The 143,613-nt window shown below is 51.1% G+C and overlaps 1 protein-coding gene across 7 annotated transcripts; it reads right to left on the bottom strand.

The window, feature by feature from the left end:
* Nucleotides 1-47,385: 47,385 nt before the first annotated feature.
* Nucleotides 47,386-129,039, bottom strand: CHST15 (carbohydrate sulfotransferase 15). 7 transcript variants are annotated; one of them, XM_059052640.2, is made up of 8 exons: nucleotides 128,395-129,039; nucleotides 80,420-81,462; nucleotides 79,053-79,392; nucleotides 77,000-77,146; nucleotides 73,195-73,351; nucleotides 57,126-57,282; nucleotides 51,482-51,629; nucleotides 47,386-49,746 (listed from the first exon to the last, which is right to left on the bottom strand). In XM_059052640.2, exons 2-8 carry the CDS (start codon nucleotides 80,957-80,959, stop codon nucleotides 49,556-49,558), a joined length of 1,680 nt encoding a protein of 559 aa, XP_058908623.1. In that variant the 5' UTR covers nucleotides 80,960-81,462; nucleotides 128,395-129,039; the 3' UTR covers nucleotides 47,386-49,555. The 7 variants fall into 7 exon arrangements, with proteins under 7 accessions (XP_058908623.1, XP_066880513.1, XP_066880516.1 ...); XM_067024412.1 differs by lacking the exon at nucleotides 128,395-129,039 and adding an exon at nucleotides 128,153-128,272; XM_067024415.1 differs by lacking the exon at nucleotides 128,395-129,039 and adding an exon at nucleotides 127,811-127,916.
* Nucleotides 129,040-143,613: the final 14,574 nt, after the last annotated feature.

The following is a 143,613-nucleotide window of genomic DNA, read 5'->3' as shown; positions in this document are numbered from 1 at the left end:
GTTAGACATGAGAGAGAGGCCTCGTGTCAGAGTCCTGGGGCTGCTGTAACAAAGTGCCACGCACTGGTGACTTAAAACAATAGAAGTTTATTCTCTTATGGCTCTGGAGTTCAGAAGTCCAAAGTCACAGTGTCGGCAGGGCCGTGCTTCCTCAGAAGCCTCTAGGGGAGGGCCTTGCCTTGCCTTTTCCAGCTCCTGGTGGCAGCCAGCAATCCTTGGCTTATAGATGCATCACTCCAATCTCTGCCTCTGTCTCCCCCTGGCCTTCTCCCCTCCGTGTCTGTGGTTCTGTGGCTCTGTATCCCAATCTCCCTCTTCTTCTAAAGACAACAGTCACACTAGATGTAGGGCCTACACTAATCGAGTTTGACCTCATCTTGACTTGATTTTACACCTGTCAAGACCCTATTTCCAAATAAAGTCACATGCACATCTTCCAGGTGGGTGCGAATTTGAGGGGGTGTGGTGTCACGATTCCACCTATTACAAATCCCAAGTGGAAGAACAGATCCTATGAACCACATGCCAAGAGCAGGCCTGATTTCTAGCTTGGACTCTCTTGGGGAAACTAAAGAGCGGGCAGCGTTTTCCATTCTCCTGCGGGAGGCCCCTCCCAGGAATATACCAGGTGGGTGCCTCCTCCAGGCCTGCCCCCGCCACCCCACATGGAAAGAGGGCTGTAGGCCCCTTCCCCCTCCTCCCAGCTTCTTCAAGAGGTGTTTCTGGTCTTCCACACACTGCCTTCTTCTTACACCTGCCTCCGCACACCGCGATGGCTTCGTGTCAGATGGGCTTTGTGTTTTTTGTTTTGTTTTGTTTTGTTTTGTTTTGCAGTATGCGAGCCTCTCACTGTTGTGGCCTCTCCCATTGCAGAGCACAGGCTCCGGACGCGCAGGCGCAGCGGCCATGGCTCACGGGCCCAGCCGCTCCGCGGCACGTGGGATCTTCCCGGACCGGGGCACGAACCCGCGTGCCCTGCATCGGCAGGCGGACTCTCAACCACTGCGCCACCAGGGAAGCCCTCAGATGGGCTTTGTTTCAAGCTCGCCTTGGTTCCCACGCTCAGCCTTCACATTCTGTCAGGCAACAGGGAGATGATCTCCTCACCACCTAAAGTTAGAAGATGCAGCCGAAGCCGTCTTGAGGGAAAATTGTAAAGCGGGCACAGGCCAGCTGGGCAGCTCGTGGTTGTTCTGTTCTGCACACGTTCTCCCATCTCTGCCCTGGCTCCAGCATTTGTTAGCAAATGACTTCGCTTCATGCCCTCTGTCTCCTTCTGTCTAAGGGGAAGGTGCGTGTACAGCATGTAATGATGGGGTGAATGGCCTGCCAGAGTGCTGGTGCCCAGAGCACGTGCCACGCCGATAACCAGGAGCTGTTAATGCTGTGATGTGGAGAGGAAACTGAGGAGACAGCTGTAACTTACAAGAGGGGTGACAGGGCCTGGCTTAAAGTGTGACCCAACCCAGAAGAGTTGCATTTTAAATGAATAAAGCTTTGAACTGGTGGCATTTCCAGCTTCAAGGGAGCTCAAGCAGAGGCAGCAGCCCTGCCCTTGGGAACAGGGACCTGAGGGGTGGTCCTCAAACAACGTCCTCCCAGGAGGGGACAGCCAGGCCGGGCCTCAGAGACCAGGCAGTGCCGCCCAGTCCAGCTCAGCCCTCAGAGCACAGGTCTCAACAGCATCTCTTGCTTGAAGCCCCCCCTCTGATGGTGTGAAGCTGCTGATACAAACTTTGCCCTGGTCATAAAGGCCCAGAAACTGGGGACAGAGCTCATGGGGGAGAGGGGATTTTAACAGCTCTGGCTGGGAGCTAAAAGGGTCCCCTCACCCCATCCCATGGCCTAACTGCTCCTCCCACCATGGCTAATAAGTTTGGGGCCAGACACTTACAAGCTGGTGTAGCAGGTAGGAGCCCAGGCCAGGAACCACTCAAGACAGTTGGGAAGAAAAAAGAGCTAAGGTGAGGGATGGGGTCAGGGAGGGGCTCTAAAAGGTCCATCCAGAGAAACAAGCATCACTATTACCATCATCACCATCATCACCACAATCATCATCATCATCATCACCATCATCACCACAATCTTCATCATCATCACCATCACCATCATCACCATAATCTTCATCATCATCATCATCACCATCATCACCACAATCTTCATCATCATCATCATCACCATCATCACCATAATCTTCATCATCATCATCATCACCATCGTCACCATAATCTTCATCATCATCATCATCACCATCATCACCATAATCTTCATCATCATCATCATCACCATCGTCACCATAATCTTCATCATCATCATCATCACCATCATCACCATAATCTTCATCATCATCATCATCACCATCGTCACCATAATCTTCATCATCATCACCATCACCATCATCACCATAATCTTCATTATCACCATCACCTTCATCATCATCACCATCATCACCATCTTCATTATTGTCATCACCATCATCACCATAATCTTCATCATCATCATCACCATCATCACCATAATCTTCATAATCATCACCATCATCACCATAATCTTCATTATCATCACCATCACCATCATCACCATAATCTTCATCATCATCACCATCACCATCATCACCATAATCTTCACCATCATCATCACCATCATCACCATAATCTTCATCATCATCACCATCACCATCATCACCATAATCTTCATCATCATCACCATCACCATCATCACCATAATCTTCATCATCATCACCATCACCATCGTCACCATAATCTTCATCATCATCATCATCACCATCATCACCATAATCTTCATCATCATCATCATCACCATCGTCACCATAATCTTCATCATCATCATCATCACCATCATCACCATAATCTTCATTATCACCATCACCTTCATCATCATCACCATCATCACCATCTTCATTATTGTCATCACCATCATCACCATAATCTTCATCATCATCATCACCATCATCACCATAATCTTCATAATCATCACCATCACCACCATAATCTTCATTATCATCACCATCACCATCATCACCATAATCTTCATCATCATCACCATCACCATCATCACCATAATCTTCACCATCATCATCACCATCATCACCATAATCTTCACCATCATCATCATCACCATCATCACCATAATCTTCATCATCATCATCATCACCATCATCACCATAATCTTCATCATCATCACCATCACCATCGTCACCATAATCTTCATCATCATCATTATCACCATCATCACCATAATCTTCATCATCATCATCATCATCATCACCATAATCTTCATTATCACCATCACCTTCATCATCATCACCATCGTCACCATCTTCATTATTGTCATCACCATCACCATCACCACCTGCGTTATCACCACCACCACCATTGTCACTGTCATCTTCATCACCATCATCACCATTGTCTTCTTCTTCTTCATTACCATCATCATCATCTTCATCTGTGATTATTGAATTGTTTACCAGGGATTAGGCACTGGGCTTTATATCCATTATTTAATTTAACCCCCCATACAACCCTGTGAGGTCAGCATTAGCACCCCCATTTTACAGATGAGGAAACTATGGCTCAGAGAAGGTAAATCAATTTCCAAAGCCACGGGCAATGAGGGGCGGTCAGGACTTAAGCCAGGCTTGCCTGACTCCAGAGCACATGGTCTGAACCATTTGCCTTACTGCCTCCCCACCAAGATCCATCAGTAATCATGGGAGCAGATGAGTCAGAGGCTGAGCTGGAATCAGAAGATTCCAGAACTGTCTGTGGCTCATCTTGGCTGAATGCCGGCTTCCTGCAGTGTGGGTGCATCAGGCTGGGGTAGGGGTTCTGTTCTGGGGCAAGAGGCAAGCAGAAGAGGCATTACCCATATTTTACATGTCTCCCAAGTAACACAAGGCCACTTTGAGCCCCCTCTCAATGCCAAGACACATCCAAACAAAATGGAAATACACCTCCAATAAGCCTTGAAAAGGAATGAAGGTCTTCACTGAATATCTTGCCCCCGGGGGGAACTACGTCATGGGACACTCAAGGTTTCCTTCCAACATTCTCTACTCTTCCCTCAAGTCTCACACCCAGCAACATTTTCCTCCACCCTTCCCTCCTCTTTCTCTCTCTTCCCACACTCACTCCCACACTCTGGTCCTCGGGTCCATGGCCTCCTGCCCGCTTAGTCTCTCTTCCTCCGCGGGTATTGATCAGTCGCCTGAGCTCACTCACCAGGGAGAAGACCAGACATTCAAGTTCTGCAAGCCAAGGCTGCTCCCTAGAAGATGGTAGGAAGGTTGTAAAGCTGACACCGCTTGTTCTCTCCATCTCAGTCAGATGAAGAAACTGAATCTCAGAGAGTTAGAAGGAGGCAAAGTTGGGATCTTTGCCAAATTCTGAGCATCCAGCAATGCGCCCTCTCTGGGCTCTGGGCTCCCTGTCAAAGTAAGGAGAAGTTAGGTAAACCCAATGTTCCTCTCATGATAACTTGTGTGTGTGTGTGTGGGGGGGGGGGTGATGACATGTAAAGAAGGGAGTCTGGACGTGGGTTCTGGACTTGACTCCACCACTTCCAGCCAAGGGGTCTCAGGAAAGCCATGGCTCCCCCCAGAGCCTCAGATGTCCCTTTTCAGATGGAGGGAGGGGGGAGAAGTCTGAGGTGCCTTCCTGCTATAATACAGAGAAACCTTTCTGATGGCCTACAACTTTGAGGTCCCTCCACCCCCAGACTCCTATGAGCTAACATGCTTCTCCAGTACTCAACCTTTTTAAAAAGAAAAAGGCAAAACATTCAAATCCTGGTGTTGTGGAAAGAAGCTGCACTGGAATTCGAGCTCTTTGTGTTCTTCCAAGAACCAAATTCCCTTCCTTAAGAAAGCACTCCCCTTTCCACAAAGCCTCCTGACTGTTCCTTTGAAGCTAAAATTCACAATAAGTTTTCTTCTCCAGGCATCCTGACTGCTTCTCTGTCTGAGAAGGGAAACAAGCTTTTTTGAAAGAAAAAGTCCCAGGCAACATTTTTTATTTTTCAGGGCTCCTTTGTTTTGAACCTGCAGATTTAATCTTTCTAAACCTAAAGCCCCGACTTCAGAGAGGATGAGGGAAGTCTAACCTAAAGAGCAGTAAGGCAAGTGCAAAGGTCCCCTCCGCCCGCAGCCATTGTTGTAAGCCTGCTAGAACCCCACTGCCCCCACCCCTGCAGCTGGATGGGGAGAAGGCTTGCCGGGAGGACGTTCTTTTAAATAGGGTTAAGATTTCTTTGTTCCTAGCTCAGAGAGTCATAAACACAAAAATTCCAAGAAAAATCTCCAGAAAAGCCAGTTCTGAAGAGGTTTCCCCACCCCATCTCCACCCTGCTCCCTCTCCTGTCTCTCCCCCAGGGTTTCTCACACGTTTATGTCACATTAATTACTTGGAGATCTTTTTTCAATGTATCCTCTGGCTCAGGAGGTCTGGGGCTGGGCCTGAGGGTCTGCGTGTCTAACAAGCTCCCAAGGGGTGCTGAAGCTGCTGATCTGGGATCACACTTCGAGTAGCAAAGACTCAGACCGTAAAAGGTATGTCACGGTGTCACAGAGCAAGCGGTTTCCGGCTCAGCAATGTCCACATGCTTGGCCAGTGCCTGTGACGCTCCCGGTCTCGAGATGGCTGCAGTCCTCCAAGAGGGACCTCCAACAGGAGGCAAAAGGGGCTCTTTCCTCATGTCTGTGCCTTTTATGAGGAAGGGAACAATTTCCCCAGAAGCCTCCAGGAGATGCCCCCTAATATCTCATGGGCAACCGCTCTCGCCTCATGGCCAGCTGGGCTACAGGGAGCCTGGGAAAGTGAGCACCTGGTCAAAGAGAACGGGGGTTACCATGGCTGAGGGAACCAAGCAAGAAAGGGCAATGTCCACCCCAGCCGTCTTTCAAATGCTCCAGGCCACCCCCATACGCTCTGTCTACCAGGGGTCAGTGGAAAGGGAGAGGGGTCATGCCAGGTTTCAACATGAGACAGATAATGGCAGTGACACGCAGGTGGGACACAGCACGGGCACCCCACAGCCCAGACGGGGCGCCAGCCCTCCCAGACCCTCTCACCAGACAGCCTGGAGCCAGTGTGAACAACACACCTGGACTCCCCTTCTCCCTCTTCCCCGGGGGGCAAACACATCAGGTTTCCTGGTAACCTGGATATCGCATCAGGGATGTAAAGCCGAGAAGCGTATCCGCCGAGTCCGCTGCGGAGCCGCGGTGCCCGTTCAACTTGCCCGCGCAGCCACAGCACACTAAGTGCTGGGAACCGAGGTGTCGTTTTTTTCCAGAAGTCATATGCTGTCCCTTGGAAACAAGGGTTACCATGGTGATATTTTCTACCTGGGCCTGCCTCGGGTGAGGTTGGAAACAAGACCCAGGCGTTTAAGCCAAACCAGTAAAGAGGTACAGAGCAGGGCCCGGTGGGCGGAGGGCAGGCGGGTTCCACAAGTCTCTCCTCTTGGCGTCCTGGTGGGTTTGGACCTTCTGGCTCACATGGCGGTTCTTGGTGACACGAGAGGAGCCCAGCTTCGGAGTCAGGCAGACCTGGATTTAATCCTGCCTCGGCCGCTGACCCGTGTGTGGCCATGGGCGAGTTATTAAACTGTCCTGGCCTCAATTTCTTTGTCTTTATAACGGCGGAGGGCAAGGCATAGACCCTGATTTGCAGGATTGTTGGCATGTGAACGAGACTGTGTATTTAGAGGCGCGGAGCCCGGCGCCCGGAGCGGAAGCTGGCAGAGGACCAGCGTCTGGGCGCGCAGAGGCCACGGGCGCAGAGGGGCGGTCTGATGCGACTTCCCTCCCGCCCAGGCAGGCAGGCGAGATTCGGGCCAACTGGCACGAGAATGAGATGAAGGTAAACGTGGAAGACGTTCTCAGTCTGCGGTGAGAATTCCTGTCCCGGAGACTAGAAATGCTCTAAGTGTGCGGGATCCGCGCTGCCGGGGGGGCCAGGCTCAGGACCAGGAGCCACGTGGCCGGCTCTCGGTGAGAAACGCTGTGAGAGACCCCGGGAGCCGACGGATCAGCCGGCACCCCTTCCCGTCCACAGGCAGGGCTGGCTGGGCAGGTCCACGGGGCGTGGCGGTCGTGGAATCAGAAGGAGAGCCTTAGAACAGACGATAAACAGCCCCACCTCACCATCTAGGTGCCTCGTCCCCAGAACCAGGATCCTCCCAGAGTCCTGACCCAAAGCTCCCGCACCTCCACCGTCGGGATCCCCCCCTCCCTGGCTCCCCACACCCAGCTCCTGTTGGAAGCCACGGTCCCAGCCAAAGGGCAGGGAGCACCGAAGGTCTGCAGCCTGGTCCTCGCCCTGGGAGGGTCGGCCCACACCTGCCCCAAGGCCTCCTCTTACACCCATCCCGTGACCGAGAAACCCTCATCCTGAGGTGTTCAGACACCCCCAGGAATTCAACCTGGCGAAGGAGTTTCCAAGCCTGGGAATCACCTTCCAGCAAGTTTGCACCTCTCTGATCTAAACACTCTTTACGTTGTCTTTAATAACAGCGCCCAATGAACAGGGTTACTTCCCTCTTCTCCAAGTTCTCGGGAGGTGCCTCAAGGTCCATCTGATAACCGTTTGTATATGTCAGTAGTTTTTCTCTTTCGGCTTCCAGCATGGAAAGCCAACACTGAGTTTTTGGAGTGGGGACAGAGGAGCAGCTGTGTGTGCCTCTCCAGAGCCACGGATTAGACCGAGATTCCGGCAGTGCTGGGTCCAACACAGTGGGTGGGGGCCTTCAGAACCACTGGGTGAGCCGAGTCCTTCTTCCTGGAGCATCTGCTGTCCCCACAGTGAGTATCTCCATTTCTTAGGGCTGCCCTAACAAAGTACCACAAACTGGGCATCTCAAACACAGACGTATATTTTCTCAGAGTTCCGGAGGATGGAAGTTCAGAATCGAGGTGGTGGCAGGGCCCTGCTCCGTCTGAAGGGTCAGGGGAGGATCCTTCCCCGCCTCTTCCAGCACCTGCTCGCTGTTGGCGTTCCTTGGCTTCCTTGGCTTCCTTGGCTTGTAGAGGCATCACTCCAATCTGCCTCCTCCATCACACGGCGTTCTGCCCTCATGTGTCTATGTTTCTGTGTCTCTGCTCCTCTTCTTATAAGAACACCAGTCGTGTTGGATTCAGGGTCCACCCTACTCCAGTATGATCTCATCAAAATCTAATTACATCTGCAACAACCCCACGTCAAATAATGTCACCTTCTGAGGGACTGGGGGTCAGGACCTCAACATATCTTTCTGGATGACACAATTGAACCAGTAACAGTGAGTAATTGAAAAACACTGTTTTTGTGTTTAACCCAAGATGGATACATGAGGGAATAAAATGTAAAATGCACATGAGCTAAAATGAAGACCCTCGTGCCTGCTGTAGGCTGGACCCCAGACATCCTTCACCTTCCTCTGCTTTGGGGGGGTGCTTAGGGAAAGAGCTCAAAAGCTGGAGTCTGGGGCCAGAAGACCTCATTTTGTCACTTACCTTGGGCAGAAAACAGCCAAAATACGTAAACCTGCAGTCAGCAGGTACGATGCACTCACAAGCACACGCGTGGGATGATTTGAGGGCAGACAAGATTGTGGGTGTCCCTTCTGGGTTATTTGATTCCTAGGGGCCTGCACTTCTCATTTTCTTCGAACTAGGTGACAGCTCTGTAAGTTGTAGAAAACGTAGAGAATGCAAATCATTTGTCTATACATGGGCTGATGAATTTTGTCCAGAGGAATGGCGCTGACTATCGCCCTGTGAACATCAAGCAGTTTTGCATCGATTTCTAAATGTGTTTCAGCATTCCCAGTTGCCCCTTTATGCATGCTCTTTGAATCTTCCTTTGAACTGGTTACCACATACTACTGGTTTCCTCATTAAATGATGAGTTAAAGAAACTTAACCTGTCCATTCCTTATTTTCTGAGATCCATGACCTTCACAAAAGGATCTTTTTACAGGGGCAACAAGGTAAAGCATTTGAACGGACAAGTTCCCGGCAAGTTGAGAAATGTATGGTCACAAATGACAGCAGCCACGACCAAAATGATCCTATCAAGATGTGATGCCTCCAGGGAACTCTGTCGTATCCAGCATCATCTCAGAAGGGTCTGCCAGCTGCTCAGGCTGAGTGATCGGCAAGGGACAAATCTTCAGGTGGCCGGCAGGCTGCGGGGAGGCCAGACGCCCCCTTGGGCCTCACAGAGAGCTGTGTTTCAGCTCCACGAAGTGCAGGGAGGTGAGGTTAGGCCTGAAAAATAAACAGGATCATACAAACCTCCCCGCTGGCAGTGTGGTCGGGCCTTGTGCGTGCCAACGGTCTGGAGCCAGGTCGCCGAGACATTGCTGACAGCCCTGGTGGGTGGAGGTCCAGGCCGAGGCCTTGGAGAGGCTGTCCAGCACCACGAATCCACCTGCCCATACAAGCACAGCCCGCCTTGGGCCTCCAGGGCTTCACCTTCCTGCTTCTCTTCCCAGATAGAGGAGTCAGAGCCCCTGCTGTCCCACAGAGCAGAGGAGTCTGTGCAGCTGATGGCCCGAGAAGGCATTTCTGTCTCAGGACTGAAGCGAGGGCAGGTCCCTCGGGGCATTCTAATCAAAGACACCCAGGATCTTGGTCGCCTGCTGCTGCCCCCACCTGAGGCCATCCTGCGAGGCTCCACAGCTCAGGAGAGGATGTGCCAGGCCTGAAAGGTGAAAACATCAAGAACTCTTCATCCACGACATTTGCACAAGGAGCCTAAGCTTGGGGGTGTGTGAGGCTGACCTGGGTTCGAATCCCAACTCTCTCCCTTGCCCGCTGTGTGACCTCAAGGGAGATGCTTGATTCAAGTTCCTCAGCTTCTAATGGAGAATAACAATCGTGTGCACCTGGTGGGTTGTGGGATTACCTGAGAACATAGGAGACATGCCTGGTTCGGAGCAGACTCTACCTAAATATTGATTCCCTGGCTGTAGGATGGAAACAGAAGGTCCGATGTAGGCTCTCAAAGCACTAGATTTTGCCATGTTTTACTTCTGGCTCTGACACAAACTTACTCATGTCTGCTCTCCGGGTCTTTAAAATAAGGGGACCTGAACGAGGTATGGAATTCCAGCATTCCACCTTGCCATTTTTCAGGACATGGGAAAACTGGGTTGTTTTCTAAGCAATGACTGCAAAATGTCAACAAAAGCTGTCCCGGCTCTCTTTTCCTCTTGAGCCTCCCCAGAGAGACAGGAATGTCTGGGAGGCGCAGAGGGAGTGTGAGGATGGCTTCTCAGTTATCTGCAGAATCTTGTAAATCCTCCACACCACTGCCCTCCAGAAAGCAGACAGAGTCTTGGCTGCCTTTCCAACATTCTGCCTCCAAAGGGAAGAAGCTGCAGCACTGCTTTCCCTCATTAAGATGCTCGGCCATTGTCAGACGTCCCAGGCCAGAGAGTGCGCTCCGCAGAGCAGGTATATGGGGATTCAGCTGTCCCGGAGAAGCCAGCTAGCCGCAGGCCAGTGTGGGCAGCTGGGCTTATTGTTCAGGGTGATATAATTTGCTGGCCTGGAAAGTTCACTGCCTCCATGAAGGAATCAGCCTCCCCGTTTCTGCCAGATGATTAAAATATCAAGTGAAAAACATTGCCGAGCATCAAAGGGAACCAGTGCAAAACGTGTCCTGAAATAACTCCCGGGCTGCCCCTCCGACAACTCCTCGCCCCGAACTTCTGGTAGCGGCATCAAGTTCAGGGAAGGCCCAGGAGTGCAATTTCTTTACCTCTACTACAAAGACTGTGCTTTTTCTGGAAGACATTTTCCCCCTTGACAACTATTCTAAGAATGCAAGGAGAGTTCTTATTTTCTTCTAAAAATTATGCCTCCAGACTAGGAGCTGTGCTAATGCGCCTGCATCAACAGCTAAGCAGAGTCGACAAGACGCTGCTGATGTGAAAATCTGAGAGCACAGAAGGGATGGATTTGGAACTGCAAGCCCACCCCAACGTCCCTCTCACGAGCTATTTCAAGTGCATTGAAGTGATTCCGTTAATTGGAATCCATGCATCTCCCTGCCTCTGAGGAACTGGATAACTTCTGCACTGACCCTTCTTCCGAGGTCTGTAGAAGTCCACGCGTCTGGTGGGGGGCCAGGAAGACGTTATGTTAATGTCCTCAAGGTCACCTCTGGCCCTCAATTTATGGTCTGGGCCCCCTCCCATCTCCTCCCAAGCACACCCTCTGTTGCTCAGACCTGGACTCTGCAGTTTCTACACACGTAAACACACACACACACACACACACACACACACACACACACACACACACACACACGGCATGGTACCACCCATGCATGGCATTTGTGTGTTTCTAAATTCTTATGGGGTAATTGGAGTCAGGGAAGGAGTGCCTGGGCAGAGATTACTACCTGTTCACCGCAATAGGCTCCCTTCCTCTGGGCACATAAACTACATATCCCACCTGCCCTCGCAGTGTAATTTGATCATGTGACTTGAGTTCTAGCCAATGGAAGGAGAGCAGAAGTGAACATGTCTCAGTCTAGGCATACAATAGAATATTTTCTGGCGTTAGAAAGAAACGAAGTACTGACCCAAGCTGGACCTCAAAAACATTATGCTCAGTGAAAGACACAAGAGACCACATGGTTTTATGGTTTTACATACACGAAGTGTTTAGAATAGGCAAATCTTGTATGGTTTTATATACATAAAATGTTCCAAATAGACAAATCTATAGAGATCAAAAGTAGATTAGTGATTACCTACTGGGTAGGAACAGTAAATGGATACAAGGGATCTTATGTGGGGTTAATGTGGAGGGGATAGTAAAAATGTTCTAAAGTTACTTAAAAAATTACAGAAGGATACATTCAATGAAATGGGCCAATTTTATGATATACAAAATATACCTCAATGAAGTTGTTAAAAGATAAATAAAAGAAGTGAGCATGCCATTTCCAGGAGTGGCCTGTAAAAACCTCCCACATGTTTTGCTCCAGGCCCTTTCCCTTCACCCTGGCTGGTGCCGACTGTGATGGAGAAGAGAGAGAGGAGCCTGGGTCCCTGAGTGACTCCATGGAGCACAGCCACACCCACCATGCTCATCTGCGAGCAGGAAGTGAGCTGCTCTATGTTGAACCACTACTTGTTTGAATTTTGTCATTACAGTAACTCCCTCACACGAATTTGTACAGACAGTTCCAGGGCAACCACTGTATTTCCACCTGAATGGCATGCTGGTTCTTTGGTCACTACCACCACTGGAGCTGTGTTTCTTTGCCAGAAGCCCTTCACTTTCCTCACATCTCACTGGGTCCTCTCTGCCACTTCACCCCTTCCCCAATACCTCTTGAATTGCCTTCAGGAACTCCAGATCATTCTCTCTCAGTCATGCAGAGGATCGAAGTCAGTAGATGACCAAGCATGGCAGGTTGTTTCCAGGGCAACCATGGGATAGAAAAAGGAGGTGAGGAAATTATCCCCGTGAGTGCTGGGGGTGGGGGCTGAGCCCTTTGTGGGGCGTGGGAAGGAGGGAAACTTATGGCGTCACACTCTACCAAACTCGGCTGCCTTTTTCCCATCTCAAGCATCCAAGTGTTCCTGCATCTCCAGAACTGAGATGGCAAGAGGTTGGTAGGAATCAAAAACATTCTTTGAGTTATAAAAGAGAAAAGGTATTGAATGTTAGCATGGGAGAGATAGCGAAACAAAGAATTACCTCCAAGCTACAAGGATCTATGTACAACACGGGGAATATAGCCAATATTTTATAATAATATAAATGGAATATAACCTTTAAAAATTGTGAATCACTATACTGTACACCTGTAATTTATAGAATGTACCTCAACTATACATCAACCAAAAAACACTGAAAAAAAATGTCTCCAAGTGTGCATTTCATCTGCAATAAGCAAAACGATTTTTTCAAGCATCATTGGACCTGTGAAGGAGACAAATCCTGGAAAGTTTCTGGGGCAAAAGCAGTGACAAATGGGAGCTAATTTTACAGGCCCGTTGTTCACTGAAGGGATGGGTATTTTCTTTATTCGGCGCGCTGACGCTGTTGGGCTCCGACACTGCAGAATCCACGCCCACGTCCAACACGCCTTCCTCTCCTTTCTGCCGGCGTGGCCTGAGAGCACGCCTCACCTAGATTACCGAGCCCTCTCTCCGCGGCTCCTGCCTCCTCGCTTGTCTCCCGCCGCGCACCCTCCACGGCCACGTCACGGCCAGGCTGCTCTCCTCGTTACAGCCCTGTGGGCGCTCCTGCAGTGGTGCAGTGCACAACCCGCCCGTCTGTACCCTGCGGTCCTGGGTGTAACACAGAGAGACTTTCAAGCTCTTTGGGCCCCCAAATCTCTGTGACCTCACCTGTCACCATGTGTGGCAGGAACCTTCGGCCTAAGCACTTAGGGTCCCCGACCGTGCAACCGTGTGCCTCTAGACCTTTCCATACCCCGTCCTCGCCTGGAACCCCTCCCACCTCCCTTCCCCGCCCAGGTATTTCTCATTCGCCCTTCAAAGCTCAATTCAGCATCCGGTCCTCCCCAAGGTCGCCTCTGTCGCCCTCACTCAGTCCTCTGCGCTCCCCGGGGCACGCCGGGGACTGTCCTGTGTGCTCCCTGCGGGCACCATCGCGTTGGGAGACGTGAGGTGAGGTCGGGGCCATCCCTGGAGGAGCCGGAAGTGGAGTCCCAGGTGGTTCCGCCCCAGTCAGGAGGAGGGCCAAGAGGGAGATGCTGAGGGAAACGGGGGCCAGGACGAGGGCCCTGGGGCAGGCAGACTGAAAGGCAGTTCAGCACTGGAACACCGGAATAAAGATGGCAGATTATTGTCAAATATGTTCACCGTCCCCTTCCTCTCCCCGCCGCACCTCTTGTCTCCGCCCACACCTTTCCTGGACAATGCCTGCAGGTCACCTGGTAGAAGTGCCCTGGCAGGGGTCGGGGGTGGCAAGGGTTAATCCGGGCAGGTCGATGCCGGCCTCTCTGTTGGCCACTGGGAGACAGTGCAGGCCTAGGAGCTGACCCAGCGAGGCTGGGGTAATACAAAGCAACAAGAACGGGGCCGAAAGAACCAAGGTTAAGCGTACAGCTCCATCCCTTTGAAGTGAGATGCAGAACCCATCTCAGCCGGAGCCACACTATCCTCTCCTAGGACCACAGGGCACTTGGCTCCCAGGCACTGGCAATGAACTTCTCAGAGAGGGCATCCTTGTTTACCGACGAGAGGCAATAAAAGCGCATAATCGCGGAGATTCAAACACAGTCGTAGAGATCCCCCGCGAGCAATTCTGCTGGAATAATGACAGTGCTCCAGATGGGTCTTTGATACAAAAGGTAAGATCATTGGATTCTCTCTGCAGGGAGAGCTTGTTTCTTCTGCATCCACACAGCAAATACCCACTTGAGAGCTCAGGCCAGGAAGGCTCTGTGGGACAAGTGATAACAGCCCAGGGAATGTGGGAAGGGCTGCACAGAGAGAGCTGTTGGCCTGCACAGTCGTGACAGCCCTTCCTTAGGGAGCCAGGTGCCTTGTTTTATTATTTTATCTTATTTTTTAATGGAATGGCTGAGTTAAAAGCTTTTGGTTCTATACTGGGTTTCTAAGTTGGGCGCTTTTTTTTCTTTAAATGAGAAACAGATTACAATGAAGGCATTTTGTTATGTATATTAGATGCAGCCACATCCAGAGAAAACAAATGACAAGGCAGACATAACACAAGTTTGTGCATCTGTGATCACATGCATATGCATTAGCTCATGGTCCCTTAAAATAAGCCAGTTTCTCCAGCCTTTCATTATGCAGAGAGGGGAGTATTTCCCAGACACTCTCTCAATTAAGGGGAAATGGCTCTGGCAGACTCTCCCCTGACACAGCCCTTCATTACGCGCTCCTTCCTCCCTGCCCGCCCTCCTGCCTGCGTGAATCGACTAGTCCTTCCCCTGTGGTATATTGTTCACCAGTTGGAAGGAAAAAAATACGTATTATTGAAACAGGTCACAAATAAGCAGACGAATATACGGACTAAAGGCAAGGGGTGTGGAGTTAGAAAGCCCAGGTACACGGGCTTCCCTGGTGGCGCAGTGGTTGAGAGTCTGCCTGCTGATGCAGGGGACATGGGTTCGTGCCCCGGTCCGGGAGGAGCCCACGTGCCGCGGAGCGGCTGGGCCCGTGAGCCACGGCCGCTGAGCCTGCGCGTCTGGAGCCTGCGCTCCGCAATGGGAGAGGCCACAGCAGTGAGAGGCCCGCGTACCCGGGGGGGGGGGGGGAAGGTCCAGGTACAAATGTCTCTGCCACTTACTACTGAGCAAGTGACTTCACTTCTCTAGCCTCAGTTTTCTCATCTATAAAATGGGGATAAGAATACGAGAATTAAATAGTGTGACGCCTGAGCAGGGATGCCTAAATAAGCATATAATACATCATTATATTTTATACATTGTGCACACTGAGTGTATCATTACCCCAGAGAACTCAGTGTCTTGGGCTGAAAAGGGGTCTTAGAGATCATCTCTGCTTACAGGAGAGACTGATCCTGGGGGGCAGGGGACTCACTAGGGCAGTTGGAAGCCAATTCTTATTGAGCACCTACTATGTGCCTAGCCCTACACTCAGCATCTGGTCCTGGTGATTCTCCTCTTTCCAGCACTCTCTACTCCAGGTAAAAGGCATGAGCCCAGACTTGCTCAGCTTTGCTCCCGTCCATCAAGCCCTAGAAGGCATCCTGCAACCACTACCCCGGCACATCCCCATCCCCCAATCTGGGACACCCTGGCGAGTGACAGAACACCACCATTATCATCGCCAAAGAAAGGAATTTATCATAAAAATACAGGTTGGATTATGAACTCCAAGAACTAGAGAAAAGTCGGGCTTCTGGAAGAAACAGAAGCAGGACTGGTGTGCCCTCGGGGACCCAGGACACCTCCGATTCCCTGGGTGCATCTGTGCCATTATCTACAAAGCACCAAGAATGGTACCAAATGCTTTACGCGTATTATCTTATCTGATCCTCCCACGACCCAGTGTTCACGTTGGGAAACTGAGACACAGAGCAGGTACTGGCTTGCCTAATCTCTCCAACCCATCCATCAGGGAGCTGGCTTCTGAACCACAGCCTGGCATCGTTTCACTCTGATTGGGCGAAGTGGGTCAGGCGCTCCCAGCACCGGACCAGTCAGCATGGCCTGGAGGCGGGGAGACGCAAACAGCTAGAAGTGGCCCTAAGGACAGAGGGCACTTCTGCGAGGGAAGAGCCAGGAAGAGACACAACGTGACCCACTCCACCGTCACCCTCTGGTCATCCTCTGAGACCCAGCAGAGAAAGCTGTCCTCCGGGGAAGCAACCCTCTTCCCAGCCTGGAGCCACCGTCGCGCCCACTTTTAGGACAGTGCCTGGCACACAGCCACCCCCGCGACTCCCATGGGGCCCTGAGTCCTATGTGAGGGTTTCCCTGGTGGTCTCACACCCGGCAGAGATGCCAAGAGGCCTGAGAGTGTCGGGTCGGACCCATCTCTGTCCCCAGAGACTACACAAGCCTGTGCACAAGGGCTGCTCAGCACAGGAATGAATGAATGAATGAATGAATGAATGAATGAATTGTTCCCCCTCCATGTCTCCCTTCCCTCCACACATATCCCAAGTTTCTCTCTGTTCAAGCCCCAGTTTGACAGGGGCACAGCCCAAATTGGAGAAAGGGGGGCCAGCCGGCAGGATGGCTGCTCTGGGTAAGTCTGAGGCCCAAGCCACACACCTGGCCCAGATATGAAGAGGGCCCACTGATGAAGAAGTCAGGGAGGGGTGGAAGGCGGGGCCCCGGCAGTCTCCTTCCAGAAGGCCTTCAGATACTCCACTCCTTGTCCACCTCCCAGGTTCTGCCCTACAAAGCAAGCCCCTGTCCAAGCTCAGGGCTCCCCACTGGGGGGGCCTGACTCTTTCTCCAAGGACCAGGGGGGCTCACAGAGCCTTCCAGCCTGGCCTAGACCCCTGATCTCCAGCCAGCAGGAAGCAAGGAGACCGCCATCCACCCTTCACAGCCTCTGGTCTGCAGCCCTCAGCTCCTTCCTTGCCCTGGGTATGTTGAGTTAAGACAGGCACCTTCCAATGGCATGGAAATTCTTCTCCTTTTTCCTTTAATGAAGCAAACCAGATGGAAAAGAGAAGACTTGAAATGTTTTAAGAATAAAGACTTTTTTGTTGTTGCTGTTAAAAGAAAACATGCTCATTAAAAAAACAAAAATTCAAGGAATATAAAAGGGACCAAAAGATCTCTTCAAAGTTAAGGGAGGAAAGGAGTATAAAAATTATAAGAACTTGAGGTTATTATATTTTGATATGGTAGTATGTTTCATGTGTGACTTCCTGCTATGAAAGCTGAGGGAAATTCCACCTTCCTCTCCCCTCCCCTTCAAATTCAGTTACTGGCATCATTGTCTACACGGGCCACATCCAGAGTAGAATGAACCCTATGCCCACCACCAATCCTTTTAGGATGGTGCCTTGTTTCTGAGATCTGGAGTTTGATTCCTCAGCTTCTGTCGAAAAAGGCTTTTAGGAACCATGTGCTCATGCTTAAAGATGTCCGTTGTCTTTATATCCCAGGGAGCGCTGGGTCACATTTCCTTTCCCTGCCAACTCTGCAGATCCTGGACACCATCCTCAGGCACTGGACGCTGTGGGGGAATTTTTGTCTTGTTTTGCTTTGTTTGGCTTTGTTGTTTATAGGATTCTGCCTTTGTGTTCCGTAGCAAAACATGGTTATGATTCAGAATTGATCACTGTGCATTTTGTTTCTGGGATACAAGGACTTTGTTGAATAGAAGATTTGTGTTCTTCCTCTGGTGAGTTTACATCTCGTATTCCTCTCATTCTGTTCTCTTCTGTAGAAGCACCACCATCCTTCTCCTTCCATATAAGTTATCTCCACAATCCTTTTGGCATCGTTGTGCAGGTTTCTTTTGCATGGTTTTGTCAGACTTGTGTGTTCAGGTTTTTGTCGCTTTGAATGAGGTTTCCATCTCTGTAATGTTTTATTTTTCTTTCCCACTTGTTTCCTAAGCTCCGTCCGTCAGCTTGCCTTTCATCTCTTTCTATCGTTACATAATCTCTTCCTTAAAACGTACAAGATGTCAGTGGAGCTCAGGTTTTCAGCCCTTTTTGTCTGTAGTTTCTTTGCATTGGGGAGGATTCATTTGATCTTTCCCCATCCTTCTTTGAGCAACCCCTCTTTAGAAGCATGTTATTCATCTGACTTTTTCTTATATCCCTTTCCTCCTTGTTTGCTTTCTTGCTGTATCTGTGCATAGGTTTGATGTGGATTCCTTTCTGTTTGTCACTGAGCTTGATGGACTCAGCAATGTCCTGAAAAAATAGATGTGGCTAGGAAAAAAGGCATGAAAGCATCTAATCAAGCCCAGCCTTTCCCTGGGGCCATGACTCGTCCCATGACTCATGCCCAAGAAGCAGTGGGGCTCTCCACTCTGCCCCACCTGCAGCATTTCCCTGAGTTAGAAGGATGGTCACAGACAAAACAGTGGCAAGAAGGTGTGGCCTCCTCCTCCCGCTCCACCCCCTGGGCCCTTGACCGTGCTGTTCATTGAGGCAGGACACCAGAGGATGCGTGCATTGGAATGGAAGGGAATTACCAAGGGGGGTGGGGTGGGAAGAGTCAGAGCTCTGTTTTGGCCACTGTCTGGACACATTCACTCTCCACCCAGATGAAGACATCACGTCAATAGTTGAATTTAAGAATTATTTCTTTGATCGTTTTCTTCTCTCCACTTTCTTTGCTATTCTCTTTCTGGTTTTCTTCTGCAGATATTAGACTTTCTAACTTGATCTGCTAATTTTCTTATCTTCTCTCATCTATTTTTCCTTTTTCCTTTTTTTCCCCCCTTTTTCGGACTTCTTCTGATTCTTCTATGGATTGTGTACATTTATTTCTAACGTATTTTTAATCCCCTAGAGTTCTCCTTGGGGTTCTGCACTGTGATATGCAGTGTGGCCACATCTGTCCCCAGCCTCTCCTCCCTCTCTCCCTTCCCATGCGTGGCTTACCCTGGACCACCTCTCATGCACACATGATCACCCCCAAGCTCTTCATAGTCTATGGAATTCCCCCCATCATGCAAATAGCCTCCCTTGGCCGTGCCATGGGCCTAGAGGTGCTCATGCAACCAAGTGGCCCACCTGGGGGAAATGGACTTGGGAAGGAGACCAGCGCAGGCCCTGGAAGTGCTTTAGGGCAATTAGGACAGGGACTTCCAGGATTCTGAGAACTGGAGCCTCGCCCAGAAGGAAGGGGACACAGGCTCCAGATGGGCATGTCAACTTGGTTTTTGGACTCTTTGACCCTCTGGGAATGGACATGGCCAAAGGAAGGCCAGGGAGGGATAACACAGTAGATTCAGAGCAGGCCAGCTCTAGGTATCTTAGGGTATTTTCTGATCTCACTTGTGTCTGGGACAAAGGAGAGAAAACTCTTCTCCATCCCAAGCTCAAAGAAACAAACTTCCACAAAGATTTTGTTGGTCCCAATCTTATAGTATCATCTAAACCCTCCCAATTTGCCCCCACCTGCCATCACCGTGATAATGCACATCTCCCAGGGGACACAACTGAGGAGACAAGAGGGAAGCTGTGGGGTTCGCCTTTTAGGGGCCCCACCTTCTACGCAGACGTGCCACGCTCTCCAGCACAACCACTTAAGTCCTGATCTCCCATAGCCCAGAGCCTCCTGCCTTCTTGATGCCTAAAACCCATATGTCAAAATTCCAAGTTATATCAACATATATTCTAGCCAGGGAGACAGTCAGCCATCTAATTAGTTGTTCTCAGCCTTTAGGATTTCTGGAACCAGTGCTTTTAATTTTTTTTTAGCATCTTTATTGGAGTATAATTGCTTCACAATGGTGTGTGTTAGTTTCTGCTTTATAACAAAGTGAATCAGTTACACATATACATAAGTCCCCATATCTCTTCCCTCTTGCATCTCCCTCCCTCCCACCCTCCCTATCCCACCCCTCTAGGTGGTCACAAACCACCTAGCTGATCTCCCTGTGCCATGTGGCTGCTTTGCACTAGCTATCCATCTTATGTTTAGTAGTGTGTATATGTCCATGCCACTCTCTCACTTCATCACAGCTTACCCTTCTCCCTCCCCATATCCTCAAGTCCATGCTCTAGTAGGTCTGTGTTTTATTCCCGTCCTACCCCTAGTCTCTTCATGACATTTTTTTCCCCTTAGATTCCATATATATGTGTTAGCATACGGTATGTATTTTTCTCTTTCTGACTTACTTCACTCTGTATGACAGTCTCTAGGTCCATCCACCTCACTACAAATAACTCAGTTTCATTCCTTTTTATGGCTGAGTAATATTCCATTGTATATATGTGCCACATCTTCTTTATCCATTCATCTGTTGATGGACACTTCGGTTGCTTCCATGTCCTGGCTGTTGTAAATAGAGCTGCAATGAACATTTTGGTACATGACTCTTTGAATTATGGCTTTCTCAGGGTATATGGCCAGTAGTGGGATTGCTGGGTCCTATGGTAGTTCTATTTTTAGCTTTTTAAGGAACCTCCATACTGTTCTCCATAGTGGCTGTATCAATTTACATTCCCACCAACAGTGCAAGAGTGTTCCATTTTCTCCACACCCTCTCCAGCATTTATTGTTTGTAGATTTTTTGATGATGGCCATTCTGACCAGTGTGAGATAATATCTCATTGTAGTTTTGATTTGCATAATGATTAATGATGTTGAGCATTCTTTCCTGTGTCTGTTGGCAATCTGTATATCTTCTTTGGAGAAATATCTATTTAGGTCTTCTGCTCATTTTTGGATTGGGTTGTTTGTTTTTTTACTGTCGAGCTGCATGAGCTGCTTGTAAATTTTGGAGATTAATCCTTTGTCAGTTGCTTCATTTGCAAATATTTTCTCCCATTCTGAGGGTTGTCTTTTCATCTTGTTTATGGTTTCCTTTGCTGTGCCAAAGCTTTTAAGTTTCCTTAGGTCCCATTTGTTTCTTTTTGTTTTTCTTTCCATTTCTCTAGGAGGTGGGTCAAAAAGGATCCTGCCATGATTTATGTCATAGAGTGTTCTGTATATGTTTTCCTCTAAGAGTGTGATGGTGTCTGGCCTTACATTTAGGTCTTTAATCCATTTGGAGTTTATTTTTTGTGTATGGTGTTAGGGAGTGTTCTAATTTCATTCTTTACATGTAGCTGTCCAGTTTTCCCAGCACCACTTATTGAAGAGGCTGTCTTTTCTCCACTGTATATTCTTGCCTCCTATATCAAAGATAAGGTGAACGTGAGTGGGTTTATCTCTGGGCTTTCTATCTTGTTCCATTGATCTATATTTCTGTTTCTGTGCCAGTACCATACTGTCTTGATTACTGTAGCTTTGTAGTATAGTCTGAAGTCAGGGAGCCTGATTCCTCCAGCTCCATTTTTCGTTCTCAAGATTGCTTTGGCTATTCGGGGTCTTTTGTGTTTCCATACAAATTGTGCAATTTTTTGTTCTAGTTCTGTGAAAAATGCCAGTGGTAGTTTGATAGGGATTGCATTGAATCTGTAGATTGCTTTGGGTAGTATAGTCATTTTCACAATGTTGATTATTCCAATCCAAGAATGGTATATCCCTCCATCTATTTGTATCATCTTTAATTTCTTTCATCAGTGTCTTATAATTTTCTGCATACAGGTCTTTTGTCTCCTTAGGTAGGTTTATTCCTAGATATTTTATTCTTTTTGTTGGAATGGTAAAAGGGAGTGTTTTCTTAACTTCACTTGCAGATTTTTCATCATTAGTGTATAGGAATGCAAGAGATTTCTGTGCATTAATTTTGTATCCTGCTACTTTACCAAATTCATTGATTAGCTCTAGTAGTTTTCTGGTAGCATCTTTAGGATTCTCTGTGTATAGTACCATGTCATCTGAAAACAGTGACAGCTTTACTTCTTCCTTTCTGATTTGGATTCCTTTCATTTCTTTTTCTTATCTGATTGCTGTCCCTAAAACTTCCAAAACTATGTTGAATAATAGTGGTGAGAGTGGGCAACCTTGTCTTGTTCCTGATCTTAGTGGAAATGCTTTCAGTTTTTCACCATTGAGAACAATGTTGGCTGTGGGTTTGTCATATATGGCCTTTATTATGTTGAGGAAAGTTCCCTCTATGCCTACTTTCTGGAGGGTTTTTACCATAAATGGGTGTCGAATTTTGTCAAAAGCTTTCTCTGCGTCTATTGAGATGATCATATGGTTTTTCTCCTTCAATGTGTTAATATAGTTTATCACGTTGCTTGATTTGCATATATTGAAGAATCCTTGCATTCCTGGGATAAACCCCACTTGATCATAGTGCATGACCCTTTTAATGTGCTGTTGGATTCTGTTTACTAGTATTTTGTTGAGGATTTTTGCATCTATGTTCATCAGCGATATCCGCCTGTAATTTTCTTTCTTTGTGACATCTTTGTCTGGTTTTGGTATCGTGGTGATGGTGTCCTCGTAGAATGAGTTTGGGAGTGTTCCTCCCTCTGCTATCTTTTGGAAGAGTTTGAGAAGGACAGGTGTTAGTTCTTCTCTAAATGTTTGATAGAATTCACCTGTGAAGCCATCCAGTGCTTTTAATTTTAAGTTAAATCAGGGACTGACATTGGGTTGAAAGCTTAAAACAAAAACCAAAATAAAACAGAGCAAAACAACAATAATCAAACTTCCCTCCACCCATCGCCACAGTCCCATTAAAGAGCGCGAGTCGAAACACAAAAAGAGAGGAACAGCATACTCTCAGTGTGGAGGGTATTACTTAGCCTCTCACTGCTGTGGCCTCTCCCGTTGCGGAGCACAGGCTCCGGACGCGCAGGCTCAGCGGTCACGGCTCACGGGCCCAGCCGCTCCACAGCATGTGGGATCTTCCCTGACCAAGGCACAAACCCGTGTCCCCTGCATTGGCAGGCGGACTCTCAACCACTGTGCCACCAGGGAAGCCCTATATTTTCTTTATTTTTTACATTTTGCCTTAGACCAGGGAACACTTTCTTCTTCATTTTTTTCCACATAGTCCAATGTTTGGAAATCACTTCTTTAAAGCATGTAACGGGGAAAAAATTAAAAAGCCATTATGTTAACAGAGTCATGGCAATGCCCAGATACCTAAGGCCGTGGTGGGAGCACAGAGAAAGAATGGAGAAGGACTAGATTTGAAAGCTCTGGTCTTGGACTTGACTTGTTTCAATTCTGTCTGAAGATTCAGCCTCTGTGGGCTCAAGACAACCCCTGATACAGGCAGGTACCTCTCTTGCACCTTCTTTAAATCCAAGCTCATCTCTCCCCGGTAGAGTCTAGACAGAAAGCTCTTCTTGTCCTCTGCCTGCAATGCCCTCCCTTCGCACCTTCCCAAAGGTGTTTTGGAGGCCAGCCCGGGTCCTCCCCACTGGGAGCCCTGGGACCTCCCTCTCCACTTAGCCAACCCCTCTTCCTTCTTAACTACCTCCATCCCGTCTCACATCCCTCACAAGGGTGTCCACTGGTCTAGAGCTAAAGACGACGTCACTCACCTTCCTCTGGGAGAAGGAGGGGAGGGGCGTACTCAGGCTCAGGCTGCCTTCTCCTCCCCAGGTGGACTTGGGCAGGGCTGAACATGACAGAGCTCTTAGACAGGAGCAAGTGACCTTGAGCCTCAGACTAGGTTGTAGCTCAGCCTCCTCGACACAGCTGGGGACCAGACTGAGATGCCCTGGCTGTCCCGCCTACCCTGCTTGGAGGTGGTTCTCTCACTTTAATCCACATCCCTCCCTGGTGTGTTTCTGCAAAGTCTCTGGTCACACTCCAGCACTGCAATTACTGCTGATGCCATGTCTATAAACATGACGGTCCTGGGGCTATATTAAGATTTTATGAGTCTCTTTGTAAAAACAGATTAAGAGATTCAGTGTGAAATTCTTCTCTTTTTTAAAGTTTCCCCTTCCCCTCAGCTCCCATCAGGCACACCAACCCTGGCCCCCGTTGGCTTCTGCTCTGTGATTTGCAAATTAATGTAAATGCTGCTTTTTCTGGAAAGAGATGGGGTGGGCTTCCCTCCCTTCTCATCCAGTGTTACTACGAGATTGGGTTCCCAGTCCCATTTTTCTTGGCACACAGGCATGAGAGGCTTTCTAAATGGTGTGCTTTTCCCTCCTCAAAGCGAGCACAGCTCAAAAGCCCAGCTGCACTGTGAGAATGTGTTAGTATGGCCAGCTGGCCCTGATTGCCTGAGACACCCCAGGGTTCAGCCCTGAAAGTCTCCTCCGGTAAACTCTGGGTCCCAGGGAAACCTGGGAAGCTTTGTTGTCCTAGAATAAAGGCTTGTTGCAGAATCATTAAATGTTAGAGCCAGGAAAGCCCTCTGAGCTCCCAGGATTTGCAAATGAGAGAGAGCTACAGAATCCTTCTTCCAAATGAAAACTTACAGGAAGAACACTAAGCAAACAGGCTGGAGGGCCTCCAGTGGACAGAGGGCGGGAGCCTGCAGACCAACCCCACCCGGCCCCCCAAAAGCCCAGCGGCCCCAACTCACCCCAACTGGATGAGAAACCGCAGCCCCAAGAGGGCAACGCTTCCCCGTGGTTGGAGACAGTGGGGCTCAGACGAAGAGCTCCTCTTCCTTAAAAAGAGGCACCGTGGGCTTCCCCGGTGGCGCAGTGGTTGAGAATCCGCCTGCCGATGCAGGGGACACGGGTTCGTGCCCCGGTCCGGGAAGATCCCACGTGCCGCGGAGCGGCTGGGCCCGTGAGCCATGGCCGCTGCGCCTGCGCGTCCGGAGCCTGTGCTCCGCAACGGGAAAGGCCACAAACAGTGTGAGGCCCGCGTACCGAAAAAAAAAAAAAAAAAAAAAAGAGGCACCGAGATGCACCAGCCCACACTCTCTGCCAGCGCCCTCTCCAACCTCCCACGCATTTGCTTTTTCTAAACTTGGAACAATCCACGTGCTCCAAACCCAGTCTCCGAGACACCACCACCTAAAACCCTCACACACACACACATACCACCTGGGCCGTGGCTATTTAAGGGAGGCCAGCCAGCCCACTACTCAGGGACTCTGACCCGCCATGGCTCCGTTTGAACAGGTGGAGGAACAGGCGGTGCAGGGGGTGTGGTCTGCGCGTCTATGCTGGGCTGTCCACGCTCTGCGTCTCCAAGGTTAATATCCACCTTCTTCCAAAGGCCGTGGGTCCTTACAAGCTTCTGCTCTCACCTGGTTCCCAAATCCTCATGCTCTCCCCACACGCAGCCTCAGCACGGTGCTGGGTCTGTTCTCCCTGCACTTCAGAAGCGGCTCCTCGCTTACCCTGAACCTGGAAACCTCCACCCTCAGAAACGTGGAGTCCACTCCGTGGCCAGCCGCGCAGAGCCTCCATAACAAAGCATTTTGCCTGATTCTCAGATTCCGGGACGACTGGCCAGCCTGACCATCTCCCAGCCTTAACTGCGCTGGCACTCAGCCACAGACCCTCTGCCCTGGAGGGGCCCTGGGCCGGGAGCACCCCTCGGGCTGAGCCTGCAGCTACTTCAGGGCAAGAGCGGGCTTTCTTGGAAACATGCATCCAGGGATGACAGCCTCGTCAAGGGCTCTGAGCAGGGGCGCCCCCTCTCCCTCTCCCCTGGGAGTCCCGCTCTCCCCACGGGGCTGGCCGAGGCTGCTGTCTCCCTGAGAAAGGTGCTTAGTGGTAAAAGATAAACGAGGCGCATTAGAATTTTCAAGAGTTTATCTGAGCATACACTGATGAAAATCAAAGAGGGTTAGGAGCGCTCCACGGACAGGAGCCAGAGGAGAGGTTTTCATAGAGAAGAAGTGGAAACAAAGCAAGGAAGTCACGTGACGGGCTACACAGCCTGCCTCACTGGTGAAAAGCTAGTCGGCTGTTTGGGGTCGGTTGTTCTACGTCTCATCTTCTCCTATTCGAGTGCACTGTCCCTGGCTTAGGTTTCGGCCAGCTTACCTGGGCTACCAGTCTAACGGCCTCCTTGTTTAATTACTTTTACATCAGTGACATGAACCTTTAATTCCTCACTCTAACCCTCAAATGGGCAGGACCTGTGAGCGGATGTCATGATAAAATAACTGTGAAGAAATCTCAGAGATTTCTTTTTATCATTACAACACTGTGAAACAAGTTGCAGTATGAGCCGCTCTTCCGTTTGTAGGTGGAGAAACGGGGGTCCTGATCTGCCCGAGCACCCCGCCCCCACCCACCTCCCCGCGCATGCGTGCGTGCCACGTGCCTGACCTGCCCACGTGCTCCGGCGTAGCAACCTGGCACTCACCGGCACCGGCCACCAGCGCCGGTTCCACTTTCTAGTCTGAGGGCAGCCTCTGCGACCGACAGAGCCCTCGCGTCACCCCTCCCCTAGCCCATGGCACCCATGACCCCAGGGTGTCCCTACGATGAATGACTCAAGCAGGGAAGGTAGGAATCTGTTTCTCCCTCCTTGTCCCACAGCCACTCCAAACAGTGGCTTCTCTCCACCCCAGGCTTCCTTTTCAAGAGGGTCGGAGCTCCTGCCGCGGTTTCCAGATTAACCAGAGGCTTCTTGCGGGCCTGGGTCCGTCTGGTGCTTTGCCACTTGCAGGGAAATCGGTACCAGAGGTGGGGGCCGAGTCAGCAACGGAATAGAAGGAAGCGCCAGGGATCGCAGATGGGGCTCCGGAGGCCCCAGTGAAGCCCCCAGCCCCGCTAGGGGCTGGGAATCCAGGCCAAGTCCCTCCCCGACACCCCAGGCCTGTTTCCTCCTTGTTAAACAGAAGAGCCAGACCAAATCGCGCCCACCTCTCTGCGTCTAGCCTTCTCTTTGTAATTAATGTTTCAACTGATCACATGAGTCAGAGGAAACTAAACAGAATGAAGATGATGAAACAAGAAAGGTTTGGTATTGGAACTCACACAGTGCACACACCGTGGGATCATTCCACCGTAAAAAACCGATGGAAACGTGGTCCGTCGCAGTAGAGGCCAGGCCGTGCTGTTTAAGCAGAGAGGGAACAGGAGCTGCTTCCAGTGAACTTTGTTGGAAAGAATGGCCTGCCCAGGATGGGGTGGGGGTGGGTCGGGTCTCAGGGGTAAAAAAGTCCCCCCCGGCTGGGGGACTAAATGGGCCTCGTGCAGGGTCCAGTTTGGGTCCAGTGACCCAAACGGAGGACGCTGGTGCCCGGGCATCGTGGCATCCTCTGCCCCATCCAGGCCCTGCTCACGTGACTCTGGACACGGCTGAGCCCTGGAGGAACATCCCCTGCCAGTGCCCAGTCCATCAGGGAGGGCAGTGGGGAGGCTTCCCAGCTCCCGGTAGCTCTCAGTAGCTTTGCATATCTCTGGGGACTTCTGGAACGATCCAGACCTATATACCATTTCAGGGTCTCCTTACTTTGCCAGCGTCTGGGACTGAAATTCAACCTCTAAGCATTTAAAAGAAACAAGAGGAAAACTCAATCCCCTTTCCTTCCATAGCACGCTGGGACAGAGCTTTGAGGTTTAAAATCTCCTCAAAGAAAATACAGCAACTGCGGCGGTCGATGGAGAAGCCCAGAGAGCCGGGAGGGGGGCAAGCGTTGCCCCCTCTGCCTGAAGGCTGGCAAAGCCCAGGCACAAGCGGGTTTCTGGTTGGTGAGTGGGTCAATCCTGGCTCAAAGTGTCAAGTGGAAAAACAGAATGTTCCATAGTTTGAGAAGACTTTGTATCTATTGTGAGTGAAAAATGTTGCCTGCCCTATCAGTAAACAAGGGCTGTGGCAGCCAGCAAGCCACTGCCGCCGCCTCCAACCGTGAGCCCTCAGGGGACTCAGGGTGGGAAAGAACAGAATACTGGCCCTAGACAGCTGAGGTGCACATCAAGGAAATGATTTCAGTGAGCCCAGATTCTTGCATCTCCCCATACACAGAAAAGTGTTAAATTCATTAACTTGAGATATCTGGTTTTCTTCTAATTAACAATAATCTTTTGATGTTTCGACTACCCGGTGTTTGTTGCAAAATCCCCTATATAGCCTGGCTCTTCCGTTACCTCTTCGGAGCAGTCCCTCTGAGCGATGTAAGAGGCTGCAGCGTCCTGGGCTTAAGTCCTCAGTTTGGGCTGCCAAATAAAACATAGTTCTCCTCATTTAGGTTGTGCTTTTTTTTTTTTTTTTTCAGTCGACACTATCCATCCCTCTCTCACGGATTACATAACAGGTACTTTTCTTTCTAAGCATTTCTCAAATGTTAACTGATTTGGTCCCATTTTACAGATGAGAAAATCAAGGTGTGGGGAGCTGAGGTCCCTTTGCTACCGGTGGAGCCAGGAGTTGAGCCCAGGCAGGTCTAGAATGAAGGCTCTGCCCTCTGTGCCACGCTGTCTAGGCAGGTGGGGGCCGGAGCCGAGGTGGGCAGCAGGGCTGGCTCAGGGCTGCCGCGTGGGCTCAGCGCCTGGAGCTGGCTAAGAGACACAGACACAGTGGCGACCAAGTGATTTGGCCTAGAAGGACAGCAGGAGGGAGGGAAGGAGGGAACAAGCCCTCTCACAAGACTCCAGCCCAGTACCCCAGGTCCCAAGAGCCAGGCCAGCCAGGACCAGTTGGTGGTATTGGACAGGCACTGCAGGAAGGGAGGGGGACCTGGCTGAGAACTGCCGGAGAAGATGTTCTCTTTGATGGGGAGCAAGCCTTCGGAGAGAGGCAGATGCCAGCATCCTTGGACTCTGCCCGGGAAGCAGCTGCCTCTCATTCCCAGCAGCTCCAGCACATTCCCAGGTTCAGCCTGCCCTCTGCTGGGCCTGTTGGGGGACCAGAAAACAGAGCATCCTCGGGTGGCTTCTCAGAGGCCCCTTTTCGGCCCATGCTCATAAACTGAGTGATAATTCACAGAATTGCAGTACAGTACTGCTCACACGTTTATCATCATTCTAACCACTCATTTGGGCTGAGAACTTTTAGTTTATTCCGCTTGTCCATGAAACCATTGCTTGAATTGTATAAAATGTGCGAGGGGCACATTTCTGTCACAGCTGGGGTCAGGGAGGGGAGTGTTGAGGGGCAGGTGTTCGAGCATATTGGGCTCCAGGTCACCTCCCCACCCCAGCATGCTGGGGCCATTCAAATTTACATGGAAACAAGAGTATTGCTCTGCTTTCAAAGTTAGAGCCACTTGACCCCCTGCTAGCAGGTCCTTAATAAGGGACCTTGTGATGGAAGATGTGGTCCAGGCTCCAGGGCCATTGACACCCAAGACCTAAGAGCCCAAAACACTTGACTTGGGGCTTAGCTGAACCCTGGGGAGTTAGGAACAAGGGTGACAGTGTGTCGAGGCAACAGCATGTTGCTGGTTGAGAGATGTTTTCTGCTCTGGTCATGTCATTGTTTAAGTCTGGCTCGATCTTTTCCGAGCTCTATAAACCCACTCTGACGCCATAGGATAGTGACAGAGGATCAGAAGTCCAGCTGACTTGCCTCTTTTCATGACCCAAGCTTAATCACCAGTGAAATCTCAGCTTCCAGACAGACTGGCTTCCAATCAGCTGCTAATATTTGAGTAACTGTGGAAGAAAGTCTAACTTGGCATTCCCTCGGCCAGGACCCTGGGTATTCGTTTTCTAAACCTGGACTTAATTTGACAGTCAAGTCCCTGTTTACCTAAAAACAGCGAACAGAATCCCATCACCTCGGACTCATGTCAGGAAGGACCCTGTGTCTCAGCTCTAGAGATGCTTTCTCTTTCCATGGTCCCTGTCTCCTCCTGGCTCACGTCACACCTTTGCTTAAACTCACCCATCATCTATTCCAGTGACCAGAAAAAAAATTCCGGTTCCTTTTGTGACCAACCAGGCCTCATGTTCGTCCAACATTCAGCAATATCTTCTGAGCCCCAGCCATGCGCCGGGTGCTGACCTGGGAGCCTGCAATAGGAAATGTCAGGGAGCGACAGTCCAAACTCCCCCCTCCGTGGAGCTATTTAGTGGGAGATGGGAAAACAGTAAGCCAACTTCATGAGTAAATGATGAGCATACAGAAGATGAAAAGTGCTGGGACATAAAGAAGCAGAGGGACGCAGCTCTATTTACAATAGTCAGGACATGGAAGCCACCTAAGTGTCCATCAACAGTGAATGGCTAAAGGAGATGTGGTACTATATACAATGGAATATTACTCAGCCATAAAAAGAAATGAAACTGAGTTATTTGTAGTGAGGTGGATAGACCTGGAGTCTGTCCTACAGAGTGAAGTAAGTCAGAAGGAGAAAAACAAATACCGTATGCTAACACATATATATGGACTCTAAGAAAAAAAATGTCATGAAGAGCTTAGTGGTAGGATGGGAATAAAACACAGACCTACTAGAGCATGGACTTGAGGATATGGGGAGGGGGAAGGGTAAGCTGGGACAAAGTGAGAGAGTGGCAGGGACATACACACACTACCAAATGTAAATTAGATAGCTAGTGGGAAGCAGCTGCATAGCACAGGGAGATCACCTCTGTGCTTTGTGACCACCTAGAGGGGTGGGATAGGGAGGGTGGTAGGGAGGGTGACGCAAGAGGGAAGAGATATGGGAACATATGTATATGTATAATTGATTCACTTTGTTGTAAAGCAGAAACTAACACACTATTGTAAAACAGTTATACTCAAATAAAGATGTTAAAAAAAAAACAGTGAATGGCTAAAGGAGATGTGGTACTATATACAATGGAATACTACTCAGCCATAAAAAGGGACGAAATTGTGCCATTTGCAGAGAAGTGGATGGACCTATAGACTGTCAAACGTAGTAAAGTAAGTCAGAAAGAGAAAAACAAATATTGTATAACATCGCTCATGTGTGGAATCTAGAAAAATGGTACAGGTGAACTTATTTTGCAAAGCAGAAATAGAGACACAGGTGTAGAGAACAAACTTATGGATACCCAGGGGGGAAGGAGGGGTAGGATGAACTGGGAGATTGGGATTGACATATATACACTACTATATATAAAACAGATAACTAATGAGAACCTACTGTGTAGCACAGGGGGAGCCCTACTCAGTGCTCTGTGTGACCTAAATGGGAAGGAAATCCAAAAAAGAGGGGATATATGTACACGTATAGCTGATTCACTTTGCTGTACAGCAGAAACCACCACAATAGTGTAAAGCAACTATACTCCAATAAAAAGTATAAAAAATTAAAAATAAAAAAAATTTTTTAAATAATACAATTAAAAAAAATTTTTTTTTTTTAAGTAGAGGGAGAGGGACCCAGAATGCCAGGGGACGGCCATCAGGTGGCCTTGTTGCCAGGTGACGGGGCGCATTAGCAGTGTAGAAACCCCGAGGTGTGGACAGCCCTGCGGACTGAGGAGCAGCCAGAGGGCCCGTGGGCCTGGGTGAGGGCGGGAGGGGTGATAGCAGGAGCCAAGGTCGCAGAGGGAGACAGCAGACCGTGCAGCGCCCCGGGGACCACGGGAAGGACTCGGCAGTCATCCAGGCGAGGGGGGGTCTTGTCAGGGTTCCAGCAAAGTGACAGCCCCCAGCTCACCTCTGCCAGGCTCCCTCTGGCGGCTGACTGTAAAGAGACCGGGGTGGGCGCTGAGGGCAGGGAGACCACTGCCCAGCTACCGGGGGGCAGCGTGGATGAGACGAGAGGGGGGCAGAGTCTGGGCTTAGTTGAGGGGTGCGCCCGCGGGGGATCCCCGGCCAGAGGGGTGCGGTGTGGGAGAGAGCCGAGGACCGTTCCCGGCTGGGGGCCTGGGCCACGGGAAGGACAGAGGGGCTGGCCCCCGAGGCAGGGAAGGTGGCAGGCTGGCAGGTTTTCGGAGTGGGTGATGGGGAAGGTCAGGAGGCTGAGGTGCCCCCCGGACCCCTGCGGAGGAGGCGGCCGCTCTGGAGAGAAGGCTGCACCCCACCCGACACGTAACCTGAAGGTTACGAGTCGGCCCAGGCGGCGTCCGCTCCTCTCCCTCCCCTCCCCCGGAGCCTGGCCACCCACATGGGTGGTCCTTTATCACTGCAAACGTCCAAGCTCACTTCCTGCCCCGGTCTCCCATCCAGGCAGCCCCCCCCCATCCACCCGTGCTCTCCCGGGGCGCCCTGTCTCCCAGCTTCCACAGCACCCGGTAGCCCTTGACATGACCTTGAGCGCTTACACGGTGGTGTCCAGCACCCGCCGCCGGGACAGCATCGGCTCGGTTCCCGCCCCCCGGTGGACTCTCCGTGGCTGAACGCGGCCCACCGGCCCTCCCGCGGGCCTCTCTTTGCCCTCTTCCCCTACAGCCACCTGCGGCTCCTCTGCCACAGCATCCCGGAGGTGACCCGGGGTCCCACGGCGAGGCCCAGCGACCCAGGTGGGGGATCCCACTGAAAAGGAGCCTCCTTCCCGCACGCTGCAGGACCCCGGCCTGGGGGCCCTGGGGTAGAAGACCTCGCCACACACACTCACACGTGCGTTCACACTCACACACTCACACTCACAGGATTTAACTCTTTTTTTTTGCTCCTCCTCCCCCTCCCCTTCTCAGCCCTGGCCGGAGGGTTTGGTGGGGGGGAAGGGACTGGGCTCTACCTGTGTGCATTTTCTGAACGTAATGCAGCATGTTAAGCATCAATTATGAACTTGATGTGTGATGAGGAGTGACGCTGACACTTCTTTAAACAGTGGAACCACTGAACAGGGACACAGCAGAGGATATAAGCTTGGCCTTTGGGAAGCGTGTCCTGTCCAGATCCCCGAGCCGATCCCACGCATCTCTCAAATTGTCAGGAAGGCATTGAAAATGATGAGAAACACCGTAGGAACAGTGCAAACGTATCTGACTCTATTGGGGGAGCGAGGGGTGGTAAGGATGCTCTGAATTGCAGCGTCCCATCGTCACTGCAAATCGCTGACGGGGGAGGACCACGGAGCTCAGGGGTCCGGCCTCAGGGCAGGAGGCGTGGTGGCCAGTTCGCTCCTCGCAGACCGCGTCCCAGGCCCCTGAGGTCTGTTCTCTGCGGAGAGGGGGCCAGCTTGGCACACGGGGTGCTGCTTCATCTTTTCTCCTGGAAAGGATGGTCAAACGGTTTGGGCGCTATTTTAAGATGTTTAAATAAATGTCCTCTAATTCTCAGCCGAGGAAGCAGGGTCGGGGCAGAAGGGGAGGGGGTCTTCTGTGCCACCGTCCCCCCAGGCCTCCCTGCCTCGCCTCTCACCGGAGACACAGTGGTGAGGCCGGGGGCCTGAAGATGCTGCGCACAGAGGGACGTGCATGAACCACCGTCAGCTGCAGCCGGGGAGGTGGCTGCCTTGTCTGAGAACCCTGCCCTTTGCCCTGCCGCTCCGTGTTTATGGAAAGCTTTCCAGCAAGTCCTTGTCCCTCCGCATACACTCAGGCCGCACAGATTTCCGTCCAGGAGTCGGATGGGCAGTGACAGCAAAGAAGAGGGACGCTGTCCCCGCGCTCTTCGGGGACCAGGCTTGTCCCCCAAACGCTGCGGGTGCCCCCAGCCATGCGGGCTGCTGGGACGCCTTGCCCCTCGAGTCCCAACCCACAGCCAGCCAGGTGAGCAGGACGCAGCAGAGGGACAGAACAGGAGTCCGTGGCCAGCAGGACGCAGCAGAGGGACAGAACAGGAGTCCGTGGACAGCAGGACCCAGCAGAGGGACAGAACAGGAGTCCGTGGCTCTCCACTGTCCTGCAATTCCGGCCACCAGGCCAACCAGGTGACCGGACCGAGGGGGTTTCCAGAATGCGGGACTTTCAGCGCTGAATTCAAGAAAGTCTTGGGAAACCGGGACACATAGGTCACCCTAGGGCCAACCTAGCCTCCAGCCACCCCAAATGTAACTCTCCAGAGATTTTGTTTCTCTTGATCTCTCTTTGTGGGACTCTTTCTGGATCCCGGCGAACTCTACTGGGGCAAGAATATGCTCTTGATTCTTATAAGCCCAGAGCCGCTTATAAATTCCTAATTTGGGGCCAGTGGTTGCTCCAATTTAGCTCCTGGCACCAGGCCCGTTCAGCTCCTTGAAGTTCAAGGTTACTGCAGACAGAAGGAGGAAGGAGGCCCTGTGCCTTCTGCCTGGTTTTTTGGCAAGCTCTCAGCACTTCTTTTGAGTGCACCAGGTCTGGTCATCTTTCAGGAGAATGGTCGCTGCCTCTGTTTTCAGCCCCTTGGCTGATGCTCTCGGTGAAGTTGACATGCTTGGTGCAGGAGCACATGTTCCCCATTCAAGTTCAAGTTCAAGTTCAAGTTCAGCTGTTGAACATCCCTCTCTCTGGTCCTCCTAGGAGGTCTGCTCCTTGCCTTATCTGGAAGGGAACTTCCTGTTGATGAAAGAACATGTTGTTGCCTAAATTTCTGAATCTTTTGTTTATTCCCAGCCAAAGGCTGTTGAAGTTAAAAGTCAGGATTTTACCACCTGCACACTTTCCTTTGTGACCTGCCCCCGGGCAATGTGGGCCTCCTGACCAGCAGCCCAGTTCAAGGGCCTGGGGATTAGAAGGGGCCCGTCTGTTCATGTATCACAGGTCATCCTGCTGGCATGATATAGGAGGGCTCTGATCTGTCTGCCCCCCTGGCCAACCGGATGATTCCTGTGTCTTCTTCCCCCTGAAACAGATGAAATGCATTGATGTCACCGTTCCTCACCTTTCCTGTACCCCACCCTTTGCCATGACACTTTCAGGAACCCCACTGTGGGCCTGGAATCCTGCCCCAGAGATTTCAGTCTCTGCCCCATGACTTGCTCTTACCAATGGGATTTTAGCAAACGTGACACGAGCAGAAGCTTGAAGAAACACTTGCATCTCTCCCTCACCCTCTTGCTGCTCATCCTTTTCCACAAGAACATGCCCAGGACAGCCTGCCGGAGGGTGGGCCATGTGGAGTAAAGCCAAGGTCACCAGTTGTCCCAGCTGTGTCCACCCTGGGTCTACCAACCTGCGGCCAGCTGGCAGAAATGTGGGTGAGCCCAGCCACAACCAGAAGAACCATCTGGCAGAGCCCAGCCTACGTCACTGACCCCCAGACTCATAACCTCTGCTAAATCAATGCTAACAGTGTGACCCTGAGGTTTGGTGAGGTTTTTGTTACGCAGCATCATCGTGGCAAGTGATGACAGATTCTCTCCAACTCCAGCTGCCAGAGGAAGCTTTCTTTCAGTTTCTCTGAAGTCTCAGGACCCGGCATGGTGCCGGGTATGGTTTGAGGCTGAAGGTGGAGATGGAAAGAGCCTGGGGTCAGGCAGACCAGAGTGTGGACCTCAGGTATGACTGTAGCAAGTTGGTTAACCCCTCTCTAGACTGGGGGCACTACTGATACTACTGCTCCTAAAATTCTAATAGCTACAATGTATTGTGCAGTTATGCCTCTGGAATAACGGTAAGAGCTTTACCGTTGGACTTTGACCTCAATCCTCTCACGATATGTCTGTTTTTCAGAGGAAGAAACTGGGACTCTTTGTGGTGAATTGGATGGGCCAGGGGCACACAGCACATGCTACTAAGTTTTGTTTTATGTGTGTTTTGCTTTGAGCAGCATATAGAATTGTCTATATAATATGACTCAACTAATCAAAAGTGTAGAAAAATAAGATTGGAAAAAAATATGATGATAGCAGTTGCCACAGAGTGCAAGGGCTTTTATTTTTTCGTTTATTCATTCATTTATTAAACAAATGTTGCTTTAAACACCTGTTTCTTCTAGGCATTCTTTCAGGCATTGGGTATGTGGCAATGAACAAATATATATATATATATATATATATATATATATATATAAAAATGTGTGTATATGCATACATGTGTTTATAATATATGTATAGTGTTATATGTATAGTGCTGGGTGTAAATGCCCTCTAGAAACTCCCATGGACCAATACTTAAAGGAATTTGTTGGATAAATAGCATAACTCCCTGACTCGATGAATGCAAAACGCTGAGCTTTGTGCTCTACGCCAGGGTCCAGAGTTTCCAACATGAGCAAGCTTCATCGGCTGAGTAGAAGGTCTTGACATATTTTTCTTTGTTTTTGTATTAACTTAAAATGTTTAATAAATGTGTATTATCTTTTTAATAAGACATATCATTTTTTTTTTTTTTTTTTTGCGGTATGCGGGCCTCTCACTGTTGTGGCCTCTCCCGTTGCGGAGCAAGGCTCCGGACGCACAGGCCCAGCGGCCATGGCTCACGGGCTCAGTCGCTCCGCGGCGTGTGGGATCTTCCCGGACCAGGGCACGAACCCGTGTCTCCTGCATCGGCAGGCGGATTCTCAACCACTGCGCCACCAGGGAAGCCCAAGACATATCATTTTTAAACATTACTCTTCACACGTACTTAACTGTGTATTCTATACCACGTGACCAATGACAGTACGTCCTTCATATTTTCTAGTTGTAATCAATATAATTGTACTCAATATAATTGTAATCAATATAAGGCCATTTGGCTCAACTAACTGGAAGACTAGTTATTATGGACGACTTCCTCCTAAAAATATATAGCAATGCTGGTAAAATATGTATTAGCTAGGATAGGAAAGGTTGGGGTAACATATAGACCCCCAAATAGAAAATGGTTGAAACATAATACGAAGGGACTTCTCTTTCTTGGAGATCTTGCAGAGGACCAGTACTGAGGACAAAAAGAAGGCTGATGTTACACACCGACAAACATTTGCTTGAAGGCACTGGAGAGGCAATCAAGCCTGAAAGGCCAAGGTCCTGCACTGGAACCTTGAACAAGCTTCATCTGCTGAGAATTAGGTCTTGAAATTTTTTTCTTTATTTTTGTATTAAACTTAAAATTTTTAATACATGTGTACTTTTCTACTCAGGGCACTTGGGAATCCTGGACAGAGCAAGAGGCAAGGGGTCCAGGTAAGAGCTACGAGGGGATCAAGGAAACTAACAGAGACGCTGATAGGCTTATGGATCTGGAAAGACAAAAATGAGATTCTTGGGGGTGGCAGTGGGGCAAAGAACTAAGCCCAGCTCTGTCAATTTCCCCCTCAAAATATATGAAGATTTCTGAAGCTGAACAAGATGAAAACTAGAAAGGTAAACACAGAGCCTGAAAAGTAAGTGAAGTTTTTTAATTTTCTCACTGTGCTGAGGACACAAGGACTAGCGTTCAGGACCTATCATGGGGCAAGAGCCCTGATGAACACACCTTAAAACCATGCTGTAGGAGCAGACATGAGCAGAGGTGTTCCAATCCTGCCACCCAGCCCTGAGTAGCAGTACTTGAATAGCATCCACTCAGCTCCTGATTGAATTAAGATGACTAACCCCAACCCCTACACACACAGTTTATCCACCCATCAGAGAAAAGGATGAACAATGCCCAGAATTCAAAGAAAAATTACTAGGCATGCCAAGAAACAGGACCAAATGGCCAAATACCAGGGGGAAAGGGAGGGGGAGCAGACAACATAAAACAGGTACAACCAATAGAAAGCAAATAGTAAAAGTGTAGCTATAAATCCAAATATATTAATCATTACATTAAATGTAGATGGACTAAATATGCGAAATAAGACTAAAACTTCACATCAGATTTTAAAAACTTGATTATGTTTTGGTTACAAGAGATCTACCTCAAAAACAAGCAAAAAATGGTGAAAGTAAAGGTTGGGGAAAAAATACTATGCCAGATAAGCACTAAACCAAAAGGAGAAAGAGACAAATCTATAATAATGTTAGAAGACATTAGCACATGCCTCTCAATAAAAATAGGAAAGCAATAAGGATATAAGTGTGAACAGCACAATTAGCTTGAACTATACTACATCCAACAATGACAGAATACGCACTCTTTAAATGCACAAATATTTAATAAAATGAACCATATGCTGGGTCATAAAGCCAACCTCACAAATTTTAAAAGATTTACATCATTCAGAGCTGTCTTCTGACCACTGCAGAATTAATCTAGGAATTAATAACAAAAGTTGACTAGAAAATTCCCATCTCTGCCCTGCTAGCCATCTCTGCACCCCCAAAACATGTCAATTTCTTTCTAATTCATAGGCAAGTTTGAAAGAAGGAAAGAGGGCACTTCTTGAGCCAGAAATAAAGTAGGAACCACAAGCCAGAAGGATCATTTACGAGCCAACACCACAGAATCCCAGGGAGGGGTCAAATGTAAATATGTGTCCTAAGGGCTAGGGGCTGGGCTTTAATGCTCAGGGAAGAGAGGAAATACATCCCTGACATAGAAGAGGCAGAGGTGAGCTGGGTACTCTGAATAAAGCCAGGTCCCTGGAAGACTGGCCCCTCCTTATAAGAAAGACTCAGAAGGGCTGGGCTTCCCTGGTGGCGCAGTGGTTGAGAGTCCGCCTGCCGATGCAGGGCACGCGGGTTCGTGCCCCGGTCCGGGAGGATCCCGTGTGCCGCGGAGCGGCTGGGCCCGTGAGCCATGGCCGCAGAGCCTGCGCGTCCGGAGCCTGTGCTCCGCAACGGGAGAGGCCACAGCAGTGAGAGGCCCTCAGAAAATACAAGCGCAATCTCAGGAGCAAAGCTTGACACTGCTCAGAAAAGATGAGGGTGCATAAAAGCTCCCATTAAAAATGGAAGCTCCAAAATATTGGCTCTCATCTGAAAGTAGATATGAGGACCAATGGTGCTTTAGTTAATGTTAGACCACCAGACTGTAGGAAACAAATAAGTATCAGATAATAACCACGCTCTCACTGTGCTTTTCAGTGATTTTACACATTATGGACAAATGGAAAATGGGATAAATTGTGCCAGATTTTTTCCAGAATAAAACTTTTTTTGGAGAATAAAACGAACAAAAAACAAAACAAAACAGAAGCTCCAAACCCACCCCACCCAGCCAGATGGACAGTTTTAATTTATACTTCCCATAAAGCAAGGACATCCCAAACCAAAAAGTTATTGCAAAATTTGTTTTTAGAGAAATGATCCCTTGGATCCAGACCAAAGCAAAGATAAAATCCTTTCCTGGAAATCCCTCCCATCCCAGGGCACGTGGGCCTCCCCTAGAAAACAAATGGTAATACACCCCAGGAAAAACTCAAAATAATTTTTAAAATCACAAAATACACAAGGAAACAATTCACAAGGGAAAGTCAGCAGATTAAAAAAAACCAGAATGATTAATCCCCCAAGCACTTTATAACAGTTCAAACGAAATAATAAATCATGTTTAAAATGTTTAAAATGATTAAAGACATAAAGAAGGAATTAAAAACCATATTTAAGGGACTTCCCTGGTGGTCCAGTGGTTAAGACTTTGCCTTCCAATGCAGGGGGTGTGGGTTCGATCCCTGGTAGGGGAGCTAAGATCCCACATGCCTCGCGGCCAGAAAACAGAAGCAATATTGTAACAAATTCAATAAAGACTTTAAAAATGGTCCACATCAAAAAAAAGCTTTTAAAAAAATCTAAAAAACAAGGTTCTATGAAAAAATAACAGACGGACTTGAAAATGAACCAAATTGACATTCGACAATTGAAAATGACCCCCCCAAAAGTCACTTAAAAAGTAAAAAATTAATAGTTTAGAGAGCAGAATTGGTGATGTAGGGAAGTAGAAAGATTTGGTGAACTGAGACGTAACTGGAAGGAAATTTCACAGAATGCAGTGCGGGTATAAAGAGGTTAAACATCCGAAAGAGATTGACAGCTGGGAGAATGAGTGAGAAGGGCTAGGGTAGAACCCAGTGGGGGCTCTGAGGGAGCTGGGGGACACTGAAAATGCCCCGCCCGGCATCAATTCTCCATCCAGCTCGGAGCAGCCTGCCTGTCCCATGGCTGGAGGGGGGCACGTGACGAGTCCTGGCCACTGAAACATGAGCAGCCTGGACAGGGTCACCTCACAGCTGAGGCAGGGGCTGAGAAAATCACGTGTTCCAGAAGGGGCAGCCCCCAGCTGGGGAGGAAGAAGCCCCCTCCCCGGAGCTTCTGGGATGGAGAAGCCCGAGGAAGAGAGCTGTGAAGAAGCAGAGAGAGGGCTACAACTGCGGCAGGTGCTAACGAAGTGGGATGGTTCTCTTTGCTTGTTACCTGGTCCTGAACGTCCTGGCAGGGTGGGCACAGCAATGTATCCGGGTTACGCTAAGCATGGCTTGTCATCGAGACCCTGGACCTTCCCAGAGCTGCACCGTGGCAGCAGCTCCAGACCTGCCTGTTGGAACCGCAGCCCCAGCCCAGCCCAGCCTTGCCCCGTCCGGCACGCACCTCACTGCTGGAGGAAGAGCAAGCCAGGAGGAAGGAGGAGAAGGGACGGAGAGAGGACAGAGCAGAAAGGGCTGGAAGGCAAAGGAGACAAGGGAGAGGTCAGGTCTGCCTGGTAGACTAGGTCAGGCAAGAGGAGGAGGTCCCAGACCTCAGCTCGTCTACACTAAGGCAGGACAGGGGTCAGCATAGGACACCCCGGGAAAGGGGGTCCCCTAGGACCCCTGAGCTCCTCCCCCACATCTGGGAAGGACAAGGGTAACAGAGGAGCCTGCCTGGGTAGGGTTAAGAGGCCACAGAGCACGGCTTACGGAGGCGGGGCCTGGAGCCAGGAGGGCCGTTTTGCAGGGAGGAGAGAGGAGAGCCCAGGAAGGAGGTGATGCTGGGAGGAGTGGAGAAGGCAGAACAAGGACGGGCGAGGGTGGAGCTCTGTAGGTCTGCAGGCAGCAGCTTCAAGCCCAGCTCCTTCCCATCACCAACACTCCCACGTCTGAGGTCTCCCTGGGGCGGGTGATGGCTCCGCCAGGGCCCTCTTGAGCCATGCACAGTCCTAGGAGGGTGCCCGAGACCCAGGTTCAAGTCAGCTCAGGACAGGGTATTAGGAAGGGTGGCGTAGAGGACGAGGGTTGAGAAGGGGAGGCCCACGCGTGGGAAGGATCGAGCTGGGGAGGTGCCTGGAGACCAAGAAGCACATGTGAACACCTCTGGGGGATCCTACGACCATCCTTCTCGCCACATAATGGCACCTCCAGAACAAGGCTCCTGGTGGGCTGATCTGAGACCACAGTCCTTCCACCCTTGCACGTCCTCTTATTGGGATTTTACTGCTAGTCCCCAGGAGCTCCCTGGCCCAGGTGAGCGTTGAGCAAGAAGACAGTGGAGGGTCAAGCGGGCCATCCGGATGGGTGATGTGCACCTGCCAGGGTAGCCCTTGGAAAGGTTGGCCGAGACGGGCTCCCTGGGTGCAGTGCCTAGAGGGGCCGCACGGAGGCAGCACAGGGCTGTGTTTCGGTGCCTTCTGCTCCCAGGGCAGCCATCCTGGATTCCCAGGAGAGTGGGGAGGGGCTGTTGCCACTCCTGGCCCAACCCCTTCTCCGGACACTTCCTCTGCAAAACACCTTGGGCACGTAAGCAGCTTGGGGCAAGTGTCAAGTCTTCAAAAGGCGACAAAGAGAAGGGCAGATCTGAAAGGGCCCCTCGAAATCCTCCAGGCCCCCACCCTGCTCAGTAGCTGGGGAAACAGGCTCAGAGAAGTCAAGTCACTGGCTCAGTGTCATCCAGATCCCTAGCTCCCAGGTCAGGGCTCTCTCTAGGCACTCCCTCCCTCCCTCTTGGGGACATCACTCCACGGCTGGGTATCTGAGGGTGGGGGAAGGAACAGCCTGTGTGCCCCCAGGATTCGCTGTCTGGGTGCGAGATGAAAACACACAAATGACTGCAGGGTCACGTAGAAAGTAATCAACACCACACGAGATGGGAGAGAGACTAGGAAGGGGAAGAGGCCTCAAGCAGGTCAGGAGGTGGGAGGCAGGGTGGAATCCAGGAGGCCAGCATGGAGGAGGAGGTAACACTTGCCCTTGGCCCTGGGGTGGGATAAGAAGCTGGCTCAGTTGAACAGTGGGGAGGGTGGCCCCTCCTGGTGGTGCGTTGGCTTGAGCAAAGGCACGGAGGCAGAAGACGTGGAGCAGAGGAGAAGCGTGTGCTCTCTTAGGGGAAGTAGGAGATTAGAGGCCAGAGAAGTTCGCCTGCATCCGGAGGTCTTGTGCAGGCGGCCTGGGTTGCTGCCTGTAGAACTGGAGGCTGGCCTGGCCGTGGAATTTTCCTGAATTCCACTATGTTGAAGGTGTAGAAAACAGCAGTTCTGCAGATTATCTCACGCGGAGGCGGGAGTAAACAAAAGATCTCCATGGAGCCCGTGGCCCCGCATTTGGGATGTCCGGCTTCCCCTCAGAGATGTGGAAGCCAGCCCTGAGGAGGGCAGCTGCCACTCCCCATTCCTCAACCACGGCTCCAACCCACGTGGCAGCAGGAGCGGCTGGCCACGGTGGGGGGGGGGCACAGGGGGCCCCTGACTAAGCTTAGAACTGGCAGGATGGCACCAGCCCGGGATTCCCAGGCTCTGACAAAGCCTCAGACCGTGAGATGGAAGGGCCCCTGGAGCAGCCGGTCCCACCTGTTCAATCTCCCAAAAAGTCAGGGGCTCCTCCTGAGGGTCAGCACACACTCAGCTCAGCTTCCTCCCATCCAGGCGGACGCAGGACACAGAAGGGATGCAGAAAGAGGGCAGCAGTCTCTGCCCAAGGGCCCCTGCAAGGCTGGGCACCAATGGGGTGCTGGGAGGTGGGGTGGGGTGCTGTCCAGGTCAGTTCTGCTGCTTCCACAAGAAAATGACCTCGAAGAGGCCACCTGGCCCTCACCTCGTCCCCACTGCATGTGTCGGCCTCCCAGACTGTCCCGAAGGTACCAGCAGCCCCCTGATTTCACCTGAGGCTCTGACTCCTTAGAAACTCAGAGACTTCAGGAACTCAGAGGTGAGAGGTGCAGGTTAAGACTCGGGCCCTGCAGATCAACAGACCTGAGATCAAGGACTAACTCTGCTCCTTAGGGGCTGGGGGCCTGGGGCTCGTTGTTTGGCCCCTCTGAGCCTCAGTTCCCCCACCTGTACAATGACAGAACCAGATGAAAGATAGGACCTCTCTCCCAGGGTGGTGGCTGAGGATCCAAGGCAACACCTGGAGCTGCGCTGAGCCCGGGGCCTGGCACTCAGCACGTGCTCAGTAAACAGCTGGCACCCGTGTTACCGCTGTCACCACTTATACCGTAGATGCCTCTTATCCGGCCCCCCCACTGACAGCTGCCTGCCTCCTCGTCCCCTAGGCACGCTTGCTGATGTTCAGGGCATGCTCAGTGCTCTCGGCCATTCTGCAAAAGGCCCTCCGGTCAATTCTGAGTTCATTACAAGACAATTATGTTTGTTCCCAAGTCTTTCTTATGCCAGTTGTGATTGATATTAGAAATGTGTGATTTAATAAATACAGAATCCAGCAGTTCTCAAACTGTTAAGAATGAAGACTCCTTTACACTCTCGAAAATTATTGAAGATCCCCAAAGAGCTTTGGTTTATGTGGTTCACACCTATCAGTATTTACTATATTAGAAATTCAAGCTGAAAGATTTTCAAAGCCCACGAATGCCGAAGCACATAGTGCATCGGGCATCGGAGTGGGCCTCAGCCGCTGGAAACGATCACTTGAACATCCTGAGGAAATGGGAGGATAAAGGGTGAATGGTGCCTTGGTATGATCACGAAGAGTCTTAGTTTTGACTGGTGGATCTCCCGAAAGGGTCTCAAGGGTCACCCTCACCCTTGGACCACACTTTGAGAACCACTGATGTAAACAAATGAAATACAAGTGCAACATATGAGCCAATTTCTAAAAACCAGTTCAGAAGAGTTTTGGAAAGTCCCAGCGTACATGAGGGGAATAACCACATATACAGAGAAAGACTGTTTTCAGAGGCTTCGCAAGGGCCTTCCAGTTCTCATGCCTCTTTAGCGAACCGAAACCGGAAACCAGTGCTGATTCAGCGTGATGCGGTTTCAGCCAGAAAGATGACCCCAAACTCCAATCTGCAGACTTATGTTTGGGCAAAAGGCTTTTATCAAAAGACAGACAAATTAGTGTCCTTTAAATATTTTAAGTAGAAATAAAAGGTTTAAGAAATGTACGTGTGGTTAAGTAGGAGTTACAGATGCTCTGAGAATTCTGACTCAACCCAGCCCACCCTCCCCAGCGTGGACACCAGCTCCATGCCTCATCCTGGCCTCTGACCATTTGGCCTTTGGCCTCCCCGCCTCCCGCTTCACGCAGACTGGGCTCCACGAATACGTGGTGAAAGAACCAGTGAAGGAATCACTGAATGAGCAGACGGCCAGCCCCCACCCACCCGAATGCCCGGCCCAGTGCCTTGTGCAAAGGAGACGTTCAGAAAACCCTCGCTATTTTGACTCTTTGCAGACTTTCTAGCTGAGTGTGTCCCCTGGTGCCTTTGAGGCCCTCAGGAGGGGCTGAGCCCAGGGTCAGACCATCCACTTCTGATGTGACTCTGAAGCCCCCCCGCTACAGCCAGCCTGAGGTCCTGCGAGGTCAGCCTGGTCCTGTGAGTGAGAAGCTTAGCCGGCCAGAGCAGGCAGGACGCCTCTAGCAGCAGGACTCTCTAGCTGCGAGACCTCTGCAAAACAAAGCCAAGTTTATTTCCCTTTGTTTTCCCTAGAAGCCCCAGTCACCACCTAGACCCCTGGATGGGCAGGTCTGCAGAAACCTCTGCCCCAGAAGAGCCAGGAACTGCTGCCCCATCCTTAAGGGCATCTGAGGTGGGAGCTGACAGGTGAAATGCAGACACGCTGCTGGGGATGGGAGCCTGGTGGGAGGGTGCGGGGGCTGTACGCTGTAGCGCCATGGTTAAAAGCGTTGACTATGAAGTTAAAAAGTGAAAAATCTGAGTTGACGTTCTGCTCTTTCTTTCTGGAGATCGGGGCTGTGTGACCTCAGGCAGGTGTGTAGCCTCTCTGATCCTCACTTTATACTTTCAGGTACCGCTGTCTCGTTAACTCCCAACACCCACTCATGAGGCCCACAGACCTGCAGGTGTGGAAGGGACCTGCAGTGTCTCCAAGGTTATGCGGTGGACACAACCCAGGCCTTGAACCCAGCTCATCTGGCTCAAGGCCCAAGGCTCACCCCTTCTCCACACTGTCCTCCTGGGGAGCCGAGTTTGATGGGTGCAAGTCAGACTGTCCCTTTTAGGGGAAGAATGGTGCAGAAAGATGGCTCATGCCTCCAGGAGAAGATGCTGGGAGCCTCTCCATCTTGATTCCCTGGACCCAGCCTTTCTCTGCTCCACGAGAAGGGAATTGTTCAGGGAGGTGAAGTGCTGGGTCCCCACTCCCACCTCAACGTGAGGCCTTGGCAAGGTTGTGAGACTCCGAGAGGCCCAGGCTTTGGACTCACCTACTTCTAGATCTGACCGGGGCCTGGTCTCAAAGGGGCTGCTCAGAGCACACAGAGCCGGGGGGTGCACCAGAAGCCCCAGGAGCCCCAGCGGCCTCCGAGCTCCCTGTGCTGCTACACCCGTGGGGTCCTCCACTGTGGGAAAGGAAGCCCCCTTCCTACTCTCCTCTGTGCCCCAGACTCGGAGCTGGGCACCCACAGAGCAGGGCAGTCACACAGGATGGACCATCCTACTCCTTGCCTCGCCCCAAGGGTGAGGGTAATGAGCACAGGTGCAGCTTGAGCGGGTCCTGGACCCCCGGCAGGAAGACTCAGACACTCCCAGATGGCGGCCAAGGGGGAACTGTTCTTCCTCAGGGGCCTGCTGCAGTCACTGAGATGCCACCACTTCTGCCTCTGTGGCGTCCTCGTCACCTGCAGGCTCTCAGGACGGCAACCTGCAGGCCTAAGAGACCCAGGACCGCCCAGCCTCCGCCCTGCCACTCGGAACCTGAGCAGGGGCAGTTCTGCAAAGGACGGGAACCCAGAGGCGGAGGGGCGGGAGGGCTGGGGACAGGGGCCAGGGGCCAGGCTGACGGCGCGGGGCTTCGGGAGCAGGGACAGAGTCGGGGTCGCGGAGTCAAGGCCAGCTCGGGGGCCATCAGGCACGAGCACTGAAAGTGAGGTCGGCGGTCGCCTTCCAAAGGCGTCCCTGACTCTGTGGACCCGGGGTCATCGCGAGGGTCCTTGCAAGAGGCCCGAGGGGGAGAAGCAGAGAAGGTGACAAGACGAGGGGAAGAGTGTCAGAGAGAGTCTCAAGGTGGAGGAAGGGGCCACGAGCCAAGGAATGCAGGCAGCCTCCAGCAGCTGGAAGAGGCAAGGAAACGGATTCTCCCCAGAGCCTCCAGAAAGCGCCAGTGCTGCGACCGACATCTTGACTTGAGCCCCGTGAGACTGAGCTTTGGCTCTCTGACCCCCACACCCGCGAGGTAATAGCCTTGTGGTGTTAGTTTAAGCCACGCCGTCCGGTGTAACCCGCTGCAGCTAACATAGCTCCCCGGGCTGCTCTGCAGGCAGCCCTGCCAGGTGAAGCTCTGGGAAAATGATGTCTTCCTAGAGTCTCAAGAGGATCTGCCCACAGGGTGGGGATTCTGGAGCAACAGAAAAGTACCCGCCCCCCCATGAGGCCTCTCACTGCTGGACGGGGCCCAAGTCGCTCCACCAGCGGGTGGCCTTTGCTTCAATCCCCAAACGGAGCCATCCGGGGAGAGGTCATTCCGGGGGCAGGTTTACACGAAGACGGAGATGGCCCCCATCAGGATGTTCCCTGAGAGCTGGTTCCCGAGGCGGGGCGGGAGGTGGCCCCACAGCAGAGAGGGTTTGGGACAGGCCCCGGGGGAGGGGGTCGTGCCATCAGCCCCCCAGACTCGCCCGTCTGTCCCGACACCCGTGTCCCAGCGGCCGCTTCTCCTCACAGGGACAGCATCTTCCTGGCTGAGTGAAGCCGTCCCTGGCTTTGCCGTCAAGCGCTGGGGTCCCCCTCATTTCCAGGCCTGGGCTCGCCAGCCCCTCTTCCCCCAGCACACGACCATGGGGGGCCGTGCTGGGGAGACGCTCGCCCAGGGTGAGTCTTTCCAGAATTCGGGGACCAACCCGGGCTCCCCGCTGCCCCCAGGATGGCCCAGGCTCCCAGAGCCCCGGACTTGAGAGGACCTCACCCCTCAGGCTTGCCCTGGCTACACGCGGGGGCCTTGAGTGTCCAGTGACAATGCCGTGCAGCTGGTGACACCAGGGGTCTCAAACTCGCAGCCCCCAGGGGCCAGGCAGGCCCCGGGGGGGAGGGAAGCAGCCTCCCGGGAGCAGCGGGGCCCGCGGTCGCCCAACCGTCAAATCTAAATGTCTGGAGGCGACGTTAAGCCCGTCTGTGGGTAGGGCCGGGCCTCGCCGCCCTGACTCACAGCCCTGGCTGGCCTCACGTGGGAGTCCCCGGTGACGTCTGACCTCTCCTGCCCGCTCTTCTCTCTCACACCGTCACCACACGCGGCAGGTCCCCTGCGTACCACGTGCACGTCGCACGCAGGCGAGACGCAGAAGCGCTGCCGCGGTTCACGCTCACGCGCAGTGCTCCGACGGCTTATGAGGAAGGGCGTGCCCCCCCGGGTCCCGGTCACAGGGGTCCACGTTTAATTACGTTCAATACTAATAAACGTACAGCGTAACAGTGGTTCATTAACATACCTTCCGCAACTAAGGGAGTGCAATTTAATACAACCCGCTGCATAGCTTTGGGGACACAAAGGAACTTCCAGACGGGGTCGTGAGAAATCCTCCATTTCGCTTTGGTTTGGGATGACAGGCTCGAGGACCACGGCTCGAAAGGGCAGCTGTGCTGTCACCAAGAGTGGGGCCTCGCGGGAGAGAGAGTAGAGGAAAGCAAAGGGACAGACAGACGGCCCTTCGGAGAAAGGCCCCTGGAGAGACCGGGTCTGCACGGCGCTGATCGGTGCCACGGGGTCGTCTATAAAAGGTCTGTGTAATAAACCAAATCATATTGGAAATAAGACTTTCAGTAATACTTCTGTAAGAAGCAGAATTACGTTCCATGTTGTTCACATGCACAGGGGCGCGTAAGAGAAGTCCTCGCCGTTACAGTCGGGGCCGAAGAGCAAAAATGTGGGCTGAAAGTGACAAGCTAACTGGAAGAGAAATAAATCCACGAAGGGGTGGGTCCAGGGCGGAGAAAGCCGATCAGCAACAGACCTGAAGGGAGCCCACTCAGAAACGCACGCACACACACCCGCGCACGGCACCTGCACTGCAAATAAATACCCACGCCCACGCCAGTGACGTCCCCCACGGCACCTCGCGTTCAGGCCAGGTTTGCCTGCTGGCTGCCGCTCCGAGCGCCAGCAGGAGAGAAATGGGGGCCTGTCCCTGAAAGCGGGTGTTCAGGAGGCCCGTGGCTCCTTCACAGCAGAAACAGCCCGGCCGCACCATTCAGAGCCCTCCATACGCCTTCAAACGGGCCGAGCAGCCCATCTCCAACGGCACCAGGGCTGCACAGCTCAGCAAACCCTCACTCCCACGACTGGCGGCTGGGCGCGTAGGCATTTGCGCTCTCTGACGGGTGTGCATCCGGGACCTCGACCTGGAAAGCTCTGATTCGCAGAGGCTTCCCTTGACAACCACGTGCAAAGCTTGGTTAGGGTCCCGCCTGGGGCTGCGTGCAAGGACTGTGCTCAATCTTTCCCACCACCTCCAAGTAACAGCAAGACCTTCAGCCCATCCAACGGTAAACCAGGCTGCCAAGTGGCCCAGAAAGTTCTGTCAAGGACACAGCTCCCGGCATTCTCGTTCCAAATCCCAGCACAGCATGTCCGGCCCAGGCACAGCTCATGTGCTGTGCTTCCGAATCAGAAAAAAAGCATCCTGCAGTTCGTTGAGTGAGGAAGGACCTCTGGCCACACACGGCGGACAATGTGATAACAAGTTCACTTGGGAGGGAGGCAGAGCAACGGAGCCTGCCGCACCCGAAACTAACACCTCAAACGGCTGCAGTTCTCTGAGGACCTCAGATGCACGGCGAGGGCCAAGATGCCCAGATTTTCCATCAGTTCCTTCGAGGTGCTCAGTCTGGCATTAACAGCAAAAATTTCCCTTCCGATTTTAAACTGAAGTTATATTCCCATTAGAAACTGAAAAAAACCCTTGAGAAAACATCTAAAGGGGCAGAAAAGAAAGCTCCAGCCAGTGAAATGTAGAAAGTGGTTTGTTTTAAATGTGTTCGTTTTCTGTTAAACATAAAAGTGAAGTCCGCGAGGACAGAAGGGGAGGAGGTCCGAGACACTAAAGTGCTACCAAAAATCGACTTGTGTCTTTTTTCGCGTCAACAGTGAAATTAACAGGGTTTAAATCTGAAGAGACGGAAGGGCTGACTTTGGGGTAAAAGGGAAAAAAACATGAGAGCCTCCATTCTCCGCCAAAATGAGGTCAGTGATCTAAACAGAGGGTTTCGAAGCTGAATGTATGGTGAACGTCTGGCCGGCCCCGGGGCGGGACCTCCACCCAGCATCGTCAAAACCGAGACTCCACGCTTCCCTCCCGGCCCCCAGCCCAGCGGCCGCCGGCCTCATCCCGGACCCCAGCCACTCTCGGAGCAGAGGCGGACCCTTTCCCAAGTGGAATTTCCAACAGCCTCCACCGGAGGCGGCTCGGTGAGGGGTCCGTCGCGGGCTGTTTAACATCACAAAGGAAATTCTGAACTGGTTTCCACAAACGTGGGCCTGGGGAGGGGTTTTCTCCAGGCTCTGAGCGAAAGGGTTCCCCACCAAGAGAGATTTTCAAAGCGTGGAAATCATGGCGGCAGCGGGAACCCGGCCTCACGTCTTCTTCCACAGGAAGGCCTCGTCGGCGAGGACCTGCGCCAGCCGGGCGTTGAAAGGCCCGTAGAAGTCCCGCAGGAGCCTCTGCGTGACCGGCCACATGGGCCCCAGGTTCCGGTCCTCGGGACGCCGCGCGTTCGATGCGGGGCTCTTGGTCATCAAGGCCTCTTGTTTCTCACTTAAGGGCCCTGGAACACAAAGGAAAGAGCCTATGAGGCAGGAGGCAAAAGAAACTTTGAGAAAATCCCAGCCGGGCTCCCTGTTGAGACAGGAGTTTCCCGTAAGAATGTGTTTGGAGGTTCAAATTCTTTGGCTGGATCCGTTTCTGAGTTGCTGAGGGTGGAAGGTGGAAATTCCAGTGTGAAAGAGCAGAGATTCTGTGGTCCGGTGTGTTACCCCACCCTTGGAAGCAAGGCTGAGACTCGGGTGCAGTTTCATTTCCAGCTGCCCGTAAACGGGAGCCAGCCTGTCCCTGGGTAACCGTGTGGCCTGCCACACACAGTCCCTGCACGTAGCCTCTCCTGCTCACCAGCCACTGGAAGTCTGCCCCCGCTGCTTCTACTTCAGGCCGATGCAAAGGGCCTCGTGATGGGGCCGTATTTCACCCTGTGTGTCGTGCTGTGAAGTGGCCATGGGGGGAGGGGAGAGGCCACCTGTGCCCAGAGACCCTCCCAATGGCTGAACCTCCACCTGCAGCTGGCACATCCACGGGGAGAGGCCGGGAACCAGCCAGCTGGTGCTGCCCCCTGAGGCTGCCACCTCCACCCTCAGCCCTCGGGACCGCAAGCCTCCCACTGGCTTAACCGCCAGGACCGCTGCTCACGCCTCTGTGCCCCGGGCTCTCGCCATCAGTCTGAAGTCCTGAGCCCATGCACAGAAAAATTACACCCCAGTGTCCTCGGGTTACGCGACAGGGAAGGAACAGAACTGTTCTTACTGTCCATCTTAGGGATTAAAGACAAGCTCATGAATGTGACAGAGTCTACAGGGGGCCAAATCAAAGAAAAATGGTTCTAGGCCTTAAAAGGAAAATGTCATCACACTCCATCACATTACAAGCTCTCCAAGAAAAGCAAAAAGAAAATCAAATGACAAGAGGGTCCCGAGTCCCAGCGGCGGGCAAACAGATTTCAGGAAAAGTTCAATTAACAAAATTCCCAGGCAAGCTCATGAGACAGGGCCGCGGGGGGCATCTGGGGAGGAATGTGCAGGATTCTCCAGCCTCTCCAGCGGTCCTGGGTGCCATCCACGGGGTGGAGCTCTACGCCCGTGTACAGGCCTCTACCAGCCGTCACTGTGGCCAGCGACTTGGCCCGCCGCCACAAAGTGCCACACTCGGGACTCTGGGGGATGGGCTCCTCTGGCTGGGGGCAGGCTCCCCTCCCCAGAGCCCCGAGAGCCCAAACCCAGCCACGTGGCTCTGCCTCCGGGGGTTCCCCGCAAAGCTGAGACAAGCATGGACCTGTCCATTCCCTCCCCCAGGCCCCGAGGCCTCTGCAAGACGGTCCCAGGCGCCCAGACACCCTGTCCATCCTCGAGGCGCGGCTCACGCCCTCCCTTCCAGGATCGCTTCAGCGGCTGGGCCCCCAAGTCACGTGTACGGAACCCCCGTGAGATCGCTGACGTCCCCCGTGTCACTCTACCAGTTACTCGGTTATCCGAGCCTCGGCTTCCTCGTCTCCCTCCAGCGAGGGAGCTCCCGGACGAGAGGCCACCTCTTCCTCCCCAGAGACGGCTCCCCACGCCACGCGCGAGGCCCCGTGTGCAGCATGTGGTGCTTGACCAACAGGCACTAACTAGCCTCCAGGCTCAGCCCACCCCGCTTGGCTCAGGGGTCCGCGTGGGACGCGGGGGGCGCGTCACAGAGCCGGTGTCCTCCGCGCTCGCGCCCCGCTCTGCGGGCCTCCGGGGTGACGTTCATACCGAGGCTGAGAAACTGGAAGACCCTGTGCATGGTGTGCTTGACGTCAGAGGCGTGGTCTTCCAGGCGGAGAATGAGGAGCTGTTCTTTGTTAAAGACCGTGAGCCAGTCCAGAAGGTACACGGCGTACAGCCCGACCTGCAGCCTCACCTAGGACCGAAGAAGGCAGGCGTTAGCTCAGGGGTAATTCCTCCGACCCCGAAGGCGCTTTTCCAAGCGTATCACACGCATCGTTATAAACCAACAGTGAAGAGTCGTGTCCCAGAGAACAACCGCCTTCAGAAGTTGGATTTTAAATGCCACGTGTTCTTGCTTCTCCGTGCTGGGTTTGGCGCCCCCCGCACAAAGGATTCCCACCCTCGGGGTCCCACCCTCAGGTCCACCCTGTAGGTAGCTGAGAAGGGAGAGGCCAAGGTCGCACCCACCGATGGCACGAATGTTCTCTGCACATATCCCAGCTGCCTCAGCTCCTGGGCCCAGAGCACCACAGCCGTGAGAAACAGCAGCAAATGCTCCAGCAACAAGCCCCGAGAGGCAACAGCCAAATGCCTGGCGCCACACGGACGTCCGTGACCTTGAGCGTGTGAGCGCACCCCGATATAAGCGGAGTTGTACGAAGCCATTCCTTTCCGCCTACACGTCGGGGTCCCCGTCCTCCTCCTGTGCCTTCTCTCATGCCAAACTGCAAGCACGTGCGGTGAAGCACGAACCTGACACAGAGAGGTCTGGCCTTCGTCCTCGGCTCCTGGAAGGGGATCTCTAGGCCACCTGGAATGTCCTGCCTGGTAAGAGCATCTTGCTTGCCTAGGGGGGTCTGGCCACTGGGCAGTCTAACAGTGTGAGTTACGATGGGGGCTTTGGGCCACGCAGTACCGGCCTGACCTCCAGGATGGACTGGACGGTAAAGGCCGGTCGGGCAGGTAGCACGTGAGGGAGCCTCAGGAAGTGCTGGGGACACCAAAGGCTTGGGTGGGCTTCCCCGGATGGCAACGCTCTGCGTGCATCGTCACCTGTGCTTCCTCCCTTGGCTGAGTTTAGTCTGTGTCCCTTCCCTGCTGTAAACCGTCACCCCGAGTGTAACAGCCATCAGCGTGCCCTGTGATTCCTTCTAGTGAATTACTGAACCCGACAGTGGTCTGGGGGACTCCACCCAACTTGCACACGGTGTCAGAAGGAAGCGCGGTCTTGGGGACTCTGCCCCCTCTCACTTCAAAGTGGGCTCTAAACTCTGGGCAAGGCTCCAAAAAAGAACAGGCCCTTCCCCTTCTGCTCTGGGGCCCCCCTTCTCCAGCACGCCCACCCCGGCCCCTACCCACCACGTCCTGTGGGACCCCGCTCCGTGTCCTGCCTCTGGCTCGGCCTCGCTGAGGTCTTCCCAATTGCTTCGCATTTGCCCCCGTCTCGTCTCTGTTCAGGCCACATCAGCGCCTGCCTGGCACTGTCACCTCTAGTCTCTGAGCGCGAGCTTCCCACACCAATGCCTGGCCCCGCCTGGCTCTCCGCAGGGGGCCAGTCCTTGGTCTCAGGGGACTCCCGGCCCACCCCCTCCCAGCGCCCAGTCTCAGTTCCTGCAGCCGACACTTGCACATCCTACTTCCTCTCCTTCCCAGCTCGACCTTGAGCTCCTCCAGGGCGGGGCCCAGGCACTCACACTGAACGCGGGCCGGCGGCAACAATACCACGGTGAAACGCTTGACAAAACAGGTACAGACACTAGTTTCATCTCTCGCTAGTCTCTCTCCATTTCATTGTTTTTCTAATTGTGTGGGAGGTGGTGGAGGAAGACAAACGATATGGAGGGGAGAAGCTGTCTCCAAAATTCATTAGCTGCCTACAGCCCTCAGGTTGTCACTACCTTACAGGAAAAGACGTCAAGCTGGGCCACAGCTCAAGAGAAAATGAGCACGTGCCAGCCTCGGAAATAAATACACGAGTCGCCTCCAACACAGACAAACCGCCATGAGAATGTCTCCTTGTTACGTCATCGAGAGCTTTCCGGTTCTCTGTCAGGCTCCCGGGCCAGCCCCTCCCAGGGCGGACCAGCCTGATGAGCTTTATATCTTCCAGGGAACCCGCCTTTGCTACTCAGTACCTTCTAGAAGGAAAGGAGCTGGGAGTTTGCGGCAGGATGAGGGTGTTGGAGAGTAGCTGCAGCGGTCCCTGCACCTGTCTACGGGTGACAGTATTTCCCTGAAAGCGTGTCTGTATCTTCGTGGGGAGAGCCCGCTCCACTGGCCCAGGCCTCCGGCAGCTGAGCCTTCCTTCCCAGGAGGGCTGGTCCGGCAGCGGAGGGGCCGTTGGGGGCAGGCAGGGAACAAACCTGCGGGCTCTGCAGGGGAAGAGAGGTGGGGAGGCCTCCCCTGGCCCCCTGAACACTCCACCTTCGGGCTCACTCCAACCCCCAGCCCCCTTACCCGTTAAGGGAAGCGCCGCCCACCTCGAGTGACAGTTTCCAGTGTGCACGGCATCACTACTAATAAACCTAAGACAGGCCCACTCAACACGTTTTCCGCACCCTTCCCCAGTATCGGCCGGAGAACCAAAATGGAATGAACCTACAAAGGTTATTTAGGGGAAGTGGCCGATACATTAAACATTTTAAAACACCAGAGCGGACAGAAGCCTTTGAGGTTACCTGCTTCAGCCGGCTCTTGATGGTAAAACCAACCAAGGCCCAGGGAGTGCGGGGTCCTGCCTGCCCAGGGTCAGCGGAGAAGACCCTCCAGAACCTGGTCCTGAAGCCAGGTGCTTGCGCTTGGAGCCTGTCCGCCCCCCCCCCCACCCCCGTGCTGGGAAACAGCTGAGGAGCCAGTGCAGGGTCTCCCCTGACAGGCACACGCCAAACCTCTCTGGTCCCCGTTAGGGATTTGGTTGGAACTCTCTACTCAGCCTCTCCACTAGTTTCACAAACTCCCCATTCATTCATTCATTCATTCACTCTGCAAAGAATCTAGTGCATCCTGCACGCCAGGTACCCTGCTAAGCAATGGAGAGACGTTGCTATGTAACAGATGCGGGCCCTGGCCACGGGACGCTTGTAATCTAGTGGAGACAGAGCTAAAATGGTGAAGAAACAACTATCTATAATGGCCAGTTGTGACGCATGCTGTGGGGAAACGAATAGTGTGGAGAGAGAGAGAGAACAGCAGGTCAGATTGAAGCAAGACTTGAAGGATGAGGAGTCCCGCAAAAACCAGGAGAAGCGTGTGCCGGGGAGGGGAGTGTGGAAGGCTCTGGAACCAGGCTTCTCCAAGCCAAGCGCACAACACACCCACATGGAGGGCTGTTAAACAGACTGGACTGATGGGCCCACCCCCAAAGTTCCTGATTCTGGGGTCTGAGGCTCGACCTGAGAGTTTGCATTTCTGACAAGTTCCCCTGGGGGCAGGGAGCTGATTTTCTCGGTCCAGGGAGCACACCTTGCAGGGCCCTGCTCTGAGACAAGAGGACCTAGCAGGAGAGGGCATGGCCGGAGAGCAGCAGTGGACAGGGAGACAGGGGAGGTGGCCTGGAGGAGGTGGACAGGTGGGCGGGGCGGGCTCGTGTGCTCAGGGAGGGTCTTAAGCGGGGTAGCGCCACGCTCCACATACGTTTGAAAAAGATGGGCCTCCCTGCACCGTGGTTGAGCTGGGATTCACAGCTGGAGGGAAATTCGCTTCTCTCATCCCAGAGATGATTCACCCCGAAGAGGAGGGTTTCCGCCCGCTCTTGCCTGCCTGGCTCTTCCCGCTGTGCGGGAGCTCTCCAGGGACCGAAGGGTCACGGCGATCCGCATTACATCACGGCCCCGCCATCCTGTCACTGATCCTGCCCTGGGGTCTCGTTCTGACCAGAGATGCCTCGTCATCCTCAGCAAAACATGGAATTGAATTAACAAGCACATGCCTCCTGCCGGTTCAAACCCTCCTTTTTAGGAGCCAGCTAGGGAAGGTGGAAATGCCGTGAGTCTCATCAAAGGCCATGGGACCTGCGATTAGACCCTGAGCCTGCCCATCACAAGCTACGTGACTCTGGGTGGCAGAGTTAACCTCTGTGAGCCTCTGTGTCCTCACCTGTAAAATGGGCTTGGATTTCAGGGAAACGGAAAGGACGGAACAAGATGATCCCCTGCAAGGTGCCCCTCGTCCTTTCTCTAGCAGGAAGGACAGAAGTTAATCACTGGGGACAACTCTAGACCCCGATCAGCCTGGAGACAGCACCAAAGGAGTCCACGTGACAGACCTTGCTACAACTAGCCCTTATTGACCACTGGCTCCCACATACATCTGCCTTCCCACAATTTGCCACCCTAGAAAGTCAAAGTCCTTTTCCTTTGTCTTGTCACTTCTCTACGTATTTATGGTTCTCTTGTTAAAGATGCTATATAAGCCCGAGTTCTAACCACCCATCCGAGTTACTCATCACCGGGGCTCCCGTGTATATGTGCATGTGTGCATACGCACATGTTAATGAACTTCTGTTTACTTTGCTCTTGTTTATCTTCTGTCAGTCTAATTTACAGGGCCCCGGTCAACGAACCTGAGATGGGTAGAGGAAAAGGATCATCTTCTCGCCCCCTACATGCGAATGAACTACCACTCTCTAACCCTTACCACAGCCTAGTAAAGCAGTGCTGTTACCCCATTTTATGATGAAGCAACTGAGGCTCAGAGAAGCTAAGACAACTGCCCACAGTCAGCTGCGCGAGTGGGAACTGAACCCACACCACTCTCTGGCTCCAAAGGCCACTCCTTCTACCCCACACCCGCAGCCGGAGTCTGTGTTGATCTTTTGTGTGTATCCTCCCTGCCGAACTGTGCGTCCTGCCACATAAGATGGCCTCGATAATGAGGAAGAGGGGGTGAAACCTCTTGACTTTGAACCCCACCGCGCCTGGGGGTTCCCAAGCCTCCACCTCAAGCAGATCTCACCACGTGGCACGCTCAGCAGAGCAAGGCTGTGAACCACGCTCCGGGGCAGGTGACATATTAGCTTTGCTGAAGAAGGCTTACCCACTGCGGCAAACCTGCTGAAAAGGCACTTAGGACAACCCCGGGTGCTGTGCAGCAGAAAACCATCCCTTAGCTAAACCGTGCTGAATTCACAATTAACAGCTTCTTTTGCTTTAAAAAACAAACAAACAAAAAAAAAACGGGCAAGAAACGTACAGCTATATTCCTGAAGGCAAACGAGAACAAAGAAAAAAGGGATCAATGGAAAATATATTTCCATTAAAACCCTGTCGGAGAAGCACTGAAAGTGCTGAAAGTCACTGGTGGGTAATTTTTTAAACCAACAAAACAAACCAGCATTGGAGAGAACGCTCTTAAGACAATCAGAGAGCTGGCCTGCCAATCCTAATTGCAGGGTGTGCTTTCGGAGCCTCACTAAATAGTAATCTTCCTAAATGCGCCCTCATTCTTTCGCAGAGGGAGGAGAGAGCATTGTAACTGGGAGATCGGCGCGGGAGAAAGCAGGGAGCCAGCTGAAAGGGTCCATCAGCTTTTACAGTTTTTACATCCATGAATATTTGTTTTGCATTAGCCACCGCTCAAAGGCACGGGGAGAGGCATTTGCACATTAAAATGCTTCTCTGTTTATATGCTAAAATCCCGACGCACGATGCCCTCGCATAATAACCACCGAGCAGCCCCTCCGCGTACGCACAGGCATGGCGTTGTTAAGAGTGTTGTTGTAGACACAGGCGCGCAGTGAATAACCCAGCACGCAAGTTTCAAACAGCTGCAGCGCTTCTGTCACTTTCTCATGGAAGTCATCTGCAGATTTATTCGAACTTGCAAAGTAGAGATAGTCTGAGTACAACCTGTGAATAAAACAAATGGGTATCTTTTACCACCGGGAATGTGAAATCTCGCCATTTGAGTGACAATGGAAATCTACAAGCGATTATATGACCTCATTGGGTTCATTAAAACACAACCGCGGGCTTCCCTGGTGGCGCAGTGGTTGAGAGTCCGCCTGCTGATGCAGGGGACACGGGTTCGTGCCCCGGTCCGGGAGGATCCCACGTGCCGCGGAGCGGCTGGGCCCGTGAGCCATGGCCGCTGAGCCTGCGCGTCCGGAGCCTGTGCTCCGCAACGGGAGAGGCTACAGCAGGGAGAGGCCACAGCAGGGAGAGGCCCGTGTACCACAAAACCAAACAAACAAACAAAAACACAACCATTCCTCTCGCCCCCCCCCACCCCCCCCCCCGCAGACAGCCACTTCCTACCACCCTGGATACACTCACTCTTCCCAGGACCACCTGCTCTCCTGGCCCCAGACAAGCCATCCGTAGTTTCTGTGGTTTCTTTCTATCTTTTTTTTCGGTTCTTTCTAGTTCGAAACACCAGATTACAAAGATCGTACAACAGCAGAGAGAGGCCGTGAAAATTTTACGTCCCCTCCAGTTCCTCTCTCCTCTGCTGGCGGCAGTAATAATGGAACAGCTGTCGCTCTCCCCGTATTACAATTCCGCATGAAATTCCCGGCCCTTACCATAGACTCTAAACGTTAAAACAAAAATTATGAAACGTATCTTTCTAGGTTGATAGGGACCTATTTTTTAACGCAGTGTAAAAATAACCCCATGTACGCATGCAGAGGCCTGTAGGCCTACATGTGTGTCCACACACGGATCTGTTCACACAAACGCCACCGCACGTATGTAACAGTGTTTTCACACAGGAGCAGACAGCGTCTCTCTTTGACCAAACTGTTCTCAGGTTCCTCTGAACCTTCTTCCCAACTTGGCCTTGAGTTTTAGACTTCCTTGTGGGTCTCTGTATCGCCCAGTTTCAACAAGAATCCTGCTAGGTCGGTTTAGCCAAAAAGCCCCCCTTACCCCTGCTGTTTCTTCTTACTAACTTCCCATCCACCGACCCACATCCTCCTTGGCTATAAATTCCCACTCTTCCTTGTATTTGGAGTTGACCACAATCTCATTCCCCTACTGCAAGACCCGACCAGACCACAGTGGTCCCTATGCCTATTGTTACAGCCCTGAAGAAAGTCTGCCTTACCATTCTTTAACACGAGTCGGAATAATTTTCTTTCTTTCTTTTCCACAAATCTTCTGAAAATATATTTTACTGGACTTTCAACATTACAGATAGATACTTTCTTTTACCATGGGATAATTCTTTTCTTATATCAAAGAAACACAAAGTAAAACAAAACAAGTTACAACACTGTAATGAGCACAGCTTTGTTTTAAAGTTTTGGGCCCCAATTTCCCCTGTGGTCTCAACGTTCGATCCTCAGGCCCGCCTGCCCTCCCGTACGCTAAGTCATAGTGGGGAGGCAGTGTCTAGCATTAAATTCGTCTGTAAAACAGGAATACTAATTGTGCTTTCCTCGTGCCGTAGAAACAAGATAATCCATATAAATCCCAGGGGTGACCCTCGTTTATCAGTTTCTTCTATATCCTTCCAGAAATTTTCAGTGCACACTCAAATATATATCTGCATATTTTGTATTTGTTAAAAACATAGATGTATCAGGTCATATTGGATGGGATCAGTTAATATATCTATTATTACAGCACTCCCCTAATTATTTAATTTGGGGGAATTCTGAACATCCGTAAAAGTAGATAAGATAGTACATACACAGCAGCCCAATATAAACCTTATTTCATTGTCACTCAGTAATTTTTTCTTTCTTTTTTTGGGGGGGCCACGCCACGTGGCCTACGGGACGTCAGTTCCCTGACCAGAGATTGAACGCGGGCCACGGCAGTGAAAGCACTGAATCCTAACCACTAGACCAGCAGGAAACTCCCCAGTCAGTTTTTACATTCACAGAACTTCTGAGTTCTATTGTGAGTTTCCCATGCCTTTTTCTCCTCTGTTTCTGCAGGCGGAGAGGGTAAGTCTTTATCTTTTTTTGCTTTTCAAGAATCACCCCTTTGTTTCTGTCTTGCGCCTTTTTCAATGCACACCCTCTAGCGCCCCCCACTGCTCGGCCCGGCACCCTATACTTACACTCAACCCCCAGCTGCCCAGACACCAGGCTGATTCAGACTGGCTCCCTGCTCTGTGGTGTCACGTTTCTCTCTTTCTCAGCTCCATACTTTCTATTCTGCCAACTTCTCCAACCTAGCTCCCCTCTTTCCAGTGAAGGAAATTCAGCAAATCGTATTAGGTACCCACAGGTCTGGGGATTGTAGATGTGCACCGCTGACTGCACCCAGGGCTTCCGTCGTGGCACTCAGCCAACCTCACCCCTGCAGGGATGGCAGTGCCTTTGGAGCACAGGTCAGCTGCAAACACTCCTTCTCCAGCACCCCTCACCTCTCGCTACAGCTGCAGGCGTTTCCAGAGATTTCCTAACAAGGGCAGCGCTTCTCAGGGACCAGACCGTCTTCCCCTCTGGCACTGTGCCACAGTGCCTTCTACACGGCCCTTTAGAAATCATCCACTGCCAGCGTCCACAGAGGACACCTCTGAGAAGTCTTGAGATGTTTGGGATCTGCCCACAGATTGCCTAGAATCCGAACACACACTGGAAAGTGTTTGTGCATCTCAGCCTGGTCAGCCAAACCTCCAAAATGACTTGCTTCAAGACTCGTCGTTAGAGATGCTCAGGTGAGTAGATCCTCCCCCAGATCCATGTTCACCCAAATACAGGACCCAGATGACACTACATTTGTCCCCCCATTACAAGTGTACCCCCACATTGGCTGTGCTGTTTTCCCCCTTCAAAAACAGGACCTCCATCAAGACTGAAACACGGCACCTGTCACTGCAGGGTCGGTCATAGTATAATCTAAAAGCTGATGGATAAACGCCAAAACCAGATTTGCATGGACCTCAAAGTGCAGCTGAGCTGTGAGCAACTGGGCACCTTGTGGCAATGGGTCTGATGGAGGTTTCTTCTGGCTCACACATTTCCTATGAGTGCTGTCGATATCACGACTTTGCCCAAGAAAGACGCCTCTGAAACTGTCATCAAAATCTGTTCCTAATAGGAAGTCCAAGTCCAGAGTTCTTACCAAGGACTCCCACACAGCTATCCAAATTCGTTGGTAGAATTGGAATTCTATCACGTAAACTGCCACTTAAAAACCCAACCCTCGGCTCAAGCTTTCCATGCTGAGTTTATTTTGTGGTAATAACATTTCTTGTAGGCGTGTGGCTCATAAATAAAACAAGAGCCTCTAAACCTGGCTGAATTTTAAACACATAGTAACTTCATGAAGGATCTTTCCATTCAGTTCTTTAGAGATCAAGAAGTAATTCCAGGGGACAAATTGGGACGTGTTCAATGGTGCAACCAGGCCAGCCCAGGCCCACCGGGGTGAGAATACTGATTGTCATCTGTTTGGGGTACAGTGAAATGAACTCAGGACCCCACCTTCTGTGAATCAGGTTCATGGCCAGGCCCACCTCCTCGGGAGGGTGAGGGGAGATTTCTCCTGCCCCTCAGTCCCCCAGGGACCCTGGATCTGCCCACAGGGTGGGTGGTTGCCTTCCTAGAGCCCATACACCTGCTGGGATGCATGTCTGTAACAAGTCCTTCATGCCCTATTTGAGCAGGGACCTCTCCCCTCCCCCTCTCCCATTTGGATTCTATTAGATTTCCCCAAAGATATGCCCAAGTCCTAAACTCCAGTACCTGCAAATGGGATCTTATTTGGAAATAGGGTCTTTGCAGACCTAATTACGTTGAAGACCTCCAGATGATATCATCCTGGATTTACAGTGGGCCCTAAATCCAAGCACTGGTGTCCCTGTAAGAAGAGGCTTGGACAGGGACACATAGGGCGAAGGCATATGAAGACAGAGGCAGAGACTGAAGTGTTACCTACAAGCCAAGGGACGCCAGGATTGCGGAAGCCACAGGAAGCTGGGGACCCATGGAATGGATTCTCCCTCAGAGCTTCCAGGAGGGACTAACCTTGCCAGTACCTTGATTTTGACCTCTGCCCTCCAGAGCCGTGAGAGAATAAGTTTCTGTTGTTTTAAGACACTAAATTTGTGATAATTTGTGACAAGAGCCCCTAAGAAACTAGTTCAGATTCTAAACCCGGATTCCTGAGGAGTCATTTCTGCCAGCCCTCTCTCCCACCCTGAGACCCCAGAAGAGTGACCTTGTGTGTACAGGAGGACGATGGCCATGTGGCCAGCTCTTCCGCAGAGAAATCTGAAGGAGGAAAAGCAAAACAGGACCCTTACTTTCCCGGAGGGCACTATTGGGTCCTCCCGAAGAATCAGGCTGGTGCTTCATAAGAATGTCTTCAATAAACAATACTATGATTTCCCCACAACTGCTCTCTAGAGAAAAAGAGTCAGATACTGACCTTGGATTAGTGCAAGACACTTGGATGGGTTAAAACCATTCAGAAAACACTGAGAAGGACAGCAAATATATCATGAATAAGTATCCAAACGGACCTCGAGATGCTAGAGTAGGCATGAAACGGAGCAGGACCCTATGGTCCCTGCCCCCCGTGTCCTCCGCCTGCCTTTTGTCAGTGGAAAAACTGCAGCCGAAGATTAAGTCTAATCAGAGAAGTGAGAAAATACAGAAACAAAGGAAGACAGTCCAACAGACTAAATAATACCAGTTTAGTGATAAAGCAAAGTCGAGGACCTTTAGTTCCTCCGCAAGGGCTATAGATCATATTCTGAGCCACATCCTGCGAGCTGTCTTATAGATACTGAAACCCCCGCCAGGTGGAGGAAGTGAACTACATGCTGACCAGACTGTAGCCACGACATAAGCTGCCACAATTCCGAGAACTGGCCTCAAAGAAATGGAAAACAAACCGACCCTGGAACTGAAGAACAATCAAGATGATGCTGGTCGGGCCACCACATGACCAATTTGAAGACGACTGTCAGAGCCGGCCGTGCTGTGTCTGCGTGCAGCCCCCTCCCTCTGTCTATAGAAGCTCTTGTCCCCTGATGGTCAGTGGGGGGAGTCGGCCTTCAGACAGGAGTCCAGCACCCCCAACGCCCCACCCCTGCTGTTGCCGGCATCCAAAACAAAGCAAACTTTCCTGTCCACCAACCTGGCCTCTTTATTGGCTTTTGAGCGGCGAGCAGCCAGACCCCCACTTTCGGTTGCAGGCACACTCATGTAACAAGTGGAAATGTAAAGAAATAGCCTAAATGTCCACATTTGAGTCGTTAAAACCCACTGTACAATGATGAAGTAGGGGAAAGAGGCCAACCTGGAAAATACACAAGGGGTTTAGTTGACATAAGTATATAACGAATCCTCACAGAACTGCAGGGACACTGATGCAACTTCGGGATACATTAATAAAGGTATGGCATTGAGAATGTGGGAGGGGGCTGCTCTCCTCCACCCCAGCAGGTCCCAGCCCGAAAGGACACTTGCCTTCAGTGCTGGCTGACAAACAGTAAGGGGGAAGGGGCCGCTCCATCTGGAGAAGCTGGACTCAGCAAGAAGGGTGCCAGCCTCAACAGCGAAAAGGGTAGGCAGAGCTGGGAGAAGACATGTCCCAGCCTCCTGAAGGACTGACCCGAGGTAGAAGGGTCAGGAGGAAAGGCTGGTTTGATCCCGTCCAGCATGACGGGAGCGGCCCCGGCAGCAAAAGTCAAGGCTGGAGGGGCTGAGAGCTCCCTGGCTGGGTGAGGGCCAGCTGACCCTGATCCCCGCCCCCAGCCCTGAGTTTCGGTGCTGCCAACGCCCCTTCTGCGGGACCACCTCACCTTCTGACTCTCAAACCCTCCCAAAGAGATGGGTGTTATATGTGGCCAGAACTGTTTCCAACAGCAATTCCAAATGTAAGTCCAAAGACATTCCAGGTCTCTGTGCCGCGGTTATTTTGAAGGCCGCTGGGGTGGCCCTGGGACGGCAGGCCTGCTCATGGGGGTGAGGCGCCTTTTCTGTGCAGGGCAGAGGTCCCGGGACCCCAGCACTGCTGGGAAGGGGCGTGGATGTGGCAGGGGCTCCCTCCACCTGGTGCCTCTGGTAGGGATCGTGTCTCTTCCCAAGGGAACAGAGGAGTGGCCGTCAGCGAGCTTGCAGGTCTCAACACGTAAAATCTTGGTGGTTTCCCAAGGTCACAGCTGAATGCACCCAACAGCGACAGGGCACTGCTCTGAGCCCAGGTGAGCAGAGATGGGTGTGTTGATCGTCCGGAAAACAGGGGCAACCATTACTCCGTGGGCCCCTCCTCCAGCCAGGCTCACTCGAGGTGCTGTACAGGTTCAGCTCCCAGAATCCTCTTGATGTCCACCCGCCGCATGCCTGCCTGTGGCTACCGAGGGCTGCCCTCCGCCGCCCTGTGCTCGGCACCACACGTGTATTCTCCTCCCCTGTGCGTAACCAGCCTTGGAGATGTGCCCTGTCGTCACCAGTCTTACAGAGCTTCCTAAGGTCGTGCGGCCCAGGAAGCCTCAGGGCTGGCCCCAAACCAACCCAGGCCTGCCTGACCCCAAAGCCCACTAACCCAACAGGGCCTGGCCCAGCCTCATAGTTTAGGGATGGAGCCAAATCCGCAGCTGACTTGAGGGGGGCGCTAGCCAGCTGATGCTCTGGGGGTTTTGTTTGTTTTTAAGATTTTATTGTTTTGGGTGCAGAGTGATTTGGAAGCAAGAGTCAGTTCTGTTACAGAACTACTCAGTAAGTTACAGGAGACTGCAAAGCAGTTGCACGTGTAATAGAGCAGCAAACGTTCAGGATAAACAAGAGGAGCTGCAGTGGCGTGACCGGGAAAAGCAAATGCGTTTACGGAGCACCGCACGGGGCATCTAGAAATCACAGCAGCAACAACAGAGGTTCAGGTACCTGTCACAGTTTCCGTCCTCGCTTCCCGATCTTTCGTCACTTGGATAAGCTACTATTCATTGGTCACTGCAAATAGCTCATTCGATTTTACCCGTTTGGCTCTGCGAGGACAAGGTACATGTCGGTCGGCCTTCCCTCAAGGTGGGGCGCCTGCAGGTTCCGGCTCATGTGTTCCTTGTTCGGTGAGACCACCCCCTGCGGCGGGTTTCTCCTCCTTTTGTGATATTTTTGTTCGTGCCCCGTTTAAATTGAGAGATAATCCACACACTGTAAAAGTCACCCTTTTAAAGTGAACGATGCAGTAGTCTTTAGTAAATGCACAAGCTTGTGCAAACACCAGCGCCGTCTAATTCCAGAACATTTTCATCACCCCAAAGGGACTGATGGCTTTCACCTGTCAGTCGCCAGAGGACCTGGGTCAGAAGTCGCTCGGATCCCCCAGCCCAAGAGGCCCACAGAAGCTCGAGCCTCAGGGTCAGGTCCGCCCAGCCAAGTGCAGGCTGTCGGAGGCCTGGAGCTTTGCCATCTCTCCCGGCTTCCGCTCAGCCCTCGGGCGCCTCAGGGAGCCGCGCTTGGAGGAAAGACCCGGGGCAGATGCTGACGCTGTGGACGGCTGCTGGATGCGCTCACCCCAGGCCATGCTCGCCCCAGCCTCCCGGGGCTCCCGGAGCACCTGCCGGCCGGCCCCATACGTGTGACAGGTCACATTTCATCACCAGCAGCCCCGCAGCGTGGGCTCACTCACATCTTCTAACCCACGCCCCACCCCCCACCGTGAGAGCACAGTGCTCCGCGGCTGTGGACGGTCACATACGCGTGGTTACCAAAGTGACAGCCAGAGCAGCCCGACATTACTCTCCATTTGCTGGCATCCATGTCCAAACCACTGACTGATCACTTCCCGACCTCCGATACGCTGTCATCAGTCACGATTATATTTATTTTTCCTACAGGAAAAAGTACCCTTTAATGTAGCTGGGAAGGAGGCCCTTTCGTCCACTGAAGCACACACCGTGAACATCTCATCACGAGGAACAATGCAGCAGGACTGGCCAGGGCAGCTTATTTGGAGGAAATGTCTAGAGTCACCCAGGCTGTGCCTGGGGGTGCCACGGATGAAGCTCATTTTCTGCCAGAGAAGAACATACAGGTTTGGGCCTGACAAGGTCCAAAGGGATGCAGAGCTTCCGCTTCATGGGGGCTGCCTGGGCCAGGTCTTCTGCTCCCCTTGAGCATGAGAGGGGCTCTGGGTCCCCCCCCCCGACCCGCCGCTTCTCCCTGAGCATCCGGTCACGGGGCCTTGGGGGACATCCACAGATGGAGGCAATGCCAACATCCTCTCCACCTACGAGCCCGGCATGGCTCACAGAGCACTTTCACCCGATGCGCCCGTGATCCCGATACCAGGTGTCTCTACAGGTGAGGAGAGGCAGGCGCACAGAGGATGCGTGGGGTACCCCTGGGTAAGGCAGCAGCGAAGCCAGACCTAGGTCCCCAGGCGGCGGACCTCACAGCAGAGCGATGGCCACCGCTCCCCTGCTGGCCGGGCCGTGACATGGGCCGCGTTCACCCATCAGCCCCGCACTCTGGGTAGCAGAGGTCCCTGAAGGCCACCTGGAGGCCCAGAGTCGGCGCTCCGTGCCCGCATCACCTTCCAGTCTCTGCAGACTGAGGACAGCGGGCTCTCAGCACACAGAACCCCTCCCTCCGCAAACCGTCCACGTGGGAGTGCCCAGGTCTGCCGATGACTTTCCCCCCAAAATAAACCGCGTTCCACACACAGGAGTTTTGGGCACGATGGTTTTTCTCCCACCAACAACAAGATGTGGTCCCTCCCCAGGCGGTCACTCCTGAACGGCCTTCAGAGAACGGGGTACGTGGCCCCAGCCCGGGCCCGGCCAGCTTCCCCTCCCTGCCCTGGGCGGCTCACAGCGCAGCTCTATCAAAGCGACCTCACACCACTTTCAGGGCCCATACAGAGGTGTGTCCGTGACACCCAGACAGGCAGCTTCTGAGAAGCAAAATGCCTGAATTCACCAGGAAGTTAACAAGCAGCTTAGGGCGCTCCGCAACAGTCTTCCTCAAGACCACGGCCTTAGGGTCCCTCATCCTCCGAGGTCTTAAAGCAGGAAGACGGAAGAGAGCAGGACCTGGAGGGCAGCGGTGGGGGGAGGACACGGGACGGGGACGACCGGAAATTGATCTGTGGCTGTTGTCACGACCTTTATACTCCAACACCCCTACACCCCGCAACTCCATCTCTTGCCCACAGGGGAGCTCTCCTCATCTCCCTTTGAGATAGTTTACATTAAAAATCAATCTGTCGGTGCTAAGGAACAGCCTGCTTTTTAATCCTCGTGCACATCTGTTATAGAGAAAACACCTCACGGCCTTGGAGTGCCAGAGCTCCTCTTCTGCCTGAGAACATGTCTCTGGCACTAAATCGGTGCTTCCAGAGACCTGGAGAAGTTGGGCTGTTTGGAGGAGGTTTTCGGCACCTGCTGAGTCACAATAGAGATTCTCTTCCGGAGTCAGAGGTCTGCAGCAGTTCAGAAGCTTCAATCCGGCTCAGCTCCCTCCTACGAGACCTGGTTATTGCCCTGGGTCAGCATCCTGATGTCACTGATACGGAGATAAGTGAATGAGCAGAGTCCAGGCTTAGGTACCTACACAGACTGGCATCCTTAACGCTCACAGAACTTTGCAAAGGTGGGGAGGCATCCTGCTCGTGGCTCGCACTTCAGTCCCTTCACTGAAAAGACCTGCCCCACCCGAGGTTAAACCTCCCCAGGTCAGACACAGCCGATGCCTGGTGGGTGGGAGATGCCTCGCGGAAGAGCCATCTCAGCTGCACAGCTCCCCATGGGGTTGGCTGAAGACCTCCGCTGTGACCCCCCCCGGCCGTCAGTCCTGCCCTGTCACCCTCACGGGGGCTGTCCCGAAAGCACTCAAAAACCTCCTGCACACAAAACGCTGTCTCGGAGTCTGCATCCCACTAACTCACCTACGATGGAGGCGGAAAGCTTGGATCCTCGGTCAGACTGACGTGGGGTTGAACCCCAGTCCGGCCACTTATTAACCAGGGGACGGTGGATAGGTGACTTAACCCCACTGAGCCCACACACCTCACCTGCGACGCATCATGACGGCCCTCTCACCTGCTTGCAAAGTTCAAAGGAGGCGATGCCTGAAAAGGGCTTAGCACAGAGCCAGGGTGGAGTAAGGGATCAGTTAATGCTAGGTTCCCAGCCCTCCACTGGATGAAGACTCCAGGAGGGCAGACAGGGAGGCCCTTGCTCTCCCATCTGTGCGGTGCATCTAGCATATCAAGGGTGCTCAATAAATGTCTCCTGAGTACATGAGTGCTCAGTTTGGTTATTATTATTTGCCACTAATGTGGCCTAACAATAATACCTAATAATTATATAATATTTACCATTTGCCCAGCACTGTTTAAACATGCTACACATATTAAGTCATTTAATTCTCACAACTCTAGAGGTAGGACTATTTTCCCCCATTTCACTGATGAGGAAATGAGGCACAGAGAGGTTGAGTAACTTGCCCAAGGTCACACAGCCAGTGAGTGGCAGAGCTGGGGTTCAAATACAGACCATGTGGTCCCTGAGGCTGTCTCTCTACCACAGTGAGATCCTGGCTCCTTGTTCACCACCCACACACCCCACCAGCCGCTCTGGAGATGGAGTGAAATTCATGAAAGGTTCAAGGTTCTAGTCCAAAGGTTCATCCCCACTCATTACTCTCTGTTTGAATGACCAACGGTACATAAATGGATGCATTTCATTTACCGCCTCATTCCTTCCATTCCGAGTTTATCACCATAAGTAGAATAATTAGTTTACCAGCCCAGTGAGTTGTTAAAAGAAATCAGTTTATAAAAGCAGAGGAAGAAAAAAACTCCTTAGGTTCCAAGGCTCAAAACATTTGGGTCAAAATCAAGTTCTACTCTTAATGGAGCTGAGCTCTCCTTCCCTAACCGTGAAAACCAAAGGCTCCTGAGGTGGTCATTTCCATGCACTGTGGTAAGACGACACCCAGAATTAAGACCAAGATACAGAGACGGTAAAGTCCGTGACCGATGGCGCAGGACCACTCTCCAACGCCTTCTGAATGAACTGCATTGGAGATAACCACGTCTGCCTTAAGAGTCAACCTCTATCAACCGTCTCACAAACGAAGAGACAGGAGGCCAGTGTGAGCACTGTTGAAAAGAAGTCTTTTCCACTTAAGCACTGAACTAAATGAAGGAAAACCCTGCTTGTAATTGGTGGCTTCTTTTTAATTAACTGGGCCGATTTAGCCTAGTTAATTCAAATTAAGTAACTTGAATTTTAAAGTGTGGTTATCTCTAACACAGAGAAACTTGCAACAGGAATTCCTGGCTGGCCCTTTGGGCCCTGAGAACCATCCCATCCGCTTTCCACTATCCTCTCTCCCCCTCCAGAAAAATAAATGGACTTGCTGTTTACAACCTCCTCTGGAAACTTTAAAGTGATTGATTTGATTTTGCTTACAATTCCAACATTTTCAAAGCCCCTGCCTTTGATCAATTATAGAAATAAAGGCTAAATGTCAATCTAAACCTAGAAATAAATGTTCCTCCCCACTCCTCTCCGAGCCTATCTGTAGAAGGAAAGAACAATTTGGTCCAATCCCGCTGGCAGCAAGCAGCTCAGGGAATCTCCCACTTGCAGAAGTGCAAGGTCACGGAATGGCTGAAGTGTCTAACGGCACAGGCCCCAGTTAGACTAATAGGAACCTGGGTCCCAAGTGTCTGTTTCTTCAAGAGCGACCTAATCACCCAGAATTTATCATCGTTTCTGTTTGGGACGGGAAATAAGCCAGTCATTTCAGACAGGCCATGAGTCATGGGGTTCAAAAAAGAAGAAATTCCTATCGTTACATACTTTTATGAATGTTTAAAGAGCAACAGAACAGCTGCTACTGTCGGTAACCCACACAGAAAATACACACACGCACACACACGCCCCTACGCGTGTGCGGGCCCTGCCACCACACATGGTGCTACACTGGGACTTGCTCTTCTTCCGGCTCTAAGGGTGTGCTTTCCTGGAGGAACAGAGAGCAGCACGGGCAAAGGAGGTGTGCGAGGTAACTTCCTTTTTTAAAAAAAATATTTATTTACTTATTTATTTATTTGGCTGCGCCAGGTCTCAGTTGCGGCACGTGGGATCTTTTAGTTGCGGCACGTGGGATCTAGTTCCCTGACCAGGGATCGAGCCCAGGCCCCCTGCATTGGGATCGTGGAGTCTTAGCCACTGGACCGCCAGGGAAGTCCCGGGAGGTAACTTCTAAGATGGTCTCCAAGAGCCTCACTTCTCGGTATTCACTCCCTGTAATTTCCTCCCCTTGACTATGGCCTGGACTTCGTGACTTGCTTCTCAGCAAGAGAACGTGGCGAAGGTGATGGGCTGTCGCTCTGGTGCTCAGATTTCCAAGGATGAAGGCTTCCAGCTTGGTCGCAGCTCTCTCCTTTGCTGGCTCTGATGGAGCCAGCAACCTCTGATGCTGGTGAGGCCCAGTGGCAAGGTACTGAGGGCAGCCTCTGGCCGACAGCCAGTAAAGAACGGTGGCCCTCCTTCCAACAGCTCTTGAGGAACTGAATTCTGCTAACGACCACACGAGCTTGAAAGCAGATCCTTACCCAGTCAAGCCTTCGGATGAGGCCCTGCCCTGGTGACACGTCGACTGCAACCTTGGGAGAGACGCTGAAGTAGAGGATCCAGGAAAGCTGTGCCAGGTTCAGACCCACAGAAGATAGTGTGAGATAGTAAGTGTGTTGTCTTAAGCAGCCAAGTTACTGGGTGATTTGTTACGCAGCAGATGACAAACACAGTAGGCAACCCCACGACTGGGTCAGCTTCCTGATGAGGCTGTCACCATGGCAACCTGCCCTTCTCCTTGGTACCATCACATGCACCGTGAGAGTCAATGTCTCGCTTTCCTGACAAAGTGCAGCTCCTGGAGGACAGGCACCTACACATGTCTGCTCAGCACCAAGCACGGTGCCCAGCGTGTGATTGGGAACCGATGAACATTTTAACTGATGAACTCTTTCTGTTAAGTGAGCACCAGGAAGTGAAGAACCTTCAGTTCCTGGTATAAATAGAGTATGTGTTCCTTAAAAAAAAAAAAAAAAAAAAGAAAACAAGAGGACGCCATCTTGGGCCCAAGAGCCTTCTAAAAGGGGGACTTTGGGCTTGGGTCTGAGAGGAGAGTCAGGCAGATCCAGCTCCCCACTCAGTGTCTGAACCCAGGCAGCATGACGACCCTACCTATTAAAAGCTCGCCTTTCTGGTGCACGTGTCCTCAGAGGTAGAATCAGGACTGCGGGGAGAAAGGGACACGCTCAGGGAAGCTGGCCCCCTTCTCCAAGAGAACACGCGGTCCTTCCCTTTGTGCTCTCCGTTCTCCCTACTCAGAACGCTCCTTCCCCTTGACCACCTGCTACTCTGTTCACTTGGCCAACTCTTACTCAGCCCTCAAAACCCCGCCTGGCCTCAGCTCCTCCAGAACGGCCTTTCTGGACCCCCGACTAGGAGCTCCTTCCCTCTTCGGTGCCACACTTCGCCCTCCCTCCCCACCCAGGCTGAACCACAGACGGTAACGACCACGGCCACGCCTGTGAGCGCCCCATCCCCAAGGCCCCCACCTCTGTGCCCAGGGAGTGACAGAGGCTGAGGTTTCAATGTCTTGGCCCTCTGGAGTCAAGGCAGTGTGACCTCCCACAGAAGGAGAAACAGGGAGATGTGACAGGAAGACACTGGGCGAGCAGCGAGCACCCCCGAGAGAGAATGTTCCGGCCTTGTGAACTGCAGCAGGGGCGGCCCGGGGGCGGTGGGGGCGGTGGGGGGGGGGCATGGCAGAGCAGCTGTGAAAACACCTCAGTGGGCAGCGTGGGATCACTTAATCACCAGGCCTTTCAAGGCTGACGGTTATGTAATCGTGTCCACACAAGAATGTGGCTGGTTTGTGTCAAGTGTCCTCAAGCCAAGGGGGACCAGCCCACGCCCTGAGCACAAGGGCCAAATCCCTGCCTCCCGAGGTATGGGAACCAGCAGGCAGGACGTGGCGGGCTGCTCCGAGGTCAGGGCTGCCGCATTAGCAGAGCGGATGGATTCCCGAGGCTGCAGGAGGTGCAGAGGGCAGAGACGAACCACGTGCCGCATCGAGACAGGCCCCATGGTGCGACCCAGGAGGGTTGCAGGGATGGAGACGGAGCAAGGGGCCATCAGCTCTCTGACCGGACGACTGTGGTGCCCGGGGGCCATTCGGAGATGCCACGAGGGGGACAAGGAGGTAAATCAACAATTCGAAATGAAAGAAGCAAGATGTAAGACTGCATATTCACACAGCTGCACACACACACACACACACACACACACACACACACACACACACACTACACTTATCTACAAAGATAAGTACTTTGGAAGAAACTAAGCAAAATAAAAATAATGACTATCTGGGTGGGAGATTATAGGTGTTTTAAAAATTGTCATCATCAGCAAGGCTACGGGGCCAGGAATGTACACCGTCCAAGGAAGGAACTGGGGGGTATTAGTGTCCTACGGCTGCTGTAACACTGCCACAGACTTGTGGCTTATTATAGCAGGAATTTATCCTCTCACAGCTCTGAAAGCCAGAAGTCTGAAATCCAGGTGTCAGCAGGGCCGGTTCACTCTAGGGCTTCTGAGGAGAATCTGTTCTGGGCCTGTGTCCCACTGCTGGGGCTGCCCGCCTCCCCGGGCAGCCTCGGCTTCTGGCAGAATCACCCCAACCTCTGCCTGCATCCTCACGTGTCCTCCCTGTGTCTGCAGGTCTCGGTGTCCAAATGTTCTCTTCTCATAAGGACACCAGCTCTTGGATTAGGGCCCCACCCTCATCCAGTGTGACCTCATCTTAACCTGAGTCCGTCAGCAAAGACCCTATTTCCAAACAAGGTCACATTCACATACATCTTTGTGGGCGAGGGTGTAATTAATTAATTAAACCCATAACAAGAGGCATTTAGCTCAAAGGAAAATAAGACACAGGGCTCTGGCCGCCGTCTTCAGTATCTGGCAGGCTCTCCCATTTAGAAGGATTAGACATGGTCTGCGTAGGGAAAAATGGGTCCGAAGGGTCGATGCTCCCAAAAGACAGACTTGGGCTCAAAACGGGAAGGACGCTCTCTCCGAGCTGTCTGAGCAGGACTGGCCATCCCGGGCGGGGAACTCCTGGACCATACTGGAGCCTCTCATCTCTGGTGTAGGGGTACTGGCCGGGGCGGGGGCGGGGGCGGGGGGGAGGGGTGGACTAAATGATTTTAAAGTCCTGGCAGCCCTAAGACTCTGCCATCCACACAGGCGTCGTCAGCGACCTCAGCATCACCCAGTGCCAGCCTGGCCACCCTCAGACAACCCTCGGTTCAATACCGTGCTAGCCTGGCCTCATCTGCACCGGGCACCTCCTGCTCTCTACAACAAAGCAGCTCTGTCTGTCGTTTTCTGCCTTTTGGTGTCTCAAGGAAAGGTGGAGCTTGCAACATTCAGAGCCAACAGGATAAAGGCATCAACCAAGTCGGGAGACAAGGAATTCTAGGAGTTCAAGCCTGCGGAGAACCTCGATATCCCCGATTCTAAGGGCATTCTTCACGGCCGGACGTCACCCAAGGGGCGTGTCCCGAGGTCCGACCGGCCGAGGCTGAAGGCCCACAGACCAGGGGCAAAATGGCTAAGAAAAAAAAATCCTCGGTTTGTTTAGATGCAGTGAAGATTGCCCCAAGAATAATGTTTACATAAGAAATGGCAGGGACATTGCAAGTTACGCTTGTTTATTTAAAAAGAAAGCAGCAGCAGCAGCAGCAAAACCTTGTTTCTGATGAGAAGGAAGACCGTTCTTCAGAACTGCCTTCTCCTTCCCCAAACGCGAAATCGGCGCTGCTCACCTCTCCACGGGGTCCCTGAGCACGGCGATCAGCTTTGCGTCCGGCTGAAAGGCGTGGATGAAGTCCTGAGTCAGAAAGGGGGGCTCGCCACCCGTGCCGTTGTCGTAGAAGAACGTCCAAGCATTGTTATCCCACATGGTGGAGGCGCTGGCCTCCCCTGGAAACGGAAAACGGGTGAGCAGTGCTGAGCCGTGGGCTCCCGCGAGCAGCCTGAGTCAGGGGCCAAACCCGGCTGTGACACCTTCTTCAACAGGTGTTAGCGGGTGAGCTGGTCTGCCACCGGGTCACCCCCTCCCCTCCGTGACCTCCGTCTGGAGATCGAGGTGACCCACGCGACACTGAGAACCCCTCTTCCTCCCAGCTCCCTCTCCAGGATGTGCCAAAAACCCTCTGCTAGCATCTGGCCTCCCAATTTCACGATGTTTAACTTGCTAACGGTGCGTAGCTACGTGGCGTTTTAAAGGGCCCGCTGAGACTGTACTAGATGCTTCCCTTCAGAAAGCGTCAGGGATGGGCTTCCCTGGTGGCGCAGTGGTTGAGAGTCCGCCTGCCGATGCAGGAGACGCGGGTTCGTGCCCTGGTCCGGGAAGATCCCACATGCCGCGGAGCAACTAAGCCCGTGAGCCATGGCCGCTGGGCCTGCGCGTCCGGAGCCTGTGCTCCGCAACGGGAGAGGCCATGGCAGTGAGAGGCCCGCGTACCGCAAAAAAAAAAAAAAAAAAAAAAAAAAAAAAGAAAGCATCAGGGATGAAGGAGAAGTTCGGGGATCTGAACTCCTGGATTAATAATTTTGCTCCTTGAAATTGCTGCGGTGGCCTTTTTGCTGATCATTTACCTTTCTCCCTCTCAATGACAGTTATTGCTTCCGGCACTGTTTTTAATCCACATTCATTCTCTAATATTAGGAAACTGCATGCAATCTGCTTCACTCTTCCCTTGAAATCACAAGGCTCAGTCCCAGTGCACACTCGAAGACCAAACGAGAGGAAGGCTTTGCGGGAAGGCTCACGCGACTGCGGTCCTGTGTGCCCACCCACCCCGTCACCCGGCACACAGGTGGCATTCACTCGGTGCTGACTGCGGGAACAGGCAGCGGGTTCTAGCCCCTGTCTGATCACAGTCTGTGTTGAACGAAGCATGGTAACGTTAAACACACAGTCTAGGACAGGGGAGAGGCCAAGACACAGACATTGCAACATTTCTATCTCAGATAACTGAACCAATTCCCTGACTTTGTTTTTCAGGACAGTCTTCAGAGATTTAGAAAGAAAAACAAATCAATCAATTAATTATACGTTTGATTTCCCAACATTGTACATGGGACTATACGATACATCTCCAAGTCACGTATTCGGTGAAAATCTGAGCCAAGAGACTAAGTCTCTTTGATCAGATGAGCACATCACAGGAATGCAGAGTGTTAGCGGGGCCCTAGTTATTCTGTTGGATGTGCCATCATGTCCAGGTGAGCATTACTATTCTGATCTTTATTTCTATTTTTTTTTAAGAGATAATACCATAGAATACAGAAGAAACAAGTCAATCAGAAGTCCTTTGAAAATTCTACTCACAAGGAACAAGGGAACATTAGGACAAGGGAAGTGTCTAAAACTAAGTTGGCACAAATTCTGTCAGTCCCATAAATGAACTGGTTCTATGCTTGTCCATCCACCCGTCCATCTATCCATCCTTCCTTCATTCATCCTTCATCCATCCAGGCAGAAAGCTCTGACTTGGTGACTGATATGTTCCCGGCACTATGCTTGGCACTGGAGACAGATGCCGGAAACAAGACACACAACCCCCTTCCCTCTCAAACCTTACAATCTAGGGGAAGATCAATAATTCAATAAACAATCAGAGCCCCACGTGAGCACTTTGACAGGGCAGAGCCGGGTGGCCGTGAGAGCAGAGGCAGGGGCCTTTCTCTGCGCTGGGGAAAGGTTCTCTGGCCTTTCCCCAGCCCAAAGAACCCAGCCACGTGAGTCCTTCAGGACTCCAGCCATTAGCCCAGACCATTGAGAAAAGGCCCTCTCTGACCCCTCGGCCAAGATGAAAAAAGACCAGTATGCTTCTACCAAGGATCTAACGAAAGAAGCTGAAGCAGAGTTAAATCACATTTCGGGGCTCGGGAGAGCCCAGAACTGATCTGGTCCCACAAGCCCATTTTACAGATGAGCAGACTGAGTTCACGAACACAAAGGCCGACGTGTCACATGGCACAGAGCTGGCTGGTGGCACGACCAGAGCTGGATGCCAGCTTTCCATCTACCGTAAAACTCAACAAACTCTGCTTCAGGTAAACATCAGAGCCGTAGATATATTCCTTAGTTTTCACTTCTAAATCCAGAAGTAAATAAAATTAGGAAACCAATTCCTTTTTCATTCATTATCTTAGGCTCTATTTCCTGACCCTAGGATGTATATTTTTTAGCTCTTTCCTAAGAACATGAGATTTTTCCAGAGGCATATGGTATGGGAGTCACAGTTAAATATTAATTAAGATTTGTTATTTGGGGTGTTAGAACTCAAGGCTGCAAGAAAACAGCTAGTAGCCAATTCACACTGGGTGAGAGGGTGTGATCTCATCTGGCTCCTAGGACTTGATTTCTTTGAGTTAAAAATAAATAAATTGGGGCTTAGGCATGTAAGCCTGTCCCCCTGGATATGGGAGTCAAGTAAAGATCCATCTTTCAAATGGTTGATTACAATTCCTTATTTTTTTTAAATAAATTTATTTATTTATTTTTTTGGCTGTGTTGGATCTTCGTTTCTGTGCGAGGGCTTTCTCTAGTTGCGGCGAGCGCGGGCCACTCTTCATCGCAGTGCGCGGGCCTCTCACTGTTGCGGCCTCTCCTGTTGCGGAGCACAGGCTCCAGACGCGCAGGCTCAGTAGCTGTGGCTCACGGGCCCAGTTGCTCTGCGGCACGTGGGATCTTCCCAGACCAGGGCTCGAACCCGTGTCCCTTGCATTGGCAGGCAGATTCTCAACCACTGCGCCACCAGGAAAGCCCTACAATTCCTTTCAGTCACTAACAGAGTCACCGAATTTGGAGAATCAAAATATAACAGATTTAGGAGAATTAAAAAAATAGATCACTGCCTCAGGTAATCAATGTAAGCAAAATATGTGATTCGATTTCTCCCTTGCAGAGGTGTAAGTGGATAAATGTCTTCTCCTAAGCTGAATCCAATAGAGAGAGTGAATAGATATGTTTTTTATAAAACACTCTTGTGAATTTTTTTAAAATGACTATTAATCAAACCACCTCATTTTGAATGTCTAAAGGCATTAGCTTGACAAGGCCTAAGCTTTTTCAACAGCAATTAGTCACCCACGATGCAACAGGGTGGCGTCTATTTCAGGAGAGGCCACTTCCGTCCTTACGGGGTCCCAGCGGCCAGGGAGTACAAAAGCCACAAGAATTAAACTGATGACTAACTGCTTCATTTTACATTCATGAGCCCCCAACCAAACTTACTCAGGTGGGTGTATCATGAAAAGAAATCAAGCATGCAAGCTTAATTCAAGTAAAAGCAAAGAAATGGCAACTTTTCCAAAAAGCCAGTTCGGGTGTGCTTGAGTCTCCACGGAACTAGAGAGTCTCCTAAACATTTCTGCTTTGCTCAAGTTGCACAAGCACTATGAACATTTTACACGGGGGTGAGAGTGATGGCTAGCGGGGAAGTGCATGCTCAGCAGCCGCCGGCAGGCAGCCTGCAAATGCTCGCAGGTGCAGTGAAGCCCGGCCTGGCCCACAGCAGAAGCAGGGGGGCCCTCGCGGGAGGTACACGGAAGCCATACCGATAATGATTCGATTCATCTTGCTCCGTTCCTCTGCAGAGCTGGCCTGCAGTCCTTGGTGAATCTGGTGTGCGGCCAGGTCAAAGAGGTCCAGATAATCTTCCACGGGATAGCGGTCCCGCAGACCATCTCTCAGGCGGACAATTCCTACAAGAACCAGGAAGCAGGACTTAGGACAAAGCTGCCACGGCTGGGCTGATGGCTTCCGGGGAGTGACCACGGGGGGATGGAATGGTCCAAGGGCCCAGCTGCAGCAGCCAAGGCTCAGCGCAAGGAGCTGCAAGAGAGGGAGGGGTGTCTGTGAACGGGCCATGATCTTTTAACCCACGTGCACTTCGAGGGGTGGAATGTACCACCATTAAGCTGCACGGTAGCCACTGAAAGGCTGGCATGCCTGTTCAAGAACTATAATCGAGTCTACTTGGAGGGACGGAGAGTTTGGGGCTGGTTAACATGTGCACCAGGTGAGGCCCCCCCAGGGGCGGGGCAGCAGTGATGTCAGGATACACACACTGGATCAAAAGAAAAGGCAGCCCATCGGAGGGGCAGCATCCTTTGAAGCTCAGATGAGTCTTCTTCACCAGGGCCGACCAGCACCTTCCTGGGGTTCTATTCCCTCAAGCAGTCTGTCCATCTGTCCAATCAATAAGGGGAATCGGTGGTCCCCGGACGGACACCTGGGTCATTCTGGCATCAGCCACATGCAGCCTAAATTTTGCCCTTGCCTCAGAAGTGGGTACATTTCACTTGAAAATGTACTGACAACACACTGCCCTAAACCACAGCCACCAAGGTTAACGGAAAGCGGAGAGAGAGCAGCCAGGGGCAAAACAGCAAGAGGTTCAAGGTGACACTGGAGCCCAGACTCCAGAGGCCCACATGCCCCTGTGCCTCTCTCTCCTCTGCCAATGGGAACCTGGTTTTCACGGGGGAAAATGGTGAGCTGCGTAGGGGAGGCCGCTCTTCAGACGAGTAGAGAAACCCTGGCTGCCACAGCTGTGCTGCCAAGCACAAAAGACACATTTACGCTTCTGTTCACTCCAGGAGGAACATCAAAGGGTTAATTAAGTCAAACGTTTGTCGGGAAACACATTAAGAGTTGGTCTCAACTTGGGCTGTACTAAGGAAAACTTTCAAAATTCCCTTCCAAGCAACCTAGGTTCTTTGCACGGAAACCGCCCTCGAGGGCTTCCCGAACTTTGGCATTTGTCATCCCTTAGCTCCAGGGACCAAACATCTCCTGGCAGAACGGAAAAGGTTAAGGAGAGGAAACAGTGACCCAAGGGCGGACGGGTGGCTCGAGCAGAAAGCAGCCTGCATGCCAACCCCGCGGGAAAGGGGTGGGGTGTTGTGAGCAGAGTCTCCCAGAATTATCTCCCTGGGGCTTTCATTCTGACCCTGCGAAGTCGAAGGGTCAAGTCAGAGAAAAGAAGCCCGAAGCAGCTCAGTGACGGGCTCAGGGCCCTGGGATGAACCAGCAGGAAGCGGAAACCCTGCTCATGCAGCCGTCTTTCTTTCTCCTGCCACCTCCGGGGGTGGGTGTGTGGGTGCCAGGCTCTAGCAGGAACAGCACGGAGCTGGGAGCTGGATGGACAGCCCCCGACAGATGTCCACCCGGCCAGCACTCACCACTCCCGGGTGCGGCGTGTGCCCTTCCGAACGAGAAGAGCTGCTGATCGTGCCCCCTTTCCCTCGCCCTACACACCGCCGGCTCCATACATGCTCACCGGGTGGTCAGGGGCTGGGGGCTCGGTCCTGCTGGATGCCTGCCTGGGGATCCCTAAACCAGAGAATTGTCTGATCTCTGCATCTCGGCGTGTTTTCTCGTCTCCCCGCCCTGCATCCCTCCTGGGGCCTCGCACAGCCCTGCTCGGGTCAGTCTCAGGGCTCCCACGCCAACCCTGACCGCGACCCCGAACCTGACGGGGACCCCGGATCCCGACCCCGACGTGCGCGTCAGGAGCGACTGGATGAAGGAGGCAGATGCACCGGGCTTGGTGAGAGACCCCCACGCGCACCCTCGCCACGGGGCCGGGGACCGCGCTGGACGCACCGAAGCGCTTCCGGGTCCACCAGTGCGGCTCCTTGATGGCGGAGAACTTCACTTCCGGGTGCAGCCGCAGGCGGTCGTAGAGGTCGGTGGTGCCGCACTTGGGCTGCCCGATGATGTAGAAGTGCGGCAGGCAGCGGAGGCGGAAGTGCTTGCCGTGCGCGTGGGACAGGTGGCCCCAGAAGGCCTTGCGCAGGGCGTCGAAGGTGGAGCGGAAGCGCTTGGAGTAGAGCACGTAGGAGTTGGTCAGGTAGGGGTCGGTGGTGTTCCTCCCCGTGAACTCCTGGTACCAACAGGGGCTCTTACTGTTGGGGAGGAATTTGTGCGGGATGACTGAAAACATCTGCAATCAAAAAGACGGAAAGGGGGAGAGACGCACCGAGGGGAAAACATTAGCACGAGCGCATTCTTTTTTTTGTTTTTAACATCTGTATTGGCGTATAGTTGCTTTACAGTGGTGTGTTAGTTTCTGCTTTATAACAAAGTGAATCGGTTATACAGATACATATGTTCCCATATCTCTTCCCTCCTGCATCTCCCTCCCTCCCTCCCACCCTCCCTATCCCACCCCTCTAGGTGGTCACAGAGCACCGAGCTGATCTCCCTGTGCTATGCGGCTGCTTCCCACTAGCTATCCACCCTACGTTTGGTAGTGTATATATGTCCATGCCACTGTCTCACCTCGTCACAGCCTACCCCTCCCCCTAGCACGAGCACATTCTGTCCACAGTATGATCCTGTCCTGAGACTTATTACAGCGTTCACATTGGAAGTATTATTGGATGATGACTAAATACTGAAACAAAGCAAAACTTGGTAAACAGCCAATGACCATGCTTTTCCTTAACCCCAAATAAAAATCTGGAGAGAATGAAAATAAAAGTTCAATCAAACTCCATTCTACCATGATTTATCTTGCACACACACACACACACACACACACACACACACACACACACAGCAATCTAACGAAATTAAAGAGTTGGAACTTTTGACTATGTAGCTGGATATTTAAATGGCCGTTAGAGACAGACACTGTGATTAGGACAGACGAGAAACAAGATGACGGTAATCTGCAAAAGCAGCTTTAACTGCCAGGGACACATTTCAAGCGAAAAGTCCCGGAAAGGAATTATTAGGAGGGGCGTCCTTCAACATTGCTTGCTGCGCCATTCAGTACAGAATTCCCTTCTCTGGGCTAACAGCGTGGGCACGGACCTCCCAGCGAACGCTCATCCATAACGCTGTCAAATTACCATTGCTACACTTGAGAAATTTGGGGTCATTTTCTTCCCAAAGGTGGTGACAGGAAAGGAAGCAGCAATTTTTTTAAAAAATCAGTCCACAGAGCTGAGCGCCAGGCTACTCACATGCAATTCCTGCTTCTTGAGATCTTGCACGTCTGGGAGCTGTCTGGTCGTGAACTCAATCCTGGCTGTGATGCTGTTGATAATTAATTTAATGCTTGGATAGTCCTTCACGTACGAAATATTATTTACAGAGGGTTGGTGATGGTGTTCTTTCGTGTCACTCGGATTTTCACCATCCATCAAGCTGGGATTGCTGGGGAGGGCTCCGTAATGGAAAGGCGATGAGATCAGAAGCTCTTGGTGGACCCCAGAAAGGATGTAAGAAGCCATCACCAACGTCATTATTATCAATCCAAAAACGAGGCTGCATCGCTTCCCCTTCTTGAGGCGCAAAAACCCATTCCAGCTCTCATTCCCTTCAGCCCTCACTTCGAGAACGGCAAGCATCTGCTTACCGTCCACTCGAAACACAATTTTGTTTTCTCCTTTGCACATGGGGCACTCCTGGCGACTGTGATGGGGGCCTCCTCGGCAGCTGACCTGCTGTGGGTGTGCTTCGTCGGGCAACAGCTGGATGCAGCAATTAATGCAGTGCCTCATCGTAACGCCCTTGGACTGCTGGCCCGCCGAGCCATGGGCGAGCCCCCAAGGAGTCCGGATGCCTGCAGGTCGTGCTGGAAAACTTCACGGACGTCTCGTGATCACATACGATGGTTGAAAGGCACAAGCAACAGACACAAATATAAAAATGATCAGGCGCTAAAACACCAGAGGATGAGGAAGCGTGTTCTTTGGTTCGACTCCAAAAGACAACACGAATGATCTCCAATTGTCATGGTCTGTAAGAGCCACTGCAATCCTGGAAAAAGCCACAAGGTCGGGAGCAATTCTTCCCATCCTTCAGGTTTTTCCCATGGCACCAAATGAAGTGGAGGAGTTCTCACTGGAGAACTTGGGAACACCCAAGGGACTAGAAGATCTCATGGCCTCAATGAAGGACGGATTGGCACATCATCCACACAGAGTCCACGAAGATTTCTTCTTTTACAGCCTGTGTTCCTTTGAAACGTTTCCTCTTCAAAATCTTGAAGATGTCAGATTACCTAAACAGCAAAGAAAAGAGGTTTTATTACATTATGTGATGATAGCAGTAAACCCTGGGACCGTCTTCCAAGGAGAGACGTTCACGCTCCTTTTCCACCTTCTCCATTTTAGCCAAGCCGACTGGGTCACAAGCAAGTTACAGAAAATCATGTAGGATAAAGGGAGAGGTTTCAGGTCTTTGGTGCTTGGCTTTGGAGCTGAGTCTCTGCCTCCAGATGTGGCCCCAACAGCACCGCCACCAGCACCGTATTAAACACCTCCTACTTTGCAAGACCCACATATTCTGTAATGCCTGTGCCTTGACACGTCTGAGTGACTGGACCCCCCTATCCCAGGACTTGCAGTCATTCTCAGATTCATGCACAGTCAGTAACTATCGATTTGAGAGATTTGAGAGAAACATCAGTGCTGTTAAGTCAACAAAAAATCCAAGAAGGAGGGTGTTTAGGGTGGGAGCAGCAGAGAAAATGGTTTTTACTCTCCCAGTGGCACCAACAGTCTCTTAACCTAGAGCTAACATTTATTACTAGTTTAGGATGCAAAAGTTAATGAAAATTTAGAAACACTGAAATGATTCTCTCCTTCAGGAGAACGTATCCTATTAAAAATTTTTTTGACTTTAAGTAATTAAGCAATTAAATCCAACATGCAGTATTCCCCTAAGCAACAGGACACTTTAGACCCTAAAACAATTTTTCACTTTCATCATCCTGGGGAAAATATGATTCTTCAAAATCCACTAACAGAAGCCTGCGGTTATGAAATGTATTGTTGCCCAAATGACACTTCTTTGTGGATGTTGTAAAAAGAGCAAAAACAGGAGACCTCCTTAGTTTCCAGCAATGGTATAACAATGCTAACTCGCTAGCCCCTCGAGCCACAGCCATAGCTCTGGTTTCCTCACCAGTCAAATTAGGATGAAAAGTACCTCCCTTCCAAGCGTGTAACAAGTACTGTATCAGCTAATGCATGTGAAGACTTTGCATGATGCCTACACATATTTAGCATCCCATAAAAGGGAGATAACATGAATAATAATAGCATCATCAATGACCATTACTCTTATTTTTTAATTGTCAACGAATGCCAAGCACATGTGAAGTGGAATCAAGGATGGGTGATCCCATCCCATTATTCTTCCTTAGCACCTGAGAGTTACCCAAGGGTGGCGGACTCACCTCCGATTCTGCATACACGCACCCCCTCCAACAATCCTAGAGAAGGTGATATGAACTAACCCTGCGTGAATCCCCCTCTCATATTGGCTGAAAGGCTGAACAGTCAGAACTCACCAGCAGAAATATTCCCTTCCCTTGGACCGAAAGGCTCATGTTTTGTCAAAACGCAATGACCAAAAAAATAGCCAAGCAGTTTCCTAAAATGTCTTCCACAAAATGTCCTGCGTGTTGTCGACAGGTCTTCAGTGCTTAAATTACCCGGAGAAAAGGTGAGATGGACCAAACTACACAGACTTCTTTAGAGCAGGACTTTACACAGGAGAAGAATATAATACACAACGTTTCCAAAACATAATTGGCCAAAGAACTCTCACTACTGTCTCAAGGAAGCAGTTTGAGGAATGCTTGTGAACAAAGGCTGAGATACGGGTCAGAGCAGTTCGGAGAAGCGCAGAGGAGCAGGGGCTGTGGGAGGGTTCGGCCCAGAACCAGGCCAGTGCCGCCGGCTCATCCCAGAGGGCACTGGGAGGGACGTGCCGGGAGCCTCAAGGCTCGAACCCCTGCCCCCAACTTGTTCAACCACCCCTGACCCATCACTGGGTACAAACAATTCTCCCCACCAGGAGAAACAACAGGGCAAGCTCCCCTACTTAGAAACCCCCTCACTAGGCCAAGACATTTTTCACACGCCAAAAACAAGGCCAAGCGGGGTTAAAATGAGGCTCCAACCAGCATCGCAGCGGGGAGCCAGTCGCACCCTTCTGTCTCTCTGGCTACAGGAGGCCTAATTCAATTTTTTTTCCAAACATGGTCTTTGAAGCTCCAAGACAAGAATGTACAAAATCTGGACCCAACAGGATGGGCAAAACATTCCTCGACAAGAACAAAGCTTTCCTTTGACAAGCAAAATAAACAAATAGACCTGAGTAGGCAGAGACGCTGACAGTCTCAACCGAGAGGCCTGGGAGAGGCCTGGGACGTGGTGAGCCAGAGGATTTGTCCCCTGGGCAGGCTGCACCCTCCAGCCAGACCTCCCACTCAACGTCTCACTTTTTTTTTTTAAATGTTTGGCTGTGTTGGGTCTTCGTTTCTGTGCGAGGGCTTCCTCTAGTTGCGGCGAGCGGGGGCCACTCTTCCTCGCGGTGCGCGGGCCTCTCACTATCGCGGCCTCTCTTGTTGCGGAGCACGGGCTCCAGACGCGCAGGCTCAGTAGCTGTGGCGCACGGGCCCAGGTGCTCCGCGGCATGTGGGATCTTCCCGGACCGGGGCACGAACCCGCGTCCCCTGCATCGGCAGGCAGATTCTCAACCACTGCGCCACCAGGGAAGCCCCACGTCTCACTTTTTAAATGTAAAACGGGAAGCAGAGAACTGGGGAGACAATTTCAGACGCCTTAAGGGCCTCAAAGAAACTCTCTCCTGTAATTCATTCATTCCTCCCTTCGGTGATTCACCAGGTCCCTTCTGAAGGCAGACTGTGCACTGGGCACTGCCCCAGATGCAAGTCCAGGTGTGGAGGCCTGAAACCAGGATGTGATGGGGGGTGTGATGTCATAAAAAATACGTATTTGGTCTTTGTCCCCTGTTCCTGGCGCAGAGCTTCTAAAACCCTTGGAACTTCCTGAGTGACGGGTGACGGGGACAACACCTTTTGTTATTCATAACAAGCCCCTTTCAACCACACCTCAGTTTCTGCTTGTGGGGTGACTGCTGCCGGAGCCCCCAGACAGCTTCCGGATGGGGCTGGTAGCCAGGAAGACCAAACCTTGATGAGAAGCTTGGAACTTTCAGCCCTGCCTCTCCAACCTCCAGGAAAGGGAGAAGGCTGGAGATTGAGTTAATCACCAATGGCCAAAGATTTAATCACTCGTACCTACACAATGGAACCTCCATTAAACCCCCTAAATGACAGGATTCCGGGAGCTTTCTAGTTGGTGAGCCCATGGCAGTGCTGGGTGGGTGGTGCAGCCAGAGAGGGCATGGAAGGTCCAAGACCCTCCCCGCAGGCTGCCCCGTGCATCTCCTCCCTCTGGCTGTTCTTGTATTAATCTCCTTTGTAATAGTCAGGAAGGCACTTTCCTGAGTTCTATGCATCATTTTGGCAAATTATGGAACCTGAGGAGGGGGCTGTGGGAACCTCTGCATTTGCAGCCAATTAGGACAGAAGTGTAGGTAGCCTGGGGGCCCAAGACTTGTGACTGGGGCCTGAAGTGGGGGCAGACTCAGAGGACTGAGCCCTTGACCTATGAAGTCTGTGCTAATTCCAGGGAGTTACTGCAAGAATTCAACTGAATTGTAGGACACCCAGCTGGTGTCTGAAGAGTTGGAGATTTTGTTGGTGTGGGAAAAAACCCGGGGGTGCTCTCTTGGAGGAAAAAAATGTAAAACTATCTTACACTTACAAATTCCATCAAAACATATGGCCAGCGTATAGTACGTCAAATACTTGATTAAAAACAACAGCCAGGGCTTCCCTGGTGGCGCGGTGGTTGAGAATCCGCCTGCCAATGCAGGGGACGCGGGTTCGAGCCCTGGTCCGGGAAGATCCCACGTGCCACGGAGCAGCTAAGCCCGTGTACCCCAACTACTGAGCCTGCGCTCTAGCGCCCGCGAGCCACAACTACTGAAGCCCGCGCGCCTAGAGACCGTGCTCCGCAACAAGAGAAGCCACTGCAATGAGAAGCCCATGCTCTGCGGCAAGGACCCGACACAGCCAAGAATAAAAAAATAAAAATAAATTTATTAAATAAATAAAAACAACAGCCATATAACCAGGTGAATACATTGCTGTGAGCTTTGTTAAGTGCAGGACCTGGAGCTTGGAGGCTTCCAGGCCACCCCTGTCAGCCTCGACAGCTATGGTGCAGGAGTGACCATGACAGGGAGGGCTTTTCTCCACCTTGAGCTTATATTCCACCAGGAGTCAGGGGCTGCAGGGCAACAGACAATAAAAAGTCACAAATGAGTAACACCATCTCAGATGCTAATAAAGGGTAGGAAGACAATATAAAGGGAGAAAACAAGGAAACCCCTGAACAGAAGCTCTCAATGCCACACCAGGGCCGGATAATTCTTTGTTGTCAGGGGCTGTTCTGTACACTGTAGGATGTTTAGCAGCACCCCTGGCCTCCATCCCCTGGGAGAGCTGATGCCTTAGAGGAAGGGGAGACAGAGTAGAGAGGATGGCCAGGAAAGACCTAATTCAGGAGGGGACCTCTGAATGATGAGAAGGAAGCCAGCTGTGTGGAGATCAGGGAAGTAAAGACCCCATGAAGAAGAGAAGCTGGAGATCAAAGCCCATGGGGACCACCAGGAGAGCAGAGACCGCTGGGCTAGGCGGCAGGTGTGGGTGGGGAAAACGGATGGGAGAAAAGGCAGGGACAAGACTATGGAAGGCCTGGAAGGCTGCGTCAGGGCTAGGATTTGTCCAAACACAAAGAGTATTTGAATTTGCCCAAATACATAGACGGCACACCATGTATGGTTTCCGAAAGATCTTTAAAATAAATATAACTATGAACTAACATAACTCGGTGAAGAAAAATCAAATTCATGTGACTGGATTGAAAGGAAAATGGATTGCTGCTTTTTTCCTGGATTGGCCTTTTCCATATGCTACAACTTATCCCAGGAACAGTCATTCCGAAACCTAACACTCGGGTTATTCTTTCTTAAGAAATAAGCAATGGATATCACTGCACTTCACCTGTCTGGAATGTCCACATTTTGGTGCCAGTGGACTCAGATGAGACAGGACCCTGGGCGCTCCATTTAATACCATTCAGGTATTAAACCAGAATTCGCAGGTATACATTTCAACGAGATTGCTCCCCAGCCTGGGCTCAGTACTGTGCCCTGTGGATGCAGGCTGTAATTGTGGGAACCTAGTACCACTGTAAGAGATCACATAACTGGTCCCAAAATAGAAAGCGTTCAATTACCCAGCCCTGGCTAGGATGGCCCCTATTAACCTCTGCACCCCAAGCGTCATTAGCAAGCCGTTTATAGCAAAATTGTAATCGAGAGACCCAGATATACCACTTCAGATTAAGTAATTGAATGCCCCCTCAGTGTAAGATCGATAAAGGGCATCCAATTTCACCCTAGGAAAAACTTATTAAATTATTGTAGCTCTAAGCTGATACGGCAGAAGAAAGATGAACAGAACTTCCAAAGAAATCTGGGTGAATTTAAATAAATAGCTTCATTTAGGTAGAACGTTTACATCTGCCCTCTGGGAGTAGAGGGGAAAAAAATAGCTCATTGCATTATTTTACTTTAATGTTTTAAAGAAAAAAAAAATTGATGGGCCTTAATTAACCTTTACGAAAACACAAAGCCTTTTTCTGATTAGTACGTCTAACTGCTGACACTTCTCTTTGGGCTATGCATATGGAAATAAGTTTTTTTCAAGGAATATTAATCAACAAGTGGCAAAAGGAACATCTCTCACATTTAGAGTTTGTCACTGGGACTGAGACGAAAGCTAACAAGACTGGAGGGTTCCGGACAAACAACAGATGAGCAGCTTCAATCTCATACCTGGATTTTACGCCTTTGACCACATCACAGTCAGTGGACAGGATAAAGCTACATTCCTCAATTAACACTCATTGGCCGACAGCGCAGTGGGAAGAATGCAGTCAGCAGTCACGTGGGCCAGGACGCTAACGTTGTGTCCACCTAGTGACCGCAGACAAGTCCCTTAAGTGATCTGGGCCTCTGTGTTCTCAAAAGTCCTTGACGATAGTAACAGATCACATACAGCGCTGGAGCCTGGGTGCTCAAGCAGGGTTACCCGGCTTTGACCTTGAGCAAGTCCCTAAACCTCTCTCCTCCCGTTTCCTTGGATGGAAACTGGGAATGACCTTAGGGTCTATAATATCATAGCACTGCTGTGAGCATTACATGGAACAATTCATGTCAAGCGCGTACAAGCATCTGGCTCACAGTAAGTGCTAAGTAAATGTTAGTTATTATTATACATACATAGTCCTGGCCCACAATAAGTATTGGATAAGTAGCAGTTTATGACTATTTATGGCAGATTGCATCGTGGTTCAAGTTTCTTATCCCTCCCTATATTCACCAGCTTCACCACGTAAATGACATTGCAGTTCCTCCGATCAAAGGAGTGGAATACATTTCTCCAGCCTTTGGCTTGGGTTTGGAAACTGCTTTGGCCAACAGAATGAGGCAGCAGTGATAGCAGTCCAGTCCGAAGCCCAGGCCTTAAGACGGGTCGAGTGTGTCCGCCTACCCTCTGCACCTTTACCATCGCTGTGGGAAGAACATGGCGGCTTGGCCAGGAGGAGGATGAGAGACACATGGACCAGAGCCGCCTGGCTGAGCCCAACCTGGAACCGCCAACACCCTACTGACCCCCAGCCAATCTCTACAGACATATGAGAAATAATAAACGGTTTCTGTTTTAAGTCACCAAGTCTTGTTTTCTTATGTGATAAGTGTTAACCGAAGTTACATCCCAGGGAGAGGACTGGGGTTGGCTGCATGAACACAGCCTGAAGGGGGCTAGTGCACCACAGCTAGCCAGGAGGGAGTCCGGGAAAAATTCTGGACCTGCCTAAGAGTCAAGAGGCCATTGTTTCGGGGTGTGCGAGGAGAGGGGATTCAGAGCGCCGCCTAAACGAGCTCCAGAGACGGGCGTGAGCCGCGGCTGTCAGCACAAACCCCAGAGATGGGCATGAGACGCTAAGGCTGCTGCTGCCGCCACCAAGAAGCCTGTGTGCGAGCACAGGTCACCGTCCACACCTCCCCTCCTGGGAGCCTGTGCAGCCCGCCACTGCCAGGGTCCCGGGATCCAGGGACAATTTCCCCGGGAGAATGCACGGCACGCCTCAGCTTGGTGCAACGTCACACCGGCCTCTGCCGCCGCAGGCTCACCCCGCATCCGTACCCCTCCCTCCCTGGCCTGAGTGAGCCAGAGCCCCCGAATCAGCTGCTCCTTTAACCCCGTCCTGTCTGAGCAAAGAACAGATGCCCTCAGGTGACCTACACGCAGAGGCGAAGCCAAATCCAAAGCTGAACCCCAGGAGCTGTACGAACAAAGAAGAGAAAGGGAAATCTCTCCCAGCAGCCTCAGGAGCAGCGATTAAATCTCCACAATCAACTTGATGTACCCTGCATCTGTGGAACACCTGAACAGTCCACAAATCATCCCAAAGTTGAGGCGGTGGACTTTGGGAGCAACTGTAGACTTGGGGTTTACTTTCTGCATCTACTTTGTTTCTGGTTTTATGTTTATCTTAGTTTAGTATTTAGAGTTTATTATCATTGGTAGATTTGTTTATTGATTTGGTTGCTCTCTTCCTTTTTTTAATATATAGATATATATTTTTTCTTCCTTTTCTCTTTTTGTGAGTGTGTATGTGTATGCTTCTTTGTGTGATTTTGTCTGTATAGCTTTGCTATAACCACTTGTCCGAGGGTTCTGTCTGTACTTTTTAAATTTTTTTGAATATAGTTTTTAGCACTTGTTATCATTGGTGGATTTGTTTTTTGGTTTGGTTGCTGTCTTCTTTCTTTCTTTTTAATTTTTTAATTTTAAATAATTTTTAAAAATTTTTTATTTTAATGACTTTATTTTCTCTTCCTTCCTTCCTTCCCTTCTTTCTTTTTTTTTCTCCCTTTTCTTCTGAGCCATGTGGCTGACAGGGTCTTGGTGCCCCAGCCGGGTGTCAGGCCTATGCCTCTGACGTGGGAGAGCCAAGTTCAGGATATTGGTCGACCAGAGACCTCCTGGCTCCACATAATATCAAATGGCGAAACCTCTCCAAGAGATCTACATCTCAACGATAACACCCAGCTCCACTCAATGACCAGCAAGCTACAGTGCTGGACACCCCATGCCAAACAACTAGCAAAACAGGAACACAACCCCACCCATTAGCAGAGAGGCTGCCTAAAATCATAATGAGGTCACAGACACCCCAAAACACACCACCGGACGCAGTCCTGCCCACCAAAAAGACAAGATCCAGCCTCATCCACCAGAACACAGGCACCAGTCCCCTCCACCAGGAAGCCTACATAACCTACTGAACCAACCTTACTCACTGGGGGCAGACACTAAAAACAACGGGAACTATGAACCCGCAGCCGGTGAAAAGGAGACCCCAAACACAGCAAGTTAAGCAAAATGAGAAGACAGAGAAATACGCAGCAGATGAAGGAGCAAGATAAAAACCCACCAGACCTAACAAATGAAGAGGAAATAGGCAGTCTACCTGAAAAAGAATTCAGAGTAATGATAGTAAAGATGATCCAAAATCTTGGAAATAGAATGGAGAAAATACCAGAAACATTTAACAAGGACCTAGAAGAACTGAAGAGCAAACAAACAATGATGAACAACACAATAAGTGAAATTAAAAATTCTCTAGGAGGAATCAATAGCAGAATAACTGAGGCAGAAAAACGGATTAAATGACCTTGAAGATAAAATAGTGGAAATAACAACCTCAGAGCAGAATAAAGAAAAAAGAGTGAAAAAGAAACAAAGGAAACAACAGCAAAGATCAATAAAACTAAAAGCTGGTTCTTTGAGAAGATAAACAAAATTGATAAACCATTAGCCAGACTCATCAAGATAAAAAGGGAGAAGACTCAAATCAATAGAATTAGAAATGAAAAAGGAGAAGTAACAACGGATATTGCAGAAATACAAAAGATTATGAGAGATTACTACAAGCAACTCTATGCCAATAAAATGGACAAAATCTTAGAAATGCACAACCTGCTGAGACTGAACGAGGAAGAAATAGAAAATATGAACAGACCAATCACAAGCAATGAAATTGAAACTGTGATTAAAAATCTTCCAACAGGGGCTTCCCTGGTGGCGCAGTGCTTGAGAGTCCGCCTGCCAACGCAGGGGATGCAGGTTCGTGCCCTGGGCCGGGAGGATCCCGCGTGCCGTGGAGTGGCTGGGCCAGTGAGCCATGGCTGCTGGGCCTGTGCGTCCAGAGCCTGTGCTCCATGGCGGGAGAGGCCACAGCAGTGAGAGGCCCGCGTACCACAAAAACAAAACAAAACAAACAAAAAACATCTTCCAAAAAACAAAAGCCCAGGACCAGATGGCTTCACAGGCGAATTCTATCAAACATTTAGAGAAGAGCTAACACCTATCCTTCTCAAACTCTTCCAAAAGTTAGCAAAGGGAGGAACACTCCCAAACTCATTCTATGAGGCCACCATCACCCTGATACCAAAACCAGACAAAGACGTCACAAAGAAAGAAAACTACAGGCCAATATCACTGATGAACATAGATGCAAACATCCTCAACAAAATACTAGCAAAGAGTATCCAACAACACATTAAAAGGATCATACACCATGATCAAGTGGGGTTTATTCCAGGAATGCAGGGATTCTTCAATATATGCAAATCAATCAACATGACACACCATATTGACAAACGGAAGAAGAAAAACCATATGATCATCTCAATAGATGCAGAGAAAGCTTTTGACAAAATCCAACACCCATTTATGATAAAAACCCTGCAGAAAGTAGGCATAGAGGGAATTTTCCTCAACATAATAAAGGCCATAAATGACAAACCCCCAGCCATCAGTGTCCTCAACGGTGAAAAACCGAAACCATTTCCACTAAGATCAGGAACAAGACAAGGTTGCCCACTCGCACCACTCTTATTCAACCTAGTTTTGGAAGTTCTAGCCACAGCAATCAGAGAAGAAAAAGAAATAAAAGGAATCCAAATCGGAAAAGAAGAAGTAAAGCTGTCACTGTTTGCAGATAATATGATACTATACATAGAGAATCCTAAAGATGCTACCAGAGGGCTTCCCTGGTGGCGCAGTGGTTGAGAATCCACCTGCTGATGCAGGGGACACGGGTTTGTGCCCCGGTCCGGGAAGATCCCACATGCCGCGGAGCGGCTGGGCCCGTGAGCCATGGCCACTGAGCCTGTGCATCCGGAGCCTGTGCTCCGCAATGGGAGAGGCCACAACAGTGAGAGGTCCGTGTACCACAAAAACCAAAAAAAAAAAAAAAGATGCTACCAGAAAACTACTAGAGCTAATCAATGAATTTGGTAAAGTAGCAGATACAAAATTAATGCACAGAAATCTCTTGCATTCCTATACACTAATGATGAAAAATCTGAAAGAGATATTAAAGAAACACCCCCATTTACCATTGCAACAAAAAGAATAAAATATCTAGGAATAAACATACCTAAGGAGACAAAAGACCTGTATGCAGAAAATTATAAGACACTGATGAAAGAAATTAAAGTTGATACAAACAGATGGAGAGATATACCATGTTCTTGGATTGGAAGAATCAACATTGTGAAAATGACTATACTACCCAAAGCAATCTACAGATTCAATGCAATCCCTATCAAACTACCACTGGCATTTTTTACAGAACTAGAACAAAAAATTTCACAATTTGTATGGAAACACAAAAGACCCCGAATTGCCAAAGCAATCTTGAGAACGAAAAATGGAGCTGGAGGAATCTGGCTCCCTGACTTCAGACTATACTACAAAGCTACAGTAATCCAGACAGTATGGTACTGGCACAAAAACAGAAATATAGATCAATGGAACAGGATAGGAAGCCCAGAGATAAACCCATGCACATATGGTCACCTTATCTTTGATAAAGGAGGCGAGAATATACAACAGAGAAAAGACAGCCTCTTCAGTAAGTGATGCTGGGAAAACTGGACAGCTACATGTAGAAGTATGAAATTAGAACACTCCCTAACACCATACACAAAAATAAACTCCAAATGGATTAAAGACCTAAATTTAAGGCCAGAAACTATCAAACTCTTAGAGGAAAACATAGGCAGAACACTCTATGACATAAATCACAGCAAGATCCTTTTTGACCCACCTCCTAGAGAAATGGAAATAAAAACAAAAATAAACAAATGGGACCTAATGAAACTTAAAAGCTTTTGCAAAGCAAAGGAAAACATAAGCAAGACAAAAAGACAACCCTCAGAATGGGAGAAAATATTTGCAAACGAATCAACGGACAAAGGATTAATCTCTAAAATATACAAGCAGCTCATGCAGCTCAATATCAAAAAAACAAACAACCCAATCCAAAAATGGGCAGAAGACCTAAATAGACATTTCTCCAAAGAAGATATACAGGTTGCCAACAAACACATGAAAGGATGCTCAGCATCACTAATCATTAGAGAAATGCACATCAAAATACAATGAGGTATCACCTCACACCGGTCAGAATGCCATCATCAAAAAATCTACAAACAACAAATGCTGGAGAGGGTGTGGAGAAAAGGGAAACCTCTTGCACTGTTGGTGTGAATGTAAATTGATACAGCCACTATGGAGAACAGCATGGAGGTTCCTTAAAAAACTAAAAATAGAACTACCATACGACCCAGCAATCCCACTACTGGGTATATACCCTGAGAAAACCATAATTCAAAAGGAGTCATGTACCACAACGTTCATTGCAGCTCTATTTACAATAGCCAGGACCTGGAAACAACCTAAGTGTCCATCGACAGATGAATGGGTAAAGAAGATGTAGCACGTATATACAATGGAATATAACTCAGCCATAAAAAGAAATGAAAATGAGTTATTTGTAGTGAGGTGGATGGACCTAGAGTCTGTCATACAGAGTGAAGTAAGTCAGAGGAGGAAAAACAATGTCACACATCAGGTTATTTTCTGGCAAAATGTATATTTACAAGAACCACAGCTGTTATGTTTTAGTTATCAGATGACTGACCACATTTTCCCCAGTCCCTGATGAACCTTCCTCCCTGCCTATTTTTAGTCACTATAATTTCCTCCTTGCTCGTCTCCTTGAGCAAGCCCTTCCTGCATCCTGTGCTCATGGTTTCCTTGCCAGATTTCGTCTTTCCTGATGACTAAGACACCTTCTCCGTGCTTTGTCTAAAACAGGGATTCTCAGACTGTGACCTGCGGGATCTTCCTGGCTCACTCAAAATGTGTGTCCACACAAAACACAGGCAGCTTTTTAGAGTTATTTTTAAAGCGTACTTGACTCGACATTAAGTTCATCATCAACATTTTATTTGTTAGTAATGTGACCACTTCACATGCTTTACAGTCTAGAAAACACACTCTAAACTATTATTTCATTACATAAAATATATCTTTAAGAAACAGGCATTTTCTCTGAGACCAAATCTCCACAAATATGCAGCCAGCTCCTCCTCTGCATCTGGCCTGGGGAACCAAATGATTTGCAACTTGGTAGAAAGTTGGGATGCAGCGAAAATGTTCCCTGAGCAGTCATAACAAAGCCTCACAGGAGTCAGACTGCCAAAGGACTCAGGCAGACTTGCATTTCAATCCGACTCAAGTCTGTGCCGGCTTTCTGATCTCAGGTAACTAACTTTACCATTCCGTGACTTTACTTCCTCATCTGTAAAATGGGAATAAAACTATCTCCTCCCAGCGTGGATGTGAAGAGGAAATGAGATAACATACAGAAAATGCTTAACCCGGCATCTAGCACACACCAAGCCACAATAAATGACATGTATTCTTTGTACTCTTATAGGAGAGGCCCTCAGACCTTCATTCCAGGCTACCTGCTTTCAGTGTATATATAGTTCTAGCACAGATGTCTGATTTTCCCGTCTGCAACTCATCTGAAGTAATGAGTGGCGAGAGGCAGGTGGCAGCTACAGGCAGGCACACGGATGCAGGAGTAACAGCCAAGTTTTATAGTCGAAACAAGATGTTAAAAAGCAGAGCTGACTGGGATCATTCAGGTGCCTCAATAACCAGGGTGGGGAGCCCTGGAGAGCCTGGGACAGCTGTGGGTATACCCTGGGAAAAGCTTACCCGCTTCACAGTGATCATCTGTCTCCAACAAGGCAGCAAGCCACGGAGCGTGGCCCCTGCGCTGAGATTCCCAAGCGTGGTCCCCATCCAGACCTGACATTCACCTGGCCGGTAACCCTGGACAAGTCACTGCATCTCTGAACCTGCACCTTGTACGTAAAATATGGAGTCGGGACTACCTCTTTCAGCCCTAACACTCCTAAGTGGATGATTTGCAATTAACTCCAGCCTAATAAAAACCCAGCAGCAGCAGCATCTATTACGTCTTTAAGAAGCCAACAACTTTGCAGCCAGCACTGAAAAGCTGGTGCAGCACTTGCCTTATGCTGGGCAAAAAAGCTGGACAATTAACCCCCAAACACACAGTGCACTCTCCTTATTAGTAGCCCACACCCGTGAGCACACGTTCATCAAGCACCCACGGTGTGCAGGGCACTGTGTTTGTTGAGGCTACAAATAGGAAAAAATGCACAACCCAGGTCCTCCGTGAACATCCCATTTAAGTCCAGAACAAAGGCTCCAAAGGCTCCAGAAAAAAAAGCCCACACTCAGAATCACAGATCCCCTTTCAAGGGCAGGCCCAAAGCCCACCAGCCCCTGAGCATCTGCAGAGCTGGGAAACCAGCGCTGGTTCAAAATGTACCCTAACAATGGGGCTGCCTCACTGACCCATGGGATATCCAACAGCTGAAGGCGGGAGGGCAAATGGGATCTTTTTAATATCCTCTGGGATGGCTCAGTCTCCCATAGGGTAACCTGCTGCAGCACCCTCGTGCAACCGCCAGATGTGTGGATGACACCCAGCCAGTGCCCCAGTCTCTCTAAAATGCACAGAACGACCCGCAGCAGGGTGAACAAGAGGCTGCCACTATGTTCACTTTGCACGGTCACCCAGCGATCTCAACGGGCACGAGATTCTAAAGGTCTTTGTGACACAACCGACAGCTTTCTTTTTCTGAAAGCAAATGGGAGGAGAAACTATTTCTAACTACTCATTTTATTATTGCCAGTAGTAACTGTAATGTAAATTGGTGCTGGATTTAGGTACTTGATTTTCCACTCAAGCCTACACACCTACGGCGGTGGTTTTCCATCAGAGTAGAACCTACTTGAGACAAGCTTACCAGGTTGCTGTGAAACCCGCCCACCTACGTGGCTCTCGGCAAGAAAGCAAGGACAGTCCTATAACGTAAAGCAAGGAAGTCAAGGAAGCACTGTGCAGTCTTTTTGAAGACATTTGAAATGAGAAATGAAATATCACTCCCCGTGCAGACGAGGATGTATACTTCGAAACATGGGCCCAGTTTAGGGTTTTAAGTGACTCCAGGGATGGTGAAAAGAGGAGGTGACAAATGTTGATCCAGCACCTGTCACACACAGAGCACCACGCAAGGTCCTTTCTTGATGGCAACCCTCTGAGGTCAGAACTGCGACCCCCAAGTTAAATGCAGGAAACGGAGGCACCACAGGGTTAAAAACGTCCCGGGAACCCCATGGCTAGCCAGTGGCAGAACCAAAATCCAACCACAGGTCTGTTTGGCTGCAAAGCCTATGATCTCTCCCCACACCACACCATTGTGTAAGATGGCAGCTCCGGAAGAAACCTGCTCGGAACTTGAGGCTCGAAGAGCAGCAAGGTCAGCTTTCACCCAGCCCACCGGCCACCCTCTCTCCCAGGCAAGGAGGTGTGGTTGGAGTTGGGGACTGTCAGCTCTACAAGGACAGGGTCAGTCATGCTCAACCTGAAATCAAATCAGTGTAGGCACTAGATTTCCTTGTACATCAACCATGCCTGGCACGGGGCCGGGCGCTCCCTGAATAGTTCTTAAATTAATGAGTGAAGGAGCAAACTCTTGGCAGGAATCCAGGACAGCGCTCTTGCCACTTGGTGACAACAATAAAAGTGACGTGAGCTACGTTTACTGAAGGCCTTCTGGTGTCCAGACACCGGGCTGGGATTTTTATGCATAATCCTGTCCATACTTCATGATAATCTAAAGGAAAGCCCAATTAGTACTCCCATTTTACATATGAATTTAATGCTATACACCTCCTCCCCCACCATGACTCAGAGCATAGGACAGAGAGCAGGCGTGGGGATCAAAAGGCCTGGGTGGACCACCTGCCACACCTACTAACCAGCCATGTGACCGTAAGCAAACCCCAGTGCCACCTGGACCCTCATCCTCTTTTTCTCAAAGTACGACACATCATCACAGAGTCCAGTGATCTCAGGAACCCGGGTATCTGATAAATTCTCTCATTATTCCTTTTGCACACTTGCAAGGATTCAAATATCTGCAACAAAAAACCTTAACTACTGGGGGGAAAAAGTCACACATTTTCAGACTAGTGGGTCCTTTTGGCTCTTGGGCAACTAGACCACAAAGATGAGAGGTAGATTCTAGCTGCCTTCCAACGATTCCTCCTTAACAAATAGGAAAATGAATGAAAAGGAGAAGTGGCTCCAAGTATACTGCAGAGACTAAGTATTAGGGCCAAAAGCAGCAAGGGGCTCTGTCCCCCCTCGCTTGGGTGCCCAGAACCCTCTCACCTGCTTTGACGTGACTTCAGGAAGAGTGAAAGGCTGCCAAGCATCAGAAGATGACCAAACCCAAATGTCCTTCAGGACAGGCGGAGGAGAGAGCTCTTGCCCAGACACAGAGCTCACTGTTCAAAACCAACTGCGAATAATGATTTTGCAGCTGTACGACGGACCTACAATGACTACATTAGAGGCGGCACAATTGAATGGGGAGCAGCTGCACACTCCCCACCAGATGGCCTTGCTGATCTGAATAGTTTTAAACATTGTTTTATTTCCAAAGATAAGCAAAATAAGAATCTGGTTAACCCTTGAACAAGAAGAACCGCCTGAAAACACTTCTTTGGAATTTATGTCTTTTGGATGGAAAAAGTGAGCCAGCTGACTGAATTGCAGCATCCCCTGGAGGGTTTTAGAACACGGTGAGGGTAAAATGGGATTTCTCCAGAACATGCACTGTCTACCCACAGACAGGTCTAGCTCTCACGAGGTGTGGCAAGAGGTAAGGACAGCGACTCGAGCACCGACACCGGCGTGGGTGTGTAGACCCCAGGGCTGTGGGGAGGTGTGTGCCTGCCCCCCAGGGCTTGCCCCAGGAGCTGCAGGAAGCTACAAAACTGCTGGAAGCTTCCACCTTTAAAATATTTAAGCATTTGAAACATTGTTTTTAAATTGTTATACTGAGATAAGTAGCTAAGTGATACAAAAGCTGTACAATGTTGCAGCTTGCTTCGGTGTCTGCAAGCTGCTTGTCCGCAGCCTAGGGCACTCCAGTGAGAATGTATTATCTTCTGCCTTCAGGGTCTCCTGGAGGTGAGTTTGAGAAGCACTGATATAGGGCCGGGGTAGGGTGGCGGGGAGAACTAACAAGAACTGAACACTTGTTCCACGTGTGCTGCCTCTCATCTACCCCGACTCTGAGGCGATGCTAAAAGTAGATGCAGTTGCTCCATTTTGCAGGTAAGAAAACGGAGGCTCTGGGCAGCGAAGTGGCTTGTCCTAAATCACACGGCAAGTAAGTGGCAGATCTGGATTTAAACACAAGCTGAGGGGCTTCCCTGGTGGCGCAGTGGTTAAGAATCGCCAGCCAATACAGGGGACGCGGGTTCGAGCCCTGGTCCGGGAAGATCCCACATGCCACGGAGCAACTAAGCCTGTGCGCCACAACTACTGAGCCTGCGCGCCTAGAGCCCGTGCTCTGCAACAAGAGAAGCCACCGCAGTGAGAAGCCCGCGCACCGCAAGGAAGAGTAGCCCCCGTTGCCGCAACTAGAGAAAGCCCGCGCGCAGCAACAAAGACCCAACACAGCCAAAAATAAATAAAAATAAATAAATTTAGGAAAAAAACACAAGCTGAAGCCCAAACTGCCCCTTCCCGCAGGGAGGGTGGGGCCCACACGCACATTACAGTTTCCAATCACCTTGCTTCCAACTCTACTTACATAGTGTATTACTTTTACAACCATGAAGATGAGAAAGATGAAACAATGATAATAAATGCTGACAAACAGCAGTGGCAAATAGAAAATGGGCTGGTTGGTGCTTTGCGACCACCTAGAGGGGTGGGATAGGGAGAGTGGGAGGGAGACGCAACGGGAAGGGGATACGGGGATATATGTATATGTACAGCTGATTCACTCTGTTATACAGCAGAAACTAACACAACAATGTAAACCAATTAAAGTCCAATAAAGATGTTAAAAAAAAAAAAAGAAAGAAAGCTAAAGCAAAGAAAATGGGCTGGGCCAAGCTCCCCAGGACACGAGTTCCCATCTCTGAACCTCAGTTTCCTCATCTGTTGAAAATGGGTGCACTCTTGCCTCTCTCTGCAGATCAGGTGGCACAAGGCATGGCAATGAGGCTGTAGGGCTATACGAGGCAAGGTGTCATGGCACGGAAGAGGTCTATGCAAACTGCCAAATGGGAAGTTACATCCAAGCCCCACTTTATCCCCTCACTTCTCAAGTTATCTCTGCATTAATATCCCCCCCCACCGGATATACTATAATGCTTGCCTGTTGTAAAAACAAATCCAGTTCCCACTGAACTAAGAATGACATGCCTGGGAGTGAGTCCTGGAGGGAGATCTCCCTTGCCCTCTCTGCCACAGCCATGGAAATCCCGGAGCCGACCACAGATGTCCCCAGAGTGGGATCCATGTTTATAAACATGCACGTTCCAAAAGACCACCAAGGGACAACACGCAAAAAGGACAGTGGGACCCTAGACGACAATTTCTCACGACTGACTGTTTGCTGAGGCCAAATGAGCCTCTAAATCTTTTGACGCAGGATCCTGCTTCACATGGCTACACAGGGTGGGAATGGGCACGTTGCCCCCATGGAAAGCGAAGTGTGGTGGTGGGAACCGAAGACGAAAGTCCATACCCCAGAAGCATGTGAACACACACACACACACACACACAGCCCTGCCCATCTAGTTGCCGTGTGCCCTTGTGCAGACCTCGTGACACTTCTGTGCCTGTTTGCTCATCTGTCGAATGGAGACAATGGTGCTACCTACCGCCAGGGAGCTGCGAGAATCAAACGGGATGGTCCGTGCAAAATGCCTCTACGGTGCTGCCAACCCCAGCCCCCAACCCTAAACTCCATAAACAGCAACCAACCACCACCACCTCCCCCATTTCTCTTCCTTCTGTCCCATCTCTGCAGACAGATCTCAGCCCCGCAGTATGGACTCTCACCCGGGGTACAAAGACCCAGCCAAGCCTGGATGCAAAATAGGAAGAAGGAAAGTTGCAAAGGCTGTGTGTCAGCAACGTCTGATCGAGACTGACTGAAATAGGCCCTGTCCTGCGGTGACATGGCAACAAACACGCTGGTCCCACCGGGACACCCGGAGCCAAGAACTAGATTTTGGATGCAAGGAAAGACCCAGAGAAAAAAATAATTTTAAAAATGGTTGTTTTAGCCAATATTTTATAACTATAAATGGAACATAATCCTTTAAAAAAAGTAAATGGCAACCAAAATGTACGCAGACGTACTGGTTAAAATAATTGCAAAATAAAACTCCTTAGTATTCAATAAATAAATCATTTAAAATGGTAGTTTCAAACTCTCCCTCTAATAACTTCCTTGACACTTTTAGAAAAGAGACCCAGGCTTCCCTGGTGGCGCAGGGGTTGAGAATCCGCCTGCTGATGCAGGGGACACGGGTTCATGCTCCGGTCCGGGAAGATCCCACATGCCGCGGAGCGACTGGACCCGTGAGCCATGGCCGCTGAGCCTGCGCGTCCGGAGCCTGTGCTCCACAACGGGAGAGGCCACAACAGTGAGAGGCCCGCGTACTGAAAAAAAAAAAAAAAAAAAAAAAAAGAAAAAGAAAAGAGACCCAGTTTCTAATAACCCCACTCAAATCTGAAATCCAGATTCCCAACCTCCATAAAATAAATAGATCAAGTAAGTATTTATTTACAGTCATATCACCCAAGACGCTGAACACAGATCAGTCTGTCGAAAAGGAGTTCTTTTCTCCTCTCCATTAAGTAGGGGCGCTCAAAGTGCTTGGTGGGGTATGATTTCTTTCAAAAAACATCTCTCCAAGTTTTGATACTTGAAGCTGGAGAGGTGGACATTCAATAAACATAGTAACAGAGGCGTGCTCTCCAAGAATAACCGTTTCCCCGGAGTCCGCTAAGACGCTGCTTCAGCGTAGCCCTCCACAGCTGCCCTGCTGACGGAGAGGACTAGCCTCCTTCTGCAATGGGGTAAAGCAGAGTGGGGACAGGAGGGCGAGCAATACACGGTATAAAAGCAGACAGCTGGGCTGCACGAGCTACCCTGCGAACTCAGTGCTACAGAAACAAGTAACCCCTTGCAATCAACCACAGAAGAGTGGGATCTTTTCCATAAAGATCTGGAAAGCGTTCAGGCCTCATTCCGAAGGTTGGGACTTGTTTGCAGAGAGCAGACTTCTTCCTGGGCTAAAACACTCTCAAATTTTTAAATACAGCCCCCCAAAAATCCCCATAGCTGACTTTCTGTCAAGAACTGCTCTGGTTGGTTCAGATAAATATTTGGCCAAAGCACACAGACGTTCAGACCTAGAGTCAGCTCAGAGTCCATAAGAACTCCTCCCGACACAATCCAAGTGCCCATGTGATGACACGCCCACCCTTCCCAGGCCCAGCAGAGGCCATGGAGCCGCCGAACGAGCACTGGACGTGGAGTCCACGGGGACACATGGGGAGCAGAGCAGAAACATGCCTGACTCGATGGCTCTTACACCACAAGGTCCTAAAGCAACTGCCCGACTCGGTGACCTTGGGCCGGCCGCCTAACCTGCAGGCCACCTAAACTCCGAGCCCCAGCCAGCTGCCTCGCTCTGAATGGGGACACTCACCACCCGAGGAAAGCAGCGGAACTGTGCCTCGCACAGGTGCTGCCTCTGCGTCTCTGGCTCTTGTTATCCCACCGCCTCTGTTTCTGTCTGTCTCCGTCTGCAGTCCCCAGCCTCCCTGGACGGCCACCATCACCACCAACACTGGTCTGCTTGACCTATGAACTCCCCCTCCCCCTTCCGATGTCAGCCAAGCTCCCCCCTCCCCAGCCCCCAGACCAAGTCAGCCCCTGCCCTCAACCGCCAAACCCCTACTACTTCTCATCTTCATGTGTGCTTACTGGGCTGACATCTGCCTTGACCACTGGACTATAAGCTCCATGAAGGTAAGTGTCTCCTCTGTTGACTTTTATAAATATTTCCTAAAAAAGGACATTAGAAAGGCAGGCAGGAAGCAGGCAACACTTAACACAAATATAGCACAGTCATAAACAGAGAATTCCCAATGATGGGAAGGGGGGTGGTCACGTTTAACGTAGGACTTTAAATTCTGCAGGTTTTTGAAGTCCGCCTCTCTAGAATTAGCCCCTATGGCACTGAAAACCCATTTCCTGGTATCTCTCCGGCCTGCAGCTGTCACTGGTTTCCATGGTGGGACCGTCTGGTGGGCTGGCCCCAGGCTCCGACACCCACAGAGCCGCCTCTGCCCGCCCCCAGCTCTGCTAGAGCAGAAACAAGGGCCTCCAAGGGCCCGGGACTGGATCTCACCCCCGCCAACCACAAGTGTACCTCCCTGCCTTTCTAAATTAGCTTCCATCCTCAAGAAAACATCAAAATGATATGTCTTAGCAAATTACATGATTCTTATCTGTGGCTGGATGTTTTGTGTTTTTTCCATTTTGTTTTGTTTTTACTCATTTTCAGTTCTTACAACCCCTTCGGGCAAATTTCTTAACGCCCTCAGTCTACCCAGCTCCTCAGCACAGGCCACAAAACCCCAGGACTGAGCTCAGAACAAAAGGAAAAAAAAAAAAAAATTCCCTCCTCCTTTTGGATCATTTTCATTCCTTTCCTGTAAAGGAAATCTGGAAATGTTTCAAAAACATCAAGTATTCAGAATCAACTAAAAACCCAAATTACCTTTGTCCCTTCTTTCCTTCTCTTTTTCTTTTTTTTTTTTTTTTGTCTCCTCAGGTACTTTCCCCCCATCTATATTTAAAAGAGATAAAAATACCAATTACTATGTAATTAAATGAGTTCTTCCATTTAATTAACTTGAAGGATTTACTGGTTTTTATGGGTGGGAGAAACCAGATTTTTAGGTTAAAATAATCATTCATGGCATTACCGAGTTCCAGGGCTGGAAAAGTTTACGTGTCAACCAGTTCTGTTCCAGCAGGTTAGGATGGGCAGGGAAAACGGATGCTTCTGGAGCCTCTTTAGTGAACCCTCAATAGGTCTGGCACTGCTTCTGACTCTGTTTGCAGCCCTCACCCACTCCTCCCCCTTGTATGAAATTGGCTGCAAGAAACAAGTTTACGTTCTCACAAAGCAATTCGGGTTGACTTTTTTTTTCTGAATGTTCTTACCCTGGGATTATTTTCACTTTCTGATGACAAAACAGTTTATGACACTGCTGGACCGTGTTTGGTTAACTCAGTTCTTCTGAGGTTTTCACACCCTTTTTTGCAGTTGCAAAACCTTGTGCAGAAATGAATGATTCTAAACAGACTCCAAAGATGCTTTTCCCTATGAATGGCCGGTAGCATTGACTTTACAGTGGAAGGAGGTGGAGGCATTTCAACTTGAGGAGCAGGGGGCACCCCTAGCTGGACTGCCAGTCACCTCCCTCCCAGAGGGCTGGGTCGACACAGCGGCAGCTCCTTCTCAGGGCTGCCTCTCCCGGGTCCCCTTCTGGTCCCCTCACAGCTTTCTGGGAGCAGGCAGGGCCTTTGGGGGACAACAGGATGGTGTGAGCATGTACCAGGGCTCCGACCTCCTCTTGCCCCATTCATCCCTGCTCTGAGATCTGACCCAAAAGGTGCCTTGTAGCCAGAGCAGAGGAGCTCTGTGCTACAGAGTGATCGGCCGGGCTTCTCAAAGCATCAGTGGGTATGCAGACCCCAGTCCCTAGTGATGTGACAACAGCACCCCACACGTCACATTCTGCACTTATTCCGGGGATACGATCGTGTGTCAGGACTCTTGCAAGCAGCATACTTGAAGTCTCTTTAAAATTCTCTTTGGGGATCTCAAAGAAGAAATTAGGACAAAAATTTTCAAAGGTAGCGTGAAGCTCTTAGATATTTATCTTCTCTGGATATTTTCTGGCCGGTAATTTACATTCACATCATTCAGTGAAACCACTGGCATCTTCACACTTGTCCTGACCCATCTTTTCAGTCATCAGTGCTGGGCCTTGAGGAGGGATGAAGGAAGGGGCAGACTTCCATCCTGCCCTCGTAAGACCTGCAATCCAGTTAGGCATAGAAGCCTAACTGAACCTCAGAACAGAACCTCAGCCAGAACAGAACCTCAAAACCAAAGCCAGGCACCTGAGAGATCATCTTTTTAAAAGTCTTCATTTCCCAGGTAAGGAAAGGTCAGTGAACCTGCCCCAAATCAAGCTGACTTTCAACAAACAGGGCATTTGGAGGCGGTTACGTGCTGGGCAGTTAAACTTATAACCGGAAGCCGAATCCATCATCGACTCTGGGCAAACAAAGTTAGAAATATAAGGTACTATCGTTTCCCCAAGTAGAGCTGGGTTTTCAAGTTTCATTAGAGGTGGTGTCCAAACATGCAAAATGAAAATGACGTATTGAGGCAATTATCCAGTTACTTAACGTCAAAACTCCCAGAACCTTTGCCTCAATTAGTGAAATAACTGAGGCAACAAAATGAGCATATGGCTAATTCCAGGAATAGGTGCCTGCGGTCCTCACCTTCTCGGGGGGTCAGAGGCAGAGCCAAGGGGGCGTGGAGACCGGTCGCCACTCCTGGGGAGCAGGGTGGTGGCTGCGGGCACGGGGGACATCCAGGTGGCCAGGGCCCTCATCCTGGCTCCACGGCCTGACCCCAAGCCCACTCCAGTTCCCCGTCTGATAACACAGGATGACGATGATAATGTCTCGTCTCACAGAACCGTGGGAAGAATTGTGCGATGATCCATGGAAAGCGCCGGGCAAGAAGCCTGGCACCCCGTGGGTGCTCACTATTATTCCTATTACCACCTGCTTTTAGGGTTCGTGTTTAGTGAACACGTCGGTACGTCTTTGGTCTGGTCTGTGTCGCGCAGTTCCATGTTCCAGGCTGGCCTCTTCTAGAATGCCAGCTCGCTGAAAGGTATCAGAAACGAGTTACTTTGCTGTCCGTTGCAACAACTGATCCTTCATATTCTAATCTAGAAAAAGAGGATCAGAGCACGTACATTTATTTTAATGTCTTCTAAGCCCGTTGAAAAAGAATTGCTACGCTCTTATTAAAAATTCTGCTTTCCTATCACCTGCCTCGACAGCCCTACTCTTAAATACAAACAAAAGAATCAGAAAGAGGAAACAGTTATTCTTTTCAAAAGACCTTATCTTGTGAATAACTGCAAAGCATTTGCAAGAAACATAAATTCCACTTAATAAGAAACATAAATTCGATTCCATTTTAATAAGAAACATAAATTCAAACAATAAAAACAGGATCATTTTGATTTTAAATGTTAGGTCTGATGGTATTTGGGGCCCCAAGCCCACAAAGATGGCAGAGCAAGGAGGTAATGCAAGCTGGGAAGAAAGTGTCTGAACAGGTCTGAACACGTCCCTGTCTCTGGGCTAAGCCGCGGGCAGATGTGAGTGGGACGCGACCAGTCAGGGCGGGGACCCTGCCTCTCAGCGGTGAGAAGATGTCCCTTGTCCCTGCATCCAGCTCAGCACCATGCCCCACAGGCCCCTCCCACGGAGGCAGTGAGTTTGAAATTCGGGCTCCCCGGGGCGAAGGTGCAAACTCCGCAAACCAACACCTCACTTGCTTCCCCACACCCCACAGTACACTCCTGCGCACATGGAGAACTGGGTTCAACCGAATTCCGCAAGTTTGGCTCTAGCACAAATCAAGGCCACACAAACCATAAATATAGCCAAGAAACGCAACAGTCTTGTGAAGTTCACGTTCATTCCTGCAGTTTTCAGACACCATCTGTGGTGCAGAGGGTGTGACCTCACAGGAGTCAGGAGGGCTGGTCCTCGGGAGTTGGGCGGGGGGGGGGGGGCTCTGGCAAGCTGAAGGATGTCCCACCTCACACTGTGATGGAAGGAGAAACCCAAACAAGCAGGGTGCAGCAACTGGGGCCTGGGGAAGGCTGAGAGGGCGGGGGAGCCGGGTATTTCCCCAGAGACCAACAGGACCGCAGGACTCATGAGTTTACGGCTTCAGGTTGTAGAAATTTGAGTCACTGACTTTGAACACGTGAGGCAAAGCAGAGGACCAATAATACACCAAGACCAGCGTCCTGGCACGAGCTCCCGCCCACGGACTCCTGAGCACAGAGGCCAGCCTGAGGCCCTCCCCAGCCCACCAGCTCGTCCCTGCCTAACCAGACCCCATCCTCCCCTCTGAGGGGCACAGATTTCTCTCTCTCGGTCTCGACTTTGACATTTCCTGTTTCCCTAGGGTCTGATCAACCGCGATGTATGCATTAGGTCACATTAAGTGTGGGCTATAACAATCGTGAAGAAGTCACCCCAAGATGGGTGTTCCCCGCACCTAAGCTCCAGCTGTACCCCCCCCCACGTCAGCTGTTCGACTCTGGCCACATGGCCCCACGTGTTTCCGGGGAGCACATGAAGATACTGATGTCACCCAGGGTGCTGTCAGAGCAAATGGCAGACCACAGTGGAGGGAGGGCTTGGTAGAAAGAAGAGGTCTGTACAGACAGGGAGAGTTCTCTTTTCTCTGCATAAAAGTTATGGTGTCATCCAATAAACAGTTCTTAAAAGAAAAGAAGACCCTGCACTTGGAGTTTTAGACTAAACACAGGTAGATCCAAAGTTCCTAACCACCTCCACATCCCGCGCCCATCCACTGAGGTATATACTCCAATCCGCTGACCCCTAAAGACCATATTTGACCCTCAGATGAAGACAGTGCACTCCAAGCTAACCCAGCCAACAAAGTTCATCCAACCCCTCCTATGTGCCGGGCCCCAGTGTAGAGCCAGGGACACAGCGGTGAACTGAACAAGGCCATGCCCAGCGGAGCCTGCAGGCCAGTGGTAGAAGCATCCAGAATCCCACAAAGACGACAAATGTCAGATGGGCTGAGTGCCACGGGTGAACACGAGCTGCTGACAGAATAATGCGCTCATCTCCGCATCACCACCCGCCGCACTCCCACGGGACTCCCTCCGGGAACGCCCACTGTCTGCCAGAAATGGGGGTGGGGCGAGGAGGGAGGCAGACATGAAATCGGATTCACTTTCTGGACCACATTTCTGTAGCTTAGAGTTTGGAGGGGCTCTCCGGCCCGTTGGAGTAGAGATTTCGGTTAAATTTCATTTAAAAGTCAAGGCGAAATTCTCAGCTTGCCTGGTGGCTGGTCTCGGCCCATCCATGCGTGACTGCATTGCAGATGGGCCCATTCATGTGCTAAGACTTTCTTCGTAGTGAGGCACGTCAGAGCAGATGCTCGTTTCTAAAGGCGCCACCAGAGAGAAGTGGCAGGAAGGACAGAGCCCCAGGACAGCTCCTCCTCTTGCTGGACAAGGCACCCTGAGGCCAGGTGTGTCATCAGCCCGAAACCCCGCCCCCAGATGAGCGAAACCGCGGGGGGGGACAGAAGGGGCGTCGCTCATCTCCTCCTGTTCCCTGGCCCTCTGGCTCAAATCCCAGGAAGGAAGGGGAGAATCCCCCGAGCAGCGGTGCCCACGAGAGAGAACACGAGCCTCACACCCAAGTGTAAATGTTCCATATGAAGTTCATTTCCATATACTTCACTTAACCCGATATATCCAAACTATTATCATTTCAACGTGTATACAGTATAACAGTTATTAATGATGTAGTTTACATTATTTTTTTAACATCTTTATTGGAGTATAATTGCTTTACAATGGTGTGTTAGTTTCTGCTGTATAACAAAGTGAATCAGCTATACGTATACATATGTTCCCATATCTCTTCCCTCTTGCGTCTCCCTCCCACCCTCCCTATTCCATCCCTCTAGGTGGTCACAAAGCGCCGAGCTGATCTCCCTGTGCTATACGGCTTACGTTATTTTTTTTCATGCTAAGTCTTCAAACACCAGCGTGTACTTTCTTTTTTTTATTTATCTATCTATCTGCTTATTTATTTATTTAGTTCTGGCTGCGTTGGGTCTTCGCTGCTGCACATGGGCTTTCTCTAGTTGCGGCGAGCGAGGGCTACTCTTCGTCGCGGTGTGCAGGCTTCTCATTGTGGTGGCTTCAGTAGTTGTGGCATGCCGGCTCAGTAGTTGGGGCTTGTGGGCTCTAGAGCACAGGCTCGGTAGTTGTGGCACACGGGCTTAGTTGCTCCGCGACACGTGGGATCTTCCCGGACCAGGGCTCGAGCCCGTGTCCCCTGCATCGGCGGGTGGATTCTTAACCACTGCGCCACCAGGGAAGTCCTGTACTTTCTACTTATAGCACATCTCCACTTGGATGCTAAATTTTCACTGGAAGTACTTGATCTGTATACAGATTTTATAAAATTTACAGTTGAAAATGGAGAGGTACATGCTCAAGACGCTCCAAACATTCTTAAAAGTTTTCCAGTAACGGAACTGCATATATGTTTTTAAATCTAAGTTAACTAAAAGTAAATGCAATTCAAAATTTCGGTTCCTCGGTGGAACCGAAACTAGTCACATTTCAAGCGCTCATTGGCCACGTGTGGTTCATGTTACCAGCCCAGGCAGCACGGATACAGAGTATCTCCACTGTCCCAGAAGTTTCTACTGCTCAGGACAGAGAGCTTCTTGAGGGTGAGGTCTGTTTTCTTACTTCCCTCATTCCTCTCCTTACCTGGCCTCCCAACAAAAGGCACTGGGAAATCGCTGTTTCCCAAAATTGATGTAAGACTCCTAGGGTACCAGATGAAACACAGCTTCTGCAAGAGGGAGGAGACATGGGGATATATGGATAGGTAGAGCTGGTTCACTTTGTGATACAGCAGAAACTAACACACCATTGTAGAGCAATTATACTCCAATAAAGATGTTAAAAAAAAACCCACAGCTTCCACCCCTGCCCCAGACCTGCAGAACCTACTGCAGGTAGGGGGAGGCAGGTGAGCAATCACCCCAGGTGACTTTTAAGCCTCAAGCCAATGGCCACGGATTTTCCTTCTTTCCAATACTCCCTTATCCAGCCACGGCCATTGTGTGAGTCGGGAATCTGACGGAGCCAGGACAGCCCATACACCTTGGAACTCAGCCAGGGCTGGCCCCGCACTCAGGGACAGAGTCTTTTGCCCTTGAGTTTCCTGTGCATATCAGGGACACCTACGCCCACAGCTCTTGTCAACACACAGGGACGCTCAGGAAATGCCACCTGCCTCTTCTCACTGCTCTGGACCCGCAGTCACCCTGAACATCAGCCTTGGGGGAAGGAAAAGCTCTTTCCCCACCTTGAACATGGGGTGGGGAAATCCGGCCGGTCAGGCTACACAAAAGGAGGGAGTGTGCAGAACCAGTTGGTTCTGGGACTGGATTGATTTGCAAATAAAATCTTTCTGAGTGGTGTCAGCCCCGCCCCCCCAGCTCCAGGAGGGAGGAACCCCAGGCCAGCCACTTTCATCTCAAGGATCAGCCTGGAGGCTCTACTTCAATGCAAGCAGACACCCCAAAGGGCAGTGACTAAATGCTGGATTCTGGGCTCTTCCCAGAGACACCAACAAATCTCCATTCCCAAGTTCAGGCACAAAGACTGGCTCCAGGCGAAACGTGAGCATGGGGTGCAGAATCCCAGGAGGGATGGACGTCTCTCTGGGGCATCACAGGGAGTCTCTGCTCAGCTCCCAGTTTGTCCTCTCAACGCAAACCTGAGGAACAGTCAGCAGTTATCCCCCGGGGTGTTCCGGAGCGGGGAGCAGGGGGTAAACGGGGGTCAGTCTCACGGCATGTTTTTTCCAGGCTCTTATTTCATCTTTCAGGACACTCACACACTGCTGGTGGGAATCGTATTGGATACAACAGCTTGGAAAACTAGCCACATCTACCGACGCTGAGCGCACTGATTCCCCAAGACCAGCAATTCTACTCGTAGGTGTGTGTGCCCAACAGACACGACCCCCGTGCTGATCAAAGGCACGCACTAGAATTAGGATGCTCAGAGCCCCCGCTGCAAAGCCACAAGCAAGACCAGGAAAGAATCTCACAAACGTAGTACTGAGTGCAAGAGACTAGACACAAAAGAGAACATTCCAGGGCTTCCCTGGTGGCGCAGTGGTTGAGAGTCCTCCTGCCGATGCGGGGGACACGGGTTCGTGCCCCGGTCCGGGAAGCCGTGGCCGCTGAGCCTGCGCGTCCGGAGCCTGTGCTCCGCAACGGGAGAGGCCATAGCAGTGAGAGGCCCGCGTACCGGAAAAAAAAAAAAAAAAAAAAAATCTCAGTCCAGCCACTGCCAGCTGGTTGACCCTGGGCAAGTCACCAAACCTCTCTGAGCTTTATCTACCCCTCAGGGCTGGAGGGGAGACTGACTTAGGTTAAACACTGACCACAGTGTCTCAAACATGATAGTATTATTTTCTTGTTTCTTTACAGTTTCCTTCCATTTGAGGCCATTGTCCAAGAAGGCCAACTCGCAGGCCGGAACGGGGATCCGGCACCTGATTCATTCATTCATGAACAGGCTCCGCTCAGTGCAGCTGGCCCAGGCCCGGGACACAGCGGGCGGACACCACAGACAACGTCCCAGCCGCTTCGGTGTTTGTGAGGTTTTGCAGAGGGGAGAGGTTGTTTGCACATTTAATCTTTTCATGTTTCTCTCTCTCCCTCTCTTTTGGTTTATGCATCAAGATTTATTCCCCAATAGCTTTAAACCCAACATATTATTTAAGTTATCTAAGACTCCCGCACCAGGTAATAAAAATATTATAGGGTTTTTTCCTATTATTTTTCTTTTCAAATAAAAACAATGATTGCAGATGTCTTCACAGGGAGAATAAATAAAACCAGCTTTCGTTTGCACACCAAGGTATTATAACTTGTCACTTCCTGAGTAAGTTAAGTGCTGGCTGAGTGTAGCCTTGAAAGGGTGGACCTGATTCCGGACACCCAGGTACCACAGACAGTCTCGGGCTCGGCAAGGGCAGCTATGGCCTCCAGAACCACCGGATTCCTGACCAGCAATCTCTCCCCAGCCAGGAGATGTATAAAAGACGGTTTCTTTCTTTCTTCAAGCGTCACAGCCCCATTCAGACCCATCAGCTTGCGACAATGAAAGGAGAGCACAGCGACCCGGCTCCCTTTGAGCTCACAGCCCCAGTGACCTCTGTACAAACTGAGAACAAAAGGCGGGGAATCCAGTGGCAGGTCCACAGTAACTCCCCCCCGAGACGTGCCTCTGAAGAGCTTTCCTTAGGGATTCTGAGCAGAGTAACCCCCAAGCTCCTCCCCCAATAAAAAATAACTTTAATCCTCATTCAAGATCACCGGTTCCAATTTAAAACCTGCAAGTCCCGGCTCTCCTCTGCTGGAACCTCCCCTCTCTTTGGCAGGCAGCCCTGGATGCTACTTTCCGCTTCTCCACCGGCTTCTAAGAGGAAACAGGCACCCGCTGAGCCTGTACAAGTCCCAGCTCAACACGCGGGAGAGAACAAAGACTTAACACAAAGAAGAACGGGGCCTTCCAAGCCCTGCAGCCACTTGCTCCAGAGGAGGGATGCTTCAGGCGCTGGAGTCAGTTTCCTCGCCAAGATGCGCTGTCCGCCCCCTCCCACCCCCGACTTTGCACACTGGCTCTCTCCAGGGTTGGGAAAGGACGAGGGTGACCTACAGTGGTCCTGAGATCCTGGACCTCTCCAGAGGCCTTCCACTCAGCTGGGAGGACAGAGCCCAAGCAGTGGACTCCAGAGATGAAAGCCAAGATAGGATGGAGCTGGCCCTCTAGGGACTGAGGCACAGGGTTACAGACAGGAACGCACATTAACCATTGCGACGTGCTGGATTTTGTCAGCCTTTAGTATTCTGCGGTGAAGAATCACTGGCTTTATACACACACATATACACACGCACACACACACACAAAATCTAGAAGGGTTGTTTGTATTCTTCTCCAAGCTGAGCTGTCAGACACTAGGAATTTTGGTCCTTGTACCTGTCCATTCTGAAGAGTCCAAAGGTGGATTTTTCCAGATTCCTGATACATGGAACCTGAGAAAGCCACATATAATCCCACCAGCAGACCAGGACAATCCCTCCGTGAACCGATTCAGCTCAGCAAATCTCTCCTAAGCATGTACAGGGGTCAGGAACCCTGCCAGAGCCCGCAGAGCACACCTAGGTGACGTGGCCACAGCCCTGTCCTCCTGATGCTTACAATCTACTGTTCACACAAGTTGCTACAGGTCAAGGTGGTCTAGGATGAGCATGATACAAGATGCCCAGGGACAGCTCCAAGGGCTGCAACCCATGCAGTCACACAGGGCCCGGTGCCCAGAAGGGCCCTGCACTTGGTTTAATGCTCTACTGTCCCCATTTTGAATTTCTTAATAATTTTTTCATAAAGGGCTTGCATTTTCATGTTGTACTAAGGCCTGCAACCTATAGAGCCAGTTCTGGAGATACCTCAAGAGTAATAGTCAGGATTAAACGGAGAGAGAAATCACATCCAGAGAGCTTCTCTTATTCCTGGTACAGGTAACAGCTAAAGTACAAATGAATACTTGGAAATGGCATTACACCCTGCGTTTAATCCCATCATGGGTTTAAGCAGAGACCTTTCCAGAGTCATTGCAGAATCAGAATCTTCCTTACTATACCAGGAGTGAAGTTAGCAAAATCAGTTTCCATGAGCCCGTTTATCATAACTCTGGTCTATAACAGCATCTTTTCTAATGCAGCTCAGCCTGACGATTTTAAAAATACGGGGACCTTGAATTTATCAAGCTAATGTGATTACAAAGCCATCCCGGAGTCTAGCCATCTCAGAGGCACTCAAGTGGAGGCCCCGCCTGTGAAATTTATGACCTGAAGCTCACGCTCTTCCAGCCCCTTTAAATGGGAAAATATTTACCTTAGTCGAGGGATGAACTCATTCCACAATCTGAAAAAAAAAAATTAAGCCCTTCCACAAGTGCTCCGCTCTGTTAGTTTTTACAACTCGTCCACAGACAACGAGGTTTAAATACCATTTACCAACAAGCTTCACTTTAACCTTCCTTTGCGGAGGATGCAAAATCAATTACGTATCTGCTGATAACGTCCTCGCATCGCGTTCTGGTGGCATCTCACAATTAACGCAGTCCGTGAGCAGCTTCACACAACACCTCCTGGTCATTACAAGATCACTCCGACCCAGAGCTGAATGTAGGGGATTCAGACACAGCCCGATGCATGGGGATTTTGCGTCTTTAAGAAATCAGTTTGTAGATGGTTTAATTAAAATACACCAGAGCATAATTCAATTGGAATTGCGGTTCCCATCAAACCAAATTAGGCAGCAGAAATCTTCCCAACCTTAAAAGTCCCTACGAGGGACAGGGTAGAAATTTCACTCAGCTCTTTGGAGTGTTTCTTCCTCTACTGATATAACTGCTTCCACCAGTAAAACCAACTGCACTCAAAAGACAGAAGGGACATGACATCTTCTCAGCCAAGCCCCTCGTGCTGCAGGTGAGGAAAGAGGCTCAGAGAAGTCAAGTAAGCAGCCCCAGGACACACAGCAGTCAGTGAGAACTGGGACCAGAGATGCAATGGCCTGAAAAAATGAGGGCAGGCCTACAAGGTAAGAGCCAGCAACCTCTGAAGTCAGACTGCCTGGGTTCAAGTCTCAATACTATCACTCATAAGCTACCAAATCCTGGGCAGGGGGACCCTCTCTAGCCTCAGTTTTCACATCTGTAAAATGGGGTGTTAATCGTGTCTGTTTCAAAGGTTGCTGAGAGTAAATGGAATAATGTAAAGTCTAGGACATACTAAGTACCCAAATGTGGGTTACTACTATCACAACTCAGTTTCTCAATTCCCTGTCCTGTGTTCTGTTTCACCAAACTGTTCTTTATATTATAGGTTCCCTACCTCTGAGAATCTCCCAGATCTAGGGCAGAAGGCTATCTGTGTGCACACCCCAGGGATGAGGCACCTACAAAGCACCAGGTGGGCACACGGAGACATGAAATGCACAAATTGTGGGTCTTCCAGAATTTGTTTTGATCTGATCAAAACTAATTTTAACTGATGGCCAATTGGAAGGAATCCAAAAACAATCTAAAAGATAAATGACAACACTGAAGTTCATGAAATTCTAAAATGCTTCCGAAGTGCTGTGGGTCCCTAGGTTTAATAAAATTAGATAGCAGCAGAATAAGGTCTGTAGCTTAGTGATGGTATTGTACCCATGTCAATTTCCTGGTTTTGATAATGTTCTGTGGTTATGTAAGATGTTATCATTGGGGGAAGCTGGTTGAAGAGTACATAGGAACTCTATTATTTTTGCAACTTCTCGTGAGTCTAAAATTATTTCAAAATAAAAATACAATTATGAGGCAGAATCTAGGAGCGCCAAAAGATTAAGGGGACCCTTGGCAAGTCTTCAACATGTCAAAACATCTGGGGGGAAGGAAGAACCTCCACGTGACAGCATACAGGAGGAAGTCAGGTCCTGAGGGAGGGATGGGACTCGGTCAAGGCCAGGGGAAGAAAGCAATGCTCAAGGCAGGGGCCGCACCAGCCCAGGAGTTTGCTATGCCCTGGTCCCCCCTCCAAAGGGTCCCCTCTCCCCGAAGTGGGCTGCCTGGAGCTGTCACCAAATTCAAGTGAACAGCTACATGCTCACCTTTGGGATTTCACAGACTATTTCAGTCTTGTTTTCATGAGTGTGGTTTCAGCTGCCCACCCAAGACTTCCCCCATCAAGCATGTGCTTACATAAAAATAACTTCTGCTCTCAAACCCTAAGTGGGAGGACAAGGAGGATGGGGGTTTTCTTTGCTTCTCACTAGCCCTGCTTTTTGAAACGGCAGCAGCTGTGGGCCAGCCAGCATGGGACAAGGGTTCTTCACCCAGAGATGAGACGGTGAGAAAGCGAAGCTGGAAAGGAAAATTCGGGGGGTGTAGAACAGAAACCAACGGGCATCAACCCAAGGGTGCTATAAACCAAGTCCTCTGACCAGCTCTCCCAAGCCTACCTGAGCCCATCCCATCAACTGATCCCCTCCTGGGATCTTGGCGTTGGCTGTTCCCTCTTCCTGGGATGCTCTACCCGAGCTGCAGACAGTGGTGCCTTCTTGTCATTCAAGAATCAGCTTAGATGTCACCTTTCTGGAAAGGCCCTCTCTGATCACCCAGACAGTCACTTCCCATCCCATAGCACTCATTATTGCCTGTTCTCTGATATTCGTGAACTCATCCATGAGAATATACACTCTGTGAGTGCAGGGACCCTGTCCGTCTAATTACTGCTGGATTCCCAGCTCCTAGGACAGCACTGGGCACACAGTAGGTCCTCAATCACTGGAGGGTAGCTCTTAAAGGGGGTGCAGAGCGTTAAGTCAGAAGAGTTGAAGACAAAGGGTCAGGCTCTCAAATGGTCTTCGTTAACGAAGTTGAAGGATCAGGGGCAAGTCATGTCACCCCCGCAGGTCTCCGTTTCTCCAGTTGGAAAAGGAGGGTGAGCAGGACACGAAAACAACCCAGACGACCGCTAAGACCCTTGCCGTTTCCGCACTGTGGGTCGAGGTTTTCAATCGATCAATGTTTTCTTCCCTTTCCTCCTTTCCTCCATTTGTCCATCCATCCAATCATTCTTTCCCATGGGCTGGGTCCTGGGGATATAACCTTGAGTGAGACACACCTCCTATCCGAAAGGGACAAATAGCCTTCTAGTGGCAGAGAGGGAAAGGAGGTAATTCCTGCGGTGACCAGCTAAGGGCCAAGGAGACTCCTGGGTCTCTGGCTGGGCCATTCATGCAGAGAAGGAAACCAGAGCTAAAATCCCACAGATGCCGCAGTGATGGAACATGTATGTTAGTTACATCCAGGGAATCTGATCAAGAAACCCAAAGAGAGTCACAGTTGAGGACAGATTGAGGACGGAAGAGGATCACTCCTGAGATTTCTGCAGGTTGTCTGTCCCCATCTTTGCCATGGAAGGACTGGAAATCCTCCTCAGGAGAACAATTACAATCACCCTACATTCCACCTTAACTAAAGAGCTTAACACACCCACGTACGAACATGAGCACACGTGAGCACACATGGGCACACACACACAGATGCCCTGGGCCAACCCCTGAAGAACTCACGTAGGACTGGAGTATGCATATCTCATTCAAAATGCCCCATACGAGTTCTGATGTGGCGCCCTGGATTTAGAGTCCACGAGCCTCCTGCAAAGTTTCCTTCCGATTACAGTTGTAGAGGTCAATGATAACAGCGTGAAATGTATCCAGGAGGATCTTCGCAGGTGAACTTTCCTAAGCATCGAGAACACTCCAGTCACAAAGCAAAAGCTAGTCTCGGGGTGGGGGGGGCGGGGTGTGATGCATTGGGCGATTGGGATTGACATGTTGACACTGATGTGTATAAAATGGATGACTAATAAGGACCTGCTGTATAAAAAGATAAATAATATAAAATTTTTTTTAAAAAAAGAGAGAGAGACAACCAAGAGCTAGAGCTAGGCTGAATGATAAGGTTCAGACAACAGACTGGTGACTGTTGGGGGGCAGGGATGGCTGAGGGGAGGGGAAATGAGTGAAGGTGGTCAAAAGGTACAAACTTCAAGTTATAAGATAAATAAGTTCTGGGGAATCTAACGTACAGCATGGTGACTATCGTTAACAACACTGTATAGCGTTTTTGAAAGTTGCCGAGAGTAACTCTTAAAAGTTCTCATCAGAAGAAAAAAAATTGCAACTACGTGAGGTGATGGATGTCAGCTAAACCTACTGTGATCATTTTGCAATATAAACGTATATATCATTATGTTGTACGCTTTAAACTAATACAATGTTATATGTCAATTATATCTCAATAAAACTAGGGGAAAAAAGGAAAAAACAAACAAACAAAAAAAAGCTAGTCTGGGGATTCAGCTCAACACCCCGGGATGCACCCCCAGCCCTGGCAACACACCCACCCAGGAGAGCTGCCCGCAGGGCCCGCACATTTCCCTCCTTGCTGTGGCCCAGCCTAACTTTGAAAAAAAACAACTTCATAATGTACCCCAGAGTCACAATCACAGCCCCTTGTTTATGGGCTCGGCCAGATCAGATAAAATTTCATTCTCTGAATTGGTTCCTAATTTAATTACTCTCCGGATCAGCGCTGGCCTCCCGTAGCTGCAGGGGAAGGACTCAGAAGGCACTGGCGCCAGGAGCCACGAGCTGCAGTTCTCGTTTGGCAGCTGGTGGAGGATGAGCTGCTCTGGGGCCTTTGCAGATCAAAGGGGGTTAGAATAGCGGGCCTGGGCCAGGCGGTCAGCGTCTGTGCCCCCATCCAGCCTGTGTTTATTGTCCCCAGCCAACCAAGAGGGTGACCTGCGGTTTTACCAAGCGCTCAGGGAAAACGTTCAGCGTAAGTGCACGGACTCTGCAAACGCAGATTCAGTCCCGACTCTGTGTGGCCTCTCTGGGCTTCGGTTTCCCCATCGACGAAATGGGGCTGGACTATGTTTCCCTGAAGCCCTTTCCGAGCTCTAAAATTCAGACAGTTCAGGTGGGGAATCAGAACCTCATCTGAGAATCAAGCCTTCTCTAGGGCCAGGGAGAAAGCATATAACAAAGTAAATGAATCTTATTATTAAAAGCAAGTAAAAATATCTCAAAAATTTTAATTCTAGAAATGGAAACGTGTCCACACAAAATCTCATAAATGAATGTTTGCAACAGCACTATTCATAAGGGCCAACAGGTGGAGAACACTCCAATGTCTATCAACAGATGAATGGATAAATAAAATGTGGTCTTATCCATACAATGGAATATTATTTGGCCATAAAAAGGAAGGAAGTACTGACATAAGCTACCATATGGATGAACCATAAAACATTATGTTAAGTGAAAGAAACCAGACCCACACAAAAAACATATTATATGATTTCATTCATCTGAAGTCCAGAATAGAGAAATCAATAGAGATAGAAAATAGATTCCTGGTTGCTTAAGGCTGGAGGGTGGGGGGTGAATGGAGAGATAGAGGGCTGATAGCTAATAGGTACATGGTTCCTTTTTGATACAATGAAGTATTCTAAAATTACATGTGGTTCTGGTTGTACTTGTCTGTGGACATAGTAAAAACTACAGAATTGTATATCTTAAATGGGTGAATTTTATGTTATGTGAATTACATCTCGTTAAAGCTGTTTTATAAAAAGGACAGGTTGAATGGGCAAAAAAGTCTGTTGCATGATTTGGGAGATTGGGATTGACATATATACACTAATATGTATAAAACAGATAATAAGAATCTGCTGTATAAAAAAATAAAAGAAATAAAATTCAAATTTTACAAAAATCAGATGAGAACTTCATAAAATAAATATATATACACATAAATACACACACACACACGTCTCCCTAAACAATCCTGTACCTTCATAACTGATCCAAAGGTACACAAACCCCCACACACACAGCAAAAAAGAAAGTGCTGACTTAAAAGTGGGCAGGCCTGCATTTTTCTATTGATTTGTTTCAGTTTTAACAGCCAAAAGCAAATTTATTTTCTACCATCTAAATGGCAACTGAGGTTTCATCTACTTTCCAATACATCATTTTTATTCTCTGAGCCAAATCGTGAACAGTGCAAAAGATCCATGGATTTTCAGCTGTCGACCCATGGGCAAAAGATTTTTTTTTTTTCCTGGAAGCTATTTCCAATGAAGAGGCCACATTTGTTAAGCTCACTCTTCCCTTTTGTACATCTTTCCATATCTAATTTCTCACAGAAACTGCTACAGAGCAGGTATAAATAGCTTTTTAAAGTTAGGGCAACACAGATATCAGGCTGATGCCACTTTCATTCACCGGAGACTTCTTTCATCCTTTCATTTAGTGCTGCTGATAACTTTCTTAGCCAAGTTCAACATGCCCTAAAAGCAGCTACTTCCTCTGACTTTCAAAATAGTGCACTTGGATTACTGGCCTGAAGTGGGGTTGAATCGGGCCTTCCTGGAACTATTATCTTTATAGAGAATTGTGACAGAACAAGGCAAGGTCCCATCAGTGAAGGTCAGGCTACAGATGACCAAAGAAAAGGCAATCGTGAGCTTCCCGCGGCTCAAGAACACCCAGGCACAAAGGAAGATGGTCCTCCCTAAGGACTCACCATTTCTAAGCCCAGACGGTGTTTCTTTCAGACAAGAAATACTGATGGGTCAAAGTAAGAGGCAAACAGGGCGAGTTTAGTGCTTAATGCTGGATGGTACACAGGCAGCGTGGGCCTACAACTCAGCTCTCCACGCCCCTCCCCTCACACCACCACCCTGCTTTACTTCCTCCCCTGGGTGGGGTTCAGCATCCTGGGACCCCAAGCAGAAAGATGCTTGAAACTCCTATAGCCAGGACAACATGCCCTTTGCAAGACAGAGAAGGAGTCCTGCTACCTCAAAACTGAGTCCCAGTCCTAAGGCAACAGTGCCCAGTGGGAGAGGAGGTGTTGGTCCCACCAGAGAGAACGGCCCTGGGCTGGCTGGGATGCCAGACAAAGGAGGTCCTGGTAGCAGCCAGAGGCCAGAGCTGGGGGGCCCCGGCCCTGCCAAGACCCCCCTGGGTCCCCACTCATTTGTCCTTCACCCTGTGATGACAGGGAGGTTCCCAGGCAGGGGATGAGCCTGGATTCAGGGCTGACTTATGGACTAAGTTTGGAGAATAAACCCACCCAACACACACACACACACACACACACACGCACACACACACACAGTGCCAGGAGCAAAGGCCCTGGCCCAGCCAGACTGCAGCCCCCAATGTCTCATTCCAAAGAAGAGGGCGGAGACCAAATAAGTGGTGATATCCTGCCTCCAGCAAATGTCTGACAAATCTGCACTTTTCTTCATGGAAAATTAAAAAGCTAAACTGCCCCAAGAATCTGATGGAGGATGACATCCTCCAGGGGCCCTCAGACTTCATCCTTGAACCAGAAACGAGATGGCAGAAAGAACACCAGTGCCTGCATTCTTCTCACATCTTCCTACAGCAACAGCAACTCTGAAATCAGGTGTCTGGTTACATGACCCAGAGATGAGCCAGCTGCGGCCAACTCCCACCTGGATGTCTAGGAAACTGAGGACAGAGAAGCCGGCCGGTCCCACGGGACCTGGGCCAAAACTTCGCCCTGCCCCGGGTGGTTGCAACTTAACAGACAGCGTGATCGTAAGTGTCTGTGGTGAAACCCAACTACTTGGCCCAATTCCCCGGGGCGACTCTGCTTTCTTGTAATCCTGGAGATCCCTTACGTGCACAAAGCAAATGCGGTTGTGTGTGTGTACATTTGGAAGACTTTATATAAACAGGTTCATGAATCAGAGGCAGTGATCCTCTGTAGACCAATAGTCTGATTTTTGGTTTGGAAATTATGGTCCCTATAAATACATGCCAGGACATACTTTATATTTTTAATGCAAATATTTACATTCCAAACAAAGGAGCATGGAACTTAAAGACAAGCTATTTATACTGGCCGTAAGAAACACTAACGGCCTCCACATTTCCTTCCTGAGTAATTGCTCCTGCCTCTGTTCCTGAAATACCAACCAAAATTCCATAACGTTTATCTCCAAGACTCTCAAGACACAAAAAACTGTCGTCACCACCTTTTAATAGCCCAAAAATCTAGTGTCAGGAAATCCAAGGTTATGACATTAGGCTCTTGACTCCTTCAGAAACTGAGTGACAAGCGTAAACTCTCCTGCACCACGCTGCCAAACTGGGGATACTCTTCTGTCTTCTGGGTGCACACCCAGAGGCCCACGTGAAATCCATCACAGCCCTTTCTCCAGGACTAGCTGGCTTTCCATGCATTACTTCAACAAATGACAGTCTCTAGTGACTGAGTGGGCCCCCAGACAGCCTCCTCACCCCTGAGAGGCTTGCTGGGCCTGCATGAGTGGACCGCACCCCGGAAAACTAGAAAGAACGTGGTATAAAGTAGGTTGAGTTCAATGGCGTAGAATGGCAGGCACTCAGAGGAGGATGGAAACACCTGGATGGGAGGATATGCAGAGATGATAAGAATTACTGGCAAAGCTTCCCGAAGGTGGTGATGGGAGGGTGGGCAGGGGGCTGATGAAGGTTCAGGCCATGCAAAGAGGGGGCTGGATCCACAGTTCCCCTCTGGGATGAACCAGGAGGGAGAACCAAGAGGAGGCAGAAAAGGCTCTCCCACTCAGGCTACCTGGCTGTCAGTCAGCCAGTGGCTCTGCGGGCACCCCCACCCCCACCCCCTTGTAAATTACGTGTGTGTTACAAATCATTCTCTCCATCTGGCTAATCACTGCCATGCTCTGCACGTAACAAGGCCTGGTCAACAGGCTCACTTCCTAATCTCCATGTCCCCCTCAATATCCTTATCAACTGCATATCTAATGCTGCCCTTATCAACTTATGCTAATAGGTGCCACGTGCCAGCCCCAAACCCCTGCCCCCCCACCCCCGTGGGTCAGGTCCTGGGCTAAGTACTTATTATTTGCTGTGTGTGGAGGTGGGGTAGGGGATGGGGAGGTATCTTCTTGCCCACTCCTGATGTTTCCTTCCTCGTGGAGAGAGCGCCACCTGAGTATCACCACGTGTGTCTACACCTGGTGGTGTCCATCCACCCCCACCCATCCCAGGAGTGTGCAAGGAGGACCTAGACATAGGTAGCCTGGCCTTGCCTCTTCCCACACAGAGTAGGCGCTGCCCCCTGCTGGCTGCCCTGTGGAGGAAGGAGGCCGCCCCCAGGGAGAGGCTGCCCCTTTCCCACTGGACCTGTGACTCAGGGGAGGTCAGCCGGCCTAGCTGCCCAGTTCTCACTTGAGGATTGCGATGCCCACGCGCCCACCGGTTCAATCACATTCTACTATATGTCTACTTCAGTCGGGAACAAACATTGCATTTTTACCTCCACCCATCTTTCTCCTCCCCTCTCTCTCAGTAGGTTCAGAGCTTGGCCAGGAAAGAGGGGTTCAGTTTGGGGAGCTCCCTTGAACCCTAACTTGTACTACTGGCACTCAAACTACACTACAAGGGCGAGGTAGAGATTAGTAACCCCACTTTACAGATGAGGAAACCGAGGCACAAGGGATTAAGCCACTTGCCCGGGGTCACGATCACACGCAGGTCAACGTGGTGCCCAGGCCCACGCCGCCACCTGCAAGGGTCTATACAGGATTCAACACCCAGGCTGAAAGGACATCCGCATGCCGGGCACCAAACATCTGGTTGATTTGGGGAAATGAAGGTGCTGGCCGAACTCACTTCATCCAGCCCGAGTCAGTTAACGCGTGTCACGCAGGGCAGACAGAGCTGCCCAGACCCCCTTCAACAAGGGGTGAGAAAATAACACACCTTCACAGACCTCTCAGACTCTGAAATGCACCTTCTAACATCACAGCAAATGTGCCACGGGCCCCGGCCCTTGGGGCAGCTCCCTACAAGGGCACAGCAGAGCGGGACAGAACTTCCCCCAAGATCCAGGGCTGCTCCGAGAGGGACAGAATCGCCAACTCTCAGGCCCTTTCCCCCTCAGAGGCCACTCCACGATGTTTTCAACCACAGGGCGCAAAAAGGGCCAGCAAACACATACTCCATTTCAAGAGAAGACGTGAAACCACCAGGTTCCCACATATCACTGGAAAAAACAATTGCGCCTGCCCTGTAATCTAATTATTTGCCCATGTTGGGGTATTTTCCAGGCACCTGGGTAACTAACTAGGTTACCTGTTTGCATATTTTTATCACAAACACAATTCTGGAAAGTGTCCAGGTTTCCATTGTAATGATACTCTCTGCTTTTGAGGATCTGCCGGCCTCACTTTCTTCAGAGACCTGAAAGGCCTGGGCCAGGACAAACTCTAAAAATGTAGCATAGGTGTCAGCGAGAGCCTGCCCCGGCAAAAAGGCGCCCCCCCCCACCACCACCACACTTGCTCAGGACTCTTTGAAGCTTACAGTGGTGCTCAAGATGTAACGTTCAAAAGCCAGCCACCCCAGCACATTTCCTGGTCTGCCGTGGGCTTAAGCTCATCTCACGGGAGTACCCAAACTGACCTACAGCCTGTCCGCAGCGTTCCGCTGGAAGCATCCCGGAGGGCAGCTGTGGATCCAGCCTCCTCTTTGCACAGATCAAGAAATAGCCCAGAGAGGTGACGCAACCAGCCTGACTAGAATCCAATGTGTCCTGGGGCTCCTGGCCTTACGGGGTGTCAGAGAAGCCCTCTGAGGTAGAATATGCTAGCATTCCACCCCCCCCACACACCAAGAAATATACACATCTACATAAAAAAACTGTACGTGCAATTTCAGAGAGATCAGAGACGTCCCCCGTCCCTGGTTATGAGCTGAGCTCTAGAGCTAAAGAACACCACAAAAGCTGATGTTTCTTAAGCACTTACTGTATGCCAGGCACCACTCCAAGCGCCTGGCAGGTATTGTCATGTATAGGACCCCAGCTCTCAGGCCAGGGGCGAAGTCGCCCTAGACCACTCCAGTGTCAGAGTCGCTAACCCGGGCTCCTGCCGCGCTCAGGGCAGCACTGTGTAACTCTGACTTGCGCAAGATCTGCCTCGCCCACTACTCTGAGAGCTGCCTCTCAGCTCCCACGCACCTGGCCCTGGGCCTGCACCTGGAAGAAGGCGTAAATGCTGCATGTAGCTGCTGCTGATGAAAGAGGCTGCTCGCGTTTCCTGTACATCCTTTTCGAAATCAGCAGAGACTGAGAACCTGCTTTCTTCTGCCACCTCCCCGCCCCTTACCACTTGCTGATTCACGCCCGCCTTCCCCTTCTAGAGCCACGATTGTTTTTCTCCACCTCCAGCCCATTTCCCTCCTTCCTCCACTGCCATTCCGGGCTCCCAGCTCCTGCACATCCGGATGGCTGAAAGCTTCTTCCCTGTGATCTCCAAGAGCCTCCCTGCCCTCTGATTGAGACAAAGGGGGACACCTGTCTGACCTGGCTGGCACAGGGCCAGCTGGGAATCAGTAGGGGCCCAGCAAATGACAGCTGTTATGACCAAATGCCTTCCTCCCCAATCCCTGTACTTAAAAAATATATATATTCTGTATTGGCCCAAATCCACACAAAACCTTTACTTTTCTTCCTGGATATGGAGACTGGATACTCAGTAGATAAGTGCCATCTTTATGCTTCATTTCATGCTGTGAAGACACGGGTCTACACATAGATCATCTCGTCCCAGTGCTTCATTTTAAAGGACGAGCGTCTCAGGAAGGAAATTAGACCCCAGCACTTGAGAACAATAACGAAAGACCCTGTGCAGGTCCAAACAGTCTCCCAGTACGTCGTTAGCTAAGTGGGAAGACAGGCTCTGGATTCACAGCAAAGCAACACAGTTATGGCGGAACTCAGTCAACATCACCTGGGCATCCAGCCTTGCAGGTGGATGTACCGTTCTCACCAGTGGCTGAAAGTGTCGCTTCTAAATCACGTGCTGCTAAAGAGATGCCCGGTGACAGAGCGCTCACACAGTGACACGCCCAGGCCAGCTACGTTTCGAAATAGTTTCTGTTTTTAGAATTTTAAGGAAACTCCTCTCTCATACAAATGCATCCCAAATGACACCTGGTAATCCAGGGCCTGCTGAGACCTGGGGAGCGGGACAGGGTCTGGATATAGGGACGGGAAGTAAGAGCTCCCCACCACAGCGAACGTCCATTCATCTAGGAGTTTCCAAGAGGCTCCAGCGCAGCAGGGTGGGATGAAAGAGCCGACCCAGGAGCTGGAGAATCAGAGACCTGCGTCGACTTTCCACTTCTGGGCTGTGTGACTTCAGACCCACTGCTCCGAGACTCAATTTCCACATCAGTAAAAGGAGACCCCTCCTCCACAACCCACCTCTCACTTTCCTTGCCTTACTGTCCTGCCCACCTTTGAACGCAGCTCGCTGTTCATTTGTCCGTCAGGTACAGGCATGTTTGCCTGCTCCCTTCCTACGAGGGCTGGGACTCTGTCTTATCATGGTGTACTATTTGATAATGAAATGATATGAAAAGTTGTAGGCAGGGTGTCTCTTTCCGCACGACAAGAATTCATCGCTTTGCAGGGCAGAAATAGAGACACAGATGTAGAGGACACATGTATGCACACCAAGGGGGGAAGGGGGTGGTGGTGGTGTGATGAACTGGGAGATTGCGATTGACATATATACACTAATATGTATAAAATAGATAACTAATAAGAACCTGCTGTATAAGTAAATAAATAAATAAAATTTAAAACAACAACAACAAAAGAATTCATCAAATAGCTATTGAGTGGCTGCATGACACACAGCACATGAAGGAGCCAGGCACATGGCCACGGCACACTGGGCACCCGTCAATTCTCAGTCCCTCGGCCTCGGGGAGATGCGATCCCCACGCCTTGTCAGGTGTCACACGTCTCTGACAGTGGGACGCCCTCCCCAGTACACAGACCCAGGGCCAGATGTCAAGCTTCAGACCTCCTGGCAGAGTACTCACCCCACCCCCTACTTGTAGAACTGGAGCCCCCACTTAAATGTCCAGGCTCGAGAATTCTCTTGAAAAGTAACAAGACCTGTCAAGTCGATCCCCGGCCCCCACCCCTGGCTGGAGCTGAGTCAAAGCTGCCCTCTTTAGGTAGGGCATGTGCTCACCTGCCCAGGGCAGCCCCAGAGTGTCTCCCATCTCTCCATCCCCTGGAGCTAGCCCGGGTACGGATGCTAGCCATGCCATCGGCAGATGCTAGGCGGACGCTAGCCGGGCCACCTCCAGCCGGGCCCTCGGTGGCCTTGGACAACCACAATGTAATCCCAACCCAGCCCCAACCTAAAGCTTCTGCTAGTGCACGTTCCAAGAGGCTGGGGCTCCCGTGGCCCAGCTGGTGGACTTGGACATTCTTCTCTGCTCTTTCTCCAGACACCCAAGAAGCAGAGTCCACTTCCCAACCTCTCCCAAACTTTCCTGCAAACACAGCCTCTTCCGGACACAGGGATTAATCTTCTCTCCTTCAGGCCAGTGGAAAATCAAATTCCTCACCTCTTCTGGCCAGGGGCAGCAGCAACAGGGGAGAAGAAAGGTGCAGACACAGAGGCCTCACGGCAGCCACACTGACACTGCTGGGATGCCTGGCCATCTAACCATCAAAGAAAAGCAAGGCTCACGTGGGATCCACTATGGACAAACCTGCCTCTCCACCTCCCACACACAATATCCTGGATGAATTAACCCAGCTCACTGCAGTCATGCAATACCCAGAGAGAAAAAACACAAAAACATGATGGAATTTCCTTCAGAGGGCCCTAGAAATGGTTCTCCCGGGGAGCTGGACCTGGGAGGGAAGAAGAGCCCTGCAGCTCCACTTCTGGCTCGACTACGCACCTATGCACTGAGAGAGAGAGACCACGGCAAGCTGCTTCACCTTGCTGGCTCAGTTTCCCCATGCAGCAGGGGGCAAGGAAAACATTTTCCTGCCAATCTTTCAGGAGTATTAGAGACAAAAACGTATTTGATTAAAATCTACCTAATAAAAAGGCATTTTTATGCCCATGCTATTTTAAACAAAATCATATATGATTTGCACCTCAAGACAGCCTGATTCAATGAACAGTTCGTAAAATTAATAAGTGCCACGTTCTGGAAGGGAGGGTTCCTGATTTTGCACCATTTGGGAGGGGGGCGGGAGCAGGAAAGCTGGGCATGGAAAATGGTGTGCGAGGTTCTAGAGGAACTTGGGGCAAATCTCCAGGCCTCAGTTTCCACCTGGGCCCCTCGGCGGGTGCACGTGCCCCCGGGCTGCTTTCTGCTCCAACACCGGCTGGCTGCCCTCTTAGGAACCGCAGCTGATAAAGAGGAGCTGGGGCTCTGCGAACCCCTCGGCTCAGCCTCACAGAACAGCGCGCCACATCCTTTCCCTGGGCGTCCTGCGGCTTCCTGGACATACAACTTCATTCCCCAAAACTCCGTGCCATCAACTCACCCAACGTGAATGCAGCGAAGGGCCTCGGGGAACCGGAAAATGGGGGCCGCCGGAGGAGCGAGTCTCAGCCCCAGCCTTTGCCGCCTCCTTTTCGAACCTCCCTGCTCGAGGCGCGGACGTCCAGCTGCCTACAGCCGGCACCCGAGCCCCAGCCTTCAGTCCACACCCGCCGCTCTAGCCCCGCGGGCCGAGCCCGGGCGCAAGGCGGACGGGCAACGTGGGCACCAGGACCGCGACGGGGCGGTCAAGCAGCCGCACCCAGGACCCTGGCGGCTCCAAATCCTAAACACACACGCGCACACAAGCGCGCGCCCCGGCCAATCCGTTCGCCCGGAGGAGTCGGAAGGCGCTTCCACAGCTCTTCATTCATTCCCCCAAAGGCTAGGTTCCCTGCTCCCGGGCGCCTCCATCCCAAGATCCTAGGGGGCTCCAAGGGGGCCAACTGCGCCACGAGCCGCCCGCCATCCGCCCACGGCCGCCGAGTCCTCTCCACCCGCACACACAACCCAACAGACTCGGGCTCCATCACGATCGGCAGCGTCGCCCCCGCGCAGGGGCCGCTGCCACCCCGGCTCCCCACAGCTTCGTCACCCCGCAGCCCCACCGCCCGGCCGCCCCGCCGCGCCACTCGGCTCAGACCTGCAGCGCTCGGCTCGCCGCGCCCAGGCCGGCCGGGGACGCCGCCGCCGCCGCCACCGCAGCTGGGAAGCGCCGGCTACTCCGGAGTCACGCTGCCTCCTGAGCTGCGGCGGGGCGCCGGGAGGGGGCAGGGGGCGGGGGGTGGGGAGGAAGGAAGAGGGATCGGGGAGCAAAAGTTCAGGCCGCCCCGGGCCTCGCCGCGCCCCCGCCTCCTCCCAGGCCCGCCCCCGCGGTCCCCCTCCCGGAACCCGGTCCCACAGGCTTCGGCGCCTGGGACACCCCCCCCCACCACCGGCTTCCCCTCCCTGTGTGGCCGCAGGACTGGAGCCGGGGCGAGGAGGCGGTTCTGAACCGGAGTCCGGGAGAGAGTGGCAGATGCACACCTACCTGCCCCAGGCCGCGCCTGGAAACTTCCCAGAAGTGCGCGGGGAAGCGGAGCGCGAGGCTGGGGAATCCCCACCCCCACCCCCCTCCCCGCCCAAAGCGCGCTCTTAAGGAGAAAGCACCGATCTGTCGGTCCGTCGGTCCTCCGCCCGCAGCGCGCCGCCCCGATTCCGACTCCTGGGGTCGTTCTCCTGGACAGCCGGCCCGTGCGTGCCCCGGGGCGTGCGCCCCCCGCCGGCCTCCGGCTGCCCGCAGCGCCACCACGCCGCCGCCGAGTCCCCCGTCCCCGAGCTCCGACCGCATTCTCCCGAGCCGGGGAGGGGGGCGTGCGACCCTTCCCGCGGGGTCCCCAGTGCGCGGGGCGCCCAGAGCGCGGCCAGAACCGGCGGCGAGGGGACGCCCTCGGCTGGGGGCCGCGGTTGCCTCGGGGAGACTGGGCCGAGGGTCGCGGGGCCCAAACCTGCCTCGGCTCCGCGCGCGCGCAAGTTCATTGTCTGCCTGGGCCGTCGTCGCCGCCGCCGCTACCGCCGCGCCGGGAGCGCCGCGGGGAGTGAGGCTGCGCGCAGCCTCCGCCAGCCCGGACTCCCTACGCCCAGCCCGGGCCGCCCCCGGCGCTGCCCGGCCAGAACGTGGAGGGGCGCCGGAGCCCGGAGCCAGACACCCACCCGCCGCTCGTCGCCGCCCCCGCGTGGCACCCAACTTGTACCTGAGAAGCCCGAGTCCAGCCCGGGAGCCTCTTCGGCTCCGGCTCCGCGGGAGCGCGCCCAGCCCCGCGCCTCGAGCCCCTCATCCAGGGCGCGTCAACCTGACTCCCCGAGCGCAGGGAGGAAAAGTTTGGGAGTGACGTGCGGATGGCGAATGAAACATCCGAAAAGAACCCTCCCCCCGCCCCATGTGGCGCTGACCCACATCAGCTCGAGTCTGGAATGTGAGAAAAAGGCGTGTGCGCGGAGCGGTGGGTTTGGTTCCCGCCACCTCCCCTTCCAAGTAAACACGGCTTGTGCGACGCGTTGATTCCAAATAGAAAGCAAACCGAAACCCCTAAAGTCTGCCAATGACACCCCGCCAGAGACATTTTTAACGCACTTGGCGGTCTGCAGCCAGACCGACCATACGTTGATATTCACGGCCACGGCGCTGGTGGGTTCCGCGCCCTCTGTTGTATTTTTGCATCCCGAGAAGGATCTCCCGGGCTCTTCGGCCCAGCCTGTTTGCTTCCACCGTGAGGGAAGGCTCAGCGGGACCCCGAGCCCGGCCGGCGCAGTGGCCCAGGGGGCGGCAGCTCCAGGAAACCACCTGGGCTGCCCGAGGTCAAGGAAACGGCACCAGTGGTCCACTCCCGGGCTCTTGACTGAAGATACCGTCAGTTAAAGAAAAGACACTTTGAATTCGGGAAGACTCGACTCAAGCCCAGCCTCTCAGGAAACGGGTCCAAGGGACAGAAAAAAAAATCCTTGTCCTCAGTCACATAGCCTTTTGCCTGCCCGAGTCCCTATATGGCTACAGTCCAGCATCTTGTCCTCAAAGCAACAAAGCAACCAAGAGTGGAGCTAAAATGCTCCATAAGTGTGAAGTGCTGGCCCACCGCTGAGGGATGCGTCCTGAGGGTGACTTTTCCCCCTTTCCTCTCTTTCTGGAAATATGTGACTTTTATTGCTTGAGGCTTCATTTCACCCCTCCACCCCAGAAGCTGTAACCCACCCTGAGGTCATAAACTTCTGCTCAGCAACTCATGCAGAGGTCACAATCAGAGGATTATAACTGCAGATGGAAAGCTGGGATGAGAGGGAAATTCTTCAAAACGGTATCCTGTTTTCCTGCAAATAATGCCTCTTACATAAAATCTACGAAGAAAGATTAATGCAGCAAAGAGACCAGCCTTAGAATCTCAGACTAGATTGCTTTTTCCATATAGACTCCACTTGGTGGTTTTTGTTCATTATTATTTTTTTTAAACAAAAAGCTTTTTCTGAGAATACAATGAGCTGCTTTTTGCAGGGTTCACAATTCCCAATAGATGATGATGCCATTTTTCAAGGTCTTACCCACGTTGTGGCTTTGTGGCTTATTTATTAGTTCCCAAGAAAAGCCTGCCTTTCAGTAAGGTTTATATACGCAAGTAACTGCCTCCGGGGACACAGTGAAGGGTGCTGTTAAAGAAGGTTGGTTGTGCATGCTTCTGCAAGGAAGGCCCTGGGCCAGGCAGCTGTCAGACCAGAGTGTGCAATGGGTTTAAACAAACACAGGGAAGGTTCTATGGAAACACGGAGGAGGAAATCCCCTCCTGTAAGCGTGTGTGGAACCTTATTCCACAGCCACACATACCTCGTCTTTCCTCTCCTCCCTCCAAGTAAACACACCACTCCGTTGTGGAGACAGCACAGGGCCCACCCAGATCACTTTCAGATTCAGGTGTCAGAAATCTCAGTTGTCTCAGAACAAACTGTTTTTAAGTAAAATCACGGTGCCACTTTGATATGAATTCCACCAGGGACTTTCTAAAGGTATTTATTTACATGCCTGAGATTAACTGGATGGCAATTTTTCCCCCCAACATTAATTTTTAAAAATCACCCAAGGGCTTCCCTGGTGGCGCAGTGGTTGAGAATCCACCTGCCGATGCAGGGGACACGGGTTCGTGCCCCGGTTCGGGAAGATCCCACGTGCCGCGTGCCGCGGAGCGGCTGGGCCCGTGAGCCATGGCCGCTGCGCCTGCGCGTCCGGAGCCTGTGCTCCGCAACGGGAGAGGCCACAACAGTGAGAGGTCCGTGTACCGCAAAAACAAACAAACAAAAAAAATCACCCAAGAATTGCCTTGAGTCTTTTATTCTGGAGAGTTGAGAGAATACCCAAAGGCCAGACGTGTGAGTGAGTGGGTGGGTGAGTAGATGGATGGGTAACTGTGAGAGAGGCTGGTGCCAACATGACATTGCCAACTAATGGGTGAAAAAAAATACAAGTAATTTAAGAAAACAAATATCCCCTCACCATATGCACACGTAGGCCTCCATAATTCTGGAATTAAATTGTCTGGCTTCAACCTCTACTGCTGACACCAATGCGCTGAGTGACCTTGGACAAGTCACTTTGTTTGCCTCAGTCTGGGGCCTATAATAGCCCCTACAAGCAGTAAATTGAATTATTGACCCCATGGGGGTATTATGCTTCTACATCCTTGTCACAGCCTCATAGCACATGGAATGTGCTTCCCCATCCCTTGACTTTGGACTTGGTCATATGACTTGCTCTAGACAGTGAGATTTTGAAGAATGTGACTGAATCAGAGGCTTGACATGTGTTGCAGGGCTGGGCTTTTGCTCTCCTGTGCTTTGGATCCATAATGAGAAGAACATATCCTGAGAAGCTGCTGCCTCTTCCAGCAAGGCTCCAGAATAAACACACGTGGAGCAGACCTGAACTCACTTGCAGCCTGGAGCCAAGTGACCCAGCCTGGATTCAGAACTGCCTCAGCTGACCTACAAACACAATGGGGAAATGCTTGTTGCGAGCTATTGAATGTTGGAAATTTTGTTACATAGCATTATTGTGGAAGTGGCTGACTGATACATTCCCTCAGTGGGCTGGTGTGAAGACTAATGATACAATGTTTGAAAAACATTAAGCATAATTCTTAGGACCTAGTAAGAGCTCAGGAATATTAGTTATTATTAGTCATCAGTATTACTGAAAGTGGTTTTGCATATAATAGTCACAAAGAACTGTTATTGAACTGGTTAATTGAATTAATGGACAAGTATTACTTGAGTAAAGATTCTATGAGAATGCAAGCACATCAGAAAATTGGAAGACCAGGGACCTGCCATGATTCCCAAGGTACATTCATCCATTCATTCATTCAGCAGACACTCCCTGAACCTCTGCTCTGTGCCACACACTGGAGTGAATGTTGGAGCCACTAAGATGATTAAGTCTCCAAACGCTCCTAAGGATGGAGACCTACAGATCCCCACCATGCGACAAACACTGCTAAGTACTTCCCTGTGCTACATCATTTGACCTTCACAACAGCCTTGTGAGCCAATATTAGTTAATCCCCATTTTTCAGGTGAGGAGACTGAGGCTCAGGGAAAAAAAAAAAACAAAAAAAACATAGGAAAAGACCAAAGCCCGCTCCTATACCTTTAGTGTGCACTCGTGCCAGTGAATTCAAGTTCATGGTTGGCACACCCATCCTGTAAGTGCAGTGAGAATAAAGAAGTAGACACAGCTGTGTCAATCTCCAGGTGTCTTACGTGCAATTTGCTTAAGAAATACTGAAGCTTGGGGAACGCAAGTTCTGCTTCTGCCATCAGCTGTCTGTAAGCCCTTGGGCCCCTCTCTGACCCTCAGTTTCCCCACCTGGAGGGGAGAAGGACCCTGAAAGCTGCGGCTCTGGCATCTTCTAAAGCTGTTGATTCAAGAGGCATTGCCGTTGGAAGTTCATTTTAAAGGGATTAAGGGGTGGGAATCACAGTGCAAGGAAATGGCCCAGTAATTTGAAAGTGGGGACAACAGACCACTTAAGGGGAAAGGAGATACTAAGGTCGGGCCATGGGCACTGCTCATTACAAGCCCCGACTCAACAGCCGCAACCTTGCCTTTGGTCATTCCACCACGTGAGCATTGAGACCAGAGCATTTGGGTCTTCCAAGAAACTTCGGTCAGAGTGGAACGCCCCTTTTAGACGTCAGAGGACTTAGTTTTCAGCTAACGCCTTAATTTTCAGCTAACACTTTAGCAGAAACTGGCATGAAGTTCAGTTCACATTCAGCTTATTCCCCACCTCGAGGTGGTTTCCAAGGGGACGGCACTGGGGGGTGGGGACCGCCAGAGTCAGAGTTCCTGTGCTGGGAAGGGCTGCACCTGAGGGCCACGGGGCCCCTGGGGGAATCAGTGCACAGGCTCTCCAATTTGTTTCATTGGACCTGGCTTCAAATCTCTGCCACCAGCAACGACCTGCTTGCAGCCCTGTGATTTTGACAAATTTACACTGCTCAGTAACCTGAAGTGCATTTCAATTTCATAAATGTAAAAATACTGTGGTTAGACAGATCCCTTCTGCAGTAATGCATCCATTAAGTGCACTTGAAGCCAATTTTGGTATGCTAATCCATCACAAATCAACGTGAAATTTAGGTTCTTGTGAAAATTTCCTACAGTCGATCCAAAACCTCAACCAGATTTAGGATAATAACAAATTCCTTAAAGCTGCAGACTTCAACTCTGTATCGAAACTTCAGTGAAGAAAGCAATGGGGCCAGTTTTAAACAAACGTCGCAATGGGTGTGTTTACACGAGCGCTGCGTATTCTAACGGGGTTCCCCCGCGGGGGTCAGTTCACTTACCCTAAAGATGCTGCCACAGCTGGAAGGTTTTAGAACTCCATTTTGAGTTCCCTCCAGGGAAATCTGTAAGCCCTTTGAGGGCAAGAACAGGGTCGGGTAAGTCTCTGTACTCCCAGCCCCTAGCTCAGAGCCTGGCACAACGGACACATCCAGTGAATGACGCAGTTGGAATTTCCTGGCTTGATTAGCGACTTGTCCACCAAATTATTTTCTAAAATCAAATGCCTTCCCTACCAATGAAGACTAGAGATCCGAAGAGCATAGGCAGAAACCTCTGAAGGAAAATCAGATGAAGGATCTTAAGTGGTTTTAGTGATGACAGCAGTCATCACCTCTCTATCCTCCATGAGTGCGCCTATGGCCAGTAATTGGTGATAAAAAGAACCTACAGGTGATGAAAGAGACATACTGTCATTGTTAGCACCACCTAAGACTGTTGGTGGGCGTCGCCTATTAACTGGATGTTTTTAGCTGCATAATAGACATTTCGCCAATAAGATAAAGTTTACAGCTGGTAGCATTTTCACTTACTCGCTTCTGTCATAAAATCTCCAACCCACCCAACAGGAAAAATGAGCTGTTGACTTAGTAAATTTAGAGCAGCATTGCCTGCCCTAGCTGTGAAATACCTGAGCCTTCTAAACACGTTTCATTTTCCTGGTTGAGCATTTAATGCAGTCACATGTTACAAAGCCCTGCTTGGGAGGATGAGGGGAACGACACACACACACAGAGGCTCCAAGCAGCTGTTGCTGATTTGCACCCCTTTCCTGCCCAGCTTTTTTTTTTTTTTTTTTTTTTTTTTTGTGGTATGCGGGCCTCTCATTGTCGCGGCCTCTCCCGTTGCGGAGCACAGGCTCCAGACGCGCAGGCTCAGCGGCCACGGCTCACGGGCCCAGCCACTCCGCGGCACGTGGGATCCTCCCAGACCGGGGCACGAACCCGCGTCCCCTGCATCGGCAGGCGGACTCTCAACCCCTGCGCCACCAGGGAAGCCCTCCTGCCCAGCTTTTCTGCTGGGTTCAACCCAGGCCTGCTTCACCCCTCACAACCCCTGGCTCCCTGAAGGTCCCCACCACACACCTGCCCAGGTGCCTGAGGCAGAGGCCCCAGCATCATCCTTAGCTCTTGGCTCTTTTACCCCCAGCTCCCATTAGCCACCGTCATCTTCTCAACCCTGCCGATCTTAGAAGCATGGGAGGTTTTTAGAATGCAGATTCCTGGGCCCCGGTACCAGAGATTCCATTTCAGTGAGTCTGGGGTGAGGGCTCAGGATCTGAAACTCTGGGGGTGGTATCTGGGGAACTGTATGTTTAACAACCCTCCCCCACTCCGTACCCACTGAAGTCTGAGAACCACTAGTTTGGATACATCTCGCCTCTGCCTTGGGCCTGTTGCAGTAGCCTTTAGCTACACTCTCTGCTTCCTTTCCTTGACCTCCACTAACTGGTTCTTTCTACACGCATAGCCAGCATCTTTCCAACACGCAAATCTGAGCATGTCAGCCCCCATAATAAAATACCTGTAATACCTACGCTGCATCCACAGGTGAGTCCAGTCCACATTGCCAGGCGGGGTCCAAGGCCCCGCAGCTGTGCCTCTGTCTCCCTTCCAAGTTCTCACACACCCACCAGCACCTTTCCCACTGCTTCCCAAAGTGGCTCAGGGACGACAGATATGGTCGTTCCGAGATGAGTTCTGGGACAACGGCATCAAGAAACATTTCCAAGGACTATCTGCTCTCGGATGGAGGGTTAACCGGAGAAAAGTTGCTTCCTTAGAAGTTTCTTTGATGACATTAAAACCCAGTGTGAGTGTGGCCCCTTCTCCTCCCCAGGCCTTACATCCCTGCCCGTGACATGGGGGTGGAACTGGATTATCTCTTGGGACCAAGCCCTCTCCAAACTGTCATTAGAATCTTGATTAACCATCATGAGCAGTGACAGAAGGTGATCTGTTCCCTATCTGCATCAGTCTTCTATAGCTGTGTAACAAATTACCCCAAACCCAGTGTCTTAAAACAACACCTACTGACTACGTCACTTTTCTGTGGGTCAGATGTCTGGTGGGTTCTCTGCTTCAGGTCTCACCAGAATAAAATCAAGGGGACAGCGAGCCTGGGTTCTTATCTGCAGGTCCTGCAGAGAAAGTGCTTCCAAGCCCACTCAGATTGTTCGCAGGACTCATTTCTTTGTGGTTATTGAGACCCTCACTTCCTTGCTTGGTGTTGGCTTGGGTTTGGTCTCTACTCTCAGAGGCCACCCTCATTTCTCCTCATGTGGCCTCCTCCACCTGTGAAACAGCAACAGCATTTCAAGTCCTTCTTGCTCTTGGGACCCCTTTGCCTTCTCTTCTGCCTCTTCAGGGCTTCTGTGATTACACTGAGCCCACCAAGGAGAATCCAAGATATTCATAATGCAGGATAATCTCCTTATCTTAAGGTCGACTGATTAGTAACCTTAACTACATCTGCAAGGTCCCTTTTGCCATGTAACCTACACATTCATAGGCATAACACTGGGAGCAAAGGCGATGGGGGTCATTTAAAATTCAGCCTACCACACATCAGTGTCAGGAAATCCCAAAGGCTAGCGGCTCTTGCCCGCATCGCTTCTTCAGGGAACATCTCCCGAGTGGGTCCAGGGACACCACTCATGAGCTCCCAGAACAGCAGCCCTGCCCTCTAGAAGCTCACAATCTAAAAGGACACAGACAGGGAGAACCAAGTGTCAAGCCTGTGCCAGTGCTGGGGCAGGGGCCCAGGGTTGGGGTGTGTGGGGGGGTCTTTCTCATGCACTCAATAAGAAGCTGGCCTGCATAAGCACCCCCAACCCCCAGTCATCCAGGGTGCTCTCAGATTTTGCTTTATCTGGAAAGGTGATTCACTTACCAGGTTCTTTCAACATGCTCACATAGCAGCAATTTACATACCGAAATATACACAGAGGAAGCTGTAAGGTGGCTGGGAGTTGCTTCAGCAATGGGGTGTGGGAAGAGTGTGGGGCACAGAGACAGCACTGGCCACGGGCTGACGACGGCTGAGGCTGGAAGGTGGGGTGTTGGGCACCCATCTCTATTTCTGGTCTGTGTTCAGAAAGCCCCACAGTAAAAAGATTTAAAAATATACTTTCAAAAGATGAGTTATTACCTTATGAATGGAAAAACCACTATCATTCACCATAAAAATTTGTCCAAAATTAAATATAATTTAAAAAAAAAAACACAAAGTGGTTGAATTCCAGCCAGGTACTGAGAGGTGTTTTCTCCCTGTTAGGAAAATTAGCAAGTGTCAGAGTTTAAGGACTAGCACCCAGTGAGCTTCCTCACTGGGATAGTTCTTAAGAGGACTTAACAATTTTCTTTAAATCCTTCTGATATAACTTTCCCAGTAAGCTTCTCCATTATATTTAATGCCTGGTCCATGGATCCCTAAAAGTCCCCTGTGGTCTGGACAAACTCTTGAGGCCCCTCTGGACCCTGCAGTGTCCCAGACTGTGACTGTGTGTGTGCAGAGAGGGGGTGTGGGTGGGGAGGGGTCAGAGGGTGGAGAGGAACAGCCCAGGCCACCAGGGAGAGTCCCGTTAGGTGAGGAAAGCTTGGGCTCCGAGTTTGCCCTCCTCTGACCTTGGCACCTGAACCTCTTCTCCAAATCTCACTCCCCTCCCCACTCAAGACTCAAGACCCAAAGCATTGCTCATACCCCGACCCCGACAGCAAGCTGGCCCTGGGAAAGAGCCTGGGGGGCTCCACACCTTAAATGCATGTCTAATGAAGGCCATTCTCCCATCCCCGGGTCTCAGAGGAGACTGCAGGTAGCTTTTTTATCCCCTAAGTCTCAGGCATCCTGAACATTTGAGGAGGTTGAGATGGGAGGTACTCAGCCAAGGCATGACTTGAAGGCCTAACCCATGGGCCGCATCAGTGGGACTAAGAAGAGGCTGGCATCACGGCAAGTCCATCCATCCAGAATTGAGCTGTGGGTCCTTCTGGTCAACCGTGAGGTAGGCCTGATGACTTCCTGGCACTTTGCAGTGACCTGGTCTCCAACCCACCCCAGTTTCCCAAGGACACGGGCGGAGCAAGGAGATGTGCCAACTGCCTGGCTATACTGTGGCCACAGGGGAGGGAAGGGCAGAGAGTAAGACCAGTGCCTCCCCGGGAACACACGGTGTTCTCCCGGCCTCACGGCTGCACAGAGACAGGGGAAGAGGATGTTTGTTGCACACCTGCCTGTCGCCAGGCACTCTGCTGGGGGCCGTGCACATTCCTTCCAGCCAAGACACTGTTGAGGGGACGAGAGGTGGGCAGTGGGGATGGGTGGGGTCTGGGGCACTGTGGAGCACACACACCCATCCAAGGAGACAGCTGGGTCTCAGCTCCTGCTAGATAGGGCATGGGAGCCAGAAATCTGAGTTTTATTGTGAAATAGCTCAATTTTAAAAGTAATCTTGGATTGGCAACTAAATCAGAGAAAAAAATTATATGGCACAGTGGGAACCAACGCTTTCAGATTGCAGGAGAGATGTCCACAGGCTACCACTTCCGTAGCTCTGTACCAATGGCTCCTGACACTTCAGCAAGCTGTTTCAGTGAAGGTCTGGGAGGGGCTAAGAGGTTATCATCCCATTTTACAGGTCAGAAAACTGAGGCTCAGATAGTTGCCCAAAGGCACACAGATTTGCAAATAGCAGAGCAGGAGATGGGGTGGGGCCCGTTGCCCCTTGGATCAGTGCTCTGTTCGGGGTACCCCCACCAACCCAGAAATGGACCAGATGTCACCTGAGAGTCCCATCCAGAAGGTTAGCTCTGAAAAGGCTGGAGCACTCAGTCAGGGGTCTCCTCCAGGAACCTCAGGGGCCACCAGTCACCTCACTCCCGATGTGCATACTTACACACCAGTGGCACACGCCAATGGCTGTGAGCATTCTCAGATGACAAGGTCACAATTACAATCCTCAGAGCACTTTGTCATTTCTCGTGTATTCCCTTTTTTTGCCTGGCCAAGCCAGCCTGTATCACGGTAGTTGTGATGTATCTGGCCTCTGGTTGGCCCGCCGGAGGGAGAATTCTGGGAGGAAGGAGTCAAGAAGTGAGAAGGGTCTGGACCCAGAGACCCGTGTGCGCTGCAGCATATGCAGGCCTGCTGTCCCTCTTTCCTGAGCCGTGAGGACCCACTGTCTTTGCACCCAGGGAGGGAGGAACTATTTTTCCACAGGTGCCCACTGGGGGCTGCGTTGGAGAGAAGCCGCCTTCTCCATCCACTGCCACTGATCTCCCCGCAAGGCTGGGTCTCTGTGAGTCCTGGGTATCCCTGAAACCAGCCTCATGCCGGGCTTCCCTCCTTCTTCACAGGGGCCCGGGACACCCGAAGTCCACCCCTTCGATGCTCGCCTCAAAAGGAGCCGAGGGGTGCTTCTCCCCCTTCAGGAACCACGATGCAGACATTTGTACAATGTATCTTGTCCTTTTTTGTTTTTTGTGGGGTTTTTTTGTGGTACGCGGGCCTCTCACTGTTGTGGCCTCTCCCGTTGCGGAGCACAGGCTCCGGACGCTGCAGGCGCAGCGGCCATGGCTCACGGGCCCAGCCGCTCCACGGCATGTGGGATCTTCCCGGACCGGGGCACGAGCCCGTGTCCCCTGCGTCGGCAGGCGGACTCTCAACCACTGCGCCACCAGGGAAGCTCCTGTGTATCTTGTCAACCAAACTAAGTCATCCCTCCTCAGGCCGTGATCAGGACCTACAGCTGCTGGTCTGTCGGTGTCGGTGTAAAAACAATTATTTCTTCTTTCAATTCAGCCGAAGAGCTAAGCTGATATTTCAGGAGTCAAGGAGTCCAATATTCATGGAAATGACTGCATGGTTCTTATTTGGAATATTAATTATGTGAAGGGAACAACAGAACCAGTTTTGGTCTTTTTTTTTTTCTGTTAAGCCCCAGTAAAGGAGCTGTCCCCAGACTCTGCTAAAAGCCTAACACAAATAAACAAGGCCCCACAAGCACCTGCCTGACCTCAGTCGGGACTTGCCCCTGGTAGAGGCCACGGAAACAACAGTACAAAAAAAAAACAAAAAAGGGCTTCCCTGGTGGCGCAGTGGTTGAGAATCCGCCTGCTGATGCAGGGGACACGGGTTCGTGCCCCGGTCTGGGAAGATCCCACATGCCGCGGAGCGGCTGGGCCCGTGAGCCATGGCCGCTGAGCCTGTGTGTCCGGAGCCTGTGCTCCTCAAAGGGAGAGGCCACAACAGTGAGAGACCCGCAAAAAACCAAAAAATCATACCTGGAGTACCTCTAGGGCTTTACAATTTACAGACACTTTTGCATCCATCCAGTCCTTTGGCCCCTGTATCTAACTCTTAAAGATCCATATGCGACATATTAATGCACCATTTTATAAAGAAGCAGTAGTCTCAGAAAGAGAAAGGCTCTTGCCTAAGGACTCAACTGAGAAGTCCTAACTGTAAAGGAAGGATTCAATCCAAGGCCAACGCTTTCCCTACTAAACCCTCTTCACTCAGCAGAAAAATCTCAGCCTCATCGCGGCCCTGAGGAAAGTACATTATTCCATCCGTTTTATACATAAGGAAACTGTAACTGAGAGAGCTTCACCTTGGGCCCCTTCCCAAACCCCCTGTAAAATTCACCCACCCATCCCTTCACCCTAAGGAGGTTCCTGGCACCCTAGGACCCTGACCCATTTTTCCCGGGATAAGGGACCCACAAGGGTGATGGCATTCAAGGGTGTTTTTTTGTTTTCGTTTTTGTTTTTTGCGGTACGCGGGCCTCTCACTGCTGTGGCCTCTCCCGTTGCGGAGCACAGGCTCCGGACGCGCAGGCTCAGCGGCCACGGCTCACGGGCCCAGCCGCTCCGTGGCATGTGGGATCCTCCCGGACTGGGGCACGAACCCGCGTCCCCTGCGTCGGCAGGCGGATTCTCAACCACTGTGTCACCAGGGAAGCCCCAAGGGTGTTTTTTAGTTCTGTTGCTTTCCAGCTCAGTATTTAAAAACTATCAACACACCAGAACCACAGAACACAAGGTTTTCTGCACCTTGGCTAATTTCCTGCTGCCTCACTCAACCCTGGGAAAGAGGCAATAGTGGTAACTTCTCTGGCCATGTATGAAAGATATTTATTGTTGAATAGTCCTTTGTTTAATAAAAGGCGGTCAGGCCTCTGTACAGGGCAGAGAAGCTCCCACAAATGTGGCTGTCCTTCCCAAGCCTGTCACTTTCGTACGGGAGGATTCAGGTGGAGCTGCTTTCTCTCCTGTTCTATCAAGGTTTTCATCTTCTCTCTGCAGAGGCCGGGTGCAGCCACAATTTACAGAAGCCAGAGCAGAAGTTCCAGTTCCGATTTTCACCCCAGTACACTTTTCCTCGGTGAACCTGGCAAATAAATAACCTGACCTCTCTGCACCTCCGTTTACCCATCTGCGAAATGGCTAGAATAAAATGCAGGTATTGATTGATTTGTAAAGAGCCTACCTCTGATTCACCTTCAAATAACCTCCATGTTCAGGGCCAGGGGGCTCCTCCCTGCAGGCTGAACGTGGCTCTATGTTGACTTGAAAAGAGCCTTTGAAATGCCAGAGAAAACGGCAAAGGACATCAGGGCACACGAAAGCTACCTCTCCTGTTCAATAATGCTCAAGGCTTTTGATGATGCTTATGTGAGTAGCTCCTGTCTGCGGAGGACTGAGTGAGAGAGCCAGTTTCAGAAGGGAGCCCTTCACAGTATATTGGATTCCAAATCCCAAAGACCAAAGACGGGGGGTTAATCATGTTTCAATTACCTCAACAGTTGCAAAGACTGATATCGATGTGATGTGTCCCGGCCCTCCTCTGTGTTAAAGGTTTACTTCCATATACCATAATTAGCATCTCGATTTTTGTCCCCGAACACCTCCCGGCCCGGCCCGGGATCAGATGTGTTCAGCCTGGGAACTGATCACCAGCTTCAGAACTTCAGCAGCTGAGATGACGCGTGGTGCTTTTTAATCCTCACGGCCCCCTCGCCCCCCGCTTTGTTCTTCCAGGACTGGCTGGTTTCCCTGTCTCCCGCAAGCATGCCCAGCAGGGGTCTGTGGATGGAGGGCGGGTGACAGGTGGTGTTTGGTGTGGGACCCGGGAGATGGGCAGGACGGCGGTGCTCTGTGCATCGATTGCTCTTTAGCCCAGGCCTCTCTCCCAAGCTCTGCATGTCCCGTGGGCGGCGCAGAGGCAGCAGACTTCACCTTCTGGTGCCCGGCTGCCCCAGCCCCCCTGATCCCGTCTCAGGGAGTGGCCGCCCCCCAGGCGAGGAGGCTGGGACTTGCCCTTTGTCCCTTCTTGCCCACTTCCCACGGGTCTCTCGATTCTGCTTGTCGACGGCTCAAGGCGCTGTCTCCTCCTCCCGCCTCATTGCCATGGGGCTGCCTCAGGCCTCCACTCCTTTGACCGGATCCCTGCCTCCCGGTGGGTCTCCTTGCCTCCACCCCGCCCCAAGCCCCCACCTTCCTTGCTCTCCTAACCGCGGGAGCCCTGATCTACTCTCAGTTTCGAGCACTGTTCTTCTTGTCCCTGGGCCCTCCCTCCAACTGAGGCACTCTCCCCGCCCACACCCTCTGCATGGCTTCCCCCATTTCCCAGCCCTCCCTGCAGTTCGACGGAATCACGTGAGTTCTGGCCAGGGGTCTGCCAGTAGGATGACGTGTGTCATTTCCAGCTGACGCTGGAAGAGCAGGTGGGCACGCTCCCTGCGCTGTCTGGGGAGGGGGTGGACCCCTCAGGCCAAAGCAGCCTCCATCACTGAGTCACTGTAAGGTAGACACCTGATGTCCAGTCCCTCAACGTACGTGGCCTGTGTGTGAACAAGAAGCAAATCGTATGTGTCAACCCCCTGAGATGTTAATTGTTGCAGGGCCTGTAACAGAGGCCTCGTCCACCCAGATTCATGGCCTGGGGAGCTCCCTTCCCTCTTCCACATGCTCAAGGGCCACCCCCTCTAGAAGCCAGTGAAGCTCAGGTCCCCAGCCTATGCTTCTACGGCGTCCTGTGATCTACCCAAAGGGAGGGACTCTGTCACCACCATCACCATCATCATCGCCATGATCATCATGGTTCATCATTTCTTGATGATTGTCTGAATGCTGTACGCACATACCACATCTCCTCTAATCCTCATGATCAAGTATATACTATTTCTTCTTCCCATTTTGCAGACCAGGAAACTGAGGCTCAGAGAGGTTACGTGGCTTGTTTAGTTGCCCAGGTGCCAAGGGACGGTCTGTCCAAGCCCGCAGCTGGACCCCTTCCTTATCCGCTTCTCTGTGCCCGGCACTCCGCACAGATTCTAGCACAAGGTGGGTGCTCGCTGAAGTTTGTCGAATGAATTCAGGAATGATGCTTGCTTTCTGGCCTTCCTTTTATGCAGCAGACCTCAGGGGAGAGGTGGGGCTGCCCCCCGGTGCTGGGACAAGTGGCAAGTTATGCCCAGAAAGATTCCCACCATACCCTCTCCCTCCAGGGCAGCTCACACCAAACATTTTCTCTCAACTCAGTTTGCAGAAGACTTGTGTGTGTGATGGAGTCTGGATTTTTGTTTTGTTCTGTTTGGGTTTTGAAAGGGAACTGTGAAAGGATGGGACAGACACAGTCCTCATCACTTGCTTCTACTCTGACACTGGGATTCAGAGGCCAAGGCCCCTCCAGTCCTAGAATAGCTCCCTGGCCACCACCCCTAAATTTGCACAGCCCCTCCCCCCCCCGCCGCCGGGCGTAAAGCACTTTTCAGGCATCTTACGTCATTTGACTCTGAGATACAGACTTATTATCCCCATTCCCTAGGTGAGAACACTGAGGCTCAGATATGTTGGGCCGTTACCCCTACCCAGCCAGCTCCTGAGAAGCCCACCTGCAGTTTGAGCTCAGGTCCCTCTGGCATCAGAGGCCACGTGATCTCCCAGCCCCACGTTGCCTCTGCTCTGAGGGGCCCAGGAGGATTGCTGGGCTGGGCCCTGAGGCCGGTCGTCATGACACTGGGAGGAGGGGAGAGAGAGGAGCTTGCAAGCAGCCCTGGTAGCCTGTCTCTGGTGTCACATTTAGCACAAGGGAGCCATTATGCTGATTGCCTTCCTTCCTGGGCAAGAAGAAAATCGAACCCAAGGTAACAAGTGAGAAGACTGTTTGATAGACCCCAGGGAGGCCAGTTCCTGGAGGGGGCTTGGAGGCTGGGAGAAGAGCTGCCAGGTGAACAGACAGTTTGGATTTTGTGCTCTAATGGCTGGCTGTGTGATGCCAGGCTCTGGGAGAAGAGAGAGGCTCAGTGCTGCCCAGCGGGCAGGGACATCTTACAACGCCTGTGCTCAGCTGCCCAGTCGCTTGGCCTCCAGGAATCAGCTGAAAGTCGTTGTTTGTCTCTTTCCACCAGCCTGGCCTGATTTGAGACCCACTGAGACAGCCAATTGGATTTTCATTCACTCCCCATGATTGGCTCGTGCTCTCTCCGGGGGATGAGAAAATCCACAACCGAAGGCTATCGAAAGAGACAGAAGAAGAAAGGGGGCCTCTTCTTCCTTGGGACAATGGTTTGCCCAGAGCA

The sequence above is a fragment of the Kogia breviceps genome, chromosome 2, assembly GCF_026419965.1.
Source record: "Kogia breviceps isolate mKogBre1 chromosome 2, mKogBre1 haplotype 1, whole genome shotgun sequence".
NCBI lineage: Eukaryota > Metazoa > Chordata > Mammalia > Artiodactyla > Physeteridae > Kogia > Kogia breviceps.
The sequence above is the reverse complement of the archived record's forward strand: the minus strand, read 5'-3'. Positions and strand labels throughout refer to the sequence as shown.

What these genes read in the sequence shown, in the direction of transcription:
- CHST15 (XM_059052640.2), bottom strand. Translation starts at nt 80,959, where the DNA reads ATGAGGCACTGCATTAATTGCTGCATCCAGCTGTTGCCCGACGAAGCA. An exon ending in GATGAATCGAATCATTATCG is followed by an intron (nt 73,352 to 76,999) that starts GTATGGCTTCCG and finishes TTCCGTTTCCAG; the next exon opens with GGGAGGCCAGCGCCTCCACC. An exon ending in CTCAGGGACCCCGTGGAGAG is followed by an intron (nt 57,283 to 73,194) that starts GTGAGCAGCGCC and finishes TTTTATTCACAG; the next exon opens with GTTGTACTCAGACTATCTCT.